General features: G+C 47.7%; 4 protein-coding genes across 7 annotated transcripts in view; 3 read left to right on the top strand and 1 right to left on the bottom strand.

The window, feature by feature from the left end:
* Nucleotides 1-46,884, bottom strand: part of LOC122544183 (sialoadhesin-like) — a 56,564-nt gene extending 9,680 nt beyond the window's left edge. Inside the window, exons 1-14 of one of the 4 annotated variants that reach the window (XM_087981043.1) lie at nucleotides 46,828-46,884; nucleotides 46,011-46,078; nucleotides 39,046-39,411; nucleotides 35,385-35,678; nucleotides 30,236-30,517; nucleotides 27,656-27,937; nucleotides 23,952-24,233; nucleotides 22,118-22,399; nucleotides 20,282-20,563; nucleotides 18,879-19,160; nucleotides 17,476-17,757; nucleotides 14,218-14,499; nucleotides 10,797-11,078; nucleotides 1,913-2,194 (exon numbers count right to left, since the gene is read on the bottom strand). In XM_087981043.1, coding sequence (XP_087837169.1) covers nucleotides 1,913-2,194; nucleotides 10,797-11,078; nucleotides 14,218-14,499; nucleotides 17,476-17,757; nucleotides 18,879-19,160; nucleotides 20,282-20,563; nucleotides 22,118-22,399; nucleotides 23,952-24,233; nucleotides 27,656-27,937; nucleotides 30,236-30,517; nucleotides 35,385-35,678; nucleotides 39,046-39,411; nucleotides 46,011-46,050 — 3,520 coding nt within the window. In that variant the 5' untranslated portion in view covers nucleotides 46,051-46,078; nucleotides 46,828-46,884. Of the gene's footprint in view, nucleotides 1-1,912; nucleotides 2,195-10,796; nucleotides 11,079-14,217; nucleotides 14,500-17,475; nucleotides 17,758-18,878; nucleotides 19,161-20,281; nucleotides 20,564-22,117; nucleotides 22,400-23,951; nucleotides 24,234-27,655; nucleotides 27,938-30,235; nucleotides 30,518-35,384; nucleotides 35,679-39,045; nucleotides 39,412-46,010; nucleotides 46,079-46,827 lie in introns of those variants that run through there. The other 3 variants (XM_087981042.1, XM_087981041.1, XM_087981044.1) reach the window with 3 other exon arrangements.
* A 26,162-nt stretch (nucleotides 46,885-73,046) lies between these two features.
* Nucleotides 73,047-100,999, top strand: LOC148139329 (putative G protein-coupled receptor 139). Its single transcript, XM_087980842.1, has 7 exons — nucleotides 73,047-73,116; nucleotides 76,823-77,699; nucleotides 83,896-83,952; nucleotides 94,539-94,612; nucleotides 97,537-97,576; nucleotides 99,546-99,669; nucleotides 100,907-100,999. Exons 1-7 carry the CDS (start codon nucleotides 73,047-73,049, stop codon nucleotides 100,997-100,999), a joined length of 1,335 nt encoding a protein of 444 aa, XP_087836968.1.
* Nucleotides 99,565-128,616, top strand: LOC122544187 (poly(A)-specific ribonuclease PNLDC1-like). The gene is made up of 15 exons (XM_043683241.2): nucleotides 99,565-99,669; nucleotides 100,907-100,995; nucleotides 102,042-102,142; nucleotides 103,933-104,012; nucleotides 105,573-105,710; nucleotides 107,247-107,316; nucleotides 107,609-107,694; nucleotides 110,470-110,525; nucleotides 111,686-111,750; nucleotides 114,974-115,027; nucleotides 118,404-118,446; nucleotides 119,244-119,343; nucleotides 125,566-125,741; nucleotides 126,935-127,033; nucleotides 128,463-128,616. Exons 3-15 carry the CDS (start codon nucleotides 102,070-102,072, stop codon nucleotides 128,521-128,523), a joined length of 1,101 nt encoding a protein of 366 aa, XP_043539176.2. The 5' UTR covers nucleotides 99,565-99,669; nucleotides 100,907-100,995; nucleotides 102,042-102,069; the 3' UTR covers nucleotides 128,524-128,616.
* Nucleotides 128,617-135,900: 7,284 nt separating this feature from the next.
* The window catches only part of LOC122544189 (fructose-bisphosphate aldolase B-like), a 54,650-nt gene continuing 46,371 nt past the window's right edge, over nucleotides 135,901-144,179 (top strand). The window contains exon 1 of the mRNA XM_087981054.1: nucleotides 135,901-136,049. The gene's annotated coding sequence lies outside the window, so the exon portion shown is untranslated. The remainder of the gene's footprint in view (nucleotides 136,050-144,179) is intronic.

Below are 144,179 nucleotides of genomic sequence, written 5' to 3'. Positions count from 1 at the left end.
GGAGTTGCTTTATTACATTTCTGATGGACACTGTCTGTGTAAGCTGTCACCAATGAGGGGGCGCTCTCCATTCTGAAAGAAACAAAATGCCTTGTCCATCCTCACAATATTCTCAAAGCCTTGGCAGCAATGAATTGGATTTGATCAACGGAATATGTTATGATCCCAGACCAGATCACCAGTTCTTATCTGGTGAGGCATCAGGAAGCTTTCTTTGAAAAGAAACGGAGTTTGAAATGTCACAGACTAACAAAGCGAATAAAGTCACAAACGAAAAGTTACTATCCAAAGTTAGAACAGTAATGAAATATATAATATATATCCAACTTAGATTCCAAACTTGGAACTCTGTTCTGTAAATGGCAGTGGATGCTTGATCAATTGATAACTTTAATTCTGAGACAGATAAACTTTTGTTCAGCAAAGGTATTAAATTAGATTACTTACAGTGTGGAAACAGGCCCTTTGGCCCAACAAGCCCACACCAACGCACAACCCACCCCCCTACATTTACCCCTTCACCTAACACTACGGGCAATTTAGCATGGCCAACCCACCTAACCTGCATATTTTTGAACTGTGGGAGGAAACCGGAGCACACGGAGGAAACCCACGCAGACACGGGGAGAATGTGTAAACTCCACACAGACAGTCGCCTGAGGCGGGAATTGAACCCGGGTCTCTGGTGCTGTGAGCCAGCAGTGCTAACCACTGTGCCACCATGCCGCCCATAGAGATGGGCCAAAGGCAGGTTGATGAAGTTTGTTCATTGATCAGCCATTATCTTATTGAACAGAAGAACAAGTTTGATGGGCCAAATGGCCTACTCTTGCTCCTTTGTCCTATCTTACGAATTTCCAAAATTAACATCAGATAAATATAGATAACAGAGAAAGTGTGATCAATCAGCCCACAGAGCTATTCAAATACTAAATAGATAGATTCCACAGATTTCTCAGTGACATATTTTGACATTAGTGACTCTGTATATCATCAAATCTCATTAAAACTTTAAAAGGGATTGCAACTCCTCACTTGCTGGATTATTAATGAAGATCTTCTGAGCCTCTGATCTCACACAAATTTAAGACCTATTCCTGTTAGTTCAAACGGTAACACTTAGCATCAGCTATTGGATCAGAGGTGGTCTCCGGATTCCTAACTGAGCAATAAAACAGCTCCTGGGACTTCATCCCGATCTCCAGCCAGACAGAATCAGGCCTTTATCAGAGCAGTACAGCAAGCAGCACTCTTCATAAACAGATGTTCAAATGCGTTTGTCTCTCTCTCTCTCTCTCTCTCTCTGGTGGTGTCTGGTGCTCCCCACCACCAACAAGTCCTCCCCCCTCAGCCCCCACCAATAACTGTCCAATTGACACAAGCTCAAAACAGCTTTTGATTCTTGACCTCATCTGAGAGATTTACTGGAACCGTTGCAACAAATCGCACCCTTATGTCCAGGTAGGAATGAACATGCAACCATTGGAATGCTTGCTCCCTGAATGTTACAATGTTCATCACTTGCTGGCTTACATAGTGCAAATGGATCCAACACTGAAAATAATTTCAGCACAGCAAAATGCGCAAGAGTTACTGGTTCAAGACAGCATCTTGTTAATGTAGAATTTCCATTCCTTCAGCTGAGAATTAAGCTCATACTGATCCAGTGCAACACTGAGGGATGCCACAGGTCTTATCTGTGTGTGTCAAAAGTCATATGACACCAGGTCATCAGGTGTAGCCAAATTTACTCACCTGACAAAGGAGCAGTGCTCCGAAAGCTGGGGATTAAAAAAATAAACCTGTTGGACTATAACCTGGTGTCATGTGGCTTCAGACTTTGCCCATCACTGGCACCTCCACATCATGTCTGTAGAGGTGTGTGTGTGTGTTGAAATCTGTGTACACTCACATTGCACAGTGACGGTTATGGAGCCCTCCACTGCTCCGTGTCCATTCTCCGCCACACACTGATAGTCTCGAGTCTCTCTGAATGTAACACGAGGAATCTCCAACCACAGCTCATTGTTGGAACATGTTCTATTCACTGTGACATTAAGATGTCTCCATGTCAGGTTAGAAGCTGGGAAGCTCTCGACAGAACAGATTATCACTGCAGAATTCCCCTCAATTACACTGATCGATGAATTTTTAATCACAGCAAGAGAAGTAATTGAGAGATTCCGTGGTGCATCTAGACAGAAAGGAAGAGAATATTGTGAGCAAACACAGTGCACTGCAAGACTCCATATCTCTGTCTGAATCTGACGTATGGATCCTCATATCTAAGTTGCTGTATTACATTGTTGATGGACACTACCAATGTAAACTTTTATACTGTACGTTCTTCCTCCTCCCACCAATGAGGGCGCTCTCCATCCTGAAAGAAGCACAATGCCTATCACATCCTTACAATATTCTCAAAGCCTTTGCAACAATGAATTCAATTTGATCAATGGAATATTGAGGGATACAGAGTCATAGAGCTATGCAGCATGGAACACATCCATGCTGACCAGATATCCGAACTTAATCTAGGCCCATTTGCCAGCACTTGGTCCATGTCCCTCAAAACCCTTCCTATTCACATACCCATCCAGATGCCTTTTAAATGTTGAATTGTACCAACGTCCACCGCTTCCTCTAGCAGATCATTCTATACACCCACCACTCTTTGAGTAAAAAGGTTGCCACTTAGGTCCCTTTGAAAGCTTTCCCCTCACACCCTAAACCTATGCCCTCTACTTATGGACTCCCCCATCCCAGGGAAAATACCTTGTGTATTTATCCTATACATGCCCCTCATGATTTTATAACCTCTATAAAGTCACCCCTCAGCCACTGATGCTCCAGGGAAAACAGCCCCAGCCTATTCAGCCTCTCCCTATCGCTGAAACTCTCCAACCCTGGCAACGTCTTTGTATATCTTTGCTAAAACATTTCAGGATTTACAACATCCTTCCTATAGGAGGGTGACCAGAATTGTACACAAGATTCCAAAAGTGGCCAAATCAGTGTCCTGTACACACATAATATGACCTCCCAACTCCTATACTCAATGCTCTGACTAATAAAAGAAAGCATACCAGACACCTTCTTGACTATCCTGTCTACCTGTGACTCCACTTTCAAAGTACAATGAACCTGCACTCCAAGGTCTCTCTGTTCAGCAACACTCCCCAGGACCTTACCATTAAGTGTATGTGTCCTGCTCTGATTTGCTTTTCCAGAATACAGCACCTCACATTTTTCTAAATTAAACTCCATTTGCCAGTCCTCAGCCCATTGGCCCATCTGATTAAGATTCTGTTGTACTCTGAGGTAACCTTCTTCGCTGTCCACTGCACCTCCAATTCTGGTGTCAGCTGCAAACTTATTAATTATACCGCCTATCCAAATCATTTATGTAAATGACGGAAAGCATGGACCCAGCACTGATCCTTGTGGCACTCCACTGGTCACAGGCCTCCAGTCTGAAAAACAACCCTCCACCACTACCTACCTTTGAAGTTAAAAATCACACAACACCGGTTTATACTCCAACAGGTTTATTTGGAAGTGCAATCCTTCAGAGCGCTGCTCCTTCATCAGGTAGCACTCCGAAAGCTTGTACTTTCAAATAAACCGGTTGGACGACAACCTAATGTTGTGGTGGTCTTTAACTTTGACCACCCCAGTCCAACATCGGCACCTGCACATCATTTTAATTTTGAGCCAGTTCTGTATCCAAATTGCTAGTTCTCCCCCGTATTCCATGTGATCTATCCAGTCTACCATGGGGAACCTTTTCGAATGCCTTACTGAAGTCCATACATATCCACTGCTCTGCCCTAATCAATCCTCTTCGTTACATCTTCAATAAACTCAATCAACATAGTGAGACATGATTTCCCACGCAGAAAGCCATGTTGACTATCCCTAAACAGTCCTTGCATATCCAAAAACATGTCGATTCTGTCCCTCAGGATTGCCTCCAACAACTTCCCCACCACCGTTGTCAGGCTCAGTGGTCTATAGTTCCCTGGCTTTTCCTTATCACCGTTCTGAAATAGTGGCACCAAAATAGTTTTGAGGCATTTTAGGTGTTGGAGCTCATTTCCTCAAATTCCAGGAGCAGTAATTATTGTTTTATAAACTGTTGCATTGCTTTGGAACTTTGGGTAAAAAAGAAATCAAAACAACAGCACTTTACGGCAGCAAATAAGTGCATGGTTTTTAAGTATAACTTTGCTGCTTTTTTTTTGTAAATCTGCAATAGTGAGGAGAGTGGGTTATTTTTGGTTATATGCTTTATTGAGATCTGTCTCTTGATTAAAATTTAAAAACATATAACTTAGTACTAAGTTAGCCTGAAGCAGTGTTTTTTCAAGCAGTAAGACTGTGCTATTTTCTGGGTCTGGAGGTTGTGAAGGTGCAAAGATGCCCTTTAGTAGAGCGATGTGCTCTTCCTGTCGGAACTGGGAGTTTAGGGAGAATTTCCATGTTACTAATGATTCTGTCTGCAGGAAGTGTGTTTCGTTTAAACTATTAAGATGGCGGAGTGGGGGGGGGATCCCAGAGAGATAGTGAGGAAAGAGATCAATCTGAGACTGGTACCATTGGGAAAATGAGTGAATCAAAACAGGGAGGGTGGGCAGGAACACAGCAGAGAACACGGTAGGACTGATGAATTAAACTGCATTTATTTCAATGCAAGAGGCCTAACAGGGAAGGCAGATGAACTCAGGGCATGGTTAGGAACATGGGATATCATAGCAATTATAGAGATGTGGCTCAGGGATGGACAGGACTGGCAACTTAATGTTCCAGAATAGAAATGTTACAGGGGTTTGAGAGAGGAGGGGAGTGGTGTTTTTGATAAGGGAGAACATTATGGCTGTACTTAGAGAGGATATTCCTGGGAATACGCCCAGGGAAGTTATTTGGGTGGAAGTGAGAATCAAGAAAGGGATAATCACCTTATTGGGATTGTATTATAGACCCTCCAATAGTCAGTGGGAAATTGAGAAACAAATTTTTAATGGTAGGGATTTTAACTTTCCAAACATAGGTCAGGAGTGCCATACTGTTAAGGGGTTAGATGGAGAGGAATTTGTTCAGTGTGTATCAGAAAAGATTTAGATTCAGTATATTTTATGTCCCTCCTAGAAAAGGTGCAAAATTTGACCTACTCTTGGGAAAGAAGTCTCAGTTGGGGAGTACTTTGGGGTCAGCGACCATAATTCTATTAGTTTTAAAATAGTGATAGAAAGGGATAGACCAGATCTAAAAGTGAAAGTTCTAAATTGGAAGCAGGCCAATTTTGACGATATTAGGTAAGAACTTTTGAAAGTTGATTGGGGGTGGATGTTCAGAGGTAATGAGATGGCTGGAAAATAGGAAGCCTTCAAAAATGAGATAATGAGAATGCAGAGACAGTATGTTCCGGTTAGGGTGAAAGACAAGGCTGGTAGGTGTGGGGAATACTGGATGATGAGAGAAATTGAAGTGATGGTTATGAAAAAGAAGGAAGCGTATGTCAGGCATAGACAGCAGGGATTGTGTGAATCCTTAGAAGAGTATAAAGGCAGTAGAAGTGTACGTAAGAGGGAAATCAGGAGGGCAAAAAGGGGACAAGAGGTAACTTTGGCAAATAGGGTTAAGGAGAATCCAAAGAGATTTTATATGTTATGATCCCAGATCAGATCACCAGGTTACCATCTGGTAGGGGACCAAGATGTTTCTTTTTTATAGGAAACAAAGTTTGAGACCGCAGGTTCCTATAAAGAAATACACATAAAATTCTTTAGATTTCTGCAAATGATTTTACAATCCAAGTTTAGAACAGTAATACAATGGGCAATATACATACACCTTCTATTTTAATTTCCAAAAGTCTGCAATCACAAGTCAAGAGTGAGATACGATACCCTCCACTTGCCTGGATGTGTGCAGCTCCAAGAACATTCAAGAAACTCAACATCATCCAGGACAAAGCAGTCCATTTGATTAGCACTACATCCACAAGCATCCATTCCCTCCACCACCAATGTTCAGTGTGTGTGTTCTACAAGATTTACTGCAGAAATTCACTAAAGATCCTCAGTCAGCACCTTCCAAACCCACAACCATTCCGTCCAGAAGGACAAGGGTAGCAGATACATGGGAACATCACCATCTTCAAATTCCCCTCCAAGCCATTCACCATCCTGACTTGGAAATACGTTGCCTTTCTCAGTCGCTTGGTAATAATCCTGGAATTCCCTACCTGAGGGCATTATGGATCAACCCACAACAGCTGGCCTGCAGTGGTTCAAGAAGGGCAGCTCACCCCCACCTTGTCAAGGGCAACCAGCGACATGCAATGAATGCTGGGACAGCCAGTGATGCCTCCTTCCCACAAATGAATTTTAAAAAATGAATATGAGGTAAATGTGGATAACAGAGACTGTGATTGATCACCCCACAGAGCTCATCAAATAATAAATGGGGCGAAGGTAGATCCAACAGATTTCTCACCAACACTCCCAAACATTAGTGATGCTGTGGATTATCATTACAGGGGGTTCCCACACACCAGCCTATACCTCTTGTCAAATTTTCTTATCCCTTCTTCATTCCCCGAGTAAAACTTTGCAAGGGTTTCCAGATCCTTATTTTCTCAGTTATTGATGAAAAACAGCCCTCTTCTCAGCGCCTTGCCTCACAAAGTTAAAAACCTTTTCTCCTGAGTTCAAACTTTAAAATGTAGCCTCACCTCCCGCCTCCCAGAACATAACCTGATTCTAAACTTTACTGAGCTATAAAACAGTTCCTAGGATGTCATCCAAAGCTCCAACCAGATCAAGTCAAGGCCCTTCAGTTATAGGGGGTCATAGTGTCATACGGCACAGAAACAGACCCTTCAACCCAACTCATCCATACCAACCAAGTTTAACAAACTCAGCTGGTCTCACTTGCCTGCATTTGGTCCATATCCCTCTGAACCTTTCCGATTTTTGCACCCATCCAAATGTCTTTTAAATGCTGTTACTGTACCGGCATCCGCCACCTCTTCCGGCAGTTTATTCCAGATACACACCACCCTCTGTGTAGAAAGGTTGCCCGTCAGGTGCCTCTTAAATCTTTCCCTCTCACCTTAAAAATATGGCCTCTACTTTTGAACCAGCCAAACCGCCCTCCCCCCCACCCCCGCCTCCCCACATGAGGGAAAAAAACCTTTACTATTCACCTTAACTATGCCCCTCATGATCTTATAAACCTCTGTAAGGTCACCTCTTAACCTCCTACGCTCATGTGAGAAAAGTCCCAGCTTATCCTCTCCTTCTAACTCAAACCTCTCGTCCCAGTAACTTCCTGGTTATTCTTTTCTGTACTGTCTCCAATTTAATAATATCTTTCCAGTAAAAGGGTGACCTGAACTGAACAAAGTACTTCAAAAGTGGCCTCACCAATGTCCTCTACAATCTCAACATAATGTCCCAACTCCTACACTCAATGGTCTGAGCAATGAATACAAGTATGCTAAACACCTTCTTAACCACTCTGTCCACCTATGAAACCACTTTCAAAGAACTATGTACCTGAATCCCGAGGTCTCTCTGACAACGCTACCCAGAGCCCTACCATTAACTCTACAAGGCCTCAATGTTACACCGGAATTCTGTGTTCCTTCGTCTTTGCTCTTGTGGAAAACCTTATCACACACCTTCTGGAAGTCCACAAAAACAACATCTGTCAACACTCCCTTTTCAACCCTGATTATACCTCCACTCCTTACACACTTGCTGATCTTTGCAGCCAGCTTTAAAATGAGACCATGATAAAAGTTACAAACATAATTTTGATGCCATACTGAACAATGCTGGAGAAGATTGGCTGAAGATTTTTAAGGTTGCAGACACATGCACCTATTGCTCAAATAGTACTCAATGGGCAGGTTAATAATGAGGTGAAACAACTCAAATAAAATGTATTTTGCATAATAAAACTCCAAATGACCAGTTAATCATCCATGTGGCAGTCCACAGCATTAAATTGTATCATTTTGTATTTGGAACATATCATGCCAGTCTTATTATTCACTGCTGTAACTCCAATATTGCTATTGTCAGCTCTCTGCACGTTTTTAACTGCCTTCAACAGAAAGCTGGGGAAACCCAGTTTATGCTGACGGAAACCCTGAGCTTCTGGTTGTCTAACACTTCTATCATTGTGTTCCCTGGTCAGCATCTCTGTCTTGGACTTGCTGTAGTGCTCTGGTGAAAGCTCAGCACAACCTAGAACAACAGCACCTCATTTTCCACTTGAGAACATCCCAGCCTTCTGGACTCAATATTGAGTTCAACAAGAAAGGACTTGGGACTTCTTCTCCCATGTCCTGACCCCCTTCCCCTCACACCAGGCCTTGTTATCACATGGTCTGCTGTTATACACAACCCATGGTTAACCATTAATTGTCCCAATTAGTAGCTATCCATTTTCCTCATCTTATCATCAACTCCCTTGTTTGTCCAACTGTTCTTCTCTCTGTCTTTGGCCTCTTATCTCCACCTATCGTTTACACTTTACCATCCTCCCAACACCCTATCTTCTGCATATAAACAACCTTTTCCTCACTACCATCAGTTCTAGGAAGGGTCACTGAATCCGAAACGTTAACTCAGATTTCTCTCCACAGATGCTGCCAGACCTGCTGAATCTTTCCAGCCATTTCTGTTTTTGTAACAATCCATAGAATTTCATTCAAACCTCCCATGATAGAGTTTAAAGTTCAAATTCAGTTAATGAAATTGAAAATAATAAAACAAATAGATTAGGAAGTGTCATGTAATTTCTATTGTTTTAAAAACCAAGCTAATCCCTAATTTCTATTAATTAACAGAGCATGCAAAACCTATCTGTTCTGGCCTATGTGTGGGTCTCTCATCCACTGAACTGTACTCTGCAGAGCTCTGTTAAGTTGTATTTAAAAAAGCATGAATCAAACAGTTTGGCACTTTCACTACAAAGACTACAGTGCAGAAGGAAGTAACCTATTGAGAAAACTACCCACGTGCACTAAACTTAACATCTGCCAGTTACGTCCACATCCTGAGGTGTTTAGATTAGATTAGATTAAATTACTTACAGTGTGGAAACAGGCCCTTCGGCCCAACAAGTCCACACCAACCCGCCGAAGCGTAACCCACCCATTCCCGCACATTTACCCCTTTACCTAACACTACAGGCAATTTAGCATGGCCAATTCACCTGACCTGCACATCTTTGTGACTGTGGGAGGAAACCGGAGCACCCGGAGGAAACCCACGCAGACACGGGGAGAATGTGCAAACTCCACACAGTCAGTCGCCTGAGTCGGGAATTGAACCCGGGTCTCTGGCGCTGTGAGGCAGCAGTGCTAACCACTGTGCCACCGTGCTGCCCCCGGTTTTACAAAAACAGCAACTGTGAAATTAGAATCTAATTTTAATGCTCCCATGAGCTCACTAAACTCCAATACTTATATGTTGACCTGAGGAGAGCAGTTCTGTAAATGAATCAAATCCCAAGCAGTTAAAAAGAGAGTCACAGGATGCCAGGAAGCATTCAGTGACATCAAAACTTTGGACCAAACACTGAGCTCATGCTAATTTTTGCATTCTGAGGTCTTTAAAGTTCAGCTTAGCAGAATATTTAGCAAGAAAATGCTTGCAAAGCAAATTGGGGGATTTGAATTATTGATGGAAACACTGTGTGCAGTAATTTCTTTTTGATGATATCGTACGAAGGCATACATCGAGCTGTCTGAAATAGAAAAACTTAGTGAAGAACATAAGCCACAGTCAACAAATTTGAGAAGAATGAATGCATGGATTGAAGAATTAATACTTGGGAGAAACTTTAGGAGCGAGTGTAAGTCGTCAAAGTCAATAAGTGTGGTGCTGGAAAAGCACAGTCAGTCAGGCAGTATCTGAGGAGCAGGAGAGACGATGTTTCGAGCATAAGCCCTTCATCAGGAATCACCATAAGCCATCTGAGCCTATTTCACCACTTAGTCAGATCACTGCAATCTCTGTCTCATCCCCATTTATCTACATTGGATTCAGGCCATTTCCTACCTAACTAAAAACAATCCAGGTATTCACTGCCCAGTGTTGGGAAAATAGTTCAAAATCTCAAATGAAAACTGAAAGACCTTGACATTCTCAGCAGGCCAAGCAGCATTTGTGGAGAAAGAAAAAGTTAATGGGCCAAATTGTCCAAGGAGAGCTTGAAATCCTGACAGTAGATTCTAAAGTACTGCAGAGTGCAGAGCGGTGCAGGGGTAGCATTCTGCTGGCCCAGTAGCCAATTGAGTGGCCTCCACAATGGCCTGGTTGCTTCCTCAGAGCAGTACAGCTAACAGCAATAATCCTCCATGGAGCCAGCTTCTGGCTCACTCTCACTCCAACTGTCTGAGCGATTAAAACCAAAATGGCGGTTGACCTTGCAACAGATCTGGATGAGACCTTGCAACAAACCCCACCTTTATCTCTCGGCAGCATTCAATGTAGCAAGCAGTGGAACTCTTATTCCAGAATATTGCAATATTCACCGACTGCTGGATTAGACAGTCCAACAGCAGAAATAACTTCACCACAAAGAAATCTGCAATTCTCAGTGCAGGGAATTGCTGGCTCAAGGCAGTATCTTGTAAATCAACAGAGAATTGAAACTCATACTGATACTCCAGTACAACTGAGGGAAGAGATATGTCTAATGTGTGAGTCTGCAGGTCTGTATCCATGTGTTTGTGTGTGTGTATGTGAGAGAGATGTTGATGTCTGTACACTCACATTCCACAATAATGGTTATGGAGCCCTCCACTGCTCCACGTTCATTCTCTGCCACACACTGATAGTCTCCAGTCGCCCTGTACGTAATGTGAGGAATCTCCAACCACAGCTCATTGTTGGAACTGGTTCGGTTCACTGTGACATTAAGATGTCTCCACGTCAGGTTAGAAGCTGGGAAGCTCACAACAGAGCAGATTATCACTGCAGAATTCCCCTCAATTATATTGACCGATGAATCTTTAATCACAGCAACAGAAGTCATTGAGAGATTCTGTGGTGAGTCTAAGAAGAAAGGAAGAATATATTGTGAGTAAGCAGAGTGTACAGCAAGACTCTATAATCATCTCTCTGACTCTGATGTGTGGATTCCCATAACCTTCTCAGAGTGAAACTTGTTGTATTACATTTTTGATGTTCACTGCCGATATAAATAGCCACACTGTAAGTTCTTCCTCTCACCAATGATGGTACTGTCCATCTGAATGAAAGAAATGGCCTTTCAGATCCTCATAACATTCTCAAAGGCTTGGGAGCAATGAATTGAATTTGATCAATAGAATATTGAGAGATATATTATGATCTCAAGCCAGATCACCAGGTTGCCATCTGTTGAGGGACCAGGATGCTTTCTTTAATGGAGATAAAGTTTGAGATGTCATGGACTTAGAAAGAGAGTAAAGTCACAGCATTCCATATTAATAAATGGAAAGTGTAACGATCCAAAGTTAGAATGGTAATACAGTCACCAATGTACAATTTATATTCTAATTTTCAAATTTAACAGTGAGGCTGTAATCGATCACCCCACAGAACTCATCAAATGCCAAATGAGAAGAAGATAGATTCCGAATATTTCTCAACAACACTCCCAGATATTAATGATCCTGTGGACCATGAAATGTCAATGGGATCTCATTTACAAGGGATAGCAATTCCTCACCATTTGAATTTGTAATTAATCATAGATGTGTTCTGAGCCAGACCCTTGCCCTCATATCCCTAAAGGGGAGCAGTGGAGGGTTGCTTTTCGGACTGGAGGCCTGTGACCAGGATCGTTGCTGGGTCCATTGCATTTAGTCATTTATGCAAATGATTCGGATGTGAACATAGGAAGTATGGTTAGTAAGTGTCCTGATGACACCAAAATTGAAGGTGTAGTGGACACTGAAGAAGGTTACCTCAGAGTGCAATGGGACCTTGATCAGATGGTCCAATGGGCTGAGGAGTGGCAGATGAAGTTTAATTTAGATAAATGTGAGATGTGGCATTTTGGAAAGGCAAATCACGGCAGGACCTGTACACTTAATGATAAGGTCCTCGGAGTGTTGCTGAACAGAGACCTTGGGTGCAGGTTTGTAGTTCCTTGAAAATGGGACCTCAGGCAGACAGGATAGTGAAGAAGGCTTTTGGCAAGGTTGCCTTTATTGCTCAGTACAGTGAGTAAGGGAGCTGGGAGGTCATGATGCGAATATTCAAGACATTGGTTCAGCCACATTTAAAATATTGTATTCAATTCTGGTCTCCCTGCTATAGGAAGGATGTTGTGAACCTTAAAAGGGGTCAGAAAAGATTTACAAGGATGTTGGCAGGGTTGGAGAGTTTGAGCTACAGGGAGAGGTTGAACAGGCTGGGGTTGTGTTCCCTGGAGCGTCGGAGGCTGAGGGGTGACTTCATCGAGGTTTATATCATCATGGGGGGCATGGATAGTGTAAACAGACGAGGTATTTTCCCTGGGGTGACAAAGTCAAAAACTAGAGACCGTAGCTTTAAAGCGAAAGGGCAAAGATTTAAAAGGGACCAAAGGGGCAACGTTTTCATGCAGAGGGTGTTTAGATTAGATTAGATTACTTACAGTGTGGAAACAGGCCCTTCGGCCCAACAAGTCCATACCGACCCGCCGAAGCGCAACCCACCCATACCCCTACATTTACCCCTTACCTAACACTACGGGCAATTTAGCATGGCCAATTCACCTGACCTGCACATCTTTGGACTGTGGGAGGAAACCGGAGCACCTGGAGGAAACCCACGGGGAGAACGTGCAAACTCCACACAGTCAGTCGCCTGAGGTGGGAATTGAACCCGGGTCTCTGGCGCTGTGAGGCAGCAGTGCTAACCACTGTGCCACCTTGCCGCCCACACGGTGGACGGTTGTCTTTATGGAATGGGCTGCCAGAGAAGGTGGTCGAGTTGGTACAATGACAACATATAAAATGCATCTGGGTGGGTATATGAATAGAAAGGGTTTAGAGGGATCTGGCCAAATGCGGGCAAATGGGACAATATGATTTCAGGATATCTGGTCGGCATTGACTAGTTAGACAGGAGGGTCTGTTTCTGTACTGCATAGCTCTATGATACTATGACTCGCAGCATTTAATGAGTTACCTATAACACTTGGCTTACCTACTGGTTTCTAGAATGCATCCTGACTCCTGATTGTATGGTGCTATAACACAGATCCTAGAATTGATCCCAGGCTCCAACCAGAGACAATCAGGCCACTATAGAAATGCTCTGTGCACACAAATGATAGAACACTTCCTGCGCTCTCTCTCTCTCTCTCTCTCCCACCTCCTCCCCCCCCCCACCCCCCCACTAACTATCTAAATGCCTCAAACTTAAATTGCCTTTGACTGCTGAACTGATGTAAACCCTTGTAACAAAAACAGAAGTTGCTGGGAAAGCTCAGCAAGTCTGGCAACATCTGCGAAGAGAAATCAGAGCTAATGTTTCAGGTCCAGTCACAATTCTGAGGAAAGGCTTCTCCAGCAATTTCTGGTTTTGTTCCTGATTTACAGCATCCGCAATTCCTTCAATTTTTAAAACCTTGCAATGTGTACCTTACTTATTTCTAGTCAAGAGTGTGGTGCTGGAAAAGCTCAGCAGGTCAGGCAGCATCTGAGGAGCAGGGGAATCAATGTTTCAGGCATAAGCCTTTCATTAGGAATTCGTGATGAAAGGTTTATGCCCAAAACGTCGATTCTCCTGCTCTTCAGATGCTGCCTGACTTGCTGTGCTTTTCCAACACCACCCTCTCGATTCTGATCTCCAGCATCTGTAGTCCTCACTTTCTCCTTGATTAGTTCTAGGCAGCATTCGATGTAGCAATGATTAAAATTCTTTTTCCCTGAGTGTTAAAATGTTCACTCGTTGCTGGCTTTCAAAGTACAAATGGGTGCAAAAAGGAAAATGGTTTCATCACAGCAAAATCTGCAATTATCTGTGCAATGGATTGTTGGTTCAAAGCAGCAGCTGTTTACTCCAGAGTTTCCCTTCCTTTAACAGACAACTGAAGCTCATGCTGATGCTCCAGTGCAACACTGAGAGAAGGGACATGTCACATGTGTGAGTCTGCAGGTCTGTATCCATGTGTTTGTGTGTGTGTATGTGAGAGAGATGTTGAAGTCTGTACACTCACATTCCACTGTGATGGTTATGGAGCCCTCCACTGCTCCATGTTCATTCTCTGCCACACACTGATAGTCTCCAGTCGCCCTGTACGTAATGTGAGGAATCTCCAACCACAGCTCATTGTTGGAACGTGTTCGGTTCACTGTGACATTAAGATGTCTCCACATCAAGTTAGAAGCTGGGAAGCTCTCAACAGAGCAGATTATCACTGCAGAATTCCCCTCAATTATATTGATCGATGAATCGTTAATCACACCAAGAGAAGTAATTGTGAGATTCCGTGGTGGGTCTAAAAACAAAGGAGGAGAATATTCTGAGCAAACACAATGCAGAGCAAGACTCTATAACCATCTTTCTGACACTGATGTATGGATCCTCTGTAACCTTCTGTGAGTGGAAGTTGCTATATTGTGTTTCTGATGGACACTGTCTGTGTAAGCTGTCACATTGTAGGTTCCTCTTCCCACCAATGAGGGCACATTCCATCATCCAAATAAGAAAGTGCCTTTTGCATCTTCACAATATTCCCAAAGCGTTGGCAGCAATGAATTAGATTTGACCAATGGAATATGAGGGATATGGTATGATCTGTGAGCCAGATCACCAGGTTACCATCTGGAAAGGGACTAGGCTGTTTTCTTTAATCAAGGCAAAGTTTCAGATGCCAGGTTGTTACATAGAGAATAAAGTCACAAAAGTCGATACTTGAAACAACTGAAAAGAAATGTTACTCTTCAAAATTTGAACTGTAATACGATCTCCAAAGTTAACATGAGGAAAATATGATAACAGAGAAACTGTGAGTGATAACACCACAGAGCTCATTATACACGAAATGAAGTGAAGATAGATTCCATGGATTTCTCAATAACATCACCAGGCATTAGCGTGCCTAGGATGACCAGATTTCCTTAAAACCTTACAAGCCGGTCCAATTTTTCATTTTCCAAAATATTAATGATGCACAATAAATTCTTTCTGGATTCTACACTGGATGGTGTAGCCTCACCAATTGATTCCCCAGACCTCTCGTGATTCCTGACTGTAGAATTTGACTGTAGAATACTTTGTGGGACTCGATCCCGAGTGCTATCCAGACAGAGTCGGTTTACTTTGTAATACATTCTAAGAGCACAGCTCACAGTACTCCATCTTGCAGGCACCCAGCTCCTGTCTCTCTCTCTCTCTTCCCTCTTACTAAATGTCTAACTGACTAAAAGCTAAACTAACTTGTGATTCTTCAACTCATCTGAATGAGATCTTAAAAATGTTGCAAAACACCGCACACTTATTTCTAGCCAGGATTGAATGTAGTCACCTCTGGAATTCTTGTTTCCTCATTGTTACAATGCTCACCAATTACCGGTTTACAAGTACAAATGATTTCATCATCAAAACCTATTTCACCACAACGAAATCTACGTGTGTGTGTGTGTGCGTGTGCGATTTCAATGCCTGTGTGCACTCACATTCCACAGTGATGTGAGGAATCTCCAACCACAGCTCATTGTTGGAACTTGTTCTGTTCATTGTGACGTTAAGATGTCTCACATCAGGTTAGAAGCTGGGAAGCTCACAACAGAGCAGATTATCACTGCAGAATTCCCCTCAATTACACTGATCGATGAATCTTTAATCGCAGCAAGAGAAGTAATTGAGAGATTCCGTGGTGAGTCTCAGAAAAAGGAAGAGAATATTCTAAGCAAACGGAAAGCACAGCAAGACTCCATTAGCACTGGATAGTGAAGAAGGGTTTTGGTATGTATGCCTTTGTCGGTCAGTGCACTGAGTATACGAGTTGGGAGGTCATGTTGTGGTTGTACAGGACAGTGGTTCGGCCACTTCTGGAATACTGCGTTCAATTCTGGACTCCCTACTCTAGCTGGGATGGTCTGAAACAGGAATGGGTTCAGAAAAAATTTACAAGGATGTTGCCAGGGTTCAAGAGTTTGAGCTATCAAGTGAGAAGCTGAATACACTATGGGGTATTTTTGTTGGAATGTTGGAGTCTAAGGGGTGACCTTATAGAGGTATATAAGACCATGAGGGGCATGGTTCGGGTAAATGTGATCTTTAGCCTGATCTTTTGGAGTCCAAAACTAGAATGCATAGGTTTAAGGTGTGAGGGGAAAGATTACAAAGGCATATAGTGAGCAACATTTCCCACACAGTGGGTGGTACATGTATGGAATGAGCAGCCAGAGGAACAGGTGAAGCCTGGTACAATTACAACATTTAAAAGACAGCTGGATGGGTATGTGAATAGGAAGGGTTTAGAGTGATCTGAGCGAAATGCTGGCAAATTAGATTATATAAGTTTAGGATTTCCGGTCAGCATGGATGAGTTGGACCGGAGGGTCTGTTTCCATGGTGTCCAGCTCGATAATTCTATAACGTTAAGCATTTAATGATGTTTACTTACAATACATGCCTTCACCCACTGGCTCCCAAAATGTCTACTGACTACTGATTGTATAGCACCATGAAACAGCTCCTAGGATTGACCCCAGGATCCATCCAGAGGCAATCAGGCCCCAGTGGGAACCTACTTAGCAGCACAGATGATAGAACTGAAGGGAAAACTACAAGTTTGTCTGTGTGTGTCTCTCTCTCTCGCTGACAGTCTCCTCCTGCTCCTAACTATCTAAGTACCTCCAACTTGAATTACTTTTGAGTGTCGAACTGATGTAAAACCTTGCAGCGAGAACAAAAATTGGTGGGAAAGCTCAGCAGGTCTGGCAACATCTGAGGAGCAGAAGAATCAATGTTTCAGGCATAAGCCCTTCATTAGGATTTCCTGATGAAAGGTTTATGCCCAAAACATCGATTCTCCTGCTCTTCAGATGCTGCCTGACCTGCTGTGCTTTTCCAGCACCACCCTCTCGATTCTGATCTCCAGCATCTGTAGTCCTCACTTTCTCCTTGATTAGTTCTAGGCAGCATTCGATATAGCAATGATTAAAATTCTTTTTCAGTGAGTGTTAAAATGTTCACTCGTTGCTGGCTTTTAAAGTACAAATGGGTGCAAAAAGGAAAATGGTTTCATCACAGCAAAATCTGCAATTATCTGTGCAATGGATTGTTGGTTCAAAGCAGCAGCTGTTTACTCCAGAGTTTCCCTTCCTTTAACAGACAACTGAAGCTCATGCTGATGCTCCAGTGCAACACTGAGAGAAGGGACATGTCACATGTGTGAGTCTGCAGGTCTGTACCCATGTGTTTGTGTGTGTGTATGTGAGAGAGATGTTGAAGTCTGTACACTCACATTCCACTGTGATGGTTATGGAGCCCTCCACTGCTCCATGTTCATTCTCTGCCACACACTGATAGTCTCCAGTCGCCCTGTACGTAATGTGAGGAATCTCCAACCACAGCTCATTGTTGGAACGTGTTCGGTTCACTGTGACATTAAGATGTCTCCACATCAAGTTAGAAGCTGGGAAGCTCTCAACAGAGCAGATTATCACTGCAGAATTCCCCTCAATTATATTGATCGATGAATCGTTAATCACACCAAGAGAAGTAATTGTGAGATTCCGTGGTGGGTCTAAAAACAAAGGAGGAGAATATTCTGAGCAAACACAATGCAGAGCAAGACTCTATAACCATCTTTCTTACACTGATGTATGGATCCTCTGTAACCTTCTGTGAGTGGAAGTTGCTATATTGTGTTTCTGATGGACACTGTCTGTGTAAGCTGTCACATTGTAGGTTCCTCTTCCCACCAATGAGGGCACATTCCATCATCCAAATAAGAAAATGCCTTTTGCATCTTCACAATATTCCCAAAGCGTTGGCAGCAATGAATTAGATTTGACCAATGGAATATGAGGGATATGGTATGATCTGTGAGCCAGATCACCAGGTTACCATCTGGAAAGGGACTAGGCTGTTTTCTTTAATCAAGGCAAAGTTTCAGATGCCAGGTTGTTACACAGAGAATAAAGTCACAAAAGTCGATACTTGAAACAACAGAAAAGAAATGTTACTCTTCAAAATTTGAACTGTAATACGATCTCCAAAGTTAACATGAGGAAAATATGATAACAGAGAAACTGTGACTGATAACACCACAGAGCTCATTATACACGAAATGAAGTGAAGATAGATTCCATGGATTTCTCAATAACATCACCAAGCATTAGCGTGCCTAGGATTACCAGATTTCCTTAAAACCTTACAAGCCGATCCAATTTTTCATTTTCCAAAATATTAATGATGCACAATAAATTCTTTCTGGATTCTACACTGGATGGTGTAGCCTCACCAATTGATTCCCCAGACCTCTCGTGATTCCTGACTGTAGAATTTGACTGTAGAATACTTTGTGGGACTCAATCCCGAGTGCTATCCAGACAGAGTCGGTTTACTTTGTAATACATTCTAAGAGCACAGCTCACAGTACTCCATCTTGCAGGCACCCAGCTCCTGTCTCTCTCTCTCTCTTCCCTCTTACTAAATGTCTAACTGACTAAAAGCTAAACTAACTTGTGATTCTTCAACGTATCTGAATGAGATCTTAAAAATGTTGCAAAACACCGCGCACTTATTTGTAGCCAGGATTGAATGTAGTCACTTCTGGAATTCTTGTTTCCTCATTGTTACAATGCTCACCAATTACCGGTTTACAAGTACAAATGATTTCATCATCAAAACCTATTCACTCACATTCCACTGTGATGGTTATAGAGCCCTCCACTGCTCCATGTTCATTCTCTGCCACACACTGATAATCTCCAGTCGCCCTGTACGTAATGTGAGGAATCTCCAACCACAGCTCATTGTTGGAACGTGTTCGGTTCACTGTGACATTAAGATGTCTCCACATCAAGTTAGAAGCTGGGAAGCTCTCAACAGAGCAGATTATCACTGCAGAATTCCCCTCAATTATATTGATCGATGAATCGTTAATCACACCAAGAGAAGTAATTGTGAGATTCCGTGGTGGGTCTAAAAACAAAGGAGGAGAATATTCTGAGCAAACACAATGCAGAGCAAGACTCTATAACCATCTTTCTGACACTGATGTATGGATCCTCTGTAACCTTCTGTGAGTGGAAGTTGCTATATTGTGTTTCTGATGGACACTGTCTGTGTAAGCTGTCACATTGTAGGTTCCTCTTCCCACCAATGAGGGCACATTCCATCATCCAAATAAGAAAATGCCTTTTGCATCTTCACAATATTCCCAAAGCGTTGGCAGCAATGAATTAGATTTGACCAATGGAATATGAGGGATATGGTATGATCTGTGAGCCAGATCACCAGGTTACCATCTGGAAAGGGACTAGGCTGTTTTCTTTAATCAAGGCAAAGTTTCAGATGCCAGGTTGTTACATAGAGAATAAAGTCACAAAAGTCGATACTTGAAACAACTGAAAAGAAATGTTACTCTTCAAAATTTGAACTGTAATACGATCTCCAAAGTTAACATGAGGAAAATATGATAACAGAGAAACTGTGAGTGATAACACCACAGAGCTCATTATACACGAAATGAAGTGAAGATAGATTCCATGGATTTCTCAATAACATCACCAGGCATTAGCGTGCCTAGGATGACCAGATTTCCTTAAAACCTTACAAGCCGGTCCAATTTTTCATTTTCCAAAATATTAATGATGCACAATAAATTCTTTCTGGATTCTACACTGGATGGTGTAGCCTCACCAATTGATTCCCCAGACCTCTCGTGATTCCTGACTGTAGAATTTGACTGTAGAATACTTTGTGGGACTCGATCCCGAGTGCTATCCAGACAGAGTCGGTTTACTTTGTAATACATTCTAAGAGCACAGCTCACAGTACTCCATCTTGCAGGCACCCAGCTCCTGTCTCTCTCTCTCTCTTCCCTCTTACTAAATGTCTAACTGACTAAAAGCTAAACTAACTTGTGATTCTTCAACTCATCTGAATGAGATCTTAAAAATGTTGCAAAACACCGCACACTTATTTCTAGCCAGGATTGAATGTAGTCACCTCTGGAATTCTTGTTTCCTCATTGTTACAATGCTCACCAATTACCGGTTTACAAGTACAAATGATTTCATCATCAAAACCTATTCACTCACATTCCACTGTGATGGTTATGGAGCCGTCCACTGCTCCATGTTCATTCTCTGCCACACACTGATAATCTCCAGTCGCCCTGTACGTAATGTGAGGAATCTCCAACCACAGCTCATTGTTGGAACTTGTTCTGTTCATTGTGATGTTAAGATGTTTCCACATCAGGTTTGAAGCTGGGAAGCTCACAACAGAGCAGATTATCACTGCAGAATTCCCCTCAATTACACTGATCGATGAATCTTTAATCGCAGCAAGAGAAGCAATTGAGAGATTCCGTGGTGAGTCTATGAAGAAAGGAAGAGAATATTCTGAGCAAACGGAAAGCACAGCAAGACTCCATTAGCACTGGATAGTGAAGAAGGGTTTTGGTATGTATGCCTTTGTCGGTCAGTGCACTGAGTATACGAGTTGGGAGGTCATGTTGTGATTGTACAGGACAGTGGTTCGGCCACTTCTGGAATACTGCGTTCAATTCTGGACTCCCTACTCTAGCCGGGATGTTCTGAAACAGGAATGGGTTCAGAAAAGATTTACAAGGATGTTGCCAGGGTTCAAGGATTTGAGCTATCAAGTGAGAAGCTGAATACACTATGGGGTATTTTTGTTGGAATGTTGGAGTCTAAGGGGTGACCTTATAGAGGTGTATAAGACCATGAGGGGCATGGTTCGGGTAAATATGATCTTCTCCCCGGGGTAGGGGAGTCCAAAACTAGAATGCATAGGTTTAAGGTGTGAGGGGAAAGATTACAAAGGCATATAGTGAGCAACGTTTCCCACACAGTGGGTGGTACATGTATGGAATGAGCAGCCAGAGGAACAGTTGGAGCCTGGTACAATTACAACATTTAAAAGACAGCTGGATGGGTATGTGAATAGGAAGGGTTTAGAGTGATCTGAGCGAAATGCTGGCAAATTAGATTATATAAGTTTAGGATTTCCGGTCAGCATGGATGAGTTGGACCGGAGGGTCTGTTTCCATGGTGTCCAGCTCTATAATTCTATAACGTTAAGCATTTAATGATGTTTACTTACAATACTTGGCTTCACCCTCTGGCTCCCAGAATGTCTACTGACTACTGATTGTATAGCACCATAAAACAGCTCCTAGGATTGACCCCAGGATCCATCCAGAGGCAATCAGGCCCCTATGGGAACCTACTTAGCAGCACAGATGATAGAACATTTCCTGAAGGGAAGACTACATGTTTGTCTGTGCGTGTCTCTCTCTCTCTCGCTGACAGTCTCCTCCTGCTCCTAACTATCTAAGTACCTCCAACTTGAATTACTTTTGAGTGTCGAACTGATGTAAAACCTTGCAACGAGAACAAAAATTGGTGGGAAAGCTCAGCAGGTCTGGCAACATCTGAAAACAGAATCAGAATTAACATTTCAGGTCTGGTGATAGTTCTGAGGAAGAGCTTTTCCAGCAATTTCATGTTTCTGTTTCTGATTTATAGCATCTGCACTTCTGTCTGTTTTAAAAATGTTGCAATATTTATTTTGAGTCATTCTTCAATGTAGCAACCATTGAAATTCTGTTACCCTGAATGTTACAATGTTCACAAGTTGCTGGCTTACACAGTACAAATGGATCCAACAACATAAATGATTTCTCCACAACAAAATTAACAATGATCTGTGCAGGGGACTGTGGGTTCAAGGCAGCACCTGGTTCAGCACCTGGTTCATCAAGAGTTTCCCATCTTTTAACAGACAACTGAAGATCAGGCTGATGCTCCAGTGCAACACTGAGAGAAGGGACATGTCACATGTGTGTATCTGCAGGTCTGTACGTGTATGTGTGTGTGTGCACTATTTCAATGCCTCTGTACACTCACATTCCACAATGATGGTTATAGAGCCCTCCACTGCTCCATGTTCATTCTCTGCCACACACTGATAGTCTCCAGTCTCCCTGTACATAATGTTAGGAATCTCCAAACACAGCTCATTGTTGGAACTTGTTCTGTTCATTGTGATGTTAAGATGTCTCCACATCAGGTTAGAAGCTGGGAAGCTCACAACAGAGCAGATTATCACTGCAGAATTCCCCTCAATTACACTGATCGATGAATCTTTAATCACAGCAAGAGAAGTAATTGAGAGATTCCGTGGTGAGTCTAAGAAGAAAGGAAGAGAATATTGTGAGCAAATGGAAAGCACAGCAAGACTCCATTAGCACTGGATAGTGAAGAAGGGTTTTGGTATGTATGCCTTTGTCGGTCAGTGCACTGAGTATACGAGTTGGGAGGTCATGTTACGGCTGTACAGGACAGTGGTTTGGCCACTTCTGGAATACTGCATTTAATTCTGGACTCCCTACTCTAGCTGGGATGGTCTGAAACAGGAATGGGTTCAGAAAAGATTTACAAGGATGTTGCCAGGGTTCAAGGGTTTGAGCTATCAAGTGAGAAGCTGAATACACTATGGGGTATTTTTGTTGGAATGTTGGAGTCTAAGGGGTGACCTTATAGAGGTGTATAAGACCATGAGGGGCATGGTTCGGGTAAATATGATCTTTTCCCTGGGGTAGGGGAGTCCAAAACTAGAATGCATAGGTTTAAGGTGTGAGGGGAAAGATTACAAAGGCATATAGTGAGCAACATTTCCCACACAGAGGGTGGTTCGTGTATGGAATGAGCAGCCAGAGGAACAGGTGGAGCCTGGTACAATTACAACATTTAAAAGACAGCTGGATGGGTATGTGAATAGGAAGGGTTTAGAGTGATCTGAGCGAAATGCTGGCAAATTAGATTATATAAGTTTAGGATTTCCGGTCAGCATGGATGAGTTGGACCGGAGGGTCTGTTTCCATGGTGTCCAGCTCTATGATTCTATGACGTTAAGCATTTAATGATGTTTACTTGCAATACTTGGCTTCACCCTCTGGCTCCCAGAATGTCTACTGACTACTGATTGTATAGCACCATAAAACAGCTCCTAGGATTGACCCCAGGATCCATCCAGAGGCAATCAGGCCCCTATGGGAACCTACTTAGCAGCACAGATGATAGAACACTTCCTGAAGGGAAGACTACATGTTTGTGTGTATGTGCCTCTCTCTCTCTCGCTGACAGTCTCCTCCTGCTCCTAACTATCTAAGTACCTCCAACTTGAATTACTTTTGAGTGTCGAACTGATGTAAAACCTTGCAACGAGAACAAAAATTGGTGGGAAAGCTCAGCAGGTCTGGCAACATCTGTAAACAGAATCAGAATTAACGTTTCAGGTCTGGTGATAGTTCTGAGGAAGAGCTTTTCCAGCAATTTCATGTTTCTGTTTCTGATTTATAGTATCCGCAGTTCTGTCAGTTTTAAAAGTTTTGCAATGTTTATTTTGAGGCATTATGCAATGCAGCAGCCATTGAAATTCTGTTTCCCTGAATTTTTCAATATTCACCAGTTGCTGGCTTACACAGTACAAATGCATCCAACAACATAAATGATTTCTCCACAACAAAATCAACAATGATCTGTGCAGGGGACTGTGGGTTCAAGGCAGCACCTGGTTCATCAAGAGTTTCCCTTCCTTTAACAGACAACTGAAGATCATACTGATGCCCCAGTGCAACACTGAGAGAAGGAACATGTCACGTGTGTATCTGCAGGTCTGTACCCGTGTGTGTGTGAGAGAGAGAGAGAGAGAGAGAGATGTTGAAGTCTGTACACTCACATTCCACAGTGATGGTTATGGAGCCCTCCACTGCTCCATGTTCATTCTCTGCCACACACTGATAGTCTCCAGTCGCCCTGTACGTAATGTGAGGAATCTCCAACCACAGCTCATTGTTGGAACCTGTTCTGTTCATTGTGACATTAAGATGTTTCCACATCAGGTTAGAAGCTGGGAAGCTCACAACAGAGCAGATTATCACTGCAGAATTCCCCTCAATTACACTGATCGATGAATCTTTAATCACAGCAAGAGAAGTAATTGAGAGATTCCGTGGTGAGTCTAAGAAGAAAGGAAGAGAATATTGTGAGCAAATGGAAAGCACAGCAAGACTCCATTAGCACTGGATAGTGAAGAAGGGTTTTGGTATGTATGCCTTTGTCAGTCAGCGCACTGAGTATACGAGTTGGGAGGTCATGTTACGGCTGTACAGGACAGTGGTTAGGCCACTTCTGGAATAATTCTAGGAACCAGTGGGTGAAGCCAAGTATTGTAAGTAAACATCATTAAAAGCTTAACGTTATAGAATTATAGAGCTGGAAACCGTGGAAACAGACCCTCCCCTCCAAGTCTCCACGCTGACCCAAAATCCTAAACATATATAGTCCCATTTGCCAGCATTTCGCTCAGATCACTCTAAACCCTTCCTATTCACATACCCATCCAGCTGTCTCTTAAATGTTGTAATTGTACTAGGCTCCACCTGTTCCTCTGGCTACTCCTTCCATACACGAACTACCCTCTGTGTGTCTGTGAAAGTCTATACCCATGTATTTGTGTGTGTATGTGAGAGGATGTTGAAGTCTGTGTACACTAACATTACACCGTGATGGTTATGGAGCCCTCCACTGCTCCATGTTCATTCTCTGCCACACACTGATAGTCTCCAGTCGCCCTGTACGTAATGTGAGGAATCTCCAACCACAGCTCATTGTTGGAACTTGTTCTGTTCATTGTGACATTAAGATGTCTCCACATCAGGTTAGAAGCAGGGGAGCTCTCGACAGAGCAGATTATCACTGCAGAATTCCCCTCAATTACACTGATCGATGAATCTTTAATTACAGCAAGAGAAGTAATTGAGAGATTCCATGGTGAGTCTAAGAAGAAATGAAGAGAATATTCTGAGCAAATGGACAGCAAGTATCCATAACCACTTCTCGGTCTGTGATAAGTGGATCCGGTATTACTGTCTCTGAGTGGAAGTTGCTGTGTTACATTTCCAGTAGAAATTGCTGATGTAAACTGCCACACTGTTGCTTCTTCCTCCTACCAATGAGAGTACTGACCATCTGAAAGAAACTGCCTTTCACATCCTTACAATATTCCCAAAGCCTTGGGAGCAATGAATTGAATCTGGTCAATGGAATATTGAGGGATGTGTTATGACCACAGACCAGATCCCCAGGTTACCATCTGATGGGGGACCAGGATGTTTTCTTTGACGGAGACAACATTTGAGATGCCACAGACTTACAAAGAGAATAAAGTCACAACTTTCCGTGGTGTTAGTAAATGAAAAGTGTAACTATACAAGGTTTTAACAGTAATGCAATCAACAATTTCCAACTTAAATTCAAAATTTCAAAATTAACAGCGAGACTATGATGGATTGATCACCCCACAGAAATGTTTAATGAAGTAAAGATAGATCCCAAATATTTCTCAACAACTGTCCCAGACATTAATGACTCTCTGGATTATAAAATGTCATTCAAATCTAATTTACAAGAAACACCAATTTATCACCATTTGAATTAGTAAACAATCAGAAATGGGTTAGAGATTTGTTTTGCTGTGTCCATTGCTTTTTGTCATTTATACAAATTATTTGGATGTGAACACAGGATATACAGTTTGCAGGTTTGCTAATGACACCAAAATTGAAGGCATGGTGGACAGCAAAGAAGGTTGCCTCAGTGTACGACAGGACTTTGAGCAGATGGGCCGAGGAGTGGCAGATGGAGTGTAATTTAGATAAATGTGAGCTGCATCATTTTGGAAAGGCACATCAGGACAGGATTTATATGCTTAAGGGTAAAGTCCTGGGCAGTGCAGGTTCATAGTGCCTTGCAAGTGGAAAAGCAACTAGACTGAATAGTGAAGAAGGATTTTGGTCTGCTTGCCTTTATTGGTAGTGCATTGAGTACAGAAGTTGGGAGGTCATGTTGCGTCTGTACAGGACAGTGATTAGGCTAGTTCTGGAATGCTGCGTTCAATTCTGGTCTCCGTGCTCTAGGTGGGATGTTGTGAAACAGGAGTAGGTTCAGAAAAGAGTTACAAGGATGTTGCCAGGGTTCAAGGGTTTGAGCTATCGGGAGAGGGTGAATAAGCTGGGGCTGTTTTCCCTGGAATGTGGGGTCTAACGAGTGACCTTATAGAGGTTTATACGATCATGAGGGGCCTGGATGTAAATATACAAGGTCTTTTCCCTGAGGTAGGGGAGTTCTAAACTAGATTGCATAGGTTTAAGGTGAGGGGGAAAGATTATAAAGGCACTTAATGGGCAACTTTTTCCACACAGAGCGTGGTACATGCATGGAATGAGCAGCTCGGGGAACTGGGGGAGGCTGGTATATTTACAACATTTAAAAGGCAGCTGGATGGGTGTGTGAATAGGAAGGGTTTAGAGTGATCTGAGCCAAATGCTGGCAAATGGAACTATGTTAATTTAGGATTTCTGGTCAGCATGGATGAGTTAGACTGAAGGGTGTGTTTCTGGACAGCTTTATGATTCTATGACAATATGCATTTAATAAGGTTTACTTGTAATACTTGGCTTCACCCAATGGCTCCTAAAATGTCTACTGACTACTGATTGTATGGCACCATAAAACAGCTCCTAGGATTGAGCACAGGCTCTATCCCGAGGCAATCAGGCCCCTGTGGGAACCTCCTTAGTAGCACAGATGATAGAACACTTCCCGAAGGGAAAACTACATGTCTGTGTCTCTCTATCTCTCACACCCTCCCCCCCCCCCACTATTAACTATATAAATGCCTCCAACTTGAATTGCCTTTGACTGTTCAACTAATGTAAAACATTGCAACAAGAACAAAAATTGGTGGGAAAGCTCAGCAGATCTGGCAGCATCTGTAAACAGAAATCAGAGTTAATGTTTCAAATCTGGTGACAGTTCTGAGGAAGGGCTTTTCCAGCAATTTCTGTTTCTATTTCTGAATTACAGCTTCCGCAGTTCTGTCGGTTTCAAAACCTTAAAATGTTTACCTTGCGTATTTCTAGGCAGCATTCAATGTAGCAGCCTTTGTAATTCTGTTACCCTGAATGTTACAATGTTCACCAGTTACTGGTTTATACATTGTACAAATGGAGCCAACAGCAAAAGTGATTATGTGCGCAGTCAATAATTATGTGTGCAGGGGATCGTGGGTTCGAGGCAGCACTTCTTCATCTAGGGTTTCCCTTCCTTTAGCAGAGAATTGAAGCTTATACTGGTGCTCCAGTGCAACACTGAGAGAAGGGACAGAGAACAATACAGCGCGGAACAGGCCCTTCGGCCCTCAATGTTGCGCCAACCTGTGAACTATTCTCAGCTGGTCCCCCTACACTATCCCAAAATCATCCATGTGCTTATCTAAGGATTGTTTAAATCTCTCATGTCACATGTGTGTGTCTACAGGTCTGAACCTGTGTGTTTGTGTGTGTGTGTGTGAGAGAGATGTTGAAGTCTGTATACACTCACATTCCACAGTGATGGTTATGGAGCCCTCCACTGATCCATGTTCATTCTCTGCCACGCACTGATAGTCTCCAGTCTCCCTGTATGTAATGTGAGGAATCTCCAACCACAGCTCATTGCTGGTACTTGTTCTGTTCATTGTGACATTAAGATGTCTCCACGTCAGGTTAGAAGCTGGGAAGCTCTCAACAGAGCAGATTATCACTGCAGAATTCCCCTCAATTACACTGATTGATGAGTCTTTAATCAGAGCAAGAGATGTAATTGAGAAATTCCGTGGTGAGTCTGAAAACAAGAGAAGAGAGTACTGTTAGCAAACAGAGTGCACAGCAAGACTCCATAACCATCTCTCTGACACTCAAATGTGCACCCCCCCATCGCCTTCTCTGAGTGGTAGTTGCTGTATGAAGGACACTGCCCATGTAAACTGTCACACTGTCGGTTTCTCATCCCACAAATGAGGACACTCTCCATCCTGAAAGGAAGAAAATGCCTCTCTCATCCTCACAATATTCCCAAAGCCTTGGCAGCAGTGAATTGGATATGATCAATTTAATATTGAAGGATATGTTATCATGCCAAGCCAGATTGCCAAGTTATCATCTGTCAAGTGCTTTCTTGAACGGAGGCAATGTTTGTGTTGCCATGTCATTACAAAGAGCATAAAATCATAAAAGTCCATATTTTAAACAAATGAAAGGAAATGTTATGATTCAAAATTAGAACATTAGTACTATCTAAATCATATCCAGTAATTTCCAAAGTTAACATGAGGAAAATATCACATCAGAGAAACTGTGACTGATCATGCTACAGAGCTCATTAAACACTAAATGAAGTGAAGATCGATTCTATGGACTTTTCAGGAACATCACCAGACATTAGTGTCCCTGGGATTACCAGATCTCAATAAATGTGTTCAAGCGGTTCCAAGTTTTCACTTTCTGAAATATTAATGATGCTTAGTAAATTCTTCCTGGATTCTAACTGCATGATGTAATCTCACTTATTGGCACAAATGACTTCTCGAGATTCCTGACTGCATTGGAGCTGTAGAGTACTTTGTGGGACTTGATTCTAAGCTCCATCCAGCCAGTTTCATTCATAACATTTGCTTGGAGTACAGCTCACGTACTCTAACCTGCAGGGACCTAGCTTCTGCCTCTCTCTCTCTCTCTCTCTCTCTCTGTCTCTCTGTCTTTCTCTTTCTCTCGCTCTCTCTCCCTCTGCCCTCCTACTAACTGTTTAACTCATTAAAACCTAAACTAACATCTGATTCTTGAATTGATCTGAGTGAGATCTGAGAAACGTTGCAATAAACCTCACCCTTACCTCTCGGCAGGATTGAATATAGTCACCACTGAAATTCTTTTTCCCTCAATGTTACAATTTTAATCAGTTGCTGCTTCACCAATCCATATGAAATCAACATCAAAACTGATTTCAAAACAAAGAAATCTACAATTCTGGGTGCACGAGGCCGTTGGATCATTGAGCATCTTGTTAATCTAGAGTTTCTATTCCTTCCACAGAGAATTCAATCTTATACTGATGCTCCAGTGTAACACTGAGAGGATATGTCACAACTGGGTGTCTGTAGGATATACATATCTGTTCATGTGTGTGTCTGCAAGCCATTTCAATGCCTGTGTACACTCACATTGCACAGTGATGGTTATGGAGCCCTCCACAGTTCCCTGACCATTCTCTGCCACACACTCATAGTCTTCAATCTCCCTGTACGTAATATGAGGAATATTCAACCACAGCTCATTGTTGGAACTTGTTCTGATCATTTTTACATTAAAATATCTCCCTGCCAGGTTAGAAGCTGGGAGCCTCTCGACAGAGCAGATTATCATTGCAGAATTCACCTCAATTATATTGATTGATGAATCTTTAATCTTCGCAAGAGAACTAATTGAGAGATTTGGTGGTGTGTCTAACTCTAAATAAGGAATTCATGTGAATGAAAACAGAGCACATGGATGCTAAATATTTCATCCCTCTGTATCTGATCACCATGTGCATTTCAAGTTGTCTTTCCCCTGTGAAATTCTGATGTCAACATTTCAAATAAACAATTCCTGTTTGTTTCCTTTTATTAATTCAAAGATTGTAGGTGGTTTTGGGTCAGCTAGCATTTGTTGCCTATCGGTAATTGCCTTGAGAAAGAGATGGTGCCTTATTGAACCATTGCAGTCTCGAAAATAGCAGTTGACCTTGTTATGCTGTCGAAATGGTGATATATTTCCAAGTCACGCTATAGGTTGCTTGCAGGGGAACTTGCGAGTTGTAGTGTTTCCATGTAGCTGCTGCCCTTGCCCACCAATATGGGTATGGAAGATGCTATCAATGAAGTCTTGGTGAATTTCTGGAGTGCAGATTGTTATAGATAGTGCTGCAACTGGGTGATGATGGTTGAGGCAGTAAATGTGTAAAGTGGCAGGTATCTGCCAATCACTCGGGCAGTATTGTGCTGGTGTCTGTTTCCTAGTGCGTGAGGCAGTGTGTGTCTGAGTGCATGTGACCTTCTGTGTGTGTATCAGTGAGTGATGTTGAAACATATACACATTCACTTACATTCCACAGCAATGGTAATGGAGCCATCCACTGCTCCATATTTATTCTCTGCCACACACTGATAGTCTCCAGTCTCCCTGTACGTAATGTGAGGAATTTGCAACCATAAGTCATTGTTGGAGCTTGTTCTGTTCATTGTGATGTTAAGATGTCTCCACATCAGGTTAGAAGCTGGGAAGCTCACAACAGAGCAGATTATCACTGCAGAATTCCCCTCAATTACACTGATCGATGAATCTTTAATCGCAGCAAGTGAAGTGATTGTGAGATTCTGTGGTGAGTCTGAAAACAAATAAGACAAACACATTTCCATTGAATGTGAAGCATTGAAAGGCAGTGGGAATGTGAAAGGAGTGATATGAATGCTTGGTCGTAAGAGACAGGTCATTAAGGCAGACACTTCAGTTCAGCACTGAGTAAGGATTACATTGTCAGAGGGTCACCACTGAGGGAATACCTCATTGTCAGAGGGTCAGTACTGAGGGACCACCGCACTCTCAGAAAGTCAGCACAAAGGGAATGCTGCACTGTCAGATGGTCAGAACTGAGGGATTGCCTCATTGTCAGAGGGTCAGTACTGAGGGACCACCGCACTCTCAGAAAGTCAGCACAAAGGGAATGCTGCACTGTCAGAGGGTCAGAACTGAGTGAGTTGCTATACTGTCAGAGGGTGAGCACTGAGGGATTGCTATACTGTCAGAGGGTCAGTACTGAGGAAGGATTACGCTATCAGAGGGTCAACACTGAGGGACCACCACACTGTCAGAACATCAGTACGGAGGGAATGCTACACTGTCAGAGGATTAGGACTGAGGGAATACTGCACTATCAGAGGGTCAGCAATGTGGGAATGCTGCACTGTCAGAAAATCAGTGCGGAGGGAATACTGCACTGTCAGAGGGTCAATGCTGAGGGATTGCTGCACTGTCAGAGGGTCAGCACTGTGGGAATGCTGCACTGTCAGAGGGTCAGTATTGAGGGAGTGCTGCACTGTCAGAGGGTCAATGCTGAGGGATTGCTGCACTGTCAGAGGGTCAGTACTGAGGGATTGCTGCACTGTCAGAGGGTAAGTATGAAGGGGATGCTGCACTGTCAGAGGGTCAGCACTGAGGGAGTGCTATACTGTCCGAGGGTCAGTGCTGAGGGAGTGCTATACTGTCAGAGGGTCACTACTGAGGGAGTGCTATACTGGCAGAGAGTCAGTGCTGAGGGGGTGCAGTACTGTCCGAGGGTCAGTACTGAGTGACTGTTCACTATCAGAGGGTCAGTACTGAGGGAGTGCCATAGTCTCTGATAATCAGTAGTGACTGAATGCTGCACTGTCTGAGGGTCAGCACTGAGCAAGTGCAGTACTGTTGGTGGGTCATTAGTGAGCTAGTGCTATACTGTCCAAGAGTCAGTGCTAAGGGAGTGCAGTACTGTTGGAGAGTCAGTACTGAGGAGTGCTGCACTGCCAGAGGGTCAGTACAGTGGGAGTGCCGCACTGCTGGAGGGTCAGTACTGAAGGAGTGTGCACTGCCAGAGGGTCAGTCCTGAGGGAGTGTGCAATGCGGGAGGGTCAGTGCTGAGGGTGTGTGCACTGCAGGAGGGTCAGTACTGAGGGAGTGTGCACTGCAGGAAGGTTAGCACTGAGGGAGTGTACACTGCAGGAAGGTCATTACTGAGGGATTGCTGCACTGCCAGAAAGTCAGTACTGAGGGAGTATGCACAGCTGGAGAATCAGTGCTTAGGGAGCGCAGCACTGTTGGAGGGTCAGTGCTGACGGAGTGTGCACTGCCAGAGGGTCAGAGCTGAGGGAGTGGCGTACTGTTGGAGGGTCGATGCTGAGGGAGTGTGCACTGCCGGAGGATCAGCGCTGAGGGAGTGCTGCACTGTCAGAGGGTCAGTGCTGAGGGAGTGCTGCACTGTCAGAGGTTCAGTGCTGAGGAGTGCTGCACTGCCAGAAAGTCAGTACTGAGGGAGTGCCGCACTGTCGGAGGGTCAGTGCTGAGGGAGTGCTGCACTGTCAGAGGTTCAGTGCTGAGGAGTGCTGCACTGCCAGAAAGTCAGTACTGAGGGAGTGCCGCACTGTCGGAGGGTCAGTGCTGAGGAGTGCTGCACTGCTGGAGGGTCAGTACAGAGGGAATGCCGCACTGTTGGAGGGTCTGAGTTGAGGGATTGCTGCACTGTCAGACAGTCAGTACTAACGGAATGCTGCACTGTCAGAGGATCAGCACTGTGGGAATGCTGCACTGTCAGGTCAGTACTGAGGGAATGCTGCACTGTCAGAGGGTCAGCACTGTGGGAATGCTGCACTGTCAGAGGGTCATTACTGAGGGATTGCTGCACTGTCAGAGGGTCAGTACTGAAGGAATACTGCACTGTCAGAGGGTCAGCACTGTAGGAATGCTGCACTGTCAGAGGGTCGGTACTGAGGGACCACCGCACTGTCAGAAAGTCAGTACTGAGGGAATGCAGCACTGTATGAAGGGGATGCTGCACTGTCAGAAGGTCAGCATGAAGGGAATGCTGCACTGTCAGAGGGTCAGTACTGAGGGAATGGTGCACTGTCAGAGGGCCAGCACTGTGGGAATGCTGCACTGTCAGAGGGCCAGCACTGTGGGGGATGCTGCACTGTCAGAGGGCCAGCACTGTGGGGGATGCTGCACTGTCAGAGGGTCAGCATTGAGGAATTGCCTCATTGTCAGAGGGCCAGTACTGAGGAAGGATTACACTATCAGAGGGTCAGCACTGAAGGACCACAGCACTGTCAGAAAATCAGTACGGAGAGAATGCTGCACTGTCAGAAGGTCAGTACTGAGGGAATGCCACACTGTCGGAGGGTCAATGCTGAGGGATTGCTGCACTGTCAGAGGGTCAGCACTGTGGAGATGCTGCACTGTCAGAGGGTCAGTGCTGAGGGAGTGCTTACACTGTCAAAGGGTCAGTGCTGAGGGATTGCTGCTCTGTCAGCAGGTCAGTACTGAGGGAGTGTGCATTGCAGGACGGTCGGTACTGAGGGAGTGTGTACTGCAGGAAGGTCAGTACTGAGGGAGTGTGCACTGCAGAAGGATCAGTACTGAGGGAGTCTGCACTGCCGGAGGGTCAGTGCTGAGGGAGTGCTACACTGTCGGCGGGTCAGTACTAAGTGAGTGCCGCACTGTCGGAGGGTCAGTACTGAGGGAGTGTGCACTTAAGGAGAGTCAGTACTGAGGGAGTGTGCACTGCAGGAGGATCAGTACTGAGGGAGTGTGTACTGCAGGAAGGTCAGTACTGAGGGAGTCTGCACTGCCGGAGGGTCAGTGCTGAGGGAGTGTGCACTGCCGGAGGGTTAGTACTGAGGGAGTGCCGCACTGTCGGCGGGTCAGTACTGAGGGAGTGCCGCACTGTTGGAGGGTCAGTACTGAGGGAGTGCTGCTCTGCCGGAGGGTCAGTGCTGAGGAGTGCTACACTGTCGGAGTGTCAGTACTGAGGGAGTGCTGCACTGTCGGAGTGTCAGTACTGAGGGAGTGCCGTACTGTCGGAGGGTCAGTGCTGAGGAGTGCTGCACTATCGGAGTGTCAGTACTGAGGGAGAGCTGCACTTTCGGAGTGTCAGTACTGAGGGAGTGCCATACTGTCGGAGGGTCAGTGCTGAGGAGTGCTGCACTATCGGAGTGTCAGTACTGAGGGAGAGCTGCACTTTCGGAGTGTCAGTACTGAGGGAGTGCCATACTGTCGGAGGGTCAGTGCTGAGGGAGTGCCGCACTTTTGGAGGGTCAATACTGAGGGAGTGCTGCACTGTCGGAGGGTCAGTACTGAGGGAATGCCGCACTGTCGGAGGGTCAGTACTGAGGGAGCGCCGCACTGTCAGAGGGTCAGTACTGAGGGAATGCCGCACTGTCGGAGGGTCAGTACTGAGGGAGTGCCGCACTGTCAGGGGGTCAGTGCAGAGGAGTGCTGCACTGTCAGAGGGTCAGTGCTGAGGGAGTGCTGCACTGTCAGAGGGTCAGTGCTGAGGAGTGCTGCACAGCCGGAGGGTCAGTGCTGAGGAGTGCTGCACTGTCAGAGTGTTAGTACTGAGGGAGTGCCGTACTGTCGGAGGGTCAGTGCTGAGGGAGTGCTGCACTGTCGGAGGGTCAGTGCTGAGGGAGTGCTGCACTGTCAGAGGATCAGTGCTGAGGGAGTGCTGCACTGTCGGAGGGTCAGTACTGAGGAGTTCTGCACTGTTGGAGGGTCAGTGGTGAGGAGTGCTGCACTGTCAAAGGGTCAGTGCTGAGGAGTGCTGCACTGTCAGAAGTTCAATGCTGAGGAGTGATGCATGGTCAGAATGTCAGTACTGAGGGAGTGCCGCACTGTCAGAGGGTCAGTGCTGAGGGGTGCTGCACTGTCAGAGGGTCAGTGCTGAGGAGTGCTGCACTGTAAGAGGGTCAGTGCTGAGGAGTGCTGTACTGTCGGAGGGTCAGTGCTGAGGGAGTGGGCACTTTCGGAGGGTCAGTGCTGAGGGAGTGGGCACTGTCGGAGGGTCAGTGCTGAGGGAGTGCCGCACTGTCGGAGGGATCAGTGCTGAGGGAGTGCTGTACTGTCGGAGGGTCAGTGCTGAGGGAGTGCTGTACTGTCAGAGGGTCAGTGCTGAGGGAGTGCTGTACTGTCGGAGGGTCAGTGCTGAGGGAGTGCTGTACTGTCGGAGGGTCAGTGCTGAGGAGTGCTGCACTGTCAGAGGGTCAGTGCTGAGGAGTGCTGCACTGTCAGAGGGTCAGTGCTGAGGAGTGCTGCACTGTCAGAGGGTCAGTGCTGAGGAGTGCTGCACTGTCAGAGGGTCAGTGCTGAGGAGTGCTGCACTGTAAGAGGGTCAGTGCTGAGGAGTGCTGTACTGTCAAAGGGTCAGTACTGAGTTTTGTTGCACTGTCGGGGTGCCAGTCTGAGGGTGTGCCGTACTGTCAAAGGTTAGCGCTGTGGAGTGCTGTACTGTCAGAGGGTCAGTACTGAGGAGTGCTGCACTGTCAGAAGTTCAGTGCTGAGGAGTGATTCACGGTCAGAGGGTCAGTGCTGAGGAGTGCTGCACTGTCAGAGGGTCAGTCCTGCATTGCTGGAGAGTACTTGATTGCACAGTTATATTTCCACTGTCAGACCTTGCCAGGCACAACATAGAATACTCCGCATAATGTAGAATGGTAGATGTCCATACTTACATTGTACTGTCAGTGTGATGGTCTGCTCTGATGAAACCGTTGGATAACTTATTCTGCAGGTGAGAGTTTGTCCCTGATGTCTGGGTGATGGGATCAGGCTCAGAACAGAAGTATAGGTCAGAGTGACACCATGCTGAGTTACAGTGTTTGAGACTGATCCAGGTACGGCAGTGGGAGTGTCCCAGGCTAAGACAGGAGCTGTTCCATTGCACGTTGTGTTGAAGGTGCACCTTAGGTTCACACGTTTTCCAGCGATAATTTCCACAGGGAATATCATGGGTTTATCTGTGAAACCTAACACATACAAAATGAGCTCTTTCAGATACATATATCGTGAAGTGGTTGTTAAAATAGAAATCACACTCCCATGAGAGAAAACGCTTTCCCCAGGATGATACTAGTACTGACGACAACAATCAATAAATACTTTCCATTTTTGGATTTGGTGAGGTCTATGTCACTCAGTTTAACACACTTTTACACTGAGACCCATGATTGGACAATACTGGGTGGTGGTGCAGTTCAGAGCCCAGGAAGGACAGGCTCCTCGCTTCCTCCAAACTCTAGCAAATTCCAATGAAATCCCACATGCAGCACCTATTTGTCACAATCTCAGCCAGAACAATGGAAGATGCGATCAGATTTTTGTCAGAATCCTGTTTTTTGGAGCTTGCTGTGTAATATTTGGCTGCTGTGAATCCTTCATAGCAACAGCAGCTCCCATGGGAGAATTACTTCTGTGAAGATATTTGGAATACCATGAGATGGTGAAAGGCGCAACAGAAATATGAGTTTTATTTTATCTCTCTGGGTCATTTAAAAAGGATTAGAGAGATAGATGGGAGTGGATTACCTTATAGCATTGATGGACACAGTTAATACATTGAATTATTAATGTTCAAGTCAGTAACAGAGGTTTCTTCAGGATTGAACTGGAAGCTACCTCCAGTAAATGAGAATCAGACATGGGTTTATCACACACTGGTTGTTGTGTTAATGTTGTCACAATTTATGTTATTTCCCATTGAGTGTTGGATGTGAACTATTGAGCAATTATAACACAGCACTTACTGGAAACATGAAGCTGGGTTACAGGATAATAGTTAAAACTGGGGCCATTTTCAAATTCTACTCTGAAAAAATAAGGTCCTGCATCTTCTCATCTGACGTTGGTTATAATCAGGGAACAGTCTCCATCTTTGAGGTTTCCAGCCAGCTGGGTCTGATTGCGTAACCGTGGCAACTCGTGAATGTGATCCTTGGAGTGAAAGGCTATGGGATCCCAGGGCTTCTGGTTCTCACTGTTAAACCAGACTCCATTGCGCGGTTCATTTTCCAGAAATGATGGATAATTGTAATGGCAAGGAATCTGTGCACAGGAACCTTCCTGCACTGTCACCTCTTGGGGAGTACCATGTTTCCACTCCTGTGACAGTCCAGCTGGGAAGAGAAACATTAGTATTTAGCACCAAGTGGCTTGTAGATCCAGATTTACAGGTCACTCTGGATTGAGAAATGGTCAGTGCTGAGGTGGATTGGAACAAATTATTTGAAGGATTCATTAACTTGCAGAATGGGCTTGTAATCAGTAAAATGTATTCCAAAATTATATTTATATAGCACACTCAATGTACTAAACATCCCAAGTTATTGCAAGAGACCATTGTCAGGCAAAGTATAAATGGCGAGTCATATGAAGTGAGATTAAGGCAGCTGACAAAAAGCTCACTCAAAGAGTCAAAGTGGAACAAGTGGAAAGGCACGTTACGAGAGAGATTCAAACAGTCTACAGAGAGCTATTGATTGGTTAAGTCAGTGGACAAAAAAATTGGCAAAAGGAAAATAACATGGGAAAATGGGAAGTTGTTCATTCTGGAAGGGAGAATGAAAGACCAGAGTCTTATTTGAAAGGATAAAAACCTGCAAAAAGCTGCTGAACAGAAGGTCTTGGAGAGACTGGTGCTCAAAACACAGAAGGTAATCAGGAAAGTGTGATGATGCTGCTTTTTTAACTAGGTTATGTTGTTCTTGGGTTTTCTTTACTCGGGCGATCATAAAGACACAGGTTCCAGGGTATCTAGGTTTGAAGGATTTTAGGGCCAGTTTGATTATAGCTAATAGATACTGTCTCAGGCAAAAGGTCTTCAAGTTAAAAGAAAACACTTGTACAATGAGAGGGGAGTGGCCAGTTCTCCCAGCTCAGCTTTTCTCTGGTTTGGTTTGGTTTTAGCTGTCAGGCAGTGTTGTGAAGCCGCTGGAACCAAAGAAGCAGGTCCATGCTGTTCCTCCCCCTCTCTGACATCTCTCCTATGTTGAATTTTTCCTTTTTTTTGTGATTATCTGTTGGGTTTTCAGATACGTTAAGTTATTCTGCATTCTGTTCTCTTTTGTCTGTGTTTCATTCGGTATTTTTACAAATAAATTCTGTTTTGTTTAAAAGTAAGTGGTTGGGCCAGCTGCATTTCTCCTGGAATATCCACTCTACACCTGCTTAAAACAACTCGCAAAGTTAGGGTCCAGGCTACTTTCTTGAAATGGCTTGCGGGGGTCTGGCCTGGTCCATAACAAAGGCTAATGGAATGTTGGCCCTTACTTCAAAGGGTTTAGAGGATAAGTGTAAGGAAGTCTTCCTGCAAATGGACAAGGTGCTGGGGAAACCACCTGCAGAGTACTGTCAACAGTTTTGGTCCCCTTATGTAAGGAAAGATATCATTTCACTGGAGGCAGTTCGGAGGAAGTTCACTAGGATGATCCCCAGAATGGAGGATCAAAGGTTAAACAGGTTGGGACTGTTCTCAGTGAATTTAAGAAGAAAGACAGGTGACCTAATTGAAACATAAAGGATTTTGAAGGGGCTTGATAGAGTTGCTATTGAGAGGATGTTATCCTCCATGGGGGAGTTTCGAACAAGAGGACGGTGTCTCGGATTAAAAGATTAAAATTTAAGACTGAGATGAAGAGGAATTTCTTCTCTCGGAGGGTTAAGTGTCTTTAGAACTCTTTGCCACAGAGAGCTATTGGGGGCAAGATCCTTGTGTGTTTTTGAGGCTGACGTTGACAGATCTTTGATTAGTTGAGGAATCAAGGGTTACGGGGAAAATGCAGGAAGTGGACGTGAGGAATGTCGGATCAGCCATGACCGTACTGAATGGCAGAGCAGGCATGAGGGGCTGAATGGCCACCGCCTATTCCAATTTCTTATGGTCTTAAGGCAAGACGTCAAAGGAGAGAGGCAGGGACATTGGGGGAAGGAATTCCTGACCTCCAAGTTCCAGACAACTGGAATGTCAATCCACCAACAATGGGATGCGTAAAGACAGGTATCCACTAGAAGACAGAACTCGAGACTGTCCATAGAACTGAAGGAAGAGGGAGGTTACAAGGATGTAAAAACAGAAGAAAGATATAAAAGGGACTTGAGGAGCAACCTTTTTACACAGAGGGTGGTTTGTTTGTGGAATGAACTGCCAGAGGAAGCAGTGGGGGCTATTACAATTGCAATACTCAAATAGATGAATACTATACAATACAAACAGATGAAATCCTGAAAGCTGCAACACCAGGTTAACACAGCTATAAAACTAACAAATCCGACTTGGTGGCCTGTCCTCTCCCATTGACTTGACAGTAGGATTATGAGTAATTATAACTCAGCACTTACCAGAAACTTGAAGCCAGGTTGCTGGAAGGTAGCTGTAACTGTTCACATTGTCAAATTCTACTCTGAAATAATAGGGTCCTGCATCTTCCCGTGTGATGCCCTTTATAATCAGGGAACAGTCTCCATCTTTCAGGTCTCCAGACAGCTGGGTCCGATGGCGGAACTGTGCCAACTCACGACTGTGATCGTTGGAGTGAAAGGCTGTTGATGATGTTTGCCTATTTTCGTTATTAAACCAGATTCCAATTCGCGGGAGGTTTGACAGATGTGAAGGGTAATTGTAGCGGCATGGAATCTGTGCACAGGAACCTTCCTGTGCCACCACCCCACCTTGAGTTTTGGCATTCCACTCTTGTGCCAGTCCAGCTGTGGAGAGAAATACCAGTATTTAGCACTGGATGGCCTGTGGATCCACTTGATTTGATATCCACACCTTCCGTCACTGGTAGCTGCAGTGTGGACCATCTACAGGACACACAACTCCCCAAGGGGTACACAGCAGATGGAGAGGAACTCTGGACACAGAGCAGACAGGTTCATCCTACATAGAACATAAAACAATACAGCACAGAACAGGCTCTTCGACCCTCGATATTGCACCGACCTGTGAACTATTCTCAGCTCATCCCCCTACACTATCCCAAAATCATCCATGTGGTTATCTAAGATTGTTTAAATCTCCCTAATGTGGCTGAGATGGCTATATTAGCAGGTAGGGAATTCCACACCCTTACCACTCTCTGCATAAAGAAACTGCCTCTGACATCTGACTTAAATCTATCACCCCTCAATTTGTAGTTATGCCCCCTCGTACACGCTGACGTCATCATCCTAGGAAAAAGACTTTCACTGTCTACCCTCACTAATCCTCTGATCATCTTGTATGTCTCTATCAAATCCCCTCTTAACCTTCTTCTTTCCAATGAGAACAGGTTCAAGTCTCTCAGCCTTTCCTCATAAGACCTTCCCTCCAGACCAGGCAACATCCTAGTAAATCTCCTCTGCACCTTTTCCAATGCTTCCACATCCTTCCCAAAATATGGGGACCAGAACTGTACACAATATTCCAAATGTGGCCGCACCAGCATTTTGTATTGTTGCAGCATGATATTGCGGCTCCGGAACTCAATCTCTCTACGAATGAAACCTGACACACCGTATACCTTCTTAACAGCACTATCCACCTGGGTGGCAACTTTCAGGGATCTATGTATGGACTCCAAGATCCCTCTGCAGATCTTTCCATCGACCCTGTACTCTGCCTTCCTGTTATCCTTCCCAAAGAGCATCACCTCACATTTAACTGCATTGAACTCCATTTCCCACCTCTCAGCCCAATTCTGCAGTTTATCAATGTCCCCCTGCAACCTGTGACATTCTTCCACACTGTCCACTACTCCACCGACTTTAGTGTCATCTGCAAATTTACTAATCCATCCATCTATGCCTGTGTCTAAGTCATTTATAAAAATGACAAACAGCAGTGGTCCCAAAACAGATCCTTGTGGCACACCACTAGTAACCGGACTCCAGGCTGAATATTTTCCATCAACCACCACTCGCTGCCTTCTTTCAGAAAGCCAGTTTCTAATCCAAACTGCTAAATCGCCCTCAATTCCATGCCTCTGCATTTTCTCCAACCGCCTACCATGTGGAACCTTATCAAAGGCTTTACTGTAGTCCATTGGCACGCAGTTCTCACAGCCCTGTTCAGTTTTCTACCCAACTCAGTACATCCCACACACACCAATGGAGATACAGTCTGTGCTGATTTACAGAGCAGCAGAATGGATGAGGAACCCTCAGAACTCACACCCTTATCACCAGCATGAATCACTAATTAGAGACACCTTCCTGGATCTTCATTGTCAAAGCCAGTGATCCTTAAACATTTTTGTTTGGAGAACTCCTTTTCAGATGGTTTAGGCATTACAGATGCCTCATCTCGTGTATTGACACAGTTTAATATCTGTAACACGATGGTGCTATGTTGAGGACAGATTTAATTGTGGGATTCAAGAAGCAGGCAAAAACTTCGAGAACTGTTAGAGGACAAAGTCATTGACAATGATGAGACAGACCAGAAAGAGCAAGAATTACAGATAATTGTGAATCCATAGGAAAGGATACAAGACAGAGAACAGGGCCTTTGTGCCAACGCATCCATGCTGCTGTTAATGCTGCATTTGAGCCTCCCATTGCTTTTTTTTAATCAAAGTCTACCATCAGAACGCTCTATTCCCTTCTCCCTCATGTGTTTATCCAGTGTTCCCATTCAACACATTGACACGATTCACCTCAATTATTGTCTGTGGGAGTGAGTCCCACATTCTTCCCCCCTCTTCACTATGGGTGTGAGTCCCATATTCTCTTCCTGACTCCCAGTTGGAGTGAGTCCCACTATCTCATCCCACTGTCTGCAGGATCTAGTCCCAAATTCCCCCGGCTCTCTGTTTCTCCCAAATTCCTCATTGGATTTCTTGGTGTCTGCCTTTTATTATTGGCCAAAGTTATGCTTTTTCCCTTGATCCACTCAATCTAAAATATTCAAAACTTGGTCAGCATCTATAGAGTCATCCCTCAGCCTACTTTCTTCCAAAAGAGAAGACATCCTGATTGGCAATAATTTCCTGATGTGTAAACCCCCCAAGGCTGGGATCATCTTTGTCAATCTCCTTGACACATTTCCAGCCCCTCGATATCCTCTTTATAAGGTGGTGAAGGAAACTGCACACAGCACCCTCAGTGTGGTTTCACCGACTTTCAACAGATATTTAGCAGGACGTCCATAAGACCACCACGCGGCATGGTGGCTCAGTGGTTAGCACTGCTGCCTCACAGTGCCAGGGCCCAGGGTTTGATTCCAGCCTCAGGTGACTGCCTGTGTGGACTTTGCATATTCTCCCTGTATCTGTGTGGGTTTCCTCTGGATACTCCAGTTTCCTTCCACATTCCAAAGGTGTGCAGGTTCTGTGAATTGACCAGGCTAAATTGTCCCATAGTGTTCAGCTTAGGTGCATTCGTCAGGGGTAAATATACGGTAGGGGAATGGGTCTTGGTGGGTTACTCTTCAGAGGATTGGTGTGGACATGTTGGGCCAAGTGGTCTATCCCTACACTGTAGGGATTTGATGATTCCATCCTCTGTAGGAGAAGATATAGGCAATGTGGCATATTGAATTTTCAATGAGTTTTCAGTCAGTTCATGGTTAAACTGATAATCCTCAATTCCACTTTCCTGCCTTTTCTGCCTACCTCATCCTTGAATATACTTAATGACGACCCAGCTTCGACAACACTCTGCAGTAGAAGAGGTCCGCAGATTTGTGAATCTCAGAGAAGAAATTCCTCCTCATCTCAGTCTTAAATGTGCGACGTTTTGTTCTGAGTTTGTGGCCTCCTGGTCCTAGACTTTCCCACAAACAGATATACCCTGTCTGTGCCTACCCTGTGAAGTCCCTGAAGATTTTTGTGTTTTTGAATAAGGGGAAGGGTTTGGAGGGTTTTGGGCCAGGTGCTGACAAGTGGGATTAAATTAGGTTAGGATATCTGGTCGGCATGGATGAGTTGGACCGAAGGGTCTGTTTTCATGCTGTACATCTCTGTTACTATGACTCTATCTGTCTCAATACTGACTGCTGCTCCACCAAATGTTTCAAATGTGATGAAGGATTCTCTATTAATGGAATGTATACACAATCAGATCCCAGTTCCGATCCAATCAGAACATGCGGTAATTTCACCCCGTGGAGATGATTAATAGTCTCAAAGAAGGTTTCGATTTTAATTTTAAATAGCATAGTTCCTCTATACAGTTGAGTTTCCTCTTCTTCGAAATTACGACTGACCACGAACAGAAAAATGCCGATCTGGGGAACATCTAACGGTGCTGAGCAAACCCAACACAGTTTCTCAGTGTTCATCAACTGTCATCGGGGGATTTACACATTTGTGAAAGAGAGGGAAGGTTGTATAAGTCAAGATCCCAAATAGTAGGATTTCTGAGGAAGATTCATACTGGATATGAAATGTAAACTCTGTATCTCTCTCCACAGATAGGAGTGGATCTGTTCAGTTTCTCCAATACTTTCTGCTTATACGTCCTAAGAATTATGAGCAGGATAGCCATTTGGTCCCTCCAGCCTGAACCACTAAGCAATTAGTTGTGAACTGAACTCCACTTTCCTGCTTGCCCTGTCTAACACCTTTACTTCCTTGTCAATCAAAGCTCTCTCTCTCTCAGCATTGAATATATGGAATGATCCATCTGCCATGACTCTCAGTTGAGGAGATTTCCAAAAACTGAAAGTTCAAAGTTTGTGCGAAGATTTGTAGCTCGGGTGCTCGTTGCTGTGGTTCTGTTCGCCGAGCTGGAAGTTTTTGTTGCAAATGTTTCGTCCCCTGGCTAGGCGACATCATCAGTGCTTGGGAGCCTCCTGCGAAGCGCTTCTTTGATGTTTCCTCCGGTGTTTATAGTGGTCTGTCCCTGCCGCTTCCGGTTGTCAGTTTCAGCTGTCCGCTGTAGTGGTTGGTATATTGGGTCCAGGTCGATGTGTTTGTTGATGGAGTTTGTGGATGAATGCAAGGACTGCACAAAACACTATATAGGACAATCAGGAAGACAGCTAACAATCTGCATACATGGACATCAACTAGCCACGAAACGACACGACCAGCTATCCTTAGTAGCCACACACGCAGACAACAAGCAACATGAATTCGACTGGGACAACACTACTATCATAGGGCAAACCAGACAGAGAACAGCCAGGGAATTCCTAGAGGCATGGCATTCATCCACAAACTCCATCAACAAACACATCGACCTGGACCCAATATACCAACCACTACAGCAGACAGCTGAAACTGACAACCGGAAGCGGCAGGGACAGACCACTATAAACACCGGAGGAAACATCAAAGAAGCGCTTCGCAGGAGGCTCCCAAGCACTGATGACGTCGCCTAGCCAGGGGACGAAACGTTTACAACAAAAACTTCCAGCTCGGCGAACAGAAAAACTGAAAGTGTTTCCTCATTTCAGTCTTTATTGGCAGGTCCACCCCCTGCAGTACTCAAGCTCAGTAGCAGCAGTGTGTGCTGTCTGCAAGATACACTGAAGAAATTCACCAGCGATCCTCAGACAGCGCCTTCCAGACGCACAACTAACTCCATCTAAAAGGACAAGGGCAGCAGATACAAGGAAACACCACCAGCTGCAAGTTCCCCTCCATGCCACTCAGACCCAAGCCATTTCATATTCACTCTCTGCTTCTCCCTCTTTCTCTCTCTTGCAGCAATTGAATGAATCTACTGAGGATCCCATGTATGCAGAGAGTAGTGCATAAATGGAATGGACTGCCAGAAAAAGTGTTTGAGGCAGACACAATAGCAACATTTAAAAACATTTGGATAGATACATGGATGGGAAGGGTTTAAAGGGGAAGGAACCAAATGCGGGCAATTAGAACAAGCTGAGTCAGCATGAACCAGTTTGGGCTGAAGGGCCTGTTTCCATGCCATAATGTTCTATGACTCCTTGGAAGTCATTGCTCTCAATTTGATGGCTATTAGGAATCACTTTGGATCCTCGTTGTCCAAGGAATCTCTTTAGATCCTCATTGTCCAAGAATCACTTTGGATCCTCATTGTCCGAGGAATCTCTTTAGATCCTCATTATTCAAGAATCTCTTTGGATCCTCATTGCCTAAGGGATTTCTCTGAGTCTCCATTGTCTGAGGAGTGTATTTGGAACTCTGTTGTCTTAGGGATCTATTTGAATCCTCGCTATCTGGGGATACCCTTTGCATCATTATTGTTTCCGGGATCTCTTTGGATACCCTTTATCTGTGGGAATTCTTTTGATCATCAGTGACTATGCACTGCCTTTGGATCCTCAGTGTTTAAGGGATTATATCTGTTCCAAACCTCACATTGCTGTAGTGTTGATTCTGATGCAGAATTGGAGACTGACTTGTCTCCAGGCTCAGCACTGACCCTACTGCAGCAGACACTATGAAACACTCTGGCCTGAGCTCTGCATGTGGCAAAGTTGTCTCTCTGATTAATGTATGGCTTTTACAGATGATTCTCACAGTCTTTGTGCTTCAAACGGAACTGGACCACGTGCAGAAGGCTGATACCAGAAGCCAATTGTTTCCTGTCCATCTGGAACAACTATGACTTCAGCAGGAAAGTGAGTCGTTGTTGGTAAGGAGCTTAAATCATTGGATTGCAGAAATATACAGCACAGATAGAGACTATTCCATCCACCGTGCCCGGGCCAGCCCTACTTAAATTAGTCCCCATGATCTACTCTTTCTCCCACAGCCCTGAAAGTGTTTCCCTTGCCAATATCCCTTCCATTCCTGCATTTCAAACTTCCTCTGCAATCTGATCCTATTGCCCTCTCAGTTAGTGACTAAACCATTTCCTCTGGAGCTGCAGAGTCTGTGAAATTTACACAGTACAGCAGAACAGAGGCCATCAGGATAACTCGTATCTTGTCTATCCCAGGAGCTGCTGTAGGACATTGGGACTAAAATCGGTAACAGGCACAAAAGTTGGGCCGCAGCTATCAAAGACCTGACATCAAAATTCACATCACCCTTCAGTTTTTATCCGCGCTTCTCAAATGTCCCTCTCATCTCACACGCACTGACCTACATTAATGCCTTGAGTGTCAGTATCTCGGTTTTATGAATCTAGCCTTCTATTGCCAAACCCTCCACTCTCCTTTGTAACCTCAACTAACCCTTAAACATTCTGAGATCTCTTTCTCCCTCCAATGCTGCTATCAGACCGGGAGCCAGGGCATATCAGTGAGCACAATGGTGATGGGTGAACCTACCATAGTTTGGGCTTGTACTCTGGCTCACTGCTGAATTGGTTCCCAACCAAAACTCAATAAGAATGGTCTTCTACAAACCTCTGAACCATACATCTGTCCGAGCTGATGAGGGCATTACCTTGAAGAAGCAACAGCAAGATGTAAGATTTCCCAATCATTGTCCACTCCCAGGTATTTTATCAGCTTCTGAAATAGAAAGATGTTATTCAGATCTCACCGCTTTTTCCACAGCTCTTGAGGGATCGGAACTGCTTTCAGACAATGCCCTCACAGACATGAGCTGGATGCCCAGATGTCATTTGCAAGTAGAATTGTTGCAAAATAGAGTCACTGGAATCTGTTTTTAAAATTACGTCCACAAGAAATAGGAACAGGAGTAGGCTATTTGCCTCCTCAAGCCTGCTTCACCATTCAATTGGCTCATGATTGATCCAACATTTCTCATGTTCCCCTTCCTGTGTTTTGTCTGTCACCCTTGATTCCTCTAATGATCAAGAATCTATTTCAACCTTTGATATACACAATGACTCTGCCCCCACAGCTCACTGTGGCAAGGAGTTCCAAAGACTCACAACCTGCTGACAGAAGAAATTCCTCCTTATCGGAATTTGATTTTGTGCCCGTTTATTCTGAGACTGTGCCCTCTGGTCCTGGACTCTCCCATGAGGGGAAACATCCACTCAGAATTTACTCTGTCAAGCCCCTTAAGACTCCTGTATGATTCAATCAGATCACCTCTCTTTCTTTGCCAACTCCAATTAGTAAAATCCCAACCTGTTTAGTCTTTGCTCATAAGACAGTCCCTCCATACCTGGAATCATCCTGGTGAATCTTCTCTGAGCTGCTTTCAATGAAACGATACCTTTAACAATTGGCAACATCAACAAAGGTCGATGGTGATCATTGAAATTAATTCTGACTGTTCTGTTACTTACCCAGGACCTGCCTGACAGTTCGTCCAGGGACCAAGTGCCGAGATGCTCTGTTCGGACAGAATGGCATATTCCTGCGCTGTTCCATCTGCGTTTTTAATTAGAAAGAGCTGACACATTGAGTCAAAATGAGGAAGTAAGACACCAGTGATAAATTCCCTGATAGACTGCAGTATAAGCAAATTGTTGACCATTTGAATTGAACTCCAAACTGGACAGCTGTTCACATGTAGTATCTAACCTGGTCTCGAGGTGGAACGTAGCACAGTAGTGGAAGTTCAATTGCTACGCTCCCCAGTCCAGAGTCTGATTACCATGATTCAGGTTGATAGTCTGCACAGGCTATTTGAATATTTATTCACAGAGTGTGGGCGTTACTGCCTGTCCTTAACTGCCCCAGTGAAGGCACTGCCTATTGCTGTGGTAGACCCACAATGCTTTTGGAGAGGAAGTTCCAGGATTTTGACAGTGACACTGAAGAAACGGTGATATATTTCAAAGTCAAAGTGCAGAATGACCCTATGACCATAAGAAATGGCCATTTGGTCCATCGAGCCTGCTTCGCCATTCAAAGAGAACATGGCGGATCAGACGTTCCTCAAGTCCACTTTACTACCATTTCCCCCGAGTGGCTTGGTGGGTAACATGCAGGGGATGGTGTTCTAACCTTTCTGCAGTCTTGTCCTTTCAGACTGAGATGGTCATGGGTTTAGCTGGCGCATTTTCAAGTGGCAACCTATAATTACTGGTGTTCAGCAAGGGTCCATGGTGAAGTTGTAGTTATTGATAGCATAAAGTAATGATTTGGATGAGGAAAGTGAAAGTATGTGGACAGAGAACGTACCTGTTTGAATAAAGCAGTTTTCTCACTCCTGCAGATTTCACTTGCAACAAATATCCCCCATGGCTAATTCTGCATCTTTATAGGACCTCTGGTTGGTTTCAGTCATCTTTACTCTCACTTAGGATCATTCGCCACCATTTCTGCCAACTCCAGCGAGATATCACCACCAGACACATATTCCTCTCCCCTCCCTTGTCAGCCTTCCACAAGTGGGATACCCAAGTCCACATTTCTTTCACTCCCAGCACCTCCCCATGGCCTCACTGCACTTTCTGCTGTAGCCACCGAAGGTGTAACACCTGCCTGTTTCCTTCCTCCCTCCTCAGTATCCAAGGGCCCAAACACACCTTCCAGATGAAGCTGTACCTCACACGATCTAGTCCACTGCATTCACTGCTCACAATGTGGTGTCCTCGATATTGAGGCAACAACGCATAAACAGGCTGACTGCTTTGGAAAACACTTGTATTCCGCTTGCAAAAAATGGATCCTGAACTTCCAGTTGTCTGCCATTTCAACGCCCCATTCCCTGGCCAACATCTTTGTCTCTGGCTTGCTGCAGTGCTCCAAAGTACCTCACCGCAAGCTGGAAGAACACCACCTCATTTTCCGCCTGGGGATCCTGCAGCCTTCAATATCAAGTTCAGCAACTTTATGTCTTGAGCTCTCCCATGTCCTGATCCCAAACCCAACAACCAGACCTTGTTATCACATACCACCCATTGTTAGCTACTAACAGTCCCCATTAACAGCTATTCACCCTCCTAGCCAGATCATTAACCAATTCTTTGTCTAGTCAGCCTTCTCTCTCTTTGGGCTCTATCCCCATGTACCGTTTACTCCTTATCTCCTCTCACTAGGCTATCTTCTGCATAGTTCTGAGGAAGGGTCACTCGACTTGAAATGTTAACTCTGATTTCTCCCTACTGATGCTGCCAGACCCTGCTGAGCTTTTCCAGGAATTCCTATTTTTGTCTTTTGTTCTCACCTACTTGTGGTATTTCTCGTTATGTCCTTGTTACATTTTTGTCGAGTTTACTTACAAAATGCAAAGTAGCATTTTCTATTAAAGTGTTCCCACTGTACAAGGTCTTCACCTTCTTGGACTGTCCAAATGAAAATGTGAAGCAATCTTGAGAGATAAGGGGGAGCTGTATTGCTATTTAATGCTGTGTTGGTGAATCTCTTAACATTGATGGTCGCACACTATGTCCCTTTCTGGAAGTGGCAGTTCCAAATTGACTTTATCAAAACGTTAAAATTTTGCAAACTTTCATTTACTCAGTACACATCAATAACCTATGAAATGAAACATATAACTCACAGAGGGAAAGTGAGGACTGCAGATGCTGGAGATCAGAGTCGAGAGTGCATTGCTGGAAAAGCACAGCCGGTCAGGCAACATCCGAGGAACAGAAGAATCGATGTTCCGGGCATATTACTGATGCCCAAAACGTCAATTCTTCCACTCCTCGGATGCTGCCTGACCTGCTGTGCTTTTCCAGCAACACATTCTCGACATATAACTCACAGAACTGATATAGCACTTTTAACTATTTTAACTGTGGCCTCTCACTGCCGCTGTATTCTTTAAATAAGATCAGCTAACTAAACTTCGAAGCAATCTTCACATAGGTTCATGACATTTTATTTTCAAGGTATGGTTTCCCTCAGCAAGTTGTGCTGCTACTGTGAAGCACGGTAGGTTTTAGGATAAAGTCATCAGGTCAACATTTTGCTCTTGTGTATCTGCACGCACCACTTTAGTGGAGGCTATTTGTTGAGGAATATGTACATTCTCAAATGTCCAACAAGCTAACATTGACTTCAATTAAATCTAAAATGTGGAGAGATGTAGCAGGGTCTGCTAATTCCACCTCAAACAGTTTATACATCTTATTCCATTGCCTCCAAACTGGTGCAAACCTGCCAAACTTCTTTGATTTAAACTTTATTTTGTTCAGAGAGCTCTATTTTACTTGCAATTACTTTTTTGGATCCAAACAATGGAATTCAAGGTTTGTGTAAAGCAATAACGTGTGGGGCATATTGTCATAACACAAACATCTTAATGTTGGCTGCTGTGTTTATCCGTTCTCCCTGAGGCAGTCTGCTGTTCCCTCAAACCAGCTGCCCCTGGCTTCATTCAATGTCCATACTCACTTCTGAAAGCTGTGCCTTATTATTGAAATGTTGGTGAGATGCTGGGTCCTCCTGATGCTGTTTTAAGATTGAATTTTATGTTGCTTCACACTTGTTTCAGAAAAAGAGGCATTAAAGCAGTCGCATTACTGTCAGATTATTACAACATTTAATCATATACTCAGTCTATGCATTGGAGGCACCTTCAAATGGAACCATAAATACTTTGCATTAACAATGAAAAGAATAAATAACAGAAATGCAAAGTATTAAGGATCTGCTACAATGTTATATCTGTTGAAGAACAGTTCATTACAGTCATCATGATGAATACATATTGAAAGAAAGGCGATGAAATTACTTTGAAAGATAACAAGAAAGGAGATAATTAGCCAGTTGGATGTTTTTCCAGAGAGACCCAGTAAATAAAAAGTAAACAATGTATGTAAAAATAGTGTTTAAACATGGATGGCTGCGCACAGTTCTGTTGACCTTATATGAGGGTTATAGAAGTGGTGGAGAGGACACAGAGTTAAAAGCACCAGTGCCATGAGGTTATATCTTTCACTTTGAAATGTATAGAGGAGTGTAGAGTAAATAAAGGTTTGCAAAATTATAACAGGTTTTGATAAAGGCAGTTCTCATTTTCCACTTCCAGAAAGGAACGAACCTGTGAGAACTTCAAAGTTCAAGATTAACCAACACGGCAAGTTGGAATTTCAGGTGAAATGGAGTGGAGAGAAGCTGAGATTGGTTGAGGTGATTGTTGTCCATGCATCTGAAAGAATCTGGACAAACAGAGGATGGGGAAAAATGTAGAAGCATAATCGATTGTTTTGGGAGTATCATGAACAGTCAATGATGAACTGAAATGTAAAATCTTGTGTTTTCTGTAATGTTCCCTGTTAAGTGCAAACAACACTATTATATTCACCTCAGTTCCCTTACTCTCTGACCAGAAACATCTTGAAATCTGGTTATGAGATTTATTTCAATTTTATAATGAATGTAAATGGATACTTAACTCCATTTATTATTTCCTCTCGGATCTTACTTTGAGTGACAGAGTTAATAAACATGTCTGTGCAGGAACTGAGAAGTTTTAACCTGTCTCCCTGCATTACCAGATATATTTACTGGGTCACCCTAATCTGTGACAACAATTGAGTTGTTGATATTGAAGTACATCGTCATAATCAGTTCTGTCAGCCACAAAAGGATAAAGTTCCCTGACAAACAGAAAAGTAAAATCATTGATTTCCTCCGACTCTCCATCTCTGGATCTTCATGTTTCTCAGCCTTGCCGTGACCACGGAGCTTCCTCCGGGCTCTACTCGATATTAAAACATGTCTGATGGTCAGCACATTAAGCACCAAAATCAGACAGAAAGCCAGCAGTGGGGTTGAATTATTGTGGAACCAGAAGAATGCCAGCCACCCAGGAAGAGTGTAACCCTCGGGACTTTGTACACAACCAACAGGTATGTACGATTCATAGGATTCATCAGTAAAGTAATGCAGAATGTTAGTCACTAAACTCAACATACACACGGTTCCTATCACCACCCTTGCAGTTGTGACGGTGGAGTATTTGAGTTTGAACTGCTGGCAACAAATCAAAACAAAATGATGAAAAGTGAAAGTGACTGTTAACCAGACACCATGGTATGAAATATGAATCAGTTTAGGAATCAAAATGAGTCAGATATTGGAGCTGTAAATGAAGTTGACACTGTAATAGGATTGGTTGGTGGGCGGCACGGTGGCACAGTGGTTAGCACTGCTGCCTCACAGCGCCAGAGACCCGGGTTCAATTCCCGCCTCAGGCGACTGACTGTGTGGAGTTTGCACATTCTCCCCGTGTCTGTGTGGGTTTCCTCCGGGTGCTCCGGTTTCCTCCCACAGTCCAAAAATGTGCAGGTTAGGTGAATTGGCCGTATTGTTAGATGCAGGGGTAAATGTAGCGGAATGGATATGGATGGGTTGCGCTTCGGCGGGTCGGTGTGGACTTGTTGGGCTGAAGGGCCTGTTTCCACACTGTAAGTAATCTAATCTAAAAAAACAGTCTAGGGTTACATATATTATCACTTCCTGAAGGATGCAAGGGACAGTGTGAGGCATGAAGGTGTACAATGCACCAAAGATGAATGACATTACCATGCTGAAGAAGATGACTAGGAGATCTGCTGCTGCCATGGTGATGAGATAAGCTGGTGGTACATTTAATGAGCCCACATCTTCAGGTAAGAATGATAAGTGTCAATGAATTACATTGAACAAATAGATATAAAAGATACTGCATTTCTCTCCAGACAAATTACAGCAGCTTGTCTATATAACAAATTCAAGGCTAGCTTCATTTAAAGCATGAGGTGATGGATTAACACAGGGTTGTGGTCCATTTCCCAACCGTTGCTTTTCATAGTTCTCTCCGTGAGAGTTCCTGTGTAAAGATGAGAGCTTTTCTTGATTCCCAATCACGAACAACAGCAATGGACTTTGGCGGCTTCACGTATTCCCTGAGCCTTGTTAGTCTGTGTGAAGCTTCAACCCAGCATTAATCAGTGCAACCAAGCCAAAACTAACCAGGACAGAAAAAGCAGAAACTGCAGGCCAGGGAAGTTGCACTTTATTTGGGGTCAAGACTGGTAAATGTTACAACCAAAAAAGGAAACCACAGTTGCATTTCTAACTAAAAGGATCAAAGGAACGCTGGATGCTGTAAATCAGAAATTGCTGGAAAAGCTTAGCAGGTCTCGCAGCATCTGTGGAGAGAAATCAGAGTTAACATTTCAGGTCAAGTGACCCTTCCTCAAAACACTTCTAACTAAATGGTTGCAGTTTAAACATATTGGATACATCTCTGTTTTATGAAATCCTATTACAGTGTCAACTTCATTTACAGCTCCAATATCTGACTCATTTTGATTCCTAAACTGATTCATATTTCATACCATGGTGTTGCTGGGAGCCAGGGTAAGCAGAATGTGTTGAGGGGGTGTCAGTGAAGCAAAAGAAACAATCAATTTATTCATGAATAAGCTCAAATTTCCGAACTGTTAGAAATATATTGGTGTTCTTTAGCCCATAACGAGCCGCAGTCCAACACATCCACTTTATTAAAATGGTTGAGAACATCTTTGTAACTGTGGTAATTGAATAACCATTAGACTGCAGAGTTTAATTATCCAGATTATCCCTGCGGTAAAAATCATGTACCTGATTCCCTTGTTTAAAAAAAACATATTTTTTGATTGTTCATTTCTGTTTCCATTTAAAAGCATAACCTTCCACTCTGCATCCCAGACCATTTCTCCTCTAGTAGTTGGAGGTCTGTACCAGCAAGACAGACAGTGCTCTCTGAACACTCAGTGTTACAATCCCAGCTAAAACTGAAATATTAATGGGAGCAAAATGCAAGTTGTTCCAAGAAATTAAATTACTATAGCTGCAAATAAACAGTGACAAATAGCCGGTGAAAATACCTTTCACCGATTTCCAATCACTATATTATTAACCTTAAAAACCAATGCAGACAAGATTAATCACATACAAGACTCACCAACAAACCCAACAGGTGCAATGATGCACTCAAATATATATTAAGTGTAAAACAGGGCGATGACTCTGTCATTGACTGATATTGCAGTTTTCTGTAAAGGTTGATCCTTGATAGAAGTAAAGGCTCCATACTGACTGCTGCCTGTTCTGAATCAGCATGTATATATGTACCTCATGAAGACACATTTGTTTTCATCAAGATTCCCCAACGCAGTTGCAGAAGTTTGTAATCAAGCTGTTCAGAGGTGATATGACACACCCCTACAGCAGGTAGGACCTGAACCCAGGCACCCTGGTGCAGAGGTGGGGGCACTCCCACTGTGTCACAGGAGCCCTCACAACCCATTTCTACATTTACAATCACACACACATTATATAAATATTTAAAGCTGGTCATGAAAGTGAAGGAAGCATTAGAATGAACAGTTGGTGGGAGAGACCTGGCTTTACTGGTTGATCCTCATTTGCAAGAAGTTAATAACATGCATACAGAGACTGCACAAATACTTCTTTTGGTAAGATCAGGTCTGGGAACATCTATATAGTGATCTTGTCCATATGAACTAACTCCCAGGTTGCAGGAAATTCAAAAGCTGAGACTGACAACAAAAAAGAATGATGTTAAAGTTGCCACTTACCCAAGAAGAAATTGGATACTTGGGGATATCAGATAATATTAAAAATGAGAGAAAAAGAACACAGAATTGAGACAGTAATGGTACATTTCAGCAGGAATAAGGCATTTAGTTGTTGGAGGTCATTCATCACCATGAATTTCCACCTGAGTTTTGTCCTTTGAGCAAATATCTTCAACTGCTTCAACAATGACCTTTCTTCCAAGATAATGTCAGAAGTAGGGATACCCAGTGATGATTGTACAATATTCAGTACCATTCATAACTCCTCAGACATGGAAGCAGTCTGCATTCAAATGCAGCAAGACCTGCCCAATACCCAGATTTGCGCTGCCAAGTGGCAGGTTTGCACCATGTAAGTGCCCAGCAGTAACCATCTCCAATAGAAGAGAATCTAACCCTCATCCCTTGACATTAAATGATGTTACCATCACTGAGTCACTTACTATCAACATGTTATAAGTTACTATTAACCAGAAATGGAACTGAATTCATCATTAAAATTTAATGGCTACAAGAGCAGGTCAGAGGCTAGGAAACCTGTAGTGAATAACTCACTTCCTTACTCACCAAAGTCTTCCAAGATCGACAAGACCCAAGTCAGGACTGCGATAGAATACTCCCCACTTGACTGGATGGGTGCAGCTCCAACACTCAAGAAACTCCACACCATTCAGTCTAAAGCAGCCCACTTGATTGGCATTACATGTAAAATATTCACTCCTTCCACCACTAACGCTCAGCAGCAGCAGTGTGAAACATCTGCACGATGCAGTGCAGAAATTCACCAAGACTTCTTAAAATATCATCTTCCAAACCCACAACTGCTTCAAACTAAAAGCACAAGGGCAACAGATACATGGGAACAATACCCACTGCAAGTTCCCATTGCAAGCCAATCACCATCCAGACTTGGAAATATATTGTCATTATTGCATGTGGTTGGGTCAATATCCTGAAATCCCCAGCATTAGCATTGTGGGTCTACCCACAGCAGATGGTCTACAGTGGTTCAAGAAGGCAGCTCACCACCATCTTCTCAAGGGGCAACTAGGGACAGGGCAATCAATTATGCCTCAGTCACTACCACCTACATCCCATGTGTGAATAAAAACAAGCAAGCAAACACTTTGCGCTTGAGTTCTACCTCCAAGCCATGCTGTCCCTGGAATTGTGTCTGAATTTGGTGACTCATTCTGCCCTGGATTTTGACAGTCTGCTCAGAGGGCCATTGGACCGGGTCCGCCATCTGCTTTGCCTCTAGTCACAGCCTCTGGAATGTTACCTCCTGATTACTGCTTGATGGACTTGTGGTGTAAAGTACTTTTTCTCTCCCATAAACTTTGCTGCAGAGAGTATGTTATATTCCAACTCCAGGCAGTGTTCCACCTGGAATAGTGGAATATTAGTGAAGTCATAACTAAGATTTCAAGATCCCAAGAAGGCACCCGCAAGCAAGACATTGGTTTGAAGTGTGTCTATTTCAGCGCCAGGAGCATCCAGAATAAGGTGGATGAATTTGCAGCATGGGTTGGTACCTGGGATTTCGATGTTGTGGCCATTTAAGAGACATGGGTAGAGCAGGGACAGGAATAGTTGTTGTAGGTTCTGGGATTTAAATGTTTTAGAACAGAGAAAATGATAAAAGGGAGGGGTGTGGCACTGTTAGTCAAGGACGGTATTACATTTGCAGAAAGGACGTTTGAGGACTCATCTACTGAGGTAGTATAGGCTGAGATTAGAAACAGGAAAGGAAAGATTACACTGTTGGGAGTTTTCTCTCAGCCTCCAAATAGTTCCAAAGATGTAGAGGATAGGGTAGCAAAGATAATCCTCAATAGGAGTGAGAGTGACAGAGTAGTTGTTTTGGTGGGCTTTAACTTTCCAAATATTGACTGGGAATACTATCGTTCAAATACTTTAGAAGGGTCAGTTTTTGTCTAATGTGTGCAGGAGGGTTTCGTGACACAGTATGTAGACAGGCTGACATGGAGTGAGGCCACATTAGATTTGGTGCTGGGTAATGAACCCGGCTAGGTGTTAGATCTGGAGGTCGGTGAGCACTTTGGTGATAGTAACCACAATTCGGTTATGTTTACTTGAATGATAGAAAGGGATACGTATGTACCACTGGGCAAGAGTTGTAGCTGTGGGAAAAGCAAGATTAGGCAAGATTTAAGATCATAGGATGGGTAAGGAAATTGCAGGGGATGGGCACAATTGAAATGTAGAGCTTATTCAAGGACCAGCTACTGTGGATCCTTCATAAGTATGTACCTGTCAGGCAGGGAGGAAGTGGTCGAGCAAAGGACCCATGGTATACTAAGGAATCTCTTGTCAAGAGGAAGAAGAAGGCTTATGTTAGGATGAGTTGTGATAGCTCAGTTAGGGCACTTGAGAGTTACAAGTTAGCCAGGAAAGACCTAAAGAAAGAGCTAAGAAGTACCAGGAAGGGACATGAGAAGTCATTAGTGTATATGACCAGGGAAAACCCTAAGGCTTTCTGTAGATGTATCAGGAAAAAAAGAATGACTAGAGTAAGATTAAGGCCAATCAAGCACAGTAGCGGGAAGTTGTGCATGGAGTCAGAAGAGATAGGGGAAGCGCTAAATGAATACTTTTCATCAGTTTTCATACCAGAAAAGGACAATGTGGTTGAGGAGAATACTGAGATATAGGCTACTAGACTAAATGGGGTTGAGGTGCATAAGGAGGAGGTGTTAGTAATTCTGGAAAATGTAAAAGTAGATAAATCCCCTGGGCGGATGGGATTTATCCGAGGATTCTCTGGGAAGCCAGAGAGGACATTGGCTTTGATCTTTATGTCGTCATTGTCTACAGGAATAGTTCCACAAGACTGGAGGTTCACAAATCCCCAATAGTAGGCTCTTGCACAAAATACATAGGTATGGGATTGGGGGTGATTTGGCAGTTTGGATCAGACATTGGCTGAAAGAAGACAGAGGGTGGTGGTTGATGGGAAATATTCATCCTGGAGTTCAGTTCCTAGTGGGGTACCACAAAGATTTGTTTTGGGTCCAGTGTTGTTTGCCATTTTTATAAATGACCTGGACAAGGGCATAGAAGGATGGATTAGTAAACTTACGGATGACACTAAGGTCGGTAGCGTTGCGGATAGTGATGAAGGATGTTATAGATTACAGAGATACTTAGATAAGCTGCAGAGTTGGGCTGAAAGGTGGCAAATGGAATTTAATGTGGAAAATTGTGAGATGATTCACTTCGGAAGGAGTAATATAAGTGCAGAGTACTGAGCTAATGGTAAAATTCTTGGTAGTGTAGATGAGCAGAGAGATTTGTGTCCAAGTACATAAATCCTTGAAAGTTGCCACCCAGGTTGATAGGGTTGATAAGAAGGCATACGGTGTGTTAGCTTTCATTGGGAGTGGGATTGAATTCCAGAACCATGAGATTATGCTGGAGCTGTACAAAACTCTGGTGCGGCCACATTTGGAGTATTGCATACAGTTCTAGTCACCGCATTACAGGAAGGATCTGGAAGCTTTGGAAAGGGTGCAGAGGAGATTTACTAGGATGTTGCCTGGTATGGAGGGAAGGTCTTACGAGGAAAGGCTGAGGGACTTGAGGCTGTTTTGTTAGAGAGAAGAAGGTTGAGAGGTGACTTAATTGAGACATATAAAATAATCAGAGGGTTAGATAGTTTGGACAGTGAGAGCCTTTTTCCTCAGATGGTGATGGCTAGAATGAGGAGGCATGGCTTTAAATTGAGGAGTGATAGATTTAGGACAGATTTCAGGGTAGTTTCTTTACTCAGAGAGTACCAGGGGCGTGGAACAGCCTGCCTGCAACAGTAGTAGACTCGCCAACTTTAGGGGCATTTAAATGGTCATGGGATAGGCATATCGATGAAAATGGAATAGTGTAGGTTAGATGGGCTTCAGATTGGTTCCATAGGCCAGCGCAACTTCAAAGGGCCAAAGAGCCTGTACTGCACTGTAATGTTCTATGTTCTATGTTCTGTGATGCTGCTTGACCAGCTGTGTTTTTTCCAGCTCCATTCTTTATCCTCTCTTGCCTTGATTTTCCTTAGATCCAGGGCTATTCCGATGTACAGGTACCCATTGGGCTGCACACCATCTGTAGGTTTGAGCAGAAGACAGTGACACTGACTTTGGAAAGGGAGCCTTTGACCTGAGTGCTGATATAGGTGAGATCCTCTTACCCTGACCTTATCCACATCCTTCCAGATGGCCTCACCAAAACACACAATGGAACAGACAAACAGACTACAGGGGGAGCTCACTCCTGATCTCATCTACAAGCTTTAGTCTTCCCACCAACTGACGAAGACTGCGCTCCTGATGTTTATGTTGAACACATGGATGCAGTCATGCATTTCCTCCCCAGTAACCAAACTGGGGATTACGGACAATTCACTTTGCAAAATCTAATGCTTGGAGGATTGTTCCAGTGTGGGGACAAGTCGCTATCCAAGCCCAATATGTACTTTCCATGAATAAAACCCTGTCGATGCTAAAGATCTGAAGCATAAATAGAAATTGCTGGAGAAACTCAGCAGATCTGGCAGCATCCATGGAGGGAGAAACAGAGTTAATATTTTGAGTCTAATGACCCTTCTTCTTCCAGTTTTGAATTTTTTTTTGTGGCTTTATGCTGTCATTTACTCCTACAATGTCACTTAACCTGTGTCATCAACATATTGGGATATATGAGTCAAGATTAGAGTGGTGCTGGAAAAGCATAGCAGGTCAGGCAGCATCTGAGGAGCAGGAAAATCGACATTTCGGGCAAAAGCCCTTCCTGATGATGCCTAACCTGCTTTGCTTTTCCAGCACCACTCTAATCTTGACTCTGATCACCAGCATCTGCAGTCCTCACTTTCACCTCTGTTGGGATATATGACTTTCTATACCATTATCCTTCATCATCCTGGTTAGTGTTTCCACCTGACTGCTATCCTTTGATAACCTGTGAACACAGCCCTGAATCTCCTGGAACTTTGAAGTTCTAACCTTTTAAATATTTTTTTAAAAAATACTCTGCTCAATCACATTGGTCCAGAATTCACTGTCTTCACAATTCACTGTGTGGAAATGCATTTGCCACTGCATCTCCATTCACTAATATTTGCATGATCAGCAATCCTTGATAAATGCACTCTACTCATGCAATGATAAAGTACAGAAGATGGAATCGGCTTCCCCTCTCCTTTCCGTTATTACATTCCAGATGTCAGCAACTCACTGTGTTGAAACATTTCCCCCTTATCTCACCATCTGGCTGTTTGCTGATTGTCTTCAAAATATGTTCTTCTGGTTTCTGACCTTCCTGCTAGAAACAGTTCCTTGTTTCCTCTGTTAAAGTCTGCTATGATTTTGAAAATGTCATTTAGGTGACTTTTTAACACTCTCTGGTCAAGGAGCATAATTCCAACATTGACAGTCTATCAACATGAACTAAAGTCCCTCATCCCTGGCATCGTTCCATTCAATCATATTTGTAATTTCTCCAAGGTCCAGCAGTGATGTCCACAACTCATGATTGAATAAAAGAAAATGATTCTGGAACGTGAACTGGCTTTCTTCAGATTTTTAGGTTATTTGTACGGCATTCAAAAAGCACAAATTGTTCCTTTGAGAGGTCCAATAGCTTCTGATCCAAACATTTCCACCCACATGCTGCTCACCTACCTTGGAGTCAATTACATCATCGTCATCAATACCTGGTCACTAGTCCTCAGACGAATCAGCTACTTATTGCTAGCTGAATCTCCATTGGTACACATCATCTGTAACAAGACTTGTTCCCACTGCTTGAACAAACAGCAGTGTAAACAGCACTCACAATGAGTGTCAGGTGACCTTAAAGAAATATCGCAATCTTTACACAATCCTTTACACACCAGTCCTTTTTTCCATTTCAGTCCACAGTCAAAAATACATAGGAACATAAGGACAAAAAAACAAAAACATACAACCTTCATACTTAACAAAAGTCATCACACACTTTGAAGCATAGAGTTGTAAAGCATAGAAACAAGCCCTTCAGCCCACCACCTCTATACTAACCAACAAGCACCCAAACAACATTATTCCCATTCATCTTGGTCCATAGTCAATAATGTCCTGGCATTTTAAGTGCTCATTGAGCCATTCCTTGAACGTTGCGAAAGAACCTGCCTTCGCCACACTTTCGGGCAGCAAGTTCCATACATCAACCACTCTGGAGGTAAAACAAATTTGTAAATCTCCTCTAAACCACTTGCTCTTCACCTTCAATTTATTCCCTGTGGTCTTAGACACTTTGGCAATTTGGAAGAGATTATCATGCTCTGCTCCGTCTCTGCCCTGTCATGATTTTGAATACCTCAATCAGATTTCCCCTCAGCCTCCGCTGCTCCCAGCCTATCCAATCTGTAGGTCATTGTAACAAGCTCAGCCGGGTTGAATAGGAGGTCCCTGACTGCGCTGTTAATTTGATTCAATTCGGGAGCCCTGGCTGACAGATATAAACAGGAGGTGGGGGGAGGGGGTAAGTGAGGAAACTGGTGAAATCCACATTGATCCTGTGTGATTGGAGGGTCCCAAAGAGGAAGATGAGTTGTTCTTCCTCCAGGCGTCGGGTGGTTAGGGTTTGACAGTGGAGGAGACCCAGGACCTGCATGTCCTTGGTAGAGTGGGAGGGAGAGTTAAAGTGTTTGACCACGGGGTGCTAACGTTGTTTGGTGCATGTGTCCCAGATATGTTCTCTGAAATGTTTCGTATGTTAGCGTCCTGTCTCCCCATCGAGAGCAATGGACACAGTAGATGACTTGTGTGGAAGTACAGGAAAATCTCTGTCAGATGTGGAAGGATCCTATGGGGCCTTGGATGAAGATGAGGGGAGGTGAGGGCGCACGTTTTGCACTTCTTGCAGATACAGGGGAAGGTGAGGGGATTGGAGGGTGGTTTGGTGAGGGGGTATGAACCTAACAAGGGGAGTTGCAGAGGGAATGTTCTCTCCAGAACGTAGATGGGGTGGGGAGGGAACTATATCCCTGGTGGTGGAGTCTGCTTGTAGGTGGCGGAAATGGGCATCCCACTCCTCCGCCCTTAAACCCTACCCCTCCAATCGCAACAGGGACAGGACCCTACTGGTCCTTACCTTCCACCCCACCAACCTTCGGATACATCATGCCATCCTCTGCCATTTTCGCCACCTACAAACAGACCCCTCCCCACCCCTATTAGCATTCCGGATACACCATTCTATCTATGACTCCCTCATTAGGTCCACGCCCCCCACCCTCCATTCCCGGCACCATTCCCTGCCACCACAAGATGTGCAAAACCTGTGCCCACACCTCCCCCCTCACCTCCATTCAAGGCCCCAAAGGATCCTTCCACACCTGACAGAGATTTACCTGTTCGTCCACACACGTCATCTACTGCTGCCTGACCCACTGTGCTTTTCCAGCACCACGCTGTTTGACTCTGATCTGCAGTCCTCACTTTCAGAGCTGGATTAGCGTCAAGGACTTTCCACGTACAAATAAAGGGTGATTGGTGATGGAGTACCGACTTCTGTGAAGTTACCTCAGTGGTCACGAGGATGTGATTTTTGATGAGGTTAAAATGATTGACAGAGGCATGTGACTTTGGTTTCACCCTCAGTGAGATTCTGAGAGACCATTTTGTATTTGGGATTAATGAAGTAACCGTACAAAAGCTGAAGCCCAACTGGACTTCAAACAGGCACTACAACTGGCTTTATCATTGGAAAATGAGGCAAATGGAGGTGGACACCCTCACCAGTCTGACTGAGATTGGGGAGCACCACTTCAATGTAGGTAATTGCATAGACTCACTCAAGACATATCCTGAGCAGAGGGAGTCGAGGTCAGCCCACAGAAAAACCCCAAAACAAAGCCAAGCCTCAGTCAAATGGTTCAAATTTTCTCAAGGTTCCAGGCTGGCAAGGCATTGCAGTTGTGCCGGTATGCAGACACGAGTCAGCAGGAATCCCACTGGACCTGAATTGTGGAGGGGAACTCACAGGCCGGTATACAGGAGAGTGTATACCCTGGAAAGCCCACCGACCAACTCCACCTAGTATGGAACACTTAAATTGCTTAGCAACATCCAAATCAGAACCAATCAAAATAAATGTTTGGTTAAATGGTCACCCAGTTCTAATGGAGGACGATAAAGGCGCAGCTACTTCAGTGATTGCAGAATCAGTCTTTACCAAACTTTGCTCTGGAATCCAACCCTTTAGTTTGCAGAAGACCTGGACTGTCGAGTCATAGAGACGTACAGCACAGGAACAGACTCTTTGGTCAAACTCGTCCATGCTGACCAGATATCTGAAAATTAATCTAGTCCCATGTGCCAGCATTTGGCCAAGAGCCCTCTAAACCCTTAATATTCATATATCTATCCAGGTGCCTTTTAAAAGCTGTAATTGTACCAGCTTCCACCACTTCTCTGGTTGTTCATTCCATACATGCACCACCCTCTGCATGAAAAAGTTGCCCCTTAGCTCCCTTTTATATCTTTCCAGTTTCACCTTAATCCTATGCCCTCTAGTTCTGGACTCCCCCACCCCAGGGAAATGACCTTGTCTCATGATTTTGTAAACGTTTACAAGATCACCCTTTGTCTGATGCTACAGAGAAATTAGCCTCTCCTGACAGCTGAAACCCTTCAGCCCTGGCAACATCTTGTCAATCTTTTCTCAACCCTTTCAAGTTTCACAACATCCCTTCTGCAGCAGGGAGACCAGAATTGCACGCAGTATTCCAAAAGTGACCTAATGTACACTTAGAGACTATTCCAGGGAGCCTTTTACGTATTAAGGGGCGAACTTAGGTCTGGTCTCTTATGAGAAGCAGCTGGTTCAGTTGCTACTAATTGTAATAAAAGGCTTGGGCCCAAGCTTGATGGGGCGAAATTGGTTGAGAAACGTTCACCTAGATTGACTTAACATTTCTCAATGAGAAAATGAAAAACCCGGAAGTTTTTCAGGAGGGTCTAGGGACAATCAAAGGAGTCAAGTTCACATTGCATATTGACCAGGAAGCAATCCCATGATTCTTCAAGGCTTGCCCAGTGGCATTTGCCTTACGGGAAAAATTAGTGGCAGAGGACAGAAGGCTGGAGCAAGACGGACTCATCAAACCAGCTCAGTTTGTGGACTGGCAGCACTGGCCAGTCCTATCCATTGTGAACCCTGATGGATCTGTCCGTCTCTGTGAGGACTTTAAACAAATGTTGAACTGCTTTTACGCAGCTGGATAAATACCCAACCCCTCTTATAGAGGAATTATACACAAAGCTGGCAGGGGAGGGGGAGGGTTGCTGTCCTTCACAAAGTTGGACCAGCCCAAGGAAAGACCTAAGCTCTGGTCCAGATATGGGAGCTGGTGCACTTTTGATCACTCTCACTTAATCTTCCAAGGGGTGTAACCCAGTCTTGTCGACTCTGTACTCCAAGTAGGTTACTTGGGGTGCCCAGAACACACATTTTTCCATTCGAGGCATACGCTTGCCTGGGAGAAATATTTAAGCACTATGTCCAAGTTTTCTCGTCATTCCTTATTGGCCTTCCCAGTTATTAGCACTTGCAATTGCGGTTAGTTGGGAATTCCCAGAAGTATGCCATTAGCGTTTGCGACAATATACGAGACTACCATCTGGGGTATGGTCAGCCTGTGCAATTTTTCAGCAGACATGGAGAACATTTTAAACGGTCTATCTCCGGTCATCAGTTATCTAGCTGACGTGCTAATAACTGGGAAGACCAAAAAGGAGTAATTAGAGAACTTGGACATAATGCTTAGACATTTTTCCCAGGTAAGTGTATGCCTTCCAATGGAAAAATGCGTGTTCCGGACATTCCAAGTAACTTACTTGGAGTACAGAGTCGACAAGACAGGTTTACACCCCTTGGAAGATTAAGTGAGAGCAATCAAAAGTGCACCAGCTCCCATATCTGGACCAGAGCCTAGGTCTTTCCTTAGGCTGGTGAATTGTTATGGAAAGTTCATACATAACCTGGCCTCCATCTTTGCACCTTTGCATCATCTCTTAAAAAAGGGACAGCCTTGGAAACATTTTCATGTAGCCAAGCCACTTCCTTCAGGGAAGTCAAGAAGCTGTACCTGACGGGATGTCAATGGCCTAGTGGTATTGTTGCTGGAATCTTAATTCAGAGACCCAGGTAACATTCTATGGGCATGGGTTCAAATCCTGCCATAGCAGATGGTGGGATTTGAATTCAATTTTTAAAAATTGGAATTAAGAGTCTAATGGTCATGATTCAACTGTCAGGAAAACCATTTTGGTTTACTAATGAACTTTAGGGAAGGAAACTGCCATTATTACCTGGTCTGGACTCCCGACCCACAGCAACGTGGTTGACCCTTAACTGCCTTCTGGGCAATAAGTGCTGACCTAACCAGAGACCTCCTCAGTCTGTGAATGAATAATAAACTCAGCGAGGTCATCTAAACTGATAGCACACTATTATCACAAGCAAGGTCTGGTGTTGACATGCAATGCCTCCCTACATTGGGGTAGTATAAGCTCATAGGTGACCCAATGGAGAGGAACACCCAATAACGTATGCGTCCAGGACTTTAGTTAATGCAGACCGTAGATATGTTCAGATGGAGAAGGAAGGTTTGGCAGTCGTATTTTAAGTCATGAAGTTTTGTGGAAGTACATTTGTAATAACAAATCCCTGCTTGGTCTACTTAAAGAGGACAAGGTAGTGCCACCCGTAGTTTCAGGACAAATTGGGCAGTAGGATCTAATACTATAATTACAAGCTGGAATACTGTCTCGGAGGCCGTGTAGTAAATGTGGTTGTATTGAGCCACCTCCATTGTTACTGCCACTTGAAAAGTCCATATTGGTTTTCAATCTTCTGGACACACTTCCAGTCACAGCTGCCAATATCAGACTTTAGATGCAGAAAGATCCCCAGTCTTGGCAAAACTGAAACAGCTGGTGGTGATGGGGGATACCAAAAGGCCACCACAGCCAGAATTTAAACCCTTTTTGGACCCAGAGAGACCAGACCACAGTAGACAATGACATATTATTATGGGAAGCAGGAATGATTGTCCTGATCAAATCTCACTGCTAGATACTGGCTGAACTCCACCAGGGTCATCCAGTGGTTTCCAAAATGAAGATATTGGTGAGACGTTATGTCTGGTGGCCAGGATTGGATGCAGACATGGTTGCATTAGTGGGGCAGTGCCCCAGATGCCAAAAAGGACACAAATTACTGTCAATAGCTCCATCAACATTCGTAGGAATGGCCGGGTAAATCCTGCATTTGGTTACACATTGACAATGCCAGCCCTTTCATGGCCTCAATGTTCTTAGTCATTACAGATACAAACTCAAAGTGGTTGGACATGTATAGAGTTCATTCGTCAACTGCAAGGAAGATGACAGAAAAGCTGCGCACATCTTTTGCGATCCACGGGCTTCCAGAGGTGTTGTTCACAGATGTCGGGCATTCATTTACCATGAGGAAATTTGAATATTTCCTAAAGCAGAATGGTTTTCAACATACAAGGACAACTCCATACCATCCATCATCCAAAAGTCTGGCAGAAAGAGCATTCCAAACTTTGAAAGCAGATTTTAAAAAAGAGTCGACACTTTCACAAGATTCTGAACTGTCCTGGTTCCTCCTTGATTAGAGGACCACCCCTCATGCAGCCACACAGATAGCTCCAGCAGAGTTGTTCATGGGGAGAAGACTCTGTTCCAGGTTAAATCTGATTCATCCTGGACCAGGGAGGGGAGGGTGAAATGGCATTAGGAATGTCAACGTGAGATATAAGACTCCATTACATGTGAGAGAGAGAGTTTACTTCAGGGGTCGAAACTTTGGTGTAGTGTGAAATACTGTCACTTTGAGGAGGTTAGTTTGTCCTTGGTTTTTTTTGAAGAATGGTTGTAAAGGCAGAGGTGCCAAAGGGTCTAGTTCGACAATGGAAGGGAAGTAGCCATGTCCCCCAGCTCAGTTTTTCTGGTTTGTTTTAGCTCCAGCAGTCACAAGAGGTGTGAGTCCAGGAGAGTTGCAAGCTTCAGTAAAGAGCTGCTCTGATCGTCTTCTGAAATCTCTTTGAATGTTGTTCCCCCCTCCCTGTAAGAACCTGTGTTTGAATTTACCTTTTTGTGAAGGGGTGTGTTTATGGGATGTTACTGAATTGAAATGTTAATTAGTAACAGTTACTGTAACGGCTCGATCACATTTTCCAATAGTTAAGTTATTCTAAATTCCATTTTATTTTGTTTGAGTTTCAATTGTAGTGTTTAAATAAATTCAGTTTTGCTTAAAGCCGAGTGGTTTGACTCGCTGCATCCCTCCTGGCATGCCCATTTCACATCAGCCTTTAAAACAAGAAAAGGTGAGAGTCTTAGCGATATTCTCACAATATTTTGAATGGGTCTAGTCCGTTCCATAACAATAGGAACAATGGGAATGGCCCTGCATGGGTAAGAATAAATTGATATTTTTTCTTCTGTTAATTAAACCAAATGACCTGAAAAGCTCACCTCGCCTTGTAATCTGTTAAAGTATGAGTGGCAGAGAACTTCCCAATTCCACTATTTAAAGAAAAAATATTAGTTTATTATTTAACTCTAAAAGTGAACCCTGTAGAGTTTGCACATTCTCCCCGTGTCTGTGTGGGTTTCCGTCGGATGCTCCGGTTTCCTCCCACAGTCCAAAGATGTGCAGGTCAGGGGAATTGCCCGTGTTAAATTGTTGATAGTGTTCAGGGATGTATACGTTAGATGCATGAGTCGCGGGTAAATATTGGGGAATGGGTCTGGGTGGGGTACTCTTCAGAGGGTCAGTGTGGACTTGTTGGGCCTAATGGCCTGTTTCCACATAGTAGGGATGCTTGTTTGGGGTGGCACGGTGGCACAGTGGTTAGCACTGCTGCCTCACAGCGCCAGGGACCATGGTTCAATTCCAGCCTTGGGTGACTCTCTGCATGGAGTTTGCACATTCTCCCCATGTCTGCATGAGTTTCCTTCGGGTGGTCCAGTTTCCTCCCACAGTCCAAAGTTGTGCAGGTCAGGTGAATTGGTCATGCTAAATTGCCAGTAGAGTGAGGTGCATTAGTTAGGGGAATGGGTCTGGGTGGGTTACTCTTCGGTGGGTCGGTGGGGCTGAAGGGCCTGTTTCCACACTGAAGGGAATTTAATATAAACTAAACAACTCTTTCCAACTAAGCCACTTTCCTCTTAAATGTTTGTTATCTGCTTCCAACAGTATGACAATATACCTTTCCAATCAAAACCCATATCAGAATTACATCAACTTAATTTCAAAGCGGCTGTCATCTCCAGTGTCCTCCTTCTTTCGGCTGAAGATCTCCCTGAGTCATCTTCTGTTTTTTACTGCAAAGATGTTTCATATGAAAAAGGCACCTTTGATAGTGATTGTTTTGAATGGCAGTCTCTCTCTCGATGGCAGTTACTCTCCTGATCTAACTTTCAAGATGCCTGCAGCTTTATACCCCAAATATCAGATTGTCTCATTGGTTTGAGGTTGGCAAAAACAATAGATTCAAAATCAATTGGGTTTTAGCATCCTGGGGCATATTTGAAACTGATTGGTTAAATTCAAATTGTTCAAAGTTTGTGTGAAGATTTGTAGCTCGGGTGCTCGTTGTTGTTGTTCTGTTCCCGAGCTGGAAGTTTTTGTTGCAAACGTTTCGTCCCCTGGCTAGGCGACATCATCAGTGCTTGGGAGCCTCCTGCGAAGCGCTTCTTTGATGTTTCCTCCGGTGTTTATAGTGGTCTGTCCCTGCCGCTTCCGGTTGTCAGTTTCAGCTGTCCGCTGTAGTGGTTGGTATATTGGGTCCAGGTCGATGTGTTTGTTGATGGAGTTTGTGGATGAATGCCATGCCTCTAGGAATTCCCTGGCTGTTCTCTGTCTGGCTTGCCCTATGATAGTAGTGTTGTCCCAGTCGAATTCATGTTGCTTGTTGTCTGCGTGTGTGGCTACTAAGGATAGCTGTTCGTGTCGTTTCGTGGCTAGTTGATGTTCATGTATGCGGATAGTTAGCTGTCTTCCTGTTTGTCCTATATAGTGTTTTGTGCAGTCCTTGCATGGTATTTTGTACACTACATTCGTCTTGCTCATGTTGGGTATCGGGTCCTTCGTTCTGGTGAGTTGTTGTCTGAGCGTGGCTGTTGGTTTGTGTGTCGTTATGAGTCCTAGGGGTCGCAGTAGTCTGGCTGTCAGTTCCGAGATGCTCCTGATGTATGGTAGTGTGGCTAGTCCTTTTGGTTGTGGTATGTCCTCGTTCCGTGGTCTTTCTCTTAGGCATCTGTTGATGAAGTTGCGCGGGTATCCGTTTTTGGCGAATACCTTGTATAGGTGTTCCTCTTCTTCTTTTTGCAGTCCTGGTGTACTGCAGTGTGTTGTGGCCCTTTTGAACAGTGTCCTGATGCAGCTTTGTTTGTGTGTGTTGGGGTGGTTACTTTCATAGTTTAGGACTTGGTCTGTGTGTGTGGCTTTCCTGTATACCCTTGTAGTGAATTCTCCGTTCGGTGTTCTCTGTACCATCACGTCTAGGAATGGGAGTTGGTTATCCTTTTCTTCTTCTCTCGTGAATCGGATTCCTGTGAGTGTGGCGTTGATGATCCGGTGTGTTTTTTCTATTTCCATGTTTTTAATGATTACAAACATGTCATCGACATATCTGACCCAGAGTTTGGGTTGAATTTGTGGTAGGACTGTTTGTTCTAACCTTTGCATAACTGCCTCTGCTATGAGTCCCGAGATTGGTGATCCCATGGGTGTTCCGTTGATTTGTTCGTATATATCTGGTTGTTGAATGTGAAGTGTGTTGTGAGGCACAAGTCCAGTAGTTTGAGTATGCCGTCTTTGTTGATAGGTTCAGCGTCCTGTTTTCTGTTCTGTATGTCCAGTAGGTTGGCTATTGTGTCTCTGGCTAGGGTTTTGTCAATCGAAGTGAACAGACCACTATAAACACCGGAGGAAACATCAAAGAAGCGCTTCGCAGGAGGCTCCCAAGCACTGATGATGTTGCCTAGCCAGGGGACGAAACGTTTGCAACAAAAACTTCCAGCTCGGCGAACAGAACCACAACAACGAGCACCCGAGCTACAAATCTTCGCACAAACTTTGAACACTTACGGGCGAGAGACGCTGAGACAAGCCAGGAAATGGGAATCCTGCGCTAACCGACTAAGCGCCACATACGAACAACTCCGGTTCCTGCATGACTGCCGAAAGAATCGACTGGTTGTCAGATACAGACAACCAGTCAACAACCCACAAGCCAGGGAAACAGCCAAGCAGAACGGATTCAGGATGATCCAGGTAATGATCACAGACGCGCACAACCGACTCCACAAGTACAAACTAGAAATTGCGCGCCAAAAGTCGTTAATTGCAAAAACCACGAATCATGAATGGACCCGGACCATAGAACAGGCCGTCACCACAGGACAGAACAGGACAACACACCGCAAAAAAACGGCACTAAAAGAAAAAATGGCCAAACTAACACACAACAAAGAGGACACTACAACACACACCTGGGTTAAAAACCTCTCCCACAGACAGCTCACAGACACGGAAAGAACAATACTGGCCAAGGGACTCCACTACAACCACAGGGACGCCAAGACAGCAGACTTCCTAGCAGCACTAGAATGCACACTCAGGAACAATGGACTGACAGAAGAGACACAACCAACAGTGAGACAAACTGTCGTACCTATGATAATAAGGAAAAGACAAACACATAATCTCAACACCAAGGAGAGGGAAGCACTGAAATCACTAAGAAACGACAAGAACATAATCATACTACGAGCAGACAAAGGCAGAATGACGGTCATCCTGGATAAATCTGATTACATCCAAAAATCACAACAACTACTTGCAGATACCAACACCTACCAAAAGAGGGAGTTTGACCCCACCCCACAGCTCACCAATAGGATAAACAACACACTGAGGAACCTACAAAAAAACAGACAGATAACCAGGTCTGACCTACAAAGAATGAAACCTGAAAGCAACAACACCCCCAGATTCTATGGACTACCTAAAGTGCACAAACCAGACATCCCACTCAGACCCATAGTATCACTACCAGGGACACCATCACACAAACTGGCTAAAGAACTACAACAGAAACTGAAACACCTGATCAGCGGATCCAGACACTCTACACAATCAACACAGGAATTCTTGGACATCATCAGAAATATACACAGAGACAAAGAAGAAACCATGATATCATTCGACGTGACAGCACTGTTCACTTCGATTGACAAAACCCTAGCCAGAGACACAATAGCCAACCTACTGGACATACAGAACAGAAAACAGGACACTGAACCTATCAACAAAGACGGCATACTCAAACTACTGGACTTGTGCCTCACAACACACTTCACATTCAACAACCAGATATACGAACAAATCAACGGAACACCCAAGGGATCACCAATCTCGGGACTCATAGCAGAGGCAGTTATGCAAAGGTTAGAACAAACAGTCTTACCACAAATTCAACCCAAACTCTGGGTCAGATATATCGATGACACGTTTGTAATCATTAAAAACACAGAAATAGAAAAAACACACCAGATTATCAACGCCACACCCACAGGAATCCGATTCACGAGAGAAGAAGAAAAGGATAACCAACTCCCATTCCTAGACGTGATGGTACAGAGAACACCGAACGGAGAATTCACTACAAGGGTATACAGGAAAGCCACACACACAGACCAAGTCCTAAACTATGAAAGTAACCACCCCAACACACACAAACGAAGCTGCATCAGGACACTATTCAAAAGGGCCACAACACACTGCAGTACACCAGGACTGCAAAAAGAAGAAGAGGAACACCTATACAAGGTATTCGCCAAAAACGGATACCCGCGCAACTTCATCAACAGATGCCTAAGAGAAAGACCACGGAACGAGGACATACCACAACCAAAAGGACTAGCCACACTACCATACATCAGGAGCATCTCGGAACTGACTGCCAGACTACTGCGACCACTAGGACTCATAACAGCACACAAACCAACAGCCACGCTCAGACAACAACTCACCAGAACGAAGGACCCGATACCCAACATGAGCAAAACTAATGTAGTGTACAAAATACCATGCAAGGACTGCACTAAACACTATATAGGACAAACAGGAAGACAGCTAACTATCCGCATACATGAACATCAACTAGCCACGAAACGACACGACCAGCTATCCTTAGTAGCCACACACGCAGACAACAAGCAACATGAATTCGACTGGGACAACACTACTATCATAGGGCAAGCCAGACAGAGAACAGCCAGGGAATTCCTAGAGGCATGGCATTCATCCACAAACTCCATCAACAAACACATCGACCTGGACCCAATATACCAACCACTACAGCGGACAGCTGAAACTGACAACCGGAAGCGGCAGGGACAGACCACTATAAACACTGGAGGAAACATCAAAGAAGCGCTTCGTAGGAGGCTCCCAAGCACTGATGATGTCGCCTAGCCAGGGGACGAAACGTTTGCAACAAAAACTTCCAGCTCGGCGAACAGAACCACAACATCAAATTGTTTTCAAAATAGCAACCATCTAAGGTCTCTGCTTCACAGCCAAATGACACACATTTTCAATTTTCCAGTACACTCTGAGATTGCTAGATGACAGATGACAGATGCTTATAAACTCTCAGTGCGAAACAGCAAAGGTACAGTACATGCCTTCAGCTTCATAACAAGAGGGATGGTTGGCGTGAGGTCAGGTCCAGTGAAGTGTAAAGTTCAGGGAGGTGCGATGGTCCTGAACAAGTATGTGCACCATATAAAACTTGCAAATGTGTACAGGAGCAAAGTGTGCTCAACTCTTTGACAGCCTTTCTGACTGTTCCGGAATCTATGGGTTCTCCTTCTCTGTCACGTGTTGAAAATACCTCAGGATCTGAGATGGACACGGTTGACATTGCCATCTCAATGCCTTTGCCACCTGTATAGGGCGAATAAATTTCTTCCAAATACTGTGGGTGCAAGAGACAAGCTACTCTGCATGACATGCTGCCTTCCTGTCCATCTGTGTCCTGAGGCAATTGATTGGCATCAGCTTCTCTTGTTGCCACACACTACCCTGTTTGGCATCATCAGCAAATTTTGTCAGGAACTGTTTCTAATTTTACTGGAGGCTTTACTGGAAGACTTCAACAGAAAAGGTCAGGGTAGATAAAGATAGTCCATTTCCACTGGTTTGAGATTCGACAACTAGGGGGCAAAATCTCAGAATTAGGGCCTGAGTGTTCAGGAGAGATGTTAAGGAGCATTTCGACACACAAAGGGTGGGCATGTTTGGAACTCTCTTCCACAATCGGAGCTGGATGCTGGATCAATTGGTCGTTTTACATCTGAGAGAGATATTTTCTTTGTGAAGCAAAACTTTAAAGAGGCTGGGACCAAATTCCAAAGGTATGTGATATTCAGCCACAGATCAGTCAGGATTCAATTAGAGAGCAGAACAGGATTGGGGGCCAAATGGGCTACTCCTGTCCCAATGTTTAACATCTGGACAAAATGAGGAAACGTGTGAGAGTGTTCGAGTGATGAGGGCAATGTCATTGAAACTCAATCATTCTCTGTATGCTCATATTGCCCACAGTAATCCGACACACAGTCCCTTACTTCATAGGGTTGGAGAATCAAAGTTCTTATCTTAATGGGGAAAACTGCAGTGACAGAGTGAAATACAGCTGCTTATGTCCTCGGATTCAGTGTAAAAGACACTGTAGTGTTTACTTTGTACCCAGCAAGTTATGACATTAACTCAGAGCTGTTTGTTCAAATGAATGGAATAAATAATAATACTCAGGGGGATAACCGCATCAGTGGAGAGCTGCCTCCTGTGTGAATCAGAACCCATTATAAACTGTTGAAATAGAATGTGAGTCAGTGCTTTGGGCTCCTGGAGCGCAGGAGCTGATTTTCACAGAAATGGGACATTTAGTTATCTCTTATATACAGGCTGTTTACTTCCCTGTGTGTGCAGCAGTTGGAATTACTGGTAAGTCGTTATCACAGCTGTCACTGTTTTAAGTCAGTGTTAATTTTTTGCTGCTGTGCCTGAGATTATTTCAGACTGATCATTTTGTGTTTTTTTTCTCTCTGTTACTACTGTGGAATTTCCTCAGTTTCTGTCCTTGCAGGAACTGCCTCTCTTTTGTAATGGTGATTGTTGATCTGCTTGTGGAACAGTTACTCAGTGGATTATTCTCTGAACTTGATGTATTGGAATCAGGTCGTTGTGCCAATGGGAGGAACCAAACCATCAGAATATGTTGAACCTTCAGACTATAATCTGGCCACATTCCTGATTGCACATCCCTCTGTCTCTATCTCGGTTTCATGTTCTTGTCTTCAGTCAGTGAAGACTGAAGACAAGAACACGAAACAAGAACATGAAATAAGCCTATGAGTCACAGAGTCGCAGAGTTGTACAGCATGGAAACAGACCCTTTGGTCCAACCAGTCCATGCTGACCATGTTCCCCAAACTAAACTAGTCTCACCTGCTTGTGCATATCCCTCCAAACCTTTCCTATTCAAGAACTTATCCAAATGCCTTTTAAGCGTTGTAACTGTACCTGTATTCATCACTTTCCTTGGCAGTTGGTTCCACACACGAACCACTCTCATTCACCTTAACCATGCCAGTGGACCAGTAGTTTGTTCCTTCTGTTGGAATTATACATTAGTCTGTGGATCCATCATCTGTGGTGATGGCGATGTATCATTTATTGATCAGTGGCATCATCTAGCTTTGCACTTAATAACTACAAGGGAAAGGATTTCCATTCTTCTGAGGTGTATCTGGAGAAGACATTCATATGTGTCCAAATCCATAGCTGGTGGCAGCAGTGACAGTGAGCAAGTGGAGTCTTGGGTGATGTGTAACAACATCCAGATTTTCACAGAGGCTGTACCATTGAACAAACTGACCCTGAGAATGGAATCAACAAACATGGAGCTGGTGGACAAATGCAACATGGGACATTAACAATAACATTGATTTGTACAAAGACAGCAGGAAACAATTAATGGCAGTGCAAAAAGGATGCAGTAAGGAGCGACGGAGAAATAGTTATGAAATGTTAACTATCAGAGAGAGGTGGGTAAAAAGCATTTGCAAGGAGTGAGAGAGTTCTAGCAGTATTAATGATGCAACAGAATTGTGTTATATGTGTTTAGAGCATGCAAAGATCATTTGGGAATTTTGAATTTAAGGTGGCTGTGCAATAGATTTGTGTTCTCTGTTCTGAGCAGTTCATTTTCTTTAAAGGTCAAAGTGTCATTCAAAAAACTGAAACAAAAACATTATTTCCAGAGGAATTAAGACTTAGGCTGAGTGCCTCACAAGACACAATGAAGTTAATTAGGCAGATGCTGGGAACCAGAGTCGAGATTAGAGTGGTGCTGGAAAAGCACAGCACGTCAGGCAGCATCCAAGGAGCAGGAAAATTGACGTTTTGGGCAAAAGCCCTTCATCAGGAATAGAGGCAGGGAGCCTCCAGGGTGGAGAGATAAATGGGTGGGGAGGTGGGGTTGGGGTTGGGGAGAAGGTAACAAAGAGTACAATAGATGAATGGGGGTGGCAATGAAGGTGATAGGTCAGAGAGGAGGGTGGGGGAAGGTAGCAAAGAGTACAATGGGTGGATGAAGGTGGTGATGAATGTCTCCCCAGCCACACATCACCCACCTCCCCACCCATTTATCTCTCCACCCTGGAGGCTCCCTGCCTCCATTCCTGATGAAGGGCTTTTGCCCAAAATGTCAATTTTCCTGCTCCTCGGATGCTGCCTGACCCGCTGTGCTTTTCCAGCACCACTCTGATCTAGACAATGAAGTTAATTGTCAGAGTATTTACTATGTTGATTTTTATGACTTTGGGGTTTGCCAGCTCAGTTAGCTGGATGCCTGGTTTGTGATGCAACTTGATACAGGCAGCATGAGATCAACTCCTGCAGTGGCTGAGGTTACTATGAAGAATTCTCCTTCTCAGCCTCCCCCTTCACCCGTGGTGATCATCAGGCTAAACCACTACCATTCATCTCTCTATAACAAAACAGCATCTCCATGATCTGGTAGGACAATGGCTACTTTACATTTCTATGACAAACAGAAAAACAGAAAATAATTGGTACCCCTCACAAAGTTGATTTTAGCAGAATATGATTTCAGTTCAGAACAACAGTTTCATCCGAGAAGAAAGTAAGTTTGTTAACTTGTTCTGAGAGTTTGTAGGAGTGGCTTTCAGAACTGCAAAGGAATCTGGGACCCTGGAACTGGAAAGAAACCTCCAGGCTAACTGTTAAAAGATTAGTTTTGTTAGAAAGTTAAGGTCAGAGTCAATACATTACTGGGATTGAGTACTCATTGAGAATCTTGCTGGGTAAAGGTTTGAACTATTCTTTTTTGCTGTTTATGCTGTGTGTGTTATTTTGATACTAAATACTACAATCTCAATAAGGAATTATCTGCATCCATAGGGAAAAAAAATCAAAAATAAATCTTGTGATCTATCAAATCAGGTTCCCCTTTTAGATCTGATAAGTGCAGTATTACCATCAGCAAGATCATGACCAAATTAAATTGTCACTGTGCAATTATAATGAAGGAAAAAAGTAATGGTGGTAGAATGAAGTGGTTTTCAAAACTTAAGAGATTTATTGTATTAATGAAATGTTTTACCTCATCAGGAGCTAAATATGTTTTGGTGAGGTTCCTTTGACTTGTCTTTTAAAATAAATTGTATGGATATTCTACTTTCAAAAGCAATGCATTCAACAAAGAAATTGCTCATTTAATGCGTACATTTTAACTTAAATTTGTGTCATACAAATTGAATAAATGCTAATGTATCCAATGAGGCTTTCTGCAGTGCCGGTAAACCCAAACAAAGTCTGGTTGCATTAGACTATGTTCTCTCAAAAACAGCTGAGTCTCAGCTGAGCTTTTAAACTGGATTGAATCTTCTATCATTTCCATTCGGAGACTTTCCCAAATCATTTACTCTTGCGTTCCAGCAGTTTCTTCAGATCTTTTGTTTTTCTTGTCTCCCTCACATTTGCACTCACTGGTTCAGTTTCAGGATGTCCATTCCAACACTGAAACCTCAAACTCACTCCTGTTTCTCTCATCAATTTACTTTTACAGTATATGTTTTTACCTAGCATCCTCTTCACCCAGAGCAACAAAACGTGTGATTCTCAAAATCTCCAAACCACCTCCAGCATAATTCTAGATTTTAAATCTGAAGTTAAAACAGCAGATTCCCATTCAATAACGGTCATGACCCCTTTTCATTCAACATTTTCTCTCAACACATTTAGTTAATCCAGTGCAAACCACATTCAAGTTCTCTCCTGATTTGTCAATGCATTATTCATAATTGTTTTTCAACATTTCTCTGTGGCAAAGAGCTGCCCAGGGGGTTAATGAATATGTTTTTATTAAATTTAAAAAAATGCAGATTCTGAAAACAAGAAACAAATTCAGAAAGTGCTGGAAAAATTCAGTACAATTGGCAGCATCTGTGGAAAGAAAGCAGACGTAAATGTTTTAGATCTGTTGCAAAGGGTCACTGGACCCAAAATATGTTGTGACTATTTGATGAGGCAAAATGCTAAAGGATTCATTCTCAATCATATCAAACTGCTCTTCTTATTCCAACTCAAAGCTTGAATTTATTGGATTAATTTCCTTCTCTTCCAGTTAACCTGGTAGCAATTGTTATGCTGAGTCGAGGAAAATGTGGTCTCTCTAAATGTATTACTCACTATCTGGTGGGAATGGCAATGGCCGATCTCCTGGTTGTTATCTATGATGTCACATTGAACTGGACTGTTCGAATCTATTTTCCAGATTCATTCCTACATATTACTCCAGTGTGTAGCCTCATCCTCACCCTGATGTTTACAGCAACAGGTGCCTCTGTTTGGCTCACAGTCGCTTTTACCTTCGACCGATTTGTGGCCATTTGTTGTCAGAAGCTGAAACCAAAATATTGCACCCAGAAAATTGCGGCTGTGGTTGTGGGAACAGTGAGTGTGCTGAGCTGTTTAGAGGCATTGCCCTGGTATTTTATATATGAACCTGCATATATCATTGATAATGTTCCTTGGTATTGTGTTTCTAAACCAAGCTTCTACACTTCCGCAATGTGGTCTGGATATGAACTGTTTCATATGATTTTAACTCCATGTCTCCCATTTTTTCTGATTCTGCTGCTTAATGGCCTGACAGTGAGATCTATTTTAGTGACCAGTCGAGTCCGCATGGCACTGCAGGGTATCAGAAGTGGAGAAAATCACAAGGACCCAGAGATGGTGAACCGGAGAAAATCCATCATTCTACTCTTCAGTTTATCTGGCAATTTCATTTTGTTATGGATGATATATGTTGTGTTTAACCTTTATCGGAGAATTGCTCCTCATCATTATTATTCCTCCTCCTCATATACAAAACACAATATTTTGTCCATTGGAGAAATGCTACTGATTCTCAGCCTCTGCACCAACACATTTATTTACACAGTAACCCAGACTAAATTCAGGGAGGAAGTGAGGAATGCATTGAAATACCCATTCAAATTCATTCTGAATTCATAGAGAAAAATCTGTGATTTTAAACGTTGGAATCTAACCCCAATTCATGTTCCAACACCGACTCTCCCCACAGTAAGGAAAGTACATTTTCTATTCACTGTACAGAAGCCTGTGATCATGAATCTGATAATGGCATTGTGCCAACTCAGAGGTCATACTGAATAAAAACTGAAAGAATTGCAGATGCTGTAAATCATAAACAAAAACAGAAATTGCTGGAAAAGCTCAGCAGGTCTGGCAGCATCTGAGATGAGATGCATAGCTAATGTTTGAGGTTCGGTGACCCTTCCTCAGAGCTCCCCCTCTCAGAGGTTCTGAGGAAGGGTCACTGGACCCGAAACATTAACTCTGAATTCCCTTCACAGTTGCTGCCAGACCTGCTGAGCTTTCCAGCAATTTCTGTTGTTGGTTGAGGTTGTACTGCCTTTTAACTTTGTCTGCACCATTTCTCTGTCTCTCCCAGTGGTCTCAGTCTCTGAAAAACTGTGCCAATGTATCGTATGAACTCCTGCATTGACTGAGGTTACCATGAAGGACTGTCTTTCTCCCCCTCCCCCCTCACCTTCAGGTTAAAACACCACCTGTCATCACTCTCTAACAAGAGAGCAACCCTATGATTTGGTAGGATTATGGTGATTTCACCTTTATCCATCTCTCGCTGAGAAGAACTGAGCAATGTAACATATCTGACTGCGTAAAATGTATTTTTCTCCCAGTGTCGAGTTGAAGTCTGTAATAAGGTTCCCCTTGTGCCAGCATGTTTCCGCAGACTGCAAAGTCCAAATCAGTGATTTATGCAATAAGCAAGATTCCCACTTTGGGGTCTGTCAAGTGTCTGTGTGTAAATACTATGTATGTGTACAAATAGTGTGTTTGTCTGTGTAAATTGTGTGTGCATGCCTGTCTGTGTATGTAAATGGTGTGTGTGTGTAAATTTTGAGTGTATGTTTGTGTCGGTGTATAAATTGTGTGTGTGTGCGCGCGCATGCATGCGTGCGTGTCCCATGTTCAGGTCTGCCTCTGTACGAGGTGCCCCTGATGTACAGAATGTGTGACTCCCACTAAGGAGCCAGCTTTGCCAAAACATATCCACAGTCAGTGACTTTCCCACTGAGGAGTCAGACAGTGTCTCATGTGTCCCAATGCACAGAATATATTCCTCTGAATGAGGATTTGAATCTGAAATGTGTTCCAAGAACATTTCTTGATGTTTTCCACAGTGATGTGTTGGACTCTGTAACACACGGTCTTGTGAACAGTTTTTACCTTGCCCCGTGTGGAGTGTACAATGTTCTCATATGATAAATGTATGTTACACAGTCCTGAATCATGTGTATATCAAGAGTTCATGTGTTTCCCAGTGAAGGATGGGGATTGGCAATTAGAATTTGACGGACAATGTGTGTTCCCCAGTGAAGATTAGTAGACTGGCACACATCCTTCCCTGTGTAAGACCCTGTGCATTCCCTGGTGGTCTAGTGGTTAGGATTTGCACTCTCCTTGCTGCGGCCCAGGTTCGATTCCTGGTCTGGAAATGGGAATGTTCTCTGCTCATTTATCATGGTGACAACATTCCTGAAGCAGGAAATTAAGTGCATAGCTGAGAAGCAATCAATTGTTGGGGTGACACAGTGGCTCAGTGGTTAGCAGTGCTGCCTCACAGCGCCAGGGACCCAGGTTCGATTCCAGACTCGGGTGACTGTCTGTGTGAAGTTTGAACGTTCTCCCCATGTCTGCATGTTTCCTCCGGGTGCTCCAGTTTCCTTCCACAGTCCGAAGATGTGTAGGTCAGGTGAATTGGCCATACTAAATTGCCCATAGTGTTAGATGCATTAGTCAGGGTGGGGAATGGGTCTGGGTGGGTTACTTTTCGTAAGGTTGGTGTGGACTTGTTGGACCGAAAGGCCTGTTTCCCCAATGTGGGGAATCTAATCTGGAAGGAAGCTCATCAAAAACCTCAAACACTATATTGTCAGTGTGGCCATTATAGGAACATAGGAGTATGGGAATAGGGGGAGGCCACTCAGCCCCTCAAGCCTGTCCCCACCATTCAATGAGCTCACAGCTGATCTATGGCCTAATTCCATATAGCTTGCCTTTCATCCACGTACCTTAATACCTTTGCTGAGAAAAAAAAGATATCTCTCAGATTTTAATTTATTAATTGATCATGTACCTATTGCTGTTTGTGGAAAAGAGTTCCAAATAACTCCCACCATTTGTGTGTAGAAATGCTTACTAACATCACTCCTGCATGGTCTAGCTCTAATTCTCAGACTCTTAACCTCAAGAATACCCCAACCTGTTAAAATAGTTCATCTTCATCTATCCTGTCTTTTCCTGTTAATATCTTGAAGTCTTTGATCAGATTGCCCCTTAACCTCGAAACGTTAGAGAAAACTGTCCTAATTTGTAAAAACGTTCTCCTCATAACTTTCCCCTTGGTGTCGACCGATCATGATGTATCTCTCCATGTCCAGATTCACATTCTGTAGCAAGTGTTCACATCTACAGTGTTTGGTCCTCTTAACATGGTCTGTGTTAGTGTGCTACAGTTTCCCCTGTCTACTGTGTGGGCATTTCCCAGTGAACTGTGGTCCTAGAGTGATCCCCAGAGCGCAGTTTGTGTTTACAGTCAGTCGGAGGCTGACACTGCCTGGTATGAGAGATGTTCATTGGAGAGTGGGAGCCTACATATCTGTCCAAGGAACCACCTCACTTAGTGAGAGGTTGAACCACACATCGAGTATCACTCCAGATTGTGTGTATCACGACAATGTGTAGTCTCAAGGTGAGTGCCACATGCCCTTTTACACCCCTTCCAGGAGGCAACTGGACTCTGTAGCTAACATTACTGTGTAAAGTGTGCATATCTCCTGGTGAAAAACAGCATACTCTAATGGCATTTTATGCCATTTTATGCAGTTTGTCTATCTCAGAATGGTTACAGCACAGAGGGAGGCCATTTGGCCCTTTATGTCAGTGCTAGCTCACTGGTCCCAAACCCCTGCCTTCACTCCTTAAAGATGTGTATTCAGGTAATAATCAAGTTCTCTAACGAGTAGCTCAATTCAACAAGCCTCCACCAAAGTATCAAGCAGTTAACACCAAACCCCAACCACTGACTGCATGAACAAATACTTCCTCATGTCTCAATTGCTTCTTTTCAAATCACCTTCAATTTGTGCCCACTTCCTTGCAATCTTCCTCCAGCAAAAAAGTTTCTCCTTATCTCCTCTGCCATGACCCCTCATGATTTTGAACACATTATCAAATCTCCTCCTTCTTTGCTCCTAGGAGAACAATCCTACTTTCTCTGATCTATCGGCATGGATGAAGTTTGTCATCCGTGGAATCCTGTTTTAATCTTTACTGCTCCATTTGCAATGTGTTCACATATTCCCAAACATGTGGCAGCCAGAACTGGACCAAACCCAATACGAATTGGCTTGATCTCCGTGAATTTTGTCTCGAACACCGCCCCATTTGCAGGTCTTTAACTCCTGAAAGCATCTCAAACTCTAACCCCTAACCCTATCACAGGATTCGCTGGAGATCCTGGATATGTTTAACTCCTTTGACAAACCACTGGTACCTTTCATTAAAGGAGGTGGACACTGGTTACTGCTGAACCTCCATGTGCAATGGAGCCTCAGTGTTAGGTTTTCTCTGGGTCCAGTGTGGAATAACTATCTACACTTTACCTGTATATCTAGGATGTCTCTAATTCCGGGTATTAGTTTTCAGGCTGGTATTGTCTAGTTATTGAATTGATGAAGGGGCCGATGTGGCGATACATCCCTTTAAGAGGGACTTGTTCTCTGCTTTTCTCTTGCAGAGAGGTGTTGCCACAGTGTCTGCTTCAGAACCAGTGGATAAACAGCTTTGAGCCCATGAGTGTTTATTCTTTTAAGTTAGACAAACAAAACATGACTGGGTGGAGTTGGGCTCACACAGACCTCGGATTCTTGTTTTGCTTTCAGCTGAAATTGGAGTTCGGGTTTGAAGCTGCTAGTTTTAACTCTCTCTGCTGCAGCTAAATTTGAGTTCTCTCTCTCTGCTGCTACAGTGTTTCTTTCAGTGTTCCTATCTCCTGGACTGGGGATAGCATGTGAGACAACCTGTTTTGCTGAATGTGCCATTGCCAAGGGTGTGTTTATGGAATGCTGCAGTGTTGGAACAGTTGATGAATAGTAGTTAAATAATATAGTCAGGAGTAAATGTAGGGTTAAAGCTATGCCAATTCTTTTCTTTTCTATTTGTATTTTAACTGTGGTGTAAGAATAAAGTGTGTTTTGCGCATAACCTGGTAGCTTGACCAATCATATCACATCTGAAGCACAGTGCCTTATACTTGCCTTTAAATAAATTCAAAGTCCAGGCCATCTCCTTGATATATTTTGTGGGAGTTTGGTCAGGTCAGTAACACTCAACCTTCTTCCATGATGCACATAACTGCAGATGAATAGGGAATCACAGTCTTTGAGTCATGGAGTTATATGGCACAGAAGGGATCCTTCAGCCCATTGAGTCTGCGCCGACCTATTGACACTTAATCCACTTTCCCACTTTGTGATCCAACTTTGATTGATCAACTCTTCTCTAAGCAGTGAAAGGATTGGAGGGTGGCGATGCATTTATTGTGCACAGGTGGATCAATCAGCTTTGAGGCACATAGCCATCAGAACGTGCTCAATGCATCCGAGATCATTTTCATCTCTTGCAAATGCTGCTGTCTTTTCTGTCAACCATCAGCTGATTGCAGGACATTGATCTCCTGCCCAGGGCCTAAACTCTGCAGGCTCACAGCCCTGTCCCCCATTATCCTGATTTCTGATACTCAACCTCAGAGCTGGTTTTATCTGGTGCTCCTACACAATGCCTTTGCACAACCTTCAGTTGTGATTTGCAGCCAGTTAAGTATTCTTTTTTTTAAAAAAAAGTTGGCTCCTGGTGAGAAATGTGGCAACCAATGTGTGTCCAGAAAGATCCCAGAGAAGCTGCAATTTCTGGGTAATCTGTTCTTAATAAAATAAGAGAGGTTGAGGTGAGTGGAGTAGATACTTTGCTGGAAAGCTGGACAAAACCAAAACAAAACAGGAGAGAGATAAGGATGAATTGATGGGATGAGATGAGTAGGATGGGATGAAAGACCAAGTGGGATCCTAAAGGCTGGCAGACATTAGAAGGGCTGGTATTGCAAATGCCTATGATTATTGAATATCTATTTGAATGGAGGAACAGCTTGGGTATGTTCCCCAAACAAACACACTTGGCTAGTCCCCCAAAGCAATTAAGAAGACGGGCCAAATTGAGGTTCAGATTAAGACGTGCCAAGCCCCGCCCTTTCGACAACATTTGGGTGAAGTGGGCGGGGACTAGCTATCCGGCGCCGATTGGCTGCGCCCGGGTGTGTATCCATTCAGGGCGTGCTCTGACGTCAAAACGGCGCGGCAAAGGAATCACGTGGAGCCGGAAGGCGAGGGCGAATTGAGTTGGACGTGGGGAGAGGAACATGTGCGAGGTAACAGCAGCAAATTTCCAGTCGCTGTATCCTCAGATCCTGGAGGAGATTGCAAGTTGTGACTTTGTAGGTGAGAATCCTGCAAATTAGTTAGTGAGAGGAGAGGGTTAAATCCCCAATTTGATTTTAGTTGTATTTTCAATAAGGAGAAAGTGAGGACTGCAGATGCTGGAGATCAGAGCTGAAAATGTGTTGCTGGAAAAAAGCAGCAGGTCAGGCAGCATCCAAGGATCAGGAGAATCGACGTTTCAGGCATAATTCTGGATCAGTGTTGCTGGAAGAGCACAGCAATTCAGGCAGCATCCGAAAAGCTTCGAAATCGACGTTTCGGGCAAAAAGCCCTTCATCAGGAATGAGGAAAGTGTGCCAAGCAGGCTAAGATAAAAGGTAGGGAGGGGGGACTTGGGGCAGGGGCGTTGGAAATGTGATAGGTGGAAGGAGGTCAAGGTGAGGGTGATAGGCCGGAGTGGGGGTGGGGGCGGAGAGGTCAGGAAGAAGATTGCAGGTTAGGAAGGTGGTGCTGAGTTTGAGGGATTTGACTGAGACCAGGTTGGGGGGGGGGGGGGAGGGGAAATGAGGAAACTGGAGAAATCTGAGTTCATCCCTTGTGGTTGGAGGGTTCCTAGGCGGAAGATAAAGCGCTCTTCCTCCAGCCGTCGTGTTGCTATGGTCTGGCGATGGAGGAGTCCAAGGACCTGCATGTCCTTGGTGGAGTGGGAGGGGGAGTTGAAGTGTTGAGCCACAGGGTGGTTGGGTTGGTTGGTCCAGATGTCCCAGAGGTGTTCTCTGAAACGTTCCACAAGTAGGCGGCCTGTCTCCCCAATATAGAGGCCACATCGGGTGCAGCGGATGCAATAAATGATGTGTGTGGAGGTGCAGGTGTTTGGGACATCACCCATGCCCTCCACCTCCTCCATGATTTTCGCTTCCCTGGTCCCCAACGCCTTATCTTCACCATGGACATCCAGTCCCTGTACACCTCCATCCCCCATCACGAAGGACTCAAAGCCCTCCGCTTCTTCCTTTCCCACAGTACCAACCAGTACCCTTCCACTGACACCCTCCTTCGACTGACTGAACTGGTCCTCACCCTGAACAACTTCTCTTTCCAATCCTCCCACTTCCTCCAAACCAAAGGAGTAGCCATGGGCACCCGCATGGGCCCCAGCTATGCCTGCCTCTTCGTAGGATATGTGGAACAGTCCATCTTCCGCAGCTACACTGGCACCAACCCCCACCTTTTCCTCCGCTACATCGATGACTGTATCGGCGCTGCCTCGTGCTCCCACGAGGAGATTGAACAGTTCATCCACTTTACCAACACCTTCCACCCCAACCTCAAATTCACCTGGACCGTCTCAGACTCCTTCCTCCCCTTCCTAGACCTTTCCATTTCTATCTCGGGTGACCGAATCAACACGGACATTTACTATAAACCGACCGACTCCCACAGCTACCTCGACTACACCTCCTCCCACCCTGCCCCCTGTAAAAACGCCATGCCATATTCCCAATTCCTTCATCTCCGCCGCATCTGCTCCCAGGAGGACCAGTTCCAATACCGTACAACCCAGATAGCCTCCTTCTTCAAAGACCGCAATTTCCCCCCAGACGTGATCGACGATGCCCTCCACCGCATCTCCTCCACTTCCTGCTCCTCCGCCCTTGAGCCCCGCTCCTCCAATCACCACCAGGACAGAACCCCACTGGTCCTCACCTACCACCCCACCAACCTCCATATACATCGTATCATCCGTCGTCATTTCAGCCACCTCCAAACGGACCCCACCACCAGGGATATATTTCCCTCCCCTCCCCTATCAGCGTTCCGAAAAGACCACTCCCTCCGTGACTCCCTCGTCAGGTCCACACCCCCCACCAACCCAAACTCCACTCCCGGCACCTTCCCCTGCAACCGCAAGAAATGCAAAACTTGCGCCCATACCTTCCCCCCCTTACTTCCCTCCAAGGCCCCAAGGGATCCTTCCACATCCGCTACAAATTCCCCTCCCCCCCATCTTGTCTCAGTCAAATCACTCAAACTCAGCACCACCTTATTCCTGACCTCTCTACCCCCACCCCCACCCCCACCCCCACTCCGGCCCATCACCCTCACCTTGATCTCCTTCCACCTATCACATTTCCAACGCCCCTCCCCCAAGTCCCTCCTCCCTACCTTTTATCTTAGCTTGCTGGGCACACTTTCCTCATTCCTGAAGAAGGGCTCATGCCCGAAACGTCGATTCTCCTGTTCCTTAGATGCTGCCTGACCTGCTGTGCTTTTCCAGCAACACATTTTCAGCCTTTTCAATCAGCTACATCTGTTTGCAACTCATGTAGAAAATATATCCTTGCAAATAACTTCAGCGGATTCTCTTGATCCGAGTGCTGGTTTTAAGCAATTTAACCTCCTCACGTTTCCCCTACAAAAAAGAAAACACGCACATTCCCTTCTTCCCCACACCCTGCCGTCACTTCCAGTTCACTGGTGGCAATGGAGCCCTCTTGCTTCGATGTGGCTGCATTTCCTAACCCAAACATTTGCATGCTCGTTCTTTCAGCCCCACCAAAAGGGCTTTAAGTATTTGCAATACAATGGGTCAAGTGGTCATTGGTGTGGAAAGTCTGATTTTGTCATAGCCACCATTGACAGTCTGTACAGATCCAGAGAGGGCAAGACAATAACTCAGTGCATGCCACTGAATTTGATTATTCCCTCTCCTGGGGTAATGAAAATTATTTGTTTTATATATAACAGTATCGATGAAGTGCCCTTAAACTAAATCCAACAGTCAATTTTCTAGCGTCCTAAGTTCACTGAAAGTTGGAGATCTAATTCATTGAAATTTCTTGATTAAATATCTTCTGTGCCCACTGAATCCTGGGGGGATGTGATTTACAGAGAAAACGGTTGATAATCGATGCAAAACTGGCGGCTATTTCAGGATTGCACAGACTGTACAAGCTACTGCTCTTCAATCTGTAAAGTTAACATGTTGGTTTTCCTAGTCGAAGAGTGTGGTGCTGGAAAAGCACAGCTGGTCAGGCAGCATTGGAGGAGCAGGAGAGTCACTGATTTGAGCATACGTTGATCATTCCTGATGACAAACTTATGCTTGAAATGTTGATTCTCCTGCTCTTCGGATGCTGCCTGACCAGCTGTGCTTTTCCAGCACCACACTCTTTGATTCTGATCTCCAGTATATACAGTCCTCACTTTCTCCTTGTTGGTTTTCATGTCAGAGACAGCAGTGAAAGGACAATGCTATTCACAACCTGCAAATTTGCAACCAAATGATTGTTTTTTTCAATAAGATGGTCATTTCTAAGAAACGTGTTAGCTGATATATGCATAGCAACATCCCACAATGGTTGCAATTACTGGCTGTGGTGTAAAATTCCAAGCAGTGGAATGTGGTGAAACGGTTAAAAATTATGTCCCAATACATGTGTGAATCTAACCGGAATGGAGGTGTTGCTTAGTCCCGTGTGAATCTTATTACACACCTCCCCGTGTGAATCTTCTTATCTGTATGTAACCAGAATGGAATGTGTTTTTTAGCCTTGCTCTGCTGTTCACATGAATGTTTATATCTGGAAAAGAGTATATCAGCTGGAAAAGTCTCCAGTTCGGCGAGTCTGCTCCGGGGTTACGTTTAACTGCCGAGCGTGGGTTGTTGGCAACCGCTCTACGAGAACTGACGGCTCCCAGTTCCGGTAACATGTAGAGTGAGTATAAGCCAGACCCGTTGGTTGTGGCGACACTGCGGGGAATAAAATGCCCATATTCTAGCAGACTCGCCTCTTGGTCGTTTGTTCTGTGTCAGACTACTCTCCTACGAACCTGACCTTGAGAATTTTTTAAAACATTTGGCGTAGTCGGCAGGATCAATCGCAATTGAGGAGAGATTTTGATACAGAACAATGTTTTGGAAAAAGACTAAGAAACCAGAAGAACAAACTGTGGAGGTCCCGACCGTCCCGGGATGGCATGGATGTGGGCATGTACGTGGCAGTTTGTTTGAGAGAGGATCCCAGTCCTGCCGAAGAACCCCTTGCCTGGGGTACAGCGGAGGATGTGGGCATGTAAGCAGAGTTAACAGAATTGAATGGGATTGAACTGAACTGAACTGAGTGGAACTGAAGTGAATCAAATTGAACGGAACAAAATGGAACTGAGCTAAATTGAATTGAAATGGACGGAACTGAATTGAACACAATTGAATTGAACTGAACAGACCTGAACTGAGCTGAATTGAACTACACTGAATTGACTGAACTGAAATTAACTGAAACGAATTGAACTGAATTAAGCATAATGTAACACATGTATTGGGCCAAGCAGTGGAATGTGGTGTAAAATTCCAAGCAGTGGAATGTGGTGAAACGGTTAAAAATTATGTCCCAATACATGTGTGAATCTAACCGGAATGGAGGTGTTGCTTAGTCCCGTGTGAATCTTATTACACACCTCCCCGTGTGAATCTTCTTATCTGTATGTAACCAGAATGGAATGTGTTTTTTAGCCTTGCTCTGCTGTTCACATGAATGTTTATATCTGGAAAAGAGTATATCAGCTGGAAAAGTCTCCAGTTCGGCGAGTCTGCTCCGGGGTTACGTTTAACCGCCGAGCGTGGGTTGTTGGCAACCGCTCTACGAGAACTGACGGCTCCCAGTTCCGGTAACATGTAGAGTGAGTATAAGCCAGACCCGTTGGTTGTGGCGACACTGCGGGGAATAAAATGCCCATATTCTAGCAGACTCGCCTCTTGGTCGTTTGTTCTGTGTCAGACTACTCTCCTACGAACCTGACCTTGAGAATTTTTTAAAACACTGGCTAACATGTTTTTAAAGAAATCCGATCAAACATAAACAAACCTGAGAGGCCATTCAACTGAAAGGTTTATTCACAAATGCTGCCTGACCTGAGGTTTTTCAGTCTATTATTGTTCTTTGGTCAGATTTCCAGCATCCACATATTTCACATCGGTATTTCTCATTTTACTGATGTTCTTTGGTCATTTAATGTATGGCCCAGAAAAATGGGGTGACCACTTCTATTTCAGTTAGAAATATAGAGTGTGAGTAACTGCAATCACATGAAAGAGCAGGTAGGGAGTCAGTTTAAGGGCCCAAACATCGGTCTGACATTGCAGCACTCGCTCACTGACAGTGTGGTGCTTCCTCAGTACTGACCCTGTGAGGGTGCGACATTCCCTCAGCACTGACCTCTCCGACAGCGCGGCACTCCCTCAGCACTGACCTCTCCGACAGCGCGGCACTCCCTCAGCACTGACCTCTCCGACAGCGCGGCACTCCCTCAGCACTGACCTCTCCGACAGCGCGGCACTCCCTCAGCACTGACCTCTCCGACAGCGCGGCACTCCCTCAGCACTGACCTCTCCGACAGCGCGGCACTCCCTCAGCACTGACCTCTCCGACAGCGCGGCACTCCCTCAGCACTGACCCTCCGACAGTGCGGCACTCCCTCAGCACTGACCTCTCCGACAGTGCGGCACTCCCTCAGCACTGACCTCTCCGACAGTGCGGCACTCCCTCAGCACTGACCCTCCGACAGTGCGGCGCTCCCTCAGCACTGACCCTCCGACAGTGCGGCACTCCCTCAGCACTGACCCTCCGACAGTGCGGCGCTCCCTCAGCACTGACCCTCCGACAGTGCGGCGCTCCCTCAGCACTGACCCTCCGACAGTGCGGCGCTCCCTCAGCACTGACCTCTCCGACAGTGCGGCACTCCGTCAGCACTGACCTCTCCGACAGTGCGGCACTCCGTCAGCACTGACCTCTCCGACAGTGCGGCACTCCCTCAGCACTGACCCTCCGACAGTGCGGCACTCCCTCAGCACTGACCTCTCCGACAGTGCGGCACTCCCTCAGCACTGACCTCTCCGACAGTGCGGCACTCCCTCAGCACTGACCTCTCCGACAGTGCGGCACTCCCTCAGCACTGACCTCTCCGACAGTGCGGCACTCCCTCAGCACTGACCTCTCCGACAGTGCGGCACTCCCTCAGCACTGACCTCTCCGACAGTGCGGCACTCCCTCAGCACTGACCTCTCCGACAGTGCGGCACTCCCTCAGCACTGACCTCTCCGACAGTGCGGCACTCCCTCAGCACTGACCTCTCCGACAGTGCGGCACTCCCTCAGCACTGACCTCTCCGACAGTGCGGCACTCCCTCAGCACTGACCTCTCCGACAGTGCGGCACTCCCTCAGCACTGACCTCTCCGACAGTGCGGCACTCCCTCAGCACTGACCTCTCCGACAGTGCGGCACTCCCTCAGCACTGACCTCTCCGACAGTGCGGCACTCCCTCAGCACTGACCTCTCCGACAGTGCGGCACTCCCTCAGCACTGACCTCTCCGACAGTGCGGCACTCCCTCAGCACTGACCTCTCCGACAGTGCGGCACTCCCTCAGCACTGACCCTCCGACAGTGCGGCACTCCCTCAGCACTGACCCTCCGACAATGCGGCACTCCCTCAGCACTGACCTCTCCGACAGCGCGGCACTCCCTCAGCACTGACCTCTCCGACAGCGCGGCACTCCCTCAGCACTGACCTCTCCGACAGCGCGGCACTCCCTCAGCACTGACCTCTCCGACAGCGCGGCACTCCCTCAGCACTGACCTCTCCGACAGCGCGGCACTCCCTCAGCACTGACCTCTCCGACAGCGCGGCACTCCCTCAGCACTGACCTCTCCGACAGCGCGGCACTCCCTCAGCACTGACCTCTCCGACAGCGCGGCACTCCCTCAGCACTGACCTCTCCGACAGCGCGGCACTCCCTCAGCACTGACCTCTCCGACAGCGCGGCACTCCCTCAGCACGGACCTCTCCGACAGCGCGGCACTCCCTCAGCACTGACCTCTCCGACAGCGCGGCACTCCCTCAGCACGGACCTCTCCGACAGCGCGGCACTCCCTCAGCACTGACCCTCCGACAGCGCGGCACTCCCTCAGCACGGACCTCTCCGACAGCGCGGCACTCCCTCAGCACTGACCTCTCCGACAGCGCGGCACTCCCTCAGCACTGACCTCTCCGACAGCGCGGCACTCCCTCAGCACGGACCTCTCCGACAGCGCGGCACTCCCTCAGCACGGACCTCTCCGACAGCGCGGCACTCCCTCAGCACGGACCCTCTGACAGTATTTCCTCATTACTAATTTCTCAGAAAGCAACATTATGTAGTGGGCAGAATAGTCTAATGCTGTGGCATACAGTTCATGGACGGGGGGCATTCCGTGTAGCCATTGTTCAAGTGCCTCGCTTTTCATCAGGAGAGGTTTCAGTGATTCTGTCCAGCTTTTCCTTGACTAATGTGGAGAATCCATTTAACTTTGGACTTTGGAATCCAGAGTAATTCCACATTGGATTTCTGTACGCGTGAGCTTAAGTTTTCACTTGACGGTATTTCTGTAACCGTGATGATTTTTTTTCACGAGTTTGTGGAAGCTTCTTTGGCAGCAGTTTTGGCCTCTATTTACTCTCGAATATTTAACGGTTTAACAAGGTAAACCATTCTGCTTTCAGGTCTGTTTGAAATTTTGACACTTCCGTTAAGCTTTGAAAAAGCACCCATAACTCCATGATTATTTCCATTTTACTTTGTTTCAATGACGGTTCTGTGAAGTTCTTGATGGACATTGTCATACAGAAGGTGCTTTTGAGGAGGAGGAAATACAGTGAAACAAGAATACTTTACAGTAAGGAGTTAGTGATAGTCCCACACCAAAAGTGTTCAATAAGAAGTGATCAGCATTTGCAGTCTAGGAGTTAAAGTCACAATTATCTTCGGTTGAATTTATTTTTCTCAGTCAGGCGTGAGTACTGTACTGGCGTCTTTTTTGGATATTCTGTGAGCAATGGATTTTTGGAATTTGTGAAGTAGTGTTTTATCTTCAATGATCTTCAACTAGGTAGTTTTCTGTTTTTTAATTTTAATTTTTTTTTGATTGAGAAACCTCTATTTTATTGTAAAAGCAAATCTGCTTGTTTCTGTTCCCATGACAGACCAACTCATTCAAACCAAAATAAAGCAAACAATGATCTATCAAGCCAAAATTCAGTGTGGCATCTGACTTGCCCAGTAATGCCATCAGCTTAGATCATAACACTGCTCACAGCTTATAAAGGTGAGTGCGTGCTTGTTGCGACCTAACTGGAATTTCTTTTTGTTTAATCCAGCGATCGACACTGAATTGACAGGTTTGCATTCCTTCGGTTCCCCGACTGCACAACTGAGGTAAGGAATTCTCTGGTCTGACATGGAGAGATTAAGAAAGGACTAACTCATTCCCTTTACAGTGGAGATGGTTGAGGAGGGATTTACCAGAATGCTGTTTGCGGTGAGAGATTACGCTTTGAAGGACGGACTGGAAAAGCTAGAATTCTTCCTGCATTGGGGAAGACTAAAAAATGTGAACAGAGTTGCTCAAAATCACAAGGTTTTGTTAGTTTAAGTCGGGAAAAATTATTAACACTGGCAGCATGATGGGTAGTGCAGTCGAAACCTAACTGCCCCCTCTGAGTATTTAGGGCTGGCCAATAAATGTTGGCCGTGCGCCTGATGCCGACATCCCATTAGTGAGTTTTTAAAACATCAAAGTCACAGAGAGATGCAGCATAGAAACAGACCCTTTGGTCCAATCGTTCCATTATCCCAAACTAAACTAGTCCGACCTGTCTGCTCCTGGTCCTTATCCCTCCAAACCTTTCCTATTCATGTACTTCTCCAAATGTCTTTTAAATGTTGTGATTGTGCCCTTGGGAAGTTCATTCCACAATCAAAGAACCCTCTGTGTAGGAAGAAAAATTGCCCATGTCTTTTTTAAATCTCTCTCCTCTCGCCTTAAAAATGTGCCTCCGGTCTTGAAATTTCCCATCCGAGGGAAAAGATAATTACCATTAACTCAATCTATACCTCTCGTTATTTCATCAACTTCTATCAGGTTGCCTCTCAACCTCCTATACTCCAGTGAGAAACATTCCAGCCTTTCTTTATAACTCGAACCTTCCATATCTGGCAACATCCTCGTAAATCTCTTCTAAACAGTCTCCAGCTTTATAGTATCCTTCCTATAACTGGGCGACCACAACTGGACACAGTATTCCAGAAGAGGTTTCACCAATGTCCTATACATCCTCAACATAACGTCCCACTCCTCAAAGGACTGGGCAACAAAGGCAAACATGCCAAGCGCCTTTTTAACAGTCCTGTCTATATATGATGTAGTCTTCAAAAAATGTACCTGAACCCCTAGGTTCTACAACAATGTTCAAGGCCCCACCATTAATTGTATGAGCCTTACCCTTATTACTTCTCACAATACCTCATACGTGTGGGCGGCCCGGTGGCACAGTGGTTAGCACTGCTGCCTCGCAGCGCCAGAGACCCGGGTTCAATTCCCGCCTCAGGCGACTGACTGTCTGGAGTTTGCACATTCTCCCCGTGTCTGCGTGGGTTTCCTCCGGGTGCTCCGGTTTCCTCCCACAGTCCAAAGATGTGCAGGTCAGGTGAATTGGCCATGCTAAATTGCCCGTAGTGTTAGGTAAGGGGTAAATGTAGGGGTATGGGTGGGTTTCGCTTCGGCGGGTCGGTGTGGACTTGTTGGGCCGAAGGGCCTGTTTCCACACTGTAAAGTAATCTAATCTCATATTTATCCAGATTAAGCTCTAGCTGCCATTTTTCAGCCCATTGACCCATTTGATCACAATCACTCTATAATCTTAGGAAAAGAATAAAGGCTGAAGATAATTGATGGAAGGTTACAGAGACAAGGAGGATTATTGAGCCTGGAGGAGGATATAGAGGTAGAAGTGGAAATCATAGAATTTCATTGGAGCATAGGAGGCAAAACATGGAATCCCTACAATGCAGGAAAGGGGCCATTTGGCCCATTGACTCCTGCACTGATTGTCCCAAGGACATCCTACACAAACCCACCCTCTACCCTAACCATGTATCCCTGCACTTCTCATGGCTAACCCACCTAACCTGCACATCTTTGGACTGTGGGAGGAAACTGAAATGCCAGGAGGAAATCTATACAGACACAATGTGTGCAAATCCCAGACAGACAGTCGCATGAGGCTGGAATAAAACTTGAGTCTGTGACACTGTGAGATACCGTGTTAACCACTGAGTCTCTTTCAAAGTTTGTGCGAAGATTTGTAGCTCGGGTGCTCGTTGTTATGGTTCTGTTCGCCGAGCTGGAAGTTTTTGTTGCAAACGTTTCGTCCCCTGGCTAGGTGACGTCATCAGTGCTTGGGAGCCTCCTGCGAAGCGCTTCTTTGATGTTTCCACCGGTGTTTATAGTGGTCTGTCCCTGCCGCTTCCGGTTGTCAGTTTCAGCTGTCCGCTGTAGTGGTTGGTATATTGGGTCCAGGTCGATGTGTTTGTTGATGGAGTTTGTGGATGAATGCCATGCCTCTAGGAATTCCCTGCCGTTATGAGTCCTAGGGGTCGCAGTAGTCTGGCAGTCAGTTCCGAGATGCTCCTGATGTATGGTAGTGTGGCTAGTCCTTTTGGTTGTGGGAACGAAGCTGCATCAGGACACTATTCAAAAGGGCCACAACACACTGCAGTACACCAGAACTGCAAAAAGAAGAAGAGGAACACCTATACAAGGTATTCGCCAAAAACGGTTACCCGCGCAACTTCATCAACAGATGCCTAAGAGAAAGACCACGGAACGAGGACATACCACAACCAAAAGGACTAGCCACACTACCATACATCAGGAGCATCTCGGAACTGATTGCCAGACTACTGCGATCCCTAGGACTCATAACGGCACACAAACCAACAGCCACGCTCAGACAACAACTCACCAGAACGAAGGACCCGATACCCAACATGAGCAAAACTAATGTAGTGTACAAAATACTATGCAAGGACTGCACTAAACACTATATAGGACAAACAGGAAGACAGCTAACTATCCGCATACATGAACATCAACTAGCCACGAAACAACACGACCAGCTATCCTTAGTAGCCACACACGCAGACAACAAGCAACATGAATTCGACTGGGACAACATAGGGCAAGCCAGACAGAGAACAGCCAGGGAATTCCTAGAGGCATGGCATTCATCCACAAACTCCATCAACAAACACATCGAAACGTTTGCAACAAAAACTTCCAGCTCGGCGAACAGAACCACAACACTGAGTCTCTTTGCTGCCTGATGAGAGATTAGGAGTTGGAGGTGGGATGTGGGTGCTGCAGTAGTAACAGAGTATTGATATTCTAACAAGTGTCCCAATTGCTTGCAGTTTGTTTGATAACCCGCAGGAACGCTACGATAAACTGAGACCCAGCGTGACGCGCTTCACCGTCTCGCAGATTGGTAAGTGATGCGCAAAGGAAAATGGAACAGGTGCAAAAATGATCAAACAGGACATATTCAAGGATGGGGGACAATGCTAGACTCTTCATGTGCATGATGTATGGGTTCAGGAGAGGTCAGCAAAGCAGCAATTTCTTGACTAGTGGACAAGTGCGTCATTCAAGGGAAGCCTCAGGCCTGCAAAGAGAAAGCAGCTAAATCTGATTTGTGTGCCTCTCTCTGTCTCTCTCTCGCTATGTCTCTGTCTGTCTCCCTCTTTCTCTGTCTGCCCTCTTTCTCTCCTCGCCTGTCTCTCTCTCTGTCTCTCTTTGTCTACCTCTGTCTGTGTCTGCCCCACCCATCTCTCTGTCTCTGCCCCCCTCTCTTTTTGCCTCTCTCTCTCTCTCTCTCTCTCTCTGCGCACCCCTCCCTGTCTGTCTCTCTTTCCCTGCCTGTCTGTGTGTCTCTTCCTTTCCCCCCCCTCTTCCCCCCACTCTTCCCCCCCCCCTTCCCCCCCCCTCTTCCCCCCCCCTCTTCCCCCCCCCTCTTCCCCCCCCTCTTCCCCCCCCTCTTCCCCCCCCCTCTTCCCCCCCCCTCTTCCCCCCCCTTCTTCCCCCCCCCCTCCCCCCCTCTCCCCCCCTCTCCCCCCCCTCTCCCCCCCCTCTCCCCCCCCTCTTCCCCCCCCTCTCCCCCCCCCTCTCCCCCCCCTCTTCCCCCCCCTCTTCCCCCCCCCTCTCCCCCCCCCTCTTCCCCCCCCCTCTTCCCCCCCCCTCTTCCCCCCCCTCTTCCCCCCCCCTCTTCCCCCCCCTCTCCCCCCCCTTCTCTCCCCCCCCTTCTCTCCCCCCCTTCTCTCCCCCCCCTTCTCTCCCCCCCTTCTCTCCCCCCCCTTCTCTCCCCCCCCTTCTCTCCCCCCCCTTCTCTCCCCCCCCTTCTCTCCCCCCCCTTCTCTCCCCCCCCTTCTCTCCCCCCCCTTCTCTCCCCCCCCTTCTCTCCCCCCCCTTCTCTCCCCCCCCCTTCTCTCCCCCCCCCTTCTCTCCCCCCCCTTCTCTCCCCCCCCTTCTCTCCCCCCCCTTCTCTCCCCCCCCTTCTCTCCCCCCCCTTCTCTCCCCCCCCTTCTCTTCCCCCCCCTTCTCTTCCCCCCCCTTCTCTTCCCCCCCCTTCTCTTCCCCCCCCTTCTCTTCCCCCCCCTTCTCTTCCCCCCCCTTCTCTTCCCCCCCCTTCTCTTCCCCCCCTTCTCTTCCCCCCCCTTCTCTTCCCCCCCCTTCTCTCCCCCCCCCTTCTCTCCCCCCCCCTTCTCTCCCCCCCCTTCTCTCCCCCCCCTTCTCTCCCCCCCCCTTCTCTCCCCCCCCCTTCTCTCCCCCCCCCTTCTCTCCCCCCCCCTTCTCTCCCCCCCCCTTCTCTCCCCCCCCCTTCTCTCCCCCCCCTTCTCTCCCCCCCCTTCTCTCCCCCCCCTTCTCTCCCCCCCCTTCTCTCCCCCCCCTTCTCTCCCCCCCCTTCTCTCCCCCCCCTTCTCTCCCCCCCCTTCTCTCCCCCCCCTTCTCTCCCCCCCCTTCTCTCCCCCCCCTTCTCTCCCCCCCCTTCTCTCCCCCCCCTTCTCTCCCCCCCCTTCTCTCCCCCCCCTTCTCTCCCCCCCCTTCTCTCCCCCCCCTTCTCTCCCCCCCCTTCTCTCCCCCCCCTTCTCTCCCCCCCCTTCTCTCCCCCCCCTTCTCTCCCCCCCCTTCTCTCCCCCCCCTTCTCTCCCCCCCCTTCTCTCCCCCCCCTTCTCTCCCCCCCCTTCTCTCCCCCCCCCTCACCACCCCCCCTCACCACCCCCCCCCCTCACCACCCCCCCCCCTCACCACCCCCCCCCTCACCACCCCCCCCCCACCAACCCCCCCCCCACCAACCCCCCCCTCACCACCCCCCCCCTCACCACCCGCCCCCTCTCGCCCGCCCCCTCTCGCCCGCCCCCTCACCACCCCCCCCCCTCTCGCCCGCCCCCTCTCGCCCGCCCCCTCTCGCCCGCCCCCTCTCGCCCCCTACCCCTCTCCCTACCCCTCCCTCCCCATTCTTTTCCAGTGCACTATCCCAGTCAGTTGGGACAGACCAGAGATGAGGAATGTGAACTGTCCTCCCTCATGGAGCAGTTGCGGTGGAGTTTTTTATTTCAAAAATATACTTTATTCATAAAATAATTTTGATATCTATACAATTGGTCATGCCATACATATGTATACATTGCATTTCTTTACATACAGAGATCGGAATTAATCATTCATATATACAAGTCTGTACACACCATCCAGATATTTAACTGAGGCTTCAGCGGGAGAGGTGGGGTGGGGGGGGTCCAATTACTGAATGGCCCCCTTACACGGTCTTTCCCCACCGTGCCTTGGCGGCAGCTGCCCCAAGCTTTAGCGTGTCCCTCAACATGTAATCCTGCACCTTGCAATGTGCCAGTCTGCAACACTCAGTCGGGGTCAACTCCTTCAGCTGGAAGGTCAGCAGGTTTTGGATAGGCCAAAGAGCGTCTTTGACCGAGTTGATGATCCTCCAGGCACAGTTGATGTTCGTCTCGGTGTGCGTCCCGGGGAACAGACCGTAGAGCACGGAGTCCCGCGTCACGGCGCTGCTCGGGACGAACCTCGACAAACACCACTGCATTCCTCTCCAGACTTCCTCTGCATAGGCACATTCTGGTGGAGATGTTACCGTTCAGGGGAATCTCTGCAAATACCTGAGGGTGAAAGGAATGGTGTGTGGAGGGGGTGGGATGGCGCTGGAGACTAATACAGTGCAAATGGGCCGAATGGCTTGTTTCTGAACTTGGATTATGAGTCACATGGGTCATGGTATGAATGGTTTATGCATTGTCAGATCAGCATGGCTTGGCAGGTGTGTTTGATTTTCTTGGAATATTTCAGCTTCAAACAGTTCTCTCTGTCTCTCCCTTTTATTGAAAGGTCTCTCCTTGTTTACCCAACAGTTGGATTCAGCCAATGGGTGAGTGGATTTTTCCAGCTGTCAGCCTCATCAACTGACTTTTTGACTACTGACATCTCAAAACCTTTCTGAAACACTACACCCCTCCCTATCTCTGTAACCCCCTCCAGCGCCTACACCCCTCCCTATCTCTGTAACCTCCTCCAGCGCCTACACCCCTCCCTATCTCTGTAACCCCCTCCAGCGCCTACACCCCTCCCTATCTCTGTAACCTCCTCCAGCGCCTACACCCCTCCCTATCTCTGTAACCCCCTCCAGCCCCTACACCCCCTCCCTATCTCTGTAACCCCCTCCAGCCCCTACACCCCCTCCCTATCTCTGTAACCCCCTCCAGCCCCTACACCCCTCCCTATCTCTGTAACCTCCTCCAGCGCCTACACCCCTCCCTATCTCTGTAACCCCCTCCAGCGCCTACACCCCTCCCTATCTCTGTATCCTCCTCCAGCCCCTACACCCGTCCCTATCTCTGTAACCCCCTCCAGCCCCTACACCCCTCCCTATCTCTGTATCCTCCTCCAGCCCCTACACCCGTCCCTATCTCTGTAACCCCCTCCAGCCCCTACACCCCTCCCTATCTCTGTAACCCCCTCCAGCGCCTACACCCCTCCCTATCTCTGTATCCTCCTCCAGCCCCTACACCCGTCCCTATCTCTGTAACCCCCTCCAGCCCCTACACCCCCTCCCTATCTCTGTATCCTCCTCCAGCCCCTACACCCCTCCCTATCTCTGTATCCTCCTCCAGCCCCTACACCCCTCCCTATCTCTGTAACCCCCTCCAGCCCCTACACCCCTCCCTATCTCTGTATCCTCCTCCAGCCCCTACACCCCTCCCTATCTCTGTATCCTCCTCCAGCCCCTACACCCCTCCCTATCTCTGTAACTCCCTCCAGCGCCTACACCCCCTCCCTATCTCTGTAACCCCCTCCAGCCCCTACACCCCTCCCTATCTCTGTATCCTCCTCCAGCCCCTACACCCCTCCCTATCTCTGTAACCCCCTCCAGCCCCTACACCCCTCCCTATCTCTGTAACCTCCTCCGGCCCCTACACCTTGTCTGTCCCTCACACCTGGGTAGATTAGATTACTTAGTGTGGAAACAGGCCCTTTGGCCCAACAAGTCCACACCGACCCTCCGAAGAGCAACCCACCCAGACCCATTCCCTACATTTACCCTTCACCTAACACTACGGGCAATTTAGCAAGGCCAATTCACCTGACCTGCACATCTTTGGACTGTGGGAGGAAACCGGAGCACCCGGAGGAAACCCACGCAGACATGGGGAGAACGTGCAAACTCCACACAGACAGTTGCCTGAGGCGGGATTTGAACCCAGGTCTCTGGCGCTGTGAGGCAGCAGTGCTAACCACCGTGCCGCCCCTCCCTATCTCTGTAACCTCCTCCAGCTCCTACACCCCTTCTGTGTCTCTCTACAGCCTCCTCTTGCCACTACCCCCTCTTACCCTGATTCCCATCACTCCCCCATTGATGTGGAGGAGCTGGTGTTGGACTGGAGTGAACAAAGTTAAAAATCACACAACACCAGGTTATAGTCCAACAGGTTTATTTGGAAGCACTAGCTTTCGGAGCGCTGCCTCTCTATCACGTGGTTATGGAGCAGTAGTGCTTCCAAATAAACCTGTTGGACTGGAACCTGGTGCTGTGTGATTCTTAAATTTGTCCATCACTGACGGCTGGGCCTTCAGCTGCTTGAGGTCCTGAGGGGTCTACATTTGCCTCCCTACTCCTCTCCCTCCCTCTCTTTCTCACTCCCTCAGGACACTCCTTCAGCTGATCACTTTGACCCAGTATTCACTCCTCTGAACTCCTGTCTCCTTCAGTTGCTGGGTTTAGAATGTCTGTTTGACCTCAGTGCCCCTTGGGAGGTTGATGTTATTTGGTTAATGGTGCTGTCTCTGGGCTGTTAGCCGTCTCCGTGGTTGAGATTGTTTAATCTGCCCTTCGTGTGCAGGATTGACGTTCTCTGCTACAACTTCTACCTGTTCCCGCCCAGCTTCGGTCCCCTGGACCCGGAATTTACCTTCCAGTCCTCCACCTGCTCCTTCCTCACCAAATACGGCTTTGACTTTAAGAAGGTATGTCAGCAAGAAGGGTCTGCGGTTTGTTGCGAGGGAACAGGGCCCAGCAGCCATGTGACTCTGGGGAGGGGGTGGGGCCCAGTCACAGGCTAAGGGCAGAGCTCTGGGGCCCTGTCGCTGGGGGGAGTGGGAGGGACCTTGGGGCCTTGTCGCTGGGGGGAGTGTGAGGGACCTTGGGGCCCTGTCGCTGGGGGGAGTGTGAGGGACCTTGGGGCCCTGTCGCTGGGGGGAGTGTGAGGGACCTTGGGGCCCTGTCGCTGGGGGGAGTGTGAGGGACCTTGGGGCCCTGTCGCTGGGGGGAGTGTGAGGGACCTTGGCGCCCTGTCGCAGGGGGAGTGGGAGGGGCCCTGTCGCGGGGGGAGTGGGAGGGGCCCTGTCGCGGGGGGGAGTGGGAGGGGCCCTGTCGCGGGGGGGAGTGGGAGGGGCCCTGTCGCGGGGGGGAGTGGGAGGGGCCCTGTCGCGGGGGGGAGTGGGAGGGGCCCTGTCGCTGGGGGGAGTGGGAGGGGCCCTGTCGCTGGGGGGAGTGGGAGGGGCCCTGTCGCTGGGGGGAGTGGGAGGGGCCCTGTCGCTGGGGGGAGTGGGAGGGACCTCGGGCAATGTCACTGTGGGGAGTGGGAGGGACCTCGGGCAATGTCACTGTGGGGAGGGGTGGGGCCTTGGGGGTGCTGCCACTTTGGGGCGGAGGGGTGTGTGGCAGGGTTGGCCCTCGGGGTCTGTGGGGGCGGCCAGGCCATGGGGCTCTGCTGCTGTGGCCGAAGCAGGGCCCTGGGGCCATGGTGGGGTGGGCCCTTGGATCTCTGCCGCTATCGAGGGGGCGAGCCATGGGGCTCTGCCCCGGGGTGAGTGTGGTGGGCAGTGTAAGGCTTGCCAGATGCTGTTGCTGGGGAGCCTGTGGGGCTGTTGTTCTCAATTGAGGCCTAACCCATGTCATGTGAGACAGGGAGGAGTGGGGCATGGCTGTTGGAGTAGGCCCCAGTGGGTCCATTGCCCAAGAGTGGGGGACCATGAGAGCAGTGCCTGGGACGAGGAGGCCGGGAAAGCCCCATGGCCTGGAAGCGTGACCGGCGTTGAGTTTGCTGCTGGGGCCTGGGGCTGCGGGACCATTGTCTGCACTGAGAACGCAGTCAGGTGTAATCTTCTCCGGCGAAGGGGGGCTGTTTCTTGGTGAAAGCGAGGGGCAGCCATGATCCTGACTTGGCTCTTTTTTCTTATTCCCCCGCCCCCCCAAATTCAGTTTTTCAGGGAGGGCATCCCATTTCTGAACGAGGAACAGGAGTCGAGACTCCGAGGCCTTCTCACCGCTGGAAGCTGGAGCCTGAACAAGTAAGGAGGAGGCAGGGAGGATGAACACCGTCTGCCTGGATCATGTGAAGGAGCTGGGGGGTCTGGTCTGAAAGGACACTCCAGGGAGCTGGCAATTTGACCGGGAGAAGCATCACATCCTGTCCTTAGTCAAAGACCTGTATCTGCCCCCGCACTCCCCTGCCATTCTGTGCACGGTCCTCGGGATGGGGTGCTGCCCACAAACTGTCTCCTGGGGTTTATCAAGATTGGTGTGCCTCAGTTGAGGAAGCAGGATGGAGTTGAGAGAGCAAGACCAGGTACTTCACCGCCCACATGGGTCTGTGTATCAGGCTGGGCCGTGTTTCCTTGCAAAACCTGTCACCGCACTGTCGGAGGGTCAATGCTGAGGGCGTGCCACACAGCCGGAGGCTCACGCTGAGGGGGCGCCGCACTGTCAGAGGGTCAGTGCTGAGGGGGCGTTGCATTATCGGACAGTCATTACTGAGGGGGCACCGCACTGTCAGTGGGTCAGCTCTGAGGGTGCACTGCACTGTCGGACAGTCAGTACTGAGGGGGCGCCACTCTGTTGGAGGGTCAGTAACTGAGGGGGCGCCGCACTGTCAGTGGGTCAGCTCTGAGGGTGCATTGCACCGTCGGGTCAGCGCTGAGGGAGTGTAGCAGTCCGATGACCAGACCAACCCATGCTAAATTGGCCGTAGTGTTAGGTAAGGGGTAAATGTAGGGGTATGGGTGGGTTGTGCTTCGGCGGGTCGGTATGGACTTGTTGGGCCGAAGGGCCTGTTTCTACACTGTAAGTAATCTAATCTAATTAAAGGAGCCCACTGTTTCTGAAACTGCATTGATGGTTCTCCCCTTGTCCTGTACTAGGATTTACCACAAAATGAGTGCCTGTCAAACAGATCAGCTGGTCATCAGCAAGTTGCTATTTATGGGATCTTGCTGTGTGCTAATTTGCTCCAGCTGAGAGATTGTTGAAAGGAGTTGCTGAGCTGTGGAACTCTCTCACGTGTGGAAAATCTTTGTCCCATTCCTGGAATAATTCCCATCACGACGTGTTCTTGCAGTTCCATACTGAAGGACCTGCTGAAGGTGATGATAACTGATGTTTCGGAATGGGTTGTCCACGCCCAGGAGGGAGATTCACTCACTCTGCCCAGCGTTCCCGGTAAGAACATAAAACAGTGCAGTATAGGCCCTTTGGCCCTCGATGTTGTGTCGTCCTTCTGTCCTACTCTAAGATTTGACTAAGCACATATCCATCATTGTACTATGTCCCATGTGCCTAATCAAGAGTCGTTTAAATGTCCCTAATGTATCTGACTCTACTAGCACCGCTGGTAGTCTGTTCTACGTACCCACCATTCTCTGAGTAAAGAACCTACCTCTGACATCTCCACGAAACCTTCCTCTAATCACCTTAAAATTGTGTCCCCTTGTGAGAGATATTTCTGCCATTGGAAAACATCCCTGACTATCCACTTTATCTATGCCCCTCAACACCTTTGTATACCTCTATCAAGTCACATCTCATCCTTCTTCGTTCCAATGAGAAAACCCCTAGCTACCTCTGTGGCTCTTTATAAGATATGCCCTCCAGTCCAGGCAGCATCCTGATAAATCTCCTCTGCACCCTGTCTATAGCTTCCACATCTTGCCTATAATGAAGCGACCAGGACTGAACACAACATTCCAAGTGTGGTCCAACCAGGATTCTATTGAGCTGCAGCATAACCTCACAGCTGTTAAACTCCATCCCCTGTGAATGAAAGCTGACACACCATACGCCTTCTTAACAACCCTATCAACCTAGGTGGCAACTTTGAGAGATCTATGGACATGGGGCCCAAGATTCCTCTGTTCTTCCACACTGCCAAGAGTCCTGTCTTTCACCCTGTATTCTGCATTCGAATTCGACCTTCCCAAGAGAATCACTTCACATTTCTCCAGGTTGAACTCCATCTGCCACTTATCAGCCTGATTCTGCATCCTGTCAATGTCCCATTGCAACTTGCGACAGCCCTCCACACTATCCACCACTCCACAAACCTTCATGTCATCGGCAAGCTTACTAAGCCACCCTTCCACTTCCTCATCCAAGTCATTTAAAAAAATCACGAAGAGCAGAGGTCCCAGAACCAAACCCAGCAGAACACCACTGGTCCCCGAGATCCAGGCTGAATACATTTCGCCTGCCACCAGCATCTGTCTTCTATGGGCCAGCTAATTCTGAACCCAGATTTCCCTGCATCCCATACCTCTTTACTTTCTGAATGACCATACCATGGGGAACCTTGTCAAACACCTTTCTAAAAGCCAAGTACACCACATTCGCTGCTCTACTTTCATCAATGTGTTCTGTTACATCCTCAAAGAATTCAGTAAGGTTTGTGAGGTATGACCTGTCCTCGGTACATTCCACATTTCCAACTCCACCTCACTCCTCAGGCTCAGTAAAGGAGGAGGCTACTCGTCCCAGATTTCACCCTGCTGTCCCCCTTCAAACAGCTCCCCACTGAGTTAATTCCCTCACCCACTCCCACTCAGTGAGTTAACGCTGAGGGAGTGCTGTGCTGCCGGAGGGTCAATGCTGAGGGAGCACCACATGTCGGAGGGTCAGTGCTGAGGGAGCGCCACACTGTCGGAGGGTCAGTGCTGAGGGAGTGCTACATTGAGAGAGGGTCAGTGCCGAGGGAGCACTGCACTGTCGGGGGGGGGGGGGGGAGAGAGAGGGGAGGGTCAGTGCCGAGGGAGCGCCGCACTGTCGGAGGGTCGGTGCTGAGGGAGCACCGCACTGTCGGAGGGTCGGTGCTGAGGGAGCACCGCACTGTCGGAGGGTCAGTGCTGAGGGAGCACCGCACTGTCGGAGGGTCAGTACTGAGGGAGCACCGCACTGTCGGAGGGTTAGCATTGAGCAATGTGGTTTCAGTAAATGAATCTGTTCTCCCTCTGATACAGGTCTTCAGATATTCGAGGTGCAGCTGGTGTTGAGGAGAGCCCTGGCCAATATCTGGACTGAAGTGAACGATCAGAACGAGGTAAAACTCCCTGTCTATGTGGGGTCATGGTGCCTGAAGCTGGCCTTTCATGGGAATGTGCAATCCTTCCCAGTCGTGCTTTCAATGACCTGTGGGCGAGTGATTGCAAGATGACGTGTTGTCTGAGGGACAAGGGAAGTATGGTGGTGGTTGAGGCTGGGTGTTTGTAGTCGTGTTGCTGATGGGTGGTGTGAAGGAGGAGAGGGAGAAGGGACCTCTTGCTGAGCTGGGGAGCGTGTGTGGGGTCATGTTGGATGTGTTGGGGAGGAGGTGTTGGGGGTAGTGTGGGGGAGGGGAACCTCTGTCCCAATCACAAGCCACCTCGTCCTCTCTCTCTCTCTGCTTTTCGCATTCTCCCTCACTCTGTGTGTGTGTGTGTGTGTGTGTGTGTGTGTGTCTCTCTCTCTCTCTCTCTTTCCCCCCCCCCCCACACTCTCTCCCTCTCTCTTCTCTTCTCCCCCTCCACCCAACCTTCTGTGTTCTTCCTTCGCTGTCTCTTTCTCTCTCTCTCTTGCCATCTCGTTCGATGTTTCTGACTTGCCTTCTCTCTCTTGTTCCTTCAACTCTCTTTCTTTCTTTCTTTCTTTCTCTCTCACACACTCACTCACTCACACACACACTCACTCACACACACACTCACACACACACTCACACACACACTCACACACACACTCACACACACACTCACACACACTCACTCACACACACACTCACACACTCTCACACACTCTCACACACTCTCACACACTCTCACACACTCTCACACACTCTCACACACTCTCACACACTCTCACACTCACTCACACTCACTCTCACTCACTCACACACACACACACACACACACACACACACACTCACACACACTCTCACACACTCTCACACACTCTCACACACTCTCACACACTCTCACACACTCTCACACTCACACTCACACTCACACACACACTCACACACACACTCACACACTCACACACACACTCACACACTCACACACACACTCACACACTCACACACTCACACACTCACACACACACACACTCACTCACACACACACACACTCTCGCACACACTCTCGCACACACTCTCGCACACACTCTCGCACACACTCTCGCACACACTCTCGCACTCTCGCACTCTCGCACTCTCGCACTCTCGCACACACACTCTCGCACACACACTCTCGCACACACACTCTCGCACCCTCTCTCGCACCCTCTCTCGCACTCCCACACACACACTCTCCCACACACACACTCTCCCACACACACACTCTCCCACACACACACTCTCCCACACACACACTCTCCCACACACACACTCTCCCACACACACACTCTCCTCTCACTGGCCACCTGTCTCCCTTTCCCTTATTGTCACATCTCCGCCACTGTCTCTTGTCTGTGCGTCCTTGTTCTCTCTCCATCTCTCTGTCTCTTTGCGTCTCTCTCTCTCTCTCTCTCTCTCTCTCCCCTCCTCTCTGTCTCTGTCTCACTCTCCATCTCTCTGTCTCTTGCTCCCTCTCTCACCGCCCCTCCCCCCTCTCTCGCCGCCCCTCCCCAGATTGTCGTTCACAGGATCACTTACTCCAGACGAGCACAGTTGGAGAACTCGCTCAGAGATGGTTGTCGCGTGGATTTGGTGCTGGAGGCTGCACTTGGTTTTACTCGAGTCTTCCGTGAGCTGATCAGATCCCAAAAGGTACATGTCCCGAGTGGCAGGAGCGAACCTCGTGACCTGGGAGGTAGGGTGTTTGTGTGGACGGAGGATTGGTTCTCCAGTAGGACACACAGGATTGCGATAAATGTAGCATTTTCAGGTTGTCAGGATGTGACAGACAGAATAAGTACAGAGACCAGTGCTAGGACCACAGCTAGGCAAAAGTGAGGACCGCAGATGCTGGAAACCAGAGTCTAGATTAGATAGGTGCTGGAAAAGCACAGCATCCGAGGAGCAGGCAAATCGATGTTTCAGCCCTTCATCAGGAATGGAGGCAGGGAGCCTCCAATTTTAACCTTAGTGCGAATCCTCTTGCAAGGATGCCTACCTTGAAGACGTTCTCGTCCTCTCTCCACAAGATTCTCAGTGAGTCTCTCTCTCTCTCTCTCTCTCTCTCTCTCTCTCTCTCTCTCTCTCTCTCTCTCTCTCTCTCTCTCTCTCTCTCTCTCACTGCAACCCCTAAGTCATCTCCTCTGCCCTAAAGCTCTTTGTATTCTTTGCTACCTTCTCCCCAGCCCCACCCCCCTCCCGTTTAAAGATGTGGAGACTTTGGCGAGGGTGCAGAAGAGGATTACCAGGATGCAGCCTGGATTAGAGAGGATGAACTATAACGAGAGGCTCGAAAAACTCTAGATTTTTTTTAGGAGCAGCGGAGGCTGAGGGGAGACTGATAGTCTGTAAAATTGCAATGCATTAATAGGGTTGACAGGCAGAATCATCTTTCCAGAGTTAAAATATCTAAAACTATGAGGCATGCATTTAAGGTGAGAGGGGAAAAGTTCAAAAGAGGTGTGAGGGGCATGTTTTTCTACATAGCGTGGTAGGAATCTGGAATGCGCTGCTAGGGATGGTGCTGGAGGCAGATATGAAAAGGGGTTTAAAGGACTTTTAGGTAAGATAATGTGCAAGGAATGGACTAAGGACAGGCCAAGGGATTAGTTTAATTTGGAGTCATGTTCGGCCCAATATTATGGGCGAAAAGGCCCATTCCTGTGCTGTGCTCTTCCACGTTCTATGACAGTGTGGAGAGAGCTTTACTGTGTATCTAACCTCGTTCTATCCCTGTCCTTGGGGAAATATGTGGGCGAGTCTCTCTAAAAGAAGAGTTGGGGGGAGGAGTCTCAATGCTGTTTTTGTTGCACATTTTTGCTGCTGAGAGAGGGGGAGAGAGAGAGTTTGCTCTTTCACGCTCTCTCATGCATCGTCTCATGCTCTTGCGCACTCTCGCTGTCCTCTTCTCGCCTTGTCCCTTTCTGTCTCTGCCCCCTCACTCCTACATCTCTCTTTCCCCTTTCCCTGACTCTCCCCGCGCTCTCTGTCTCCCTGTTTTCCAGACTCTCTCCCCAATCCCTCCTCACCCACAGGCTGCCGGTCTCTGTTTCCCTGTCCCTCCTCCTCCCCCCCCCCCCCCCCATCTCGCTCGCTCTCTCTCTCTCTCGCTCTCGCTTCATTCCCTCTTTTCCCAGTTCCCTGCTGACATGGAGTGAATTATCGTACCTGATACTTTCCTCTCCACAGCCTCTGATTGGACATAACATGCTCCTGGATCTGATGTACCTTCACGACAAGTTTTATCGACCACTACCAGGTACTGTGTGGATGATTATCTTTGACATGTCAAACAGCACTTTGCCACTTGGCCCGTCTTCTGTCGGCCCCCCATTCCATGCCTTGTTCTCTCCCTCTTGTCTTTCCTTTTCCTCATTCCTCTATCTCCCCCTTTCTGTCATTCTTTCTTTCTCATTCTTCCTCTCTCCCACTCGCGTCTCCCTGCTCTCATGCCACACTGTGCCAGTCTACCTCATGCTCTCCCCTGTCCTTTTCCAGCTGTGCCATCCCTGTGCCCCCTGCCTGAAGCTGTTCGTCTGTTTCCCTTTCAGAGAGTTTTGTTGAGTTTAAGACCAGTACCCACAAGCTGTTCCCCTCGGTGTTTGACACCAAACACATCAGCAAGAGGACCAGACAGGTAAGGAATTCACCCGCCAGCCCAAATAGAGAGACTGTGACAGAGAAAGAGAGAGAGACCTTCCCTGATACATGGACTGTGACTGAAAGACAGAGCGAGAGAGACCTCCCCAGTTATAGGAGTGTGTGTGAGAGAGAGAGACCTTCTAGATATAGGAGTGTGGGAGGGAGAGAGAGTGACCTCCCCAGTTATAGGGGAGAGGGAGGGAGAGAGAGAGAGAGAGACTTCCCCAGCTATAGGGGAGAGTGAGTGAGTGAGTGAGGGAGAGAGAGACACTTCCCCAGTTATAGGGGAGAGAGTGAGAGAGAGAGAGACCTCCCCAGTTATAGGGGAGAGAGTGAGAGAGAGAGAGACCTCCCCAGTTGTAGGGGGGAGAGAGAGAGAGACCTCCCCAATTACAGGGGAGAGTAGGAGAGAGTGAGAGAGAGACCTCCCCAGTTATAGGGGAGAGAGTGAGAGAGAGACCTCCCCAGTTATAGGGGAGAGAGTGAGAGAGACCTCCCCAGTTATAGGGGAGAGAGTGAGAGAGAGACCTCCCCAGTTATAGGGGAGAGAGTGAGAGAGAGACCTCCCCAGTTATAGGGGAGAGAGTGAGAGAGAGACCTCCCCAGTTATAGGGGAGAGAGTGAGAGAGAGACCTCCCCAGTTATAGGGGAGAGAGTGAGAGAGAGACCTCCCCAGTTATAGGGGAGAGAGTGAGAGAGAGACCTCCCCAGTTATAGGGGAGAGAGTGAGAGAGAGACCTCCCCAGTTATAGGGGAGAGAGTGAGAGAGAGACCTCCCCAGTTATAGGGGAGAGAGTGAGAGAGAGACCTCCCCAGTTATAGGGGAGAGAGTGAGAGAGAGCGAGACCTCCCCAGTTATAGGGGAGAGAGTGAGAGAGAGCGAGACAGAGACCCCTCCATTTATAGGGGAGAGTGTGAGAGAGAGCGAGACAGAGACCCCTCCATTTATAGGGGAGAGTGTGAGAGAGAGCGAGACCTCCCCAGTCATAAGGGAGTGTGAGAGAGAGGGAGAGACCTCACCAGTTATAGGGGAGAGTGTGTGTGTGTGTGTGTGAGAGAGAGAGACCCCCCCCCCCCCCCAGTTATAGGGGAGAGTGTGTGTGTGTGTGTGTGTGAGAGAGAGAGAGACCTCCCCAGTTATAGGAGAGAATGTTGTGACAGAGCAAGAGACAGACCTCCCCAGTTATAGGGGAGAGTGTTGGGGGAGAAAGAAAATGGGGGTGGGAGGGAAACTTCTGCAGATAATGGAATAGTGTAGGTTAGATGGGCTTCAGATTGGTTTTGCAGGTCAGTGTGACTTTGAGGGCCAAAGGGCTTGTACTGCGTTGTAATATTCTGTGTTCTGTATATCGGTTGGGGGTGGGATAGGGGGGAGGAAAATCGCTGCAGATATCAGAGTGAGAGATGTCCCCAGATATAGGAATGGTAGGGACAGAGGGAGGATGAGCCGACTGACCGCAACACTGTGGTGCAGGGAGCCATTCAAGCAGGGGGAAGAGAAGGGAAATGTTGTTTTAATTAGGGATAAAATAGTTCGAGGCAGAGCCACTGTTCTCTGTGACCAGGATCGAGAGTCCCCAGGGTTGTGTTACCAACCTGCTGCTCAGGTTCAGGATCTCTCAGCTGGGCTGCAGAGGAACTTGGAGTGGGAGGGGAAAGATCGTGGTCTGCGTAGGTTCCAACAACATAGACAAACTAGGGCAGAGGTTCTGCTAAGGGAGCATGAGCAGCTAGAAGTTCAATTAAAAAGCAGAACCGAAAAGGTTGTAATCTCCGGATTCCGACCTGAGTCATGGGCTAATTGGCACAGAGTCAATAAGATAAAGCAGGTAAATGCATAACTTTTGGAGGCGCAGTGATCAGGGAAATTAGAAAGCTTGAATTAAAGGAGGAGTTAACAGTGCAGAACTCTTGAGGTTATTAAAATGTTCAGCACAGACACAAATTGGACAGAGCGTATGGAAAGGGTTAGCTATCAATCTTCAAGCATTCTGGACAAACCAGTGACAGTGAGCAGGAGGAGAGTTAATACAGGACTGAGTGGGTTTTATCTAAATGCATACGGTATAAGGAATAAGGTAAATGAGCTTGTGGCGCAGATTGAAACCGGCAGGTATGACGTGTGGGTATCACGGCAGCAAGGGGATTAGGATTGGGAGCTGAATATTCAAGGATGTACATCCTAACGAAAAGATGGGCAGGTGGGCAGAGGAAATGAGTAGGAAATGAAACTACTTCAGCAGTAAGAAAGGAAGTAGGGTCAGATGGTGTGGAATCTGTTGTGGGTAGAATTGAGGAACCGCAAGAATAAAAAAGCATTAATTAGAGATACGTACAGGCCTCCAAACAGTAGTCAGGAGCTAGGGTGCAAGATCCACCAGGAGATTGAAAAGGGGTGTAGGAAAGGTAAAGTTACAGTGATCATGGGGGATTTCAATATGCAGCTGGACTGAGAAAATCAGGTTGGTAATAGATTGCAAGTGAAAGAATCTCTGCAAGACACATATTGGATCCTCTTGCTTTGAAGGCCAATTTGGCATTTCCCTTCCTTTGTGGTCACCAGGCAAACCCAAGATGCAGCAAAGATAGTGGACAATGTGTGGCCAGTGAATTATCTCAAACAATCCTGACCCAGTGCCACAGTGACAGAGGTGGCAATGCGACAGTGTACCATTTCAGAACAGAGCATGCTGCCCAGATACGGGGGGTGTGTGTGAAGGTTTGGAGGGTTGAATCCAGGTAAACATGGTGCCTTCCTCTTGTTTTACAGGAGTTTCTGTCTCTCCGAATTCCTAATCTCTTCGCTCTTCACGCTGCTCTTGAAAGGTAAATGGAACCCAGGTCACAATGAGGTTAGAGGTCAAACTTTCACCGCCTGGGAATTGGTGGCATTAGGGTGGCAGTGCCAGTGCATGACCGAACGTTCGTCAAAGAGGCCAGTGTTAGCTGTGAGACACCCCCTTAATAGGGGGAACAAGAGAGAGCAGTGCAGAGAGGGTCAGGGGTGACAATCCTGAGGTTAAAGGGGCCGCTGCAATGGAGCGATGGGAATCAATGGATGTGGAAGAGGCCAGGTTCGGAGCAGTTAGGAATCACTGGGTTGTAGGGGCTGGAGGGGGTTACAGAGATAGAGAGGGGGTGTAGGGGCTGGAGGGGGGTACAGAGATAGGGAGGGATGTAGGGGTTGGAGGGGGTTACAGAGATAGGGAGGGGTGCAGGGGCTGGAGTGGGTACAGAGATAGGGAGGGATGTAGGGGCTGAAGGGGGTTACAGAGATAGGGAGGGGTGTAGGGGCTGCAGGGGGTTACAGGGATAGGGAGGGGTGTAGGGGCTGGAGGGGGTTACAGAGATAGGGAGGGGTGTAGGGGCTGGAGGGGGTTACAGAGATAGGGAGGGGGTGTAGGGGCTGGAGGGGGTTACAGAGATAGGGAGGGGGTGTAGGGGCTGGAGGGGGTTACAGAGATAGGGAGGGGTGCAGGGGCTGGTGTGGGTACAGAGATAGGGAGGGATGTAGGGGCTGAAGGGGGTTACAGAGATAGGGAGGGGTGTAGGGGCTGCAGGGGGTTACAGGGATAGGGAGGGGTGTAGGGGCTGGAGGGGGTTACGGAGATAGGGAGGGAGGGGTGAGATCACAGAGGAAGCGAACATTTAATTGGCCGAATGTTAACATTAAGCTGATGTGAGACGGGGAGTCCCTGCGAATCTGAATGGGGTCCGGGGTGAATGTGCCTTTAAATATGGAGGAAGCATGGTCGAGGTGGTGATGACTGAGGGTGGAGGCCGGGAAACCTCTCCGCAGACTCCTGAAAACAGGAAGAATCCGGAGTGAGAGATTGAGCAGCGGTGGGGGTGATGTTCCTGCACATAGCCTGGCCTGGGCTGTGGGAGGGAGGCAGCCTGTTGGGCAGGGTTTGGAAGGATGCTGAATGGAAACACAGTCTGAATGCTGACCCGTCTGCACTGTCCTTGGCTCCATTTTCGTTTAGCCGGCTCATCGACCTGGCCCAGCATGGACCCACATTGAACCACGCTGCAGTCTGCCAGAGATACTGTGAGTAACGTCACTGCCTTTCCCCGTCCCTTCAGGGTCTGGAAACAGAGAGACAGACTGTCAGGCAGAGAGTCCGAGAGATAGGCAGACGGAGAGGCAGACAGACAGACAAAGACACAGACAGATGGATAGACAGACACAGAGAGATAGGCAGAATTAGAGAATGAGAGAGTCGGAGGGTGAAGGAAGAAGATGGATAGACAGGGAAGGAAGGAGGTAAAAACAAGGACTGTAGATGCTGGAAAACAGATTCTGGATTAGTGGTGCTGGAAAAGCACAGCAGGTCAGGCAGCATCCGAGGAGCAGGAAAATCGACGTTTCGGGCAAAAGCCCTTCATCAGGAATACAGGCAGAGTGCCTGAAGGATGGAAGGAAGGAGGGAGAGAGATGGACTGAGAAAGAGGCAGAGAGGAAGAGAGAAATGGGAAGAAGGATGGACAGGCAATGTAGGAACAGGCAAGTCAGAGGGATAAGGACAGAGGGAGATGGACGGTTGGATGGACTGAAGGAGGGAGACAGATAGCCTGAAGGATATAGGGAGATGGACAGAAAATATGAGGGAGGTGGAGAACCACGATGGAGGGAGAGGGAAAAAAGAGACACAGACAGAGTGAGCAACAAAGAGGTGAGAGGGACGTACAGATCTACATCGTGAAAACCCTACCCTTGGTTAAAGCCACATCAAAAGTTGCTACAGACAATAAGAAGGAATAGTGTCAAGACTAAGATATTTTCAGAGATAAGGAATTGCTTAACCTACAGGAAGCAGAGAGGAGAACAGATGTTTATGTTTTGAGCTGGTTAGCTATCCCTGGTAGAGTACCACTAAGACCAGTGATCGGTTCTTAATTATTTCTCAACTATATCAGTGACTGGGATGAAGGGAGCATACAATTTGGCAGCGAAATTTATCATTAGTACCGTGATCGCTTAGAGAGTATTGCAGGGCGGTATAGTGGCTGTGGTTAGCGCTGCTGTCTCAAAGTGCCAGGGGCCCAGGTTCGATTCCGGTCTCGGGCGACTGTCTGTGTGGAGTTTGCACACTCTCCCTGTGTCTGTGTGGGTTTCCTCTGGGTGCTCTAGTTTCCTCCCACAGTCCAAAGATGTGCAGGTTAGGTGAATTGGACATGGGATACGCAGGATTACAGCGATAGGGTAGGAGGATCAGGTCTGGGTGGAATGCTCTTTGTAGGGTTGGTGTGGCCTCGATGGGCCGAATGGCCATCTTCAACACTGTGTAGGGGTTCTATGATAAGTGCTTGAAAAATCTCACGAAATGTTATGGCCATTTGCAAGAGGAATGGGATAAAAACATTGGGGAAGTTTTACTGCAGCTGTAATAGGGTGTTGGTTAGACGACATCTGGGGAACTCCATAAGGTTTGGTCCCTCCCCATTTCAGAACAGATAGAATTGCTTTGGAATGAATTCAGGGAAGTCTCTTTCCACTCATTCACAGGATGAAAAGGTTATCCCACGAGGACAGGTTGAACAGCTTAGGTCTTTAGCCATTGGATGTGGGATGGAGAAGTGATTGAACTGAAAGGTGTAAGATTCTCGGGGTCTGGATAGAGTGAACACTGATGTCCCCTCTCATGGGGGATGTCTAGAACTTGGGCAAAGAGTTTAAGGAGAACGGGACTCCTTTGTCATTCATATCAACTATTTAGAGTCATAGAGATGTACAGCATGGAAACAGACCCTTCGGTCCAACCCGTCCATGCCGACCAGATATCCCAACCCAATCTAGTCCCACCTGCCAGCACCCGGCCCATATCCCTCCAAACCCTTCCTATTCATACACCCATCCAGATGCCTCCTAAATGTTGCAATTGAACCAGCCTCCACCACTTCCTCTGGCAGCTCATTCCATACCCGTACCACTCACTGTGTGAAAAGGTTGCCCTGTAGATCTCTTTTATATCTTTCCCCTCTCACCCTAAACCTATGCCCTCTAGTTCTGGACTCCCCGAGCCCAGGGAAAAAACTTGGCCTATTTATCCGATCCATGCCCTGCATAATTTTGTAAACCTCTATAAGGTCACCCCTCAGCCTCCGATGCTCCAGGGAAAACAGCCCCAGATTGTTCAGCCTCTCCCTATAGCTCAAAACCTCCAACCCTGGCAACAGCCTTGTAACTCTTTTCTGAACCCTTTCAAGTTTCACAACATCTTTCCGATAGGAAGGAGACCAAAATTACAAGCAATGTTCCAACAGTGGCCTAACCAATGTCCTGTACAGCCGCAACATGCCCTCCCAACTCCTGTACTCAATACTCTGACCAATAAAGGAAAGCATACCAAACGCCGCCTTCAATATCCTATCCACCTGTGACTCCACTTTCAAGGAGCTATGAACCTGCACTCCAAGGTCTCTTTGTTCAGCAGCACTCCCTAGGACCTTACCATTAAGTGTATAAGTCCTGCTAAAATTTGCTTTCCCAAAATGCAGCACCTCTCATTTATCTGAATTAAACTCCATCTGCCACTTCTTTGGATGAGAAAAAAGGTGCGTGGTTAGTGGGTTTTCAGATGACACCAAAATTGGTGGTATAGTGGATAGTGAAGAAGATTACCTCAGTACAACAGGATCTTGGTCTGATGGGCCAATGGGCCGAGGAGTGGTAGATGGAGTTTAGTTTAGATAAATGTAAGGTGTTGCACTTTAGTGAGGCAAGTCAAGGGCCCTGGGAAGTGTTGTTGAACAAAGACATCGAAGGGTTCAGGTACTTTTTTCCTTTGAAGTGGTGTCACATGTAGACAGGGTGATGAAGAAGGCATTTGGCATACTTGCCTTCGTTGATCAGAGTATTGGGTACAGGAGGTGGGATGTCATTTTGCGACTGTACATGACATTGGTGAGGTCACTTTTAGAATACCATTACAGCTCTGGTAGCACTGTTATAGGGAGGATAGCATTAAATTGGAAAGGGTACAGAAAAGATCTACAAAGATGTTACCGGGATTGGAAGGTTTGGGTTATAAGGAGATACTGGATAGGCTGGGGCTTCTTTCCCTGGAGGGGAGGGGGTTGAGGGGTGACCTTAAAGGTTTATAAGATCATGAGGGGCATAGACAAGGTGAACAGTCAAGTTCTTTTTCCAAGAGTATTGGTGTACAAAAAGGAGGGACTGAGTCAATCAGTGTATAAATGGGAGGTATCAGTCAGGGTGACAGACACTGTGGTAAATGAATTAACTGCCATCTCTCTGTTTTCTGTTACAGCTCAAAGTGACTATCCTCATGAAGCCGCATTTGATGCTTTTATCTGTGGGACAGGTTTGCTGATCAGATTCCTCAGCATTTGGGTTAAAATGGCATTCACATCACACAAACACACCACTCAGTCCATCGACTCCTCCTACCCCCTCTTCTCACCCATCACTGTGTTCTCTCTACATCGTGTTTTAATCCAGTGCTCCCTTCAGTGTGTTGCTGGAAAAGCGCAGCAGGTCAGGCAGCATCCAAGGAGCAGGAGAATCGACGTTTCGGGCATGAGCCCTTCTGCAGGAATGAGGAAAGTGTGTCCAGAAGGCTAAGATAAAAGGTAGGGAAGGGGGACTTGGGGCAGGGGTGTTGGAAATGCGATAGGTGGAAGGAGGTTAAGGAGAGGGTGATAGGCCGGAGTGGGGTGGGGGCGGAGAGGTCAGGAAGAAGATTGCAGGTTAGGAAGGCAGTGCTGAGTTCGAGAGTTAGGACTGAGACAAGGTGGGAGGAGGGGAAATGAGGAAACTGGAGAAATCTGAGTTCATCCTTTGTGGTTGGAGGGTTCCTAGGCGGAAGATGAGGCGTTCTTCCTCCAGCCGTCGTGTTGCTATGGTCTGGCGATGGAGGAGTCCAAGGACCTGCATGTCCTTGGTGGAGTGGGAGGGGAAGTTGAAGTGTTGAGCCATGGGGTGGTTGGGTTGGTTGGTGCAGGTGTCCCAGAGGTGTTCTCTGAAACGTTCCGCAAGTAGGCGGCCTGTCTCCCCAATATAGAGGAGGCCACATCGGGTGCAGCGGATGCAGTAAATGATGTGTGTGGAGGTGCAGGTGAATTTGTGGTGGATCCCTTGGGGCCTTGGAGGGAAGTAAGGGGGGAGGTGTGAAAAGACCACTCCCTCCGTGACTCCCTCGTCAGGTCCACACCCCCCCACCAACCCAACCTCCTCTCCTGGCACCTTCCCCTGCAACCGCAAGAAATGCAAAACTTGCGCCCACACCTCCCTCCTTACTTCCCTCCAAGGCCCCAAGGGATCCTTCCATATCCATCACAAATTCACCTGCACCTCCACACACATCATTTACTGCATCCGCTGCACCCGATGTGGCCTCCTCTATATTGGGGAGATAGGCCGCCTACTTGCGGAGCGTTTCAGAGAACACGTCTGGGACACCTGCACCAACCAACCCAACCGCCCCGTGGCTCAACACTTCAACTCCCCCTCCCACTCCACCAAGGACATGCAGGTCCTTGGACTCCTCCATCGCCAGACCATAGCAACACAACGGCTGGAGGAAGGAGCGCCTCATCTTCCGCCTCGGAACCCTCCAACCACAAGGGATGAACTCAGATTTCTCCAGTTTCCTCATTTCCCCTCCCCCCACCTTGTCTCAGTCAAATCCCTCGAACTCAGCACCACCTTCCTAACCTGCAATCTTCTTCCTGACCTCTCCACCCCCACCTCCACTCCGGCCTATCACCCACACCTTAACCTCCTTCCACCTATTGCATTTCCGACGCCCCTCCCCCAAGTCCCTCCTCCCTACCTTTTATCTTAGCCTGCTGGGCACACTTTCCTCATTCCTGAAGAAGGGCTCATGCCCGAAACGTCGATTCTCCTGCTCCTTGGATGCTGCCTGACCTGCTGCGCATTTCCAGCAACACAATTTCAGCTCTGATCTCCAGCATCTGCAGCCCTCACTTTCTCCTCCCTTCAGTGTGCCAATATTATTTATCTCCACCCCTCCCTGCTATAGCGAGTGCCCTTTCTCATCTTAAAGGGCATACTTTCTGCCTACTTCAAGAGGTCTGGTCTGTTCTCTCTTCCTCTGACCTCACCATGTCCGGGGTGTCTCGGCAAACTCTTTTTGCACTTGCATCAAAATCTTTGCCTTTAATAAAATAAATCTCTGCCCTTTTATAAATACGGAGACCCGGAACTGTGCGCACTGTTCCAGATGTGATCTTACCAAGATATACAGAACTCTGCACAGTGCTCCATGTGTGTAATATAGGAGGTATATGGAGCCAGAACCATGCTCTCCGCTCCAAGCAGCGGAGTGACTTGTTTGTCAGACTGGAGGCCTGTGATCAGCAGTGTTCCACAGGGACTGGTGCTGGGTCCACTTAGCAATGATCTGGATAAGAATACAGGAGTCATGGTTAGTAAGTTTGTGGATGACAGCACAATTGGTGGTATAATAGAGTGTGAAGAAGGTTACCTCAGAGTACAGCAGGATGTTGATCAGCTGTAGGGAGTGGCAGATACAGTCTAATTTAAATAAATGCGAGGGGTCGCATTTTGGTCAGACAAACCAGGGCAGGACTCATACACTTCATGGTAGAGCCCTGGGGAGTATTATCGAACCGAGAGAGTGAGGGCTTTGGGTACGTAGCTCCTTGAGAATGTGTCAGGGGTAGGCAGTGGTAGGGAAGGCATTCGGCACACTTGCCTTCATCGGTCAGAGCATTGAGTACAGAGACAGGACACTGGTGAGGCCACTTTTGGAAGAATGCATACAGGTCCTGGTCACCCTGCTTTAGGAAGGATATTATGAAATCAGAAAGGGTGCAGAAAACATTTACAAGGAAGTTACTGACCCTGGAGGCTTTGAGTCATAAGGAGAGTCTGGATAGGCTGGAGCATGTGAGGCTGAGGGGTGACCTTAGTAGAGGTTAACAAAAATATGAGAGGTGTAAATAAGGCGAATAGCCAGGGTCCTTTCCCCAGAGTTGGATGGGGAAGGATTTAAAAAGCACTGGGGAGGCAACTGTTTCACGGTGAGGGGTGGTGCGTGTATGGAATGAGCTGGCAGAGGAAGTGGTGGAGGCTGGTACAATTACTACATTTAAAAGGCATCTGGATGGGTATGTTGGCAGGAAAGGTTTAGATGGATATGGGCCACATGCAGGCAAATGGGACTAGTTCAGTTTAGGAAACCTGGTCGGCTTGGATGAGGGCCGAAGGGTCTATTTCCGTGCTGCATGGTTCTTAAATATTTATATGACCACGTAAAATGCCTGAGCACGCAAGGCTGTGAGGTTAGAATAAATAGGAGCTTGATGACTGGCTTGGATGTGGCAGACCGAAAGGCCGGTCTTTGTGCTGTAAAAACTCTACGGTCAGCTTGTTTCCTCTTTTGAGAGAGAGAGAGAGAGAGGGGGAGAGAGGGAGCATGGGACAAGGGGCAGGGAAGGCTTCATTCACAAGTGAGGTTTTCAGTCCGCTGTTGAGTCTCGAGAGATGGAGGGCAGTGCGATAGCGAGCCTGCTCCGCTGCACACTGGGTTTTCAGTCTGCACTCCTTCCCGGTCTCTCACAACAGGAACCAGGGCTCCCTGCTCCCAGAGTTGTGGGGAGAGGCGGCAGGGCGGGGGGAGCGTTGTCAGCAGACGTGATGGGTTGGTGGGGAGACGGAAGGCGAAGATTAACATGTCTCCATCCTCTTTACAGTCTTGCTGCAGTTGGCCCAGCTGCTGCTGACCCATCAGAGCGGGTAGGTCCGGCCATCACAAGCGAACAGTCAGAGACACTTGTCCCGTCCCTCTCATGTGCATCAAGGACACTTGCTCACACTCTCGCTGTCTCACTCCCGCACTCATGCTCTCTCTCTCTCTCTCTGTGTCTCTCTCCTGCAATTCTTACACACTTACGAGACTCGCTTCCCAGTTTCAGTGAGATCACCTCTAATCCTTCTGAACTCCATTGGCTGCAGACCTAGAGTCCCCAACCACACCTCTAATGACAAGTCCTTCAACCTTGGGGGTCATTCTTGTTAACCTCCTATGAACCTCTTCCAACACCAGCATGTCCTTCCTCAGATACAGGGTGGAAAATAGTCTACTCTCTGTCCTTCCTGCCAGAGCGCATACCCTCACACTTTCCCACACTGGTCCATTGGACACTGTGTGCCAGCCGACGCAGTCATTCTGCTCCCACAATACTCAATCCCTGTCAACCTCCCTGCAAACAGGTGACCCTCGCGGAGACGGGAGGGGGGGCAGCACCATAAGCATGGTGATGGGACTTTATCCGTTGGGGGGGGGGGGGGGCGGGGCGGCATTGACGGCACAGTCAGATCCTGCGAGCTGCCTGCCATCCCGATGTGATGTTATTAACTAATGCCTCAACAGATATAAATCCCCCATCTCTTCCTCTCCCCATTTCTCTCCCCCCCTCGCCCTTGCTCTCTCTCCCCCTCCCCCTCTCCCTCGTGCGCTCTCTCTCTCTGTCTGTCTCTCTCTGTCTCTCTGTCTCTCTTCCTCTCCCCCACCCCCCCCCCCCCTCCTCCAGCCTCTTTGATCCCCGAACCCCACGGATTGGGGAGTATCTGGATCTACTCAAGCCGTACGAGAACAATGTCAATATGATCAGAGCACGTGTCTCCTTCACGGTGAGTCCAGGAGCGCGCGGGAACGGGATGTGGGTGCAATCCGAAACACACGGAGCTCTCTGGCTACACCCTACCGCCCTCTCTCCTTCTCCAAAACACTGGAACACCAATTCTTACAGAAGCATCAAGCAAACATCCTATCCAGATGCATCGCAGTTTGGAATGGCAATCGCTCTGTCTAAGACTGCTAGAAATCTCAGAGAGCTGTAAACACAGCCCAGCCCATCACGCTAACCAGCCTTCCTTCCACTGACTCCATCCACACTTACCGCTGTCTCGGGAAAGCAGCCAAAATAATCAAGGACCCCTCCCAACCCGGGTTACTCCCTTCCTCCCTCTTCCATCCGGCAGAAGATATAAAAGTTCGAAAACAAGTACCAACAGATTCATGAACAGCTTCTTCCCCGCTGGTATCAGACTAATGAACGGACCTTGAACAAAGTTAAAAGTCGCACAACACCCAGGTTATAGTCCAACAGGTTTATTTGGAAGCACTCGTTATGGGAGCATTGCTCCTCCTTCAGGGAGCTGTGGGGCACTTTGATGTCTCGAGATGTGCAATTTCCTTTGAAATCCTCTCCACTTTGAGAACACGGTTAGTGGTAGCCATGAGGTGAAGGAGCCGGTGTTGGACTGGGGTGGACAAAGTTAATCACACAGCACCAGGTTATAATCCAACAGGTTTATTTGGAAGCACTAGCTCCCCAGCTTCCTGATGGAGGAGCAGCGCTCTGAAAGCTAGTGCTTCCAAATAAAGCTGTTGGACTATAACCTGGTGTTGTGAGATTTTTAACATTATCCCACCCTAGTCCAACACTGGCTCCTCCACATCACAGTTAAATAAATACTTTGGATCTGCTCTCACTAAGCAGGACATAAGTAACCTTCCGGAAATGCTAGGGGCCAGAGAGTAGAGCATGAGGAAGAAGATGAAGGAAATCCTTATTAGTCAGGAAATGATATTGGGGAGATTGGGATTAAAATTGGACATGACCTCTGTGTCTCAGAGTACTTAAGGAAGTGACCTTAGAAACAGTGGATGTATTGGTGATCATTTCCCAGCATTCTATAGACCTTGGAAGAGTCCCAAAGGACTGGAGGGGAACTAATGTAACTCCATTTTTACAAAAAGGAGGGAAAGAGAAAACAGGGAATTATAGGCCAGGCAGCCTGCTATTGGTGGCGTGGAAATTGCTGGAGTCAATTGTTAAGGATGTAATAACTGAGCATTTGTAAAGCAGTGACAGAATCGGGCCTAGTCAGCATGGATTCACTAAAAGGATATTGTGCTTGACAAATCTTTTGGCGTGTTTTGAGCATGTGACCAGTAGAGTAGACAAGAATAAATCAGTGAATGTTGTATATCTGGACTTCCAAAAGGCTTTTGACGATGTTCCGCACAAGAGATTAGTCAGGAAAATTAAAGCTCAATGTATTGACATGGATAGAGAGCTGGTTGGCAGACAGGAAGAAGAGATTTGAAATAAACTGGTCCTTTTCAGAATGGCAGGCAGTGAGGAGTGGGATACCGCACGGTTCAGTGCTGTGACCCCAGCTGTTCATAATATACATTAACAAGTTGGATGAAGGAATTGAATGCCGTATCGCCAAATTTGCAGATGACACTAAGCTGGGTGGCAGTGTGTGCTGTGAGGAGGATGCAGCGTGACTTGGACAGGCTGGCTGAGTGGGCAACTACTTGGAAAATGCAGTATAATGTGGATACATGTGAGGTTATTCAGTTAGGTGGCAAAAGCAGGAAGGCAGATTGTTATCTGAATGGTGGCAGTTTAGGAAAAGGTGAGGTGCAGCGGGGCCTGGGGGGTCATGGTGGAACAGTCGCTGAAGGTTGGCATGCAGGCACAGCAGGGAAAGCTAATGCTGGCCTTCGTAGCGAGAGGATTTGAGTATCAGAGTTAGGAGGTCTTGCTGCAGTTATCCAGGGCCTTGGTGAGGCCACACCTTGTGTGCAGTTTTGGTCTCCTAGTCTGAGGAAGGCCATTCTTGCTCCTGAAGGAGTCCAGCGAAGGTTCACCAGACTGATCCCTGGAATGGCAGGACTGACATCTGCAGAAAGCCTGGATCCTCTGGGCTTGTACTTGCTGAGGGGTCAGGGGGATAATCTCATAGAAACGTATAAAAGCCTGAAGTCAATTCAGGACAACAATGAGGAAGAATGTCTTCACTCAGAGAGCTCTGAACCTGTGGAATTCTCTCCCACAGGAAGCTATTGGGGCTGGTTCATTAGATATATTCAAGAGGGAGCTGGATATTGCCCTTGTAGCTAAAGGGACCAAGTATGGAAACAGGGCCTTCGGCCCAACAAGTCCACACCGACCGTCGGAAGAGTAACCCACCCAGACCTAGTCCCTTACCCTATACTGACCCCTGACGAATGCGCCTAACACTATGGCCAATCCACCCTAACCTGCACATCTTTCGATTGTGGGAGGAAACCCACACAGACACTAGGGGAGAATGTGCAAACTCCACACGGACAATTGCCTGAGGTGGGAATTGAACCCGGATCCTTGGCGCTGTGAGGCAACAGTGCTAACCACTGAGCCACCGTGCCGCGCCAAATGGGTGTGGGAAGAAAGTGGGAATTGGATACTGAGATTGCATGGTCAGACATGATCCTATTGAATGGTGGGGCAGGTTCGAAGGGCCGAATGGCCTACTCCTGCACCGATTTTCTGTGTTTTTATTAGAGTTGGTCTTTCTCTGCAGCCTCCCTGTAGCTGTCACACTGCTTTGTATTCTGTTACCCAAGGGGTGATTTGTTGGGATGACACAGAAAACAACACTTTTCACTGGATCTCGATACATGAGACAGGAATAAGTCCAATCAGCAGTTGGGCAGCATGCCACAGGAAGGGCAGACTGACCTCAGAAAGATGTGGGGTCATGCAGATTCAGCAGACATGAACCTGGGAGCTAAAAGGGTTAAATGAATGAACAGGGACCTCTTACACAGACTGCACCTCAGGTTCCGAGTTCATTTGGATGAGCAAGGGATTCATAGAATCCCCACAGAGCAGAAAGGGGACTTTTGGCCCACTGATCTCTGGCCATTACCCACCCCCACAAATGAAGAGCATCCCACCCAGACCCACTCCCCTCAACCTATCCCTGTAAGCCCGCGTTGATCTTGACAAATCCATTCAAAGGGCACCATGAGGACAGACAGTCAATCAGGAGAGGAACGGTTCCCTCTGGTGTGTGTCCCAGAACAAGGCAACACAACCTTCAAATTAAAGCTGTCCTATCCTGGGTCAGTATGTCAGAAACTGAGCTCTCTCCACGGCAGCCTCACTCCAACATGACACACCTACTCTGCCACCATGACCAACCAAGACGCCAGAGGTTGGGTCCACCTTCATTCAGGGAATGACAAAACTGCAAAGTGATTTTTCACATTACATTCATTAACAGTGTAGAGGGAGTTTGTATCTGTAACCTCATGCTGTCCCCGTCTTGGGAGTGTTTGATGGGGGACAGTGTAGAGGGAGCTTTACTCTATATATAACCCATGCTGTCCCTGTCCTGGAGTGTTTGATGGGGGATCAGTGTAGAGGAGGCTTTACTCTGTACCTAACCCTGTGCTGTCCCGTCCTGGAGTATTTGATGGGCGAACACAGCAGAGGGAGCTTTACTCTGAATCTAACCCCGTGCTGGCCCTGTCCTGGGAGTGTTTGAAGGAGGGATTGTGTAGAGGGAGTTTGTATCTGTGTCTAACCCTGTGTTATTCCTGTAGTGGGAATGTTGATGGGGAACAGTGTAGAGGGAGCTTTACTCTATCTAATCACGTGCTGTCCCTGTCCTGGGAGTGTTTGATGTGGGGACAGTGTAGAGAGAGCTTTACTCTGTATCTAATCACGTGCTGTCCCTGTCCTAGTAATGTTTGATGGGGGACAGTGTAGAGGGAGCTTTACTCTGCATCTAACCCTGTGCTGTCCCTTTCCTGGGAGTGTTTGATGGGGACTGTGGTGAGGCAGCTTTACTTGCAGCTCAAAAGAGTAGAGAAAGCTTTACTTTCAGTTGAAAGAAGCAGAGGGAAGTTTACAGTTTGACAGTAGGGAAAACGTTACCTTCACTTCAATAGAGTAGAGGGAGCTTTACTCTAACTCCATGCTGTTTTTGACCTGAGAGTGTTTGATGGAGACCGTGTCATCAGGCTTTAATTCTGTTTTTGTCTAGAGGATGCTTTACTGTTTACTGAATCTACTCTGTAGCCACTCAAGTAGATAGGGGGGGGGGGTAAGGAAGGTGTGTTGAATGCTTGCCTTTATTGGTCAGGAAATTGAGTACAAGGGTCAGAATGTCATGTTGCAGTTTTGTAAGACTTTGGTTAGGCCACACTTAGAGTATTGCGTTCAATTCTGGTCGCTACACTTAGAGAAAGGATGTGGAGGCCTTGGAGAGGGTGCAGAAGAGATTTACCAGGATGCTGCCTGGGTTAGAGAGGAGGAGCTACAAGGAGAGGCTGGAAAAAAACAGAGTTAAAAATCACACAACACCAGGTTATAGTCCAACAGGTTTATTTGGAAGCACTAGCTTTCGGAGAGCTGCTCCTTCACCAGGTGGTTGTGGAGAATAAGATCATAGGACACAGAATTTATAGCAAAAGTTTACAGTGTGATGTAACTGAAATTATATATTGAAAAAGACCTGGATTATTTGTTAAGTATCTCATCTGTTAGAATGACCATAATAGTTTCACTACTTTCATATGTAAATCACAAACTTTTTTTTATAAAAGTTACATTCTCAGGTTAACTGTAACAATTGGTGTTCGTTTGTCTGTGCCATAATGTTTAGATTGATTCTAATCTAAAAAATGAGTTAACAGAGTCTTACATGGATTCATGCAGTTTTTGAGCAAAGTACAACGTAACTCTGCAAGTAAAAATTCACCCCACAAACATCTGTGTATGTGTGCATGTGGGTTTGTGTGAGTGTATATGTGTGTGTGTGTGAGTATAAAGGGGTCCACGTATGTGAGTGTGGGAGTGTCTGTGTGCGTGTCTGTCTATAGGATTGTATGTGTGTGTGTGTGTGTGTGTGTGTGTGTAATGTCTGTGTGTGTGTATCTAGTGCAATGGTGGTCACCTGTACTGTGACATAAACCCAAGGTCCTGGTTGAGGCCCTCCCTATGGGTACTGAACTTAGCGATCAGCCTCTGCTCAGCCACTTCTCGCTGCTGCCTGTCCCGAAGTCCGCCTTGGAGGATGGTCACCCGAAGGTCCGAGGTCAAATGTTCTGGATCACTGAAGTGTTCTCTAACTGGGGGCTAACACCTTCAACATATTTTCTGAGCTGACACCAATTGTTAAAGTTAACCTGAGAATGTAACTTTTAAAAAATAAATCGTGATTTACATATGAAAGAAGCGAAACGATCATGGTCATTCTAACAGATGAGAGACTTGACAAACAATCAAAGTATTTTTCAATGTATAATTTCAGTTACATCACACTGTAAACTTTTGCTATAAATTCTGTGTCTGACAATTGTGTCCTCCACAACCACCTGATGTAGGAGCAACACTCCGAAAGCTAGTGCTTCCAATTAAACCTGTTGGACTATAACCTGGTGTTGTGTGATTTTTAACTTTGAACACCCCAGTCCAACGCCAGCATCTCCAAATCAGGAAAAAACCCAGGTTGTTTTCTCTGGAGTGACGGAGGCTGAGGGGCGATTTGAAAAAAGTCTATGAAATTCTGAGATGCACAGATAGGGTTGATGGTCAGAATGCTTTTCCCAAAGTAAAATGTCTAAATTTAGGGGGCATGCGTTCAATGTGAGGGAGGGAAAGTTCAAAGGAGATGTGAGGGGCAGGATGTTTACACAGAGAGTGGTAGGAGTGTGGAACCCACTGCCAAGAGTGGTGGTGGAGGCAGATACGACAGGAGCGTTTCTAAGAAACTTTTAGATAAGCTCAGTCTGCAGGAACGGTGGGATATGGAACAAGGGCAGGCAGCAGGGATTAGTTTAATTTGGCGTCCTGTTCAACACAGCATTGTGGGCCGAAGGGCCCGTTCCTGTGCTGTATTGTTCTGTGTCCCATCTCCTAACACAATGTTGTCTCTGTCCTGAGTGTGTTTGATGAATCACTGTACAGGCAGCTAAGTGTAGTGGGAGCTTTCCACCGTCTCTAACACAGTGTTATCCTGGGTGTGCTGATTGTTGACACTGGCTGTAAATGCTGTATTTTCCAGTCCCTCTCGGGGCCTGACCCACAGGCTGAGCGACCTCCTATCCTGTTGGTGAAGGTACGTCGAGGCTGGAGTTCGACTCCTGCGGAGATCGCGAAGGAGTTTGCCACATTTTGCTCACTGGACGTCAGGAAAGAGAGTTCAAGGCAATACCTGCTCGCCACAAATGAATGGAAGGGGTGAGTGGTCAAAAATCAGGAGGGGTCAGCTGGGGAAAATATAGCCAGTGTCGTCCCCCTTTAAACTGGACACCTGACAGGGAGAGACTCCCTCTTTAAACACCATCCCTGACACAGCAGGAGAGATTCTTGTTTAAACAGAGCCTTTGACAGATAGAGAGATGGACTCACTCTTTACCAGGGTCCCTCACATAGGGAGACATTCCTTTTTAAACAGGGCCCGTGTCAAGAGAGAGAGACGTCCCTCTTTAAACATTGTCCTGGCAGAGAGAGAGAGTTGGACTCCCTCTTTACTAAGGTCCGTCACAGAGCGAGATTCCTTCATTAAACAGGGCCCCTGACAGAGGGAGAGAAAACCCCTCTTTTAACAGGGCTCTTGACAGAGAGAGAGAGACACTCCCTCTTTTAACAGGGTCCCTGACAGAGAGAGAGAGACTCCCTCTTTAAACACTGTCCTGGCAGAGAGAGAGTCTCCCCCCTTAAACAGTGTCCCTGAGAGAGAGAGGGAGACTCCATCTTTTAACAGGGCCCTTGACAATGAGAGAGAGAGACTCCCTCTTTAAACACTGTCCTCACAGAGAGAGAAAAACTCCCTCTTTTAACAGAGCCCTTGACAGAGAGTGTACCTCTTTAAACACTGTCCGTCTCCCTCCTTAAACAATGTCTCTGATAGAAAGAGTGAGTGTCCTCTTTAAACAGTGTCCCTGAGAGAGAGAGGCAGACTCCCTCTTTTAACAGGGCCCTTGAGAGAGAGAGATTCCTTCTTTAAACACTGTACTGGCAGAGGGAGAGTCTCCCTCCTTAAACAGTGTCCCTGATAGAGAGGAGAGAGTCCCTTTTTAAATAGGGTCCCTGAGAGACAGAGAGAGAGACTTCCTCTTTTAATAGGGCTCTTGACAGAGAGAGGAGAAAGTCCCTTGTTAAACGCTGTCCCTGACAGAATGAAACAGAGTTGAAAAGTGTGGTGCTGGAAAAGCACAGCAGGTGAGGCAGCATCTGAGGAGCAGGAGAGTCATTGTTTCGGGCATAAGCCCTTCATCAGGGATGTCCTTTTTCAAGGAGAGAATCTCTCTGTAAACAGAGACTTCTGTCAGTGTGTCCAGTGACACACTCATATCCTGTCAGTGAGTGAATAAAGAACACGCGGTGAATGTTAAATTCCCAACGTCTGACCCCATGACCTTCTGTTTCAGGGCCAGGAAGATCTTGCGAACCTACCGATCCCATCCTGTTTTCCAAGTGGAACCTTATCGCTATTGGTCCCACTCGGGGACTGTGACCAGCACTTTCAGGCAGGTATTGTGAATGGAAGTAGGGGATTCAAGCTCTTCCTGAGACAAGACCATCCCCTCATGATGCTGGAGTTGGCAATGCCCCACGAACATCCTGACTAATTTGGGGAGAAGAGGCTGATTGGAACTTGGCAAGTTGGGTTGTAGTAACAGCAGCTGGAAATGTGTTGCTGGAAAAGCGCAGCTGGTCAGGCAGCATCCAGGGAACAGGAGAATCGACGTTTCGGGCATAAGCCATTCTTCAGGCTTATGCCCGAAACGTCGACTCTCCTGTTCCCTGGATGCTGCCTGACTTCCTGCGCTTTTCCAGCAACACATTTCCAGCTCTGATCTCCAGCATCTGCAGACCTCACTTTCTCCTTGTAGTAACAGCAGTGGCCACCGCCCTCCCAGTGGCGCAGGGTTGCTGCTTTCTGATTCGCCACCTCCTCCAGGGGAATCCAGCCCCCTTCCCCACAGAGTACTGACCCTCCAAAAGTACAGCTCTCTCAATACGACCCTCTGACAGTGCGGCGCTCCCTCAGCACTGACGGTCTGACAGCATGGCGCTCCCTCAGCACTGACCCTCCGGCAGTGCGGCGCTCCCTCAGCACTGACCCTCCGGCAGTGCGGCGCTCCCTCAGCACTGACCCTCCGGCAGTGCGGCGCTCCCTCAGCACTGACCCTCCGACAGTGCCCACTCCCTCAGCACTGACCCTCCGACAGTGCCCACTCCCTCAGCACTGACCCTCCGACAGTGCCCACTCCCTCAGCACTGACCCTCCGACAGTGCCCACTCCCTCAGCACTGACCCTCCGACAGTGCCCACTCCCTCAGCACTGACCCTCCGACAGTGCCCACTCCCTCAGCACTGACCCTCTGACAGTGCGGCGCTCCCTCAGCACTGACCCTCCGACAGTGCAGCACTCCCTCAGCACTGACGGTCTGACAGCATGGCGCTCCCTCAGCACTGACCCTCCGACAGTGCCCCGCTCCCTCTGCACTGACCCTCCGACAGTGCCCCGCTCCCTCTGCACTGACCCTCCGACAGTGCCCCGCTCCCTCTGCACTGACCCTCCGACAGAGCGGCCCTCCCTCAGCACTGACCCTCCGACAGTGCGGCGCTCCCTCAGCACTGACCCTCCGACAGTGCGGCGCTCCCTCAGCACTGACCCTCCGACAGTGCGGCGCTCCCTCAGCACTGACCCTCCGACAGTGCGGCGCTCCCTCAGCACTGACCCTCCGACAGTGCGGCGCTCCCTCAGCACTGACCCTCCGACAGTGCGGCGCTCCCTCAGCACTGACCCTCCGACAGTGCGGCGCTCCCTCAGCACTGACCCTCCGACAGTGCCCACTCCCTCAGCACTGACCCTCCGACAGTGCGGCGCTCCCTCAGCACTGACCTCACATTGAACATCTGTCTATTTAATGTCTTCTGCTCCTCCCACAGGCTGTGTTGCTCGCTGGCTCTTGCCACAATGCTGGTGTTCTTCCTGGGCCGACCTGCTTAGGTTTGACTTCTGGTTTGTTCGAATTCTCTTGAGGAAGACAGGAAGGTGACGGAAATGTATTGTGCTCTCACGCCAATAAAAGTGACCCTTTCCTCTTTTTCTGTTGAGTCCCTGTTTTGCTCTGTTCATCTGCAGCATCTTCCAAACTTATCATATCCAAAATCTCAAGTGTCAGGGACTTTCAAAAGAGCTAGCACAGGCTCAGTGGGCTGAACAAGCTCACTTTCTGCACTCCCTGTTTCTTATATAATGCAGCCCAGAAAGAAAGCATTCATGTTGGTGTTCTGCCTCTGGGTCCGAGTTGAGAGGGTTTGCATGGGTGGAGGGTTTTTATTCTTTCCCCTGTCTGTGTGGCATGCCGTTTGTAAGGTTTGAGTGGAATTGATGGGCCAAATGGTTTGCTTCCACAAGGTGGGGATTCTGTGATTTAATGAACCTTTAAAAGAGACGCCAGTCAGGGTGCAGATATCTCCGAGAGAGAGGGGGAGTGGGCACTGAGAGACACCAGTCAGGGTGCAGATATCTCCCAGAGAGAGGGGGAGGGGGAGGAGGAACTGAGACACCAGTCAGTGTGCAGATATCTCCCAGAGAGAGGGGGAGGGGGCACTGAGAGACACCAGTCAGGGTGCAGATATCTCCCAGAGAGAGGGGGAGAGGGCACTGAGAGACACCAGTCAGGGTGCAGATATCTCCCAGAGAGAGGGGGAGAGGGCACTGAGAGACACCAGTCAGTGTGCAGGTATCTCCCAGAGAGAGGGGGAGGGGGCACTGAGAGACACCAGCCAGCGTGCAGATATCTCCCAGAGAGAGGGGGAGGGGGAGGAGGAACTGAGACACCAGTCAGGGTGCAGGTATCTCCCAGAGAGAGGGGGAGGGGGAGGAGGAACTGAGACACCAGTCAGGGTGCAGATATCTCCCAGAGAGAGGGGGAGGGGGCACTGAGAGACACCAGCCAGCGTGCAGATATCTCCCAGAGAGAGGTGGGGGGGGGTGGGAACTGAGAGACACAAGTCAGTGTGCAGATATCTCCCAGAGAGAGGGGGTGGGGGCACTGAGAGACGCCAGCCAGCGTGCAGATATCTCTCTCTCCCTTCCTTCACCACCACCTCCTCCTCCTCCCTTCTCCCCCCCACCCCGGTCTGAGGGAGATATCTGTACACTGACTGGTGTTGCAGGCCCCTTTCTCTCTCATGGAGGTATCTGTACACTGACTAGTATCTCTCAGCTCCCATCCATGCTCCATCTGGGAGATATCTGTACACTGACAGGTGTCTTTCAGCATTCCCCGCCCCCCCCCGACGGAAGGGCCAAATGGACTACTCCTGTTTTCTGTTTATATGTAAATAATGAAACTGAAACAGCACAGACCTTTCCCCCTGCCCTCTCCCTTGACACTCCCTCCTTCTCTCACTCACCCTTCCTCTTCCCTACCCCCATATGCTCTTTCTCCACCTCTCCTTTGTCATTCTTTTCTCTCATATGTCCCTTCCATGCATTCTCACCCTCTTCTCCCTCACTCCCCAATCATCCTCTCTCTTGTTTTCTCCCTCCTGTCCTCCTTACCCTGTCTCTGGCCCGCACAGCACCTCCTTCGCTGCGAGACCCTTTGGTTACACATTGCCCTTGTTTCCACGCTGTCAGGGAGAGGTTAAAGTGAGGGCTCAGCAGGAACCTGCAGTGTCAGCTGTTTGATTTATTTATCCTGAGGGTCACTGATAAACCGAAGGGGCCTGATGGAATTCTGTCCTCAGCGACAGCCAGACTATGACCCTGGACCTTGGAGCAATCAATAAATTGTGCAATTAGTCGTTAGACTTCTGTCCACACAGACCAGCCTCTGCTTTCAAATTCCTGAAGAAGGGCTTATGCCTGAAACGTTGATTCTCCTGTTCCCTGGATGCTGCCTGACCTGCTGCGCTTTTCCAGCAACACATTTCCAGCTATGCTTTCAAATAAATAATACACCGAAAAGGTTCTGGCCCCTGCTTTCATCCAGTGAGATACCTGCCAGCGAGTGCCTGCTGTTATTGATGTTCCGTACTCCACCTCGACCAACACCAAACACTCCGCTTGTTTTCAAATCCCTCATTGATTCAACTCCTCCCTACCTTTGAACCCTCCTCCAGCCCTACACCGTACCCTATCTCTGTAACCTCCTCCAGCCTGTACACCCCTCCCTATCTCTGTAACTCTTCCAGCCTGTACACCAATCCTCATCTCTCTCATTCCCTCCAGCCCCTACACCCACTCCCAATCGCTGTAACCCCCTCCAGCCCCACACCCCTCCCTATCTTTGAACCCTCTTCCAGCCCCTACACCCCCTCCCTATCTCTGTAACCCCCTCCAGCCCCACACCCCTCCCTATCTTTGAACTCTCCTCCAGCCCCGACATCCCTCCCTACCTCTTTAACCCCCTCCAGCCCTACACTGTACCCCATCACTGTAACCTCCTCCAGCCTGTAGGCCCACCTTCATCTCTCTAACTTCCATCAGCCCCCATACCCCAACCGTCTCTGTAACCTCCTCCAGCCCCTACACCCCTCCCTATCTCTGTAACCTCCTCCAGCCCCTACACCCCTCCCTATTCCCGTAACCACCTCCAGTCCCTACACCCCTCTCTATCTCTGTAACCCCCTCCAGCCCCTACATCCCTCCCTATTCCCGTAACCACCTCCAGTCCCTACACCCCTCCCTATCCCTGTAACCCCCTCCAGCCACTACACCCCTTCCTATCTCTAACCCCCTGCAGCCCCTACACCCCTCCCTATCTCTGTAACCCCCTCCAGCCACTACATCCCCTCCCTATCCCTATAACCATCTCCAGCCCCTACACCCTTCCCTATCTCTGTAACCCCATCAAGCCCCTCCATCCCCTCCCAATCTCTGTAACCCCCTCCAGCCCCTACACCCCCTCCCTATCTCTGTAACCACCTCCAGCCCCTACACCCCCTCCCTATCTCTATAACCCCCTCCAGCCCCTTCACCCTCTCCCTCCCTCTGTAACCCCCTCCAGCCCCTACACCCCCTCCCTATCTCTGTAAACCCCTCCCTATCTCTGTAACCCCCTCCAGCCCCTACACCCCTCCCTATCTCTGTCACCCCCTCCAGCCTCTACACCCCCTCCCTATCTCTGTCACCCCCTCCAGCCCCTACACCCCCTCCCCATCTCTGTCACCCCCTCCAGCCCCTACACCCCCTCCCTATCTCTGTAACGTCCTCCAGCCCCTACACCCCCTCCCTATCTCTGTTACACCCTCCATGCCCCTACACCCCTCCCTATCGCTGTAACCCCCTCCAGCCCCTCCACCCCCTCCCTATCTCTGTAACCCCCTCCAGCCCCTACACCCCTCCCTATTCCCGTAACCACCTCCAGTCCCTACACCCCTCCCTATCCCTGTAACCCCCTGCAGCCCCTACACCCCTCCCTATCCCTGTAACCCCCTGCAGCCCCTACACCCCTCCCTATCTCTGTAACCCCATCAAGCCCCTCCATCCCCTCCCAATCTCTGTTAACCCCTCCAGCCCCTATGCACCCTCCCGATCTCTGTAACCCGCTCCAGCCCCTACACCCCTCCCTATCTCTGTAACCCCCTCCAGCCCCTACACTCCCTCCCTATCTCTGTTAACCCCTCCAGCCCCTATGCACCCTCCCTATCTCTGTAACCCCCTGCAGCCCCTCCCTATCTATGTAACCCCCTCCAGCCCCTACACTCCCTCCCTATCTCTGTAAACCCCTCCAGCCCCTATGCACCCTCCCTATCTCTGTAACCCCCTGCAGCCCCTAAACCCCTCCCTATCACTGTAACCTCCTCCAGCCCCTAAATCCCCTCCCTATCTCTGTAACCCCCTCCAGCCCCTACACCCTCTCCCTCCCTCTGTAACTCCCTCCAGCCCCTACACCCCCTCCCTATCTCTGTAAACCCCTCCAGCCCCTATGCACCCTCCCTATCTCTGTAACCCGCTCCAGCCCGTACACCCCTCCCTATCTCTGTAACCTCCTCCAGCCCCTACACCCACTCCCTATCTCTGTAACCCCCTCCAGCCCCTACACCCACTCCCTATCTCTGTAACCCGCTCCAGCCCCTACACCCCTCCCTATCTCTGTACCCCCTCCAGCCCCTACACTCCCTCCCTATCTCTGTTAACCCCTCCAGCCCCTACACTCCCTCCCTATCTCTGTAACCTCCTCCAGCCCCTACATCCCCTGCCCATCTCTGTAACCCCCTCCAGCCCCTACACCCCTCCCTATCTCTGTAAATCCCTCCAGCCCCTATGCACCCTCCCTATCTCTGTAACCCCCTGCAGCCCCTACACCCCTCCCTATCTCTGTAAATCCCTCCAGCCCCTATGCACCCTCCCTGTCTCTGTAACCCCCTGCAGCCCCTACACCCCTCCCTATCTATGTAACCCCCTCCAGCCCCTACACCCCTCCCTATCTCTGTAACCCCCTCCAGCCCCTATATCCCTCCCTATCTCTGTGTCCCCTTCTAGTCCTTACAATCTCCCCAGGATCTCTGCAGCCCCTCAGCTCCATCGCTGCACCCTTGGCAGCCCTGCCTACAGCTGCATTGGGTTCGGAACTCAGCAATTTCCTCCACCCATTCTGCCCCCGTCCCCTCGCTGCTTTATTTCTCTCCTCCCTTTAGTTGCTCCTTAAAACATCCCTGTTTCAACTGAACCCTTGGTCACCTGCCCCAGGATGTGTCGTTTGGCTTGAGATCAATTTCAGTTTGATTTAAACTCCTGTGAGTCCGTTGAACTGGAGCAGTGGGTCTATCAGTGAGTCAAGCGAATGCCCAATTATCTTAAACTGCACACTCTTACTCTCTCCCTACAACCCTCAAGTTTTGTTTGATTATCCAAAGCTCCTTTGGATAAAAAGACTCATTTGAACATGTTTATCTGTTTTGGTACTAATTAAATGCAGATTATTGTCTCTGGCTCAATTCCTGTGGTCCTTAGAATGTTGAATCACAAAATCCTTATTATGCGGAAACAGGCCATTCAGCCCATCAAGTCCACACCAACCCTCACAAGAGCATCACACCCAATCCCTGTAACTCTGCATTTCTCATGGTTAACCCACCTAACCTGCATATCCCTGAACACTATAGGCAATTTAATATGGCCAATGCACCCTAACCTCTACATCTTTGGGCTCTGGGAGGAAACCAGAGCACCCAGAGGAAACCCACGCAGACACAGGGAGAACGTGCAAACTCCACACAGTCACCCGGGGATGGAATCAAACCCAGGTCTCTGGCACTGTGAGGCAGCAGTGCTAGCCACTGAGCCACCGTGCCATCCTATTTCAGGTACCCTTTATTCCTTTCTGACATTTGGGTGTTGCTGGCTGGGTCAATATTTACTATCCATCCCTAACTGCCTGCAAAAAGGTAGTGATGAGCTGCATTCTTGAACCACAGCAGTTTGTGGAACACAGGAACACACCCCACCCCCATGCCATTAGGAAGGCAGTTCCAGGATTTTGACCCAGTGATACTGAGGGAATGGCGATATATTTCTAAGTCAGTACAGTGTGTGACTTGGAGGGTAAATTGCAGGGAGTGGCGTTCCTATCTTTCTGTTGCCCTTGTCCTTCAAGATGCAAGTCAGCGTGGGTTTGGAAGGTGCTGTCAAAGGATCTTGAGTGAATTTCTGTGGTTCATCTTGGAGATAGTACACACTGTTGCTACTGAATGTTGGTAGTGGAGGGACCAGGTAGAGTCATACAGCTCGGAAACAGACCCTTTGGCCCAACCTGTCCATGCTGACCAGGTTTCCCAAAATGAGTGTGTCCCATTTGCCCGCACTTGCCCCATATTCCTCTAAACCATTGCTATCCATGTACCTGTCCAAATGTCTTTTAAATGTTATAATTGTACCAGCCTCTACCACTTCCTCCGGCAGCTTATTCCATATTTACGCCGCCCTCTGTGTGAAAACATTGCCCCTCAGGTCCCTTTTAAATCTTTCTCCTCTCACCTCAAACCTGTTGTCCTCCAGTTTTGGACTCCCCTACCCTGTGGAAAAAAAACCCTTGGCTATTCACCTTATCGATGCCCTTTGTGATTTTACAAATCTCGATAACCCCTCAACCTCCTTATGCTCCAAGGAAAATCATCTCAGCCTCTCCTTAAAATTCAAACTCTTCAGTCTTGGTAACATCCTCGTAAATCATTTTTTTCACCCATTCCAGTTTAATAACATCCTTCGTACAGCAAGGTGACAAGAGATCGATGGATGTGGTGCCAATCAAGGGGGGGCTGCTTTGTCGTGGATGGTGTCAAGTTTCTTGAGTGTTGTTGGACCCGCACCCATCCAGGGCAAGTGGGGAATATTCCATCCCAGGGAACAGGAGAATCGACGTTTCGGGCATTAGCCCTTCTTCATTCCTGAAGAAGGGCTAATGCCCGAAACGTCGATTCTCCTGTTCCCTAGATGCTGCCTGACCTGCTGCGCTTTTCCAGCAACACATTTCCATCTCTGATCTCCAGCATCTGCCGACCTCACTTTCTCCTCAAATATTCCATCCCAGGTTAGGCAGCATCTGAGGAGCAGGAAAATCGACATTTCGGGCAAAAACCCGACATCTATTCCTGACGAAGGGCTTTTGCCTGAAACGTCGATTTTTCTGCTCCTCAGATGCTGCCTGACCTACTGTGCTTTTCCAGCACCACTCTGATCTAAACTCTGGTTTCCAGCATCTGCAGTCCTCACTTTTGCCTAATATTCCATTACACTCCTGACTTGCACCTTGAATTGGCAGAGAGGCTCTGCAATGAATATTTGCTACAGAAATTATTCAGCACTTGTGTGACAGTGTCCTTCAATCTATTTAGGACTGGATGTGGCACTTCACTGACCTTGGGGAGGAATATAAATATTTGGAGTGAGAAAGATCAAAGATGGTCTAACTCACTCTAACCTCACAACCTTTAAAAAGGACCTGGGACGAGAAATTAAACTGTAATAACATGAAAGGCCATGGTCTATCGTGGATAAGAGGGTCGAGTGCAGGTGGTAAGAGTGTTTTGGGGGCTGTACAGGATGATTGGGCCGAAGGAACGCTTTTGTATTTGAGAAATTGATGACTCCCCACTGAGAGGCCCAAAGGAGTTTTCACAATTTGGACTGGACGCTGCAAAAGGAAACTGCCTGATAACGGGGCCCTAGTTTCTCAGCAATGAGCGAGCACTGGCCGGTCAGTTCTGAATGAATGCGCTCCGCCGCTCAGAAGTTGCTCATTTTCCTGGGCGTTGTCTTGCGGTTTGAAACAAGGAAAAGTTTGTGGCAGACCCACGGCTCTCCCATTGGCGGAAAGTTTGCGCCCGGTTTGGCCAATGGGAGGCCAGCTCCGCGATCACCGCCTCCCTCTGGCTTTGTGCCGTGTCTCTCACGTTAAAGTTTAACCCACTCACTCAAGTTACACTCGAGCAGCCGCTGTTCAAGATACAATTGTGTCTCTCGCAGGCACCAAGTCAGGACAGCCAGTGAGCCGTAGTGGGAGAGATTAACACCCAGAGGTGAGTGAGTGCTGTCGGCCACGCTGTCACAAACTACCCTACCGCACTGTCAGAGGGTCAATACTGAGGGAGAGCTGGCACTGTGGGAGGGTCAGTCCTGAGGGAGAGCTGGTACTATCAGAGGGTCCGTCCTGAGGGAGAGCTGACACTGTGGGAGGGTCAGTCCTGAGGGAGAGCTGGCACTGTGGGAGGGTCAGTCCTGAGGGTGAGCTGGCACTGTGGGAGGGTCAGTCCTGAGGGAGAGCTGGCACTGTGGGAGGGTCAGTCCTGAGGGTGAGCTGGCACTGTGGGAGGGTCAGTCCTGAGGGTGAGCTGACACTGTGGGAGGGTCAATACTGAGGGAGAGCTGGTACTATCAGAGGGTCCGTCCTGAGGGAGAGCTGGCACTGTCTGAGGGCCAGTCCTGAGGGAGAGCTGGCACTGCCTGAGGGTCAGTACTGAGGGAGTTCCTCACTCTCAGAGGGTTAGTATTGAGGGAATACTGCTCTGAGGATCAGTACTGAGGGAGTGCGACACTGTCAGAGGGTCAGTACTGAGGGGGTGCCACACTGTTGGAGGGTCAGTACTGAGGGAATGGGCACTGTTGGAGGGTTAGTACTGTGGGAGTGCGACACAGTCGGAGCGTCAGTACTGAGGGAGCGGGCACTATTTGAGGGTCAATACTGAGGGAACAGGCACTGTCAGAGGATTATTATATACAAGTGTGACACTGTCAGAGGGTCAGAACTGAGGGAATGGGCACTGTCAGAGGGTCAGTATTGAGGAAGTGGGCACTGTCGATAGGTCAGTGCTGAGGGATTCCCGATGAAGGGCTTATGCCCAAAACATCGATTCTCCTGCTCCTCGGATGATGCCTGACCTGCTGTGCTTTTCCAGCATCACACTCTCGACTCTGATCTCCAGCATCTGCATTCCTCACTTCCTACCAGTACTGAGGGAGAGCCGCGCTGTCAGAGGGTCAGTGCTGAGGGAGTGCCGCACTGTCGGAGGGTCAGTGCTGAGGGAGTGCCGCACTGTCGGAGGATCAGTGCTGAGAGAGTGCCGCACTGTCGGAGGGTCAGTGCTGAGGGAGTGCCGCACTGTCGGAGGGTCAGTGCTGAGGGAGTGCCGCACTGTCGGAGGGTCAGTGCTGAGGGAGTGCCGCACTGTCGGCGGGTCAGTGCTGAGGGAGTGCCGCACTGTCGGAGGGTCAGTGCTGAGGGAGCGCCGCACTGTCGGAGGGTCAGTGCTGAGGGAGCGCCGCACTGTCGGAGGGTCAGTGCTGAGGGAGCGCTGCACTGTTGGAGGGTCAGTGCTAAGGGAGCGCCGCACTGTCAGCGGGTCAGTGCTGAGGGAGTGCTACACTGTCGGAGGATCAGTGCTGAGGGAGCGCCGCACTGACGGAGGGTCAGTGCTGAGGGAGTGCCGCACTGTCAGAGGGTCAGTGCTGAGGGAGCGCCGCACTGTCGGAGGGTCAGTGCTGAGGGAGCGCCGCACTGTCGGAGGGTCAGTGCTGAGGGAGCGCCGCACTGTCGGAGGGTCAGTGCTGAGGGAGCGCCGCACTGTCGGAGGGTCAGTGCTGAGGGAGTGCCGCACTGTCGGAGGGTCAGTGCTGAGGGAGCGCCGCACTGTCGGAGGGACAGTGCTGAGGGAGTGCCGCACTGTCAGAGGATCAGTGCTGAGGGAGTGCCGCACTGTCGGATGGTCATTGCTGTGGGTGTACAGCAGTATCAGAAGATCAGTGTTTCAGATGATTTACCCTCTTTATTGATTGTAATAGACCGAACGTGCCCTCAAAGTGGGTGATTTGGCACTGTGGCAAGGTGATGGGCTAGAACACAGTGATGTTTGTCACTGTGTGTTGTGGTCAGTATCCATCCCAATATCATCGTAAAGATCAGATCACTATTCATGGGAGCTGTCTGTGCATATACACCTGCATTGCAACACTAACTCGATTTCAGAAGCACATCATTGTCTGTAGAACACTCTGAGGACGAACCTGATATGGGGGAGAAGCAGAATAAACCAACATTATTTTGTTTGCTTTCTGACTTTACAGAAGAGAGAATTAAACTTGAGAATCCTGTGTGACAGTGTGGATTTCTCCTACACTAATGAGACAGAATCTCAAATTCCCCATCTCGCTGCCAACAGGAAAGAATTTTTACGAATTTGTTTGCGGTTTGGGAAAGAAAAACACCTTTTGAAAAACAGTGCTCTCCACACAGAATCGCCTGGTCTCTTTCCCACTTGACTGCACATTCTGACACTAAAAAGGGTCAATATACCAGGCATCAGGAAAAATTAGAGTGGGCTTTTCAGCTCACTGGGGTCTGTTACATAGGAACAGGAGACCATTCAGTCACCCCCCTCCTCCAGCAGGAGGCCATTCAGCCCCCCCTCCTCCAGCCTGTTACACAAAAACAGAAGGCCATTCAGCCCCCTCCTCACGCCTGTCACATAGGAACAGCAGGAGGCCATTTAGCCCCATTCAGCCAACACAGCAACTAGAGGAGGCCTTTGCACTTGAGTCTATCCTGCCTGCCTCAGCTCCATTCCAACCTGTGGTTTATCTTTTGAACAGGCTGTGTTGTGTGTGTGTGAGAGTGAGTGAGTGAGAGAGAGAGAGAGGATAGGGCGAACACCTCATGAGATCAATCAGTTAGTGTGAGTTATATGAACAGCCACGATGCCACACCTCCTCCCCCTGGTCCAAGGAAAGGGGGAGGTGAGGAAAGAGCCTTGAATTCCATCCAAAGTCCAACAAGCCCCAGTGACTCCTGACTGGTTACTGTTTTGCAATGTACATCAGTTTATTGAGCCTCTGGAGATGGGGTGGAGGTGGTAAAATTAATTATTACTCTTTTGAAACGTGGCTTGTTGCTTCTGCTGTGTCGGTCTCCCAGCCTAACACCCACAACCAGAGCCACAGGACGGAGATTACAATGACCAGATCATCTGTTTATTGTTTGTTAAATGCAATTGACTGCGGGACAAATAGAGGGCTCATGAATGGCATGGGGATACTCCCCTGAACTCTTTGAAGCAATGACCTTCAGGGGAGGCAATGCCCTAGTGGTATTACCACCCAGATGTTAGTCCAAAGACCCCGGTAATGTTCTGGGAGCCCAGGTTCAAATCCCACCACAACTGCTCTGGAATTAAGGTCTAATGATGACCGTGAATCCATTGGCAGAACAAAATATCTGGCTCACTAATGTCCAATACGGAAGGAAAGGGGCACCCTTACCTGATCTGGCCGAGACTTGACAGCAGACCCACAGCAATGTGATTGGCTCTGGGTAAGGAGGTGATGGCACAGCTAGCAACACCCTCATCAACATCTTCTATATCTGTCTGCAACCACAGCACTGACCCTCTGACAGTGTGGCACTCCCTCAGCACTGACCCTCCGACAGTGCGGCACTCCCTCGGCACTGACCCTCGGACAGTGCGGCACTCCCTCAGCACTGACCCTCTGACAGTATGGTACTCCCTCAGCATTGACCCTCCGACAGTGTGGCACTCCCTCAGCACTGACCTTCTGACAGTGTGGCGCTCCCTCAGCACTGACCCTCGGACAGTGCGGCACTCCCTCATCACTGACCCTCTGACAGTATGGTACTCCCTCAGCACTGACCCTCGGACAGTGTGGCACTCCCTCAGCACTGACCCTCTGACAGTGCGGCGCTCCCTCAGCACTGACCCTCTGACAGTATGGTACTCCCTCAGCACTGACTCTCCGACAGTGTGGCACTCCCTCAGCACTGACCCTCTGACAGTGCGGCACTCCCTCAGCACTGACCCTCTGACAGTGCGGCGCTCCCTCAGCACTGACCCTCGGACAGTGTGGCACTCCCTCAGCACTGACCCTCTGACAGTGCGGCGCTCCCTCAGCACTGACCCTCTGACAGTATGGTACTCCCTCAGCACTGACTCTCCGACAGTGTGGCGCTCCCTCAGCACTGACCCTCGGACAGTGCGGCACTCCCTCATCACTGACCCTCTGACAGTATGGTACTCCCTCAGCACTGACCCTCGGACAGTGTGGCACTCCCTCAGCACTGACCCTCTGACAGTGCGGCGCTCCCTCAGCACTGACCCTCTGACAGTATGGTACTCCCTCAGCACTGACTCTCCGACAGTGTGGCACTCCCTCAGCACTGACCCTCTGACAGTGCGGCACTCCCTCAGCACTGACCCTCTGACAGTGCGGCGCTCCCTCAGCACTGACCCTCGGACAGTGTGGCACTCCCTCAGCACTGACCCTCTGACAGTGCGGCGCTCCCTCAGCACTGACCCTCTGACAGTGTGGCACTCCCTCAGCACTGACCCTCCGACAGTGTGGCACTCCCTCAGCACTGACCCTTCGACAGTGCGGCGCTACCTCAGCACTGACCCTCCGACAGTGCGGCACTCCCTCAGCACTGACCCTCCGACAGTGCGGCGCTCCCTCAGCACTGACCCTCTGACAGTGTGGCACTCCCTCAGCACTGACCCTCCGACAGTGTGGCACTCCCTCAGCACTGACCCTTCGACAGTGCGGCACTCCCTCAGCACTGACCCTCTGATAGTGTGGCACTCCCTCAGCACTGACCCTCCGACAGTGTGGCACTCACTCAGCACTGACCCTTCGACAGTGCGGCACTCCCTCAGCACTGACCCTCCGTCAGTGCCCACTCCCTCAGCACTGACCCTCCGACAGTGTGGCACTCCCTCAGCACTGACCCTTCGACAGTGCGGCGCTCCCTCAACACTGACCCTCCGACAGTGTGGCACTCCCTCAGCACTGACCCTCCGACAGTGCCCACTCCCTCAGCACTGACCCTCCGACAGTGTGGCACTCCCTCAGCACTGACCCTTCGACAGTGCGGCGCTCCCTCAGCACTGACCCTCCGACAGTGCCCACTCCCTCAGCACTGACCCTCCGACAGTGTGGCACTCCCTCAGCACTGACCCTTCGACAGTGCGGCACTCCCTCAGCACTGACCCTCCAACAGATTGTCTGAAGAAGACTCTTATCGGACTTGAACCTCTAATTCTAATGGTGGGGCTGACCTAGGTGTTTTCTTTGTCACTTACGTTGGTCTCTTGAATCTTCATATTGGACTGAGGTCATTCGGCCCGTTGAGTCTGTACTGACTGTTTGAAAAACATTCTATCTTGTTCTTGCATTTACTGTGCCCAATCTGCGCTAGCGTGCATGTCTTTAGACTATGGGAGGAAACCCACGCACACATGGGGATAATGTGCAAACTCCGCACTGACAGTTATCTGAGAGTGGAATCGAACCCATCTCCCTGGTGCTTTGAGGCAGCAGTGTTAACCATTGAGCCACTGTGCCACCCTATACTCAATGCCTCGTGCTCTATCCTTGTCAACACTGAGCCATTCTGCAAAGCAAGTACATGGCGGACCAATCAACACGAAGGTAGCTGGAGTGAGATTCCTCACTTATTGTTTCAGATTCCTTTTTAATCAGATGTTGTTCAATGTGGCTAATGATGCATTCCTCCTCCAGCACCTCCCAGATTCTCAACTTGAAACATTCTCTTCTGGTGTTCAGACTGTGCCTCAGGAAGAACTTTGGGTTTTGTTGGTTTGGAGAGGAGCAGTTTGCCCATTACGCAGTTCCCGTAGACACATATATCACCATCCTTTCACTCACCAGTCCCATTCCACACCCTGAAAATTGATGCTTGCTTCAGACAAGTGTTCCGTGATGGCGAAGTTCAATCCGTTTCCTGGTTTGCATCCCGTCTACGCCTCTCTCCCTAAGCCCACGGAAAACTGGTTTGTAATTACAACTTAGATGCTTCCCAAACACCAGCACCCTCTTGGATCTTACCCAAGGCTTAAAGGCCTTAGTCACCATGATGTCAGCAACAGAGTATAGGCAGAGAGCTAAGCCATTATTTGCTTCATTACAGGCAGGGAATCAATTATGATTGCCAATTCATGTGGGATAATGTTATCCACATAACTGAGTTTGGTACTCCCTCAGCACTGACCCTCCGACAGTGCGGCGCTCCCTCAGCACTGACCCTCCGACAGTGCCCACTCCCTCAGCACTGTCCCTCCGACAGTGCGGCGCTCCCTCAGCACTGACCCTCCGACAGTGCGGCACTCCCTCAGCACTGACCCTCCGACAGTGCGGCCCTCCCTCAGTACTGACCCTCCGACAGTGTGGCGCTCCCTCAGCACTGACCCTCCGACAGTGAGGTGCTCCCTCAGCACTGACCCTCCGACAGCGCGGCACTCCCTCAGCACTGACCCTCTGACAGTGCGGCACTCCCTCAGCACTGACCCTCTGACAGTGCGGCACTCCCTCAGCACTGACCCTCTGACAGTGCGGCACTCCCTCAGCACTGACCCTCTGACAGTGCGGCGCTCCCTCAGCACTGACCCTCCGACAGTGCGGCGCTCCCTCAGCATTGACCCTCCGATAGTGCGGCGCTCCCTCAGCACTGACCCTCCGACAGCGCGGCACTCCCTCAGCACTGACCCTCTGACAGTGCGGTGCTCCCTCAGCACTGACCCTCTGAAAGTGCGGCGCACCGTCAGCACTGACCCTCTGACAGTGCGGTGCTCCCTCAGCACTGACCCTCTGACAGTGCGGCGCTCCCTCAGCACTGACCCTCTGACAGTGCGGCACTTCCTCAGCACTGACCCGCCAACAGCACGGCACTCCTTCAGCACTGACCCTCCTACAGTGCCCACTCCTTCAGCACTGACCCTCCGACAATGCGGCGCTCCCTCAGCACTGACCCACCGACAGTGCGGCACTCCTTCAGCACTGACCCTCCGACAGTGCGGCACTACCTTAGCACTGACCCTCTGACTGTGCGGCACTCCCTCAGCACTGACCCTCTGACAGTGCGGCACTCCCTCAGCACTGACCCTCCGACAGTGCGGCACTCCCTCAGCACTGACCCTCCGACAGTGCGGCACTCCCTCAGCACTGACCCTCCGACAGTGCGGCGCTCCCTCAGCACTGACCCTCCGACAGTGCGGCGCTCCCTCAGCACTGACCCTCCGACAGTGCGGCGCTCCCTCAGCACTGACCCTCTGACAGTGCGGCACTCCCTCAGTACTGACCCTCCGACAGTGCGGCGCTCCCTCAGCACTGACCCTCCGACAGTGCGGCGCTCCCTCAGCACTGACCCTCCGACAGTGCGGCGCTCCCTCAGCACTGACCCTCCGACAGTGCGGCGCTCCCTCAGCACTGACCCTCCGACAGTGCGGCGCTCCCTCAGCACTGATCCTCCGGCAGTGCGGCACTCCCTCAGCACTCACCCTCCGGCAGTGCGGCGCTCCCTCAGCACTGACCCTCCGGCAGTGCGGCGCTCCCTCAGTACTGACCCTCCGACAGTGCAGCACTCCCTCAGTACTGACCCTCCGACAGTGCAGCACTCCCTCAGCACTGACCCTCCGGCAGTGCAGCACTCCGTCAGTACTGACCCTCCGGCAGTGCGGCGCTCCCTCAGCACTGACCCTCCGACAGTGCGGCACTCCCTCAGCACTGATCCTCCGACAGTGCGGCGCTCCCTCAGCACTGACCCTCCGGCAATGCGGCACTCCCTCAGCACTGACCCTCCGGCAGTGCCCACTCCCTCAGCACTGACCCTCCGACAGTGCGGCGCTCCCTCAGCACTGACCCTCCGGCAGTGCGGCGCTCCCTCAGCACTGACCCTCCGGCAGTGCGGCGCTCCCTCAGTACTGACCCTCCGGCAGTGTGGCGCTCCCTCAGCACTGACCCTCCGGCAGTGTGGCGCTCCCTCAGCACTGACCCTCCGACAGTGTGGCGCTCCCTCAGCACTGACCCTCCGACAGTGCGGCGCTGCCTCAGCACTGACCCTCCGACAGTGCGGCGCTGCCTCAGTACTGACCCTCCGACAGTGCAGCACTCCCTCAGTACTGACCCTCCGACAGTGTGGCGCTCCCTCAGCACTGACCCTCCGGCAGTGCGGCGCTGCCTCAGCACTGACCCTCCGGCAGTGCGGCGCTGCCTCAGCACTGACCCTCCGGCAGTGCGGCGCTGCCTCAGCACTGACCCTCCGACAGTGCGGCGCTCCCTCAGCACTGACCCTTCGACAGTGCGGCGCTCCCTCAGCACTGACCCTCCGGCAATGCGGCACTCCCTCAGCA

This window comes from Chiloscyllium plagiosum, unplaced genomic scaffold (assembly GCF_037043375.1).
Source record: "Chiloscyllium plagiosum isolate Xiang-an unplaced genomic scaffold, Cpla_swu_hap1 HiC_scaffold_38, whole genome shotgun sequence".
Lineage (NCBI taxonomy): Eukaryota > Metazoa > Chordata > Chondrichthyes > Orectolobiformes > Hemiscylliidae > Chiloscyllium > Chiloscyllium plagiosum.
The sequence above is the reverse complement of the archived record's forward strand: the minus strand, read 5'-3'. Positions and strand labels throughout refer to the sequence as shown.

Coding starts and splice junctions, on each gene's coding strand:
- LOC148139329 (XM_087980842.1), top strand. CDS start 73,047: ATGGGACATTTAGTTATCTCTTATATACAGGCTGTTTACTTCCCTGTG. Junction 97,577..99,545: donor CAGTTGGATTCAGCCAATGG/GTGAGTGGATTT, acceptor CTTCGTGTGCAG/GATTGACGTTCTCTGCTACA. Junction 99,670..100,906: donor ACGGCTTTGACTTTAAGAAG/GTATGTCAGCAA, acceptor CCCCAAATTCAG/TTTTTCAGGGAGGGCATCCC.
- LOC122544187 (XM_043683241.2), top strand. CDS start 102,070: ATGATAACTGATGTTTCGGAATGGGTTGTCCACGCCCAGGAGGGAGAT. Junction 105,711..107,246: donor AGCTGATCAGATCCCAAAAG/GTACATGTCCCG, acceptor TCCTCTCCACAG/CCTCTGATTGGACATAACAT. Junction 127,034..128,462: donor ACTGTGACCAGCACTTTCAG/GCAGGTATTGTG, acceptor CTCCTCCCACAG/GCTGTGTTGCTCGCTGGCTC.